The sequence below is a fragment of the Dendrobates tinctorius genome, unplaced genomic scaffold, assembly GCF_039654945.1.
Source record: "Dendrobates tinctorius isolate UK_male_01 unplaced genomic scaffold, ASM3965494v1 ptg000063l, whole genome shotgun sequence".
NCBI classification, from domain to species: domain Eukaryota; kingdom Metazoa; phylum Chordata; class Amphibia; order Anura; family Dendrobatidae; genus Dendrobates; species Dendrobates tinctorius.
In genome coordinates this window covers 27679819-27823997 of record NW_027361731.1, presented here as the reverse complement: position 1 = coordinate 27823997, position 144179 = coordinate 27679819, and the positions used below count along the sequence as shown (strand labels likewise).

The 144179-nt window shown below is 48.1% G+C and overlaps 3 protein-coding genes across 3 annotated transcripts; all 3 read right to left on the bottom strand.

Annotated features, from left to right (window-relative positions):
* Positions 1–58716: 58716 nt before the first annotated feature.
* On the bottom strand, positions 58717–139218 carry AXIN2 (axin 2). The gene is made up of 11 exons (XM_073579749.1): positions 139103–139218; positions 132086–132976; positions 103976–104116; positions 87857–87959; positions 71607–71747; positions 67120–67571; positions 66863–67036; positions 64850–65062; positions 60867–60929; positions 60368–60535; positions 58717–59766 (listed from the first exon to the last, which is right to left on the bottom strand). Exons 2-11 carry the CDS (start codon positions 132883–132885, stop codon positions 59640–59642), a joined length of 2382 nt encoding a protein of 793 aa, XP_073435850.1. The 5' UTR covers positions 132886–132976; positions 139103–139218; the 3' UTR covers positions 58717–59639.
* LOC141093945 (uncharacterized) lies at positions 67578–71595 on the bottom strand. Its single transcript, XM_073579624.1, has 2 exons — positions 71506–71595; positions 67578–68991 (listed from the first exon to the last, which is right to left on the bottom strand). Exons 1-2 carry the CDS (start codon positions 71593–71595, stop codon positions 67687–67689), a joined length of 1395 nt encoding a protein of 464 aa, XP_073435725.1. The 3' UTR covers positions 67578–67686.
* On the bottom strand, positions 75915–79487 carry LOC141094040 (uncharacterized; the record flags this gene model as incomplete). Its single annotated transcript, XM_073579748.1, has 1 exon — positions 75915–79487. A coding segment is annotated over one exon (2283 nt), but the record flags the coding sequence as incomplete, so codon positions are not given.
* Positions 139219–144179: the final 4961 nt, after the last annotated feature.

The window sequence follows — 144179 nt, the reverse complement described above, 5'->3', positions numbered from 1 at the left end:
TGGTGAGTGTTTGTATCTGTGTTGCTTTTTGTTATCCCCGTTTGTCTTATGTGTTCATACACTAGCATTTCTGCCCCGGGTCTCCTGGGGAGGGAGAGGGGACAGCTTAGGGAATAGCAGGGGAACAGTAAGACTGGTGGCCCAAACCTCCTCACCTTTAGGCTATGTGCACACGCTGCGGATTCACCAGCGGATTTTTCTGTGCGGATCCGCAGGTAAAGTGACCTGCGGATTGGCCAGCGGTTTTCCCCTGCGGTTTGACTCCTGGACAATGGAATAGGGGTCATACCGCAGCGGAATGCGCAGAAGCAATTGACATGCTGCGGATTTGAAACCGCAGCTTTTCCACACGGAAAAAAGCGCAGAATGTGCACAGCGGATTTGAAAACCCATAGGATAACATTATACTGTACGCTGTCTGCGGAACTGCTGCGGTTCCGCAGGGCCAAATCCGCTGCGGATCTGCAGCAGAATCTGCAGCGTGTGCACATAGCCTTAGAGGTACCTTGGGGAGCAGGGATAGTTAGGTCCCCAGTCCTAGGGATGGCTTAGGGCCCCTTTCCCTAATCACTTACAGTCACTATGTGACACCTAATCACTTCCACAAGGGGGGAATTCGTGTGAGCGACGCGCTCTTCTTAGTTTGTGAGCGCCATGCTCTTATATTGTTTGTGAGCGGCAATCTCTTATGTCGTGTGTGAGCGCCGCTCTCTTCTTATATTGTAAGTGAGCGCCGCTCTCATCTTATATCGTGTGTGATCGCTGCGCTCTTCTTATGTCAGGTGTGAGTGCCGCTCTCTTCTTTTCGCTTGTGAGCGCTGCGCTCTTCTTATGCCGCATGTGCCGCTCTCTTCTTATATCGTGTTTGAGAACCACTCTCTTCTAATATCACGTGTAAGCGCCGCTCTCTTCTTATATTGTGTGTGTGCGCCACTCTCTTATATAGAGTGTGAGCGCCGCTCTCTTCTAATAGCGTGTGTGAGCGCCGCTCTCTTCTAATATCACGTGTAAGCGCCGCTCTCTTCTTATATTGTGTGTGCGCCACTCTCTTATATAGCGTGTGAGCGCCGCTCTCTTCTAATAGCGTGTGTGAGCGCCGCTCTCTTTTAATATCGTGTGTGAGCGCCGCTCTCTTCTTATATCATTTTTGAGCACCACTCTCTTCTAATATCACGTGTAAGCGCCGCTCACTTCTTATATTGTGTGTGCGCGCCACTCTCTTCTTATATAGTGTGTGTGCGCCGCTCTCTTTTAATATCGTGTGTGAGCGCCGCTCTCTTCTTATATCATTTTTGAGCACCACTCTCTTCTAATATCACGTGTAAGCGCCGCTCACTTCTTATATTGTGTGTGTGCGCCACTCTCTTCTTATATAGTGTGTGTGCGCCGCTCTCTTTTAATATTGTGTGTGAGCGCTGTTCTCTTCTTGTATCATTTTTGAGCACCACACTCTTCTTATGTCACATGTGAGCACCGCTCTCTTCTAATATCGTGTGTGAGCACCACACTCTTCTTATGTCACATGTGAGCGCCGCTCTCTTCTAATATAGTGTGTGAGCACCACTCTCTTATATCGCGTGTGAGCACCACACTCTTCTTATGTCACATGTGAGCACCGCTCTCTTCTAATAGCGTGTGTGAGCGCCGCTCTCTTCTAATATCGTGTGTGAGCACCACACTCTTCTTATGTCACATGTGAGCGCCGCTCTCTTCTAATATAGTGTGTGAGCACCACTCTCTTATATCGCGTGTGAGCACCACACTCTTCTTATGTCACATGTGAGCGCCGCTCTCTTCTAATATAGTGTGTGAGCACCACTCTCTTATATCGCGTGTGAGCACCACACTCTTCTTATGTCACATGTGAGCACCGCTCTCTTCTAATAGCGTGTGTGAGCGCCGCTCTCTTCTAATATCGTGTGTGAGCACCACACTCTTCTTATGTCACATGTGAGCGCCGCTCTCTTCTAATAGTGTGTGAGCACCACTCTCTTATATCGCGTGTGAGCACCACACTCTTCTTATGTCACATGTGAGCACCGCTCTCTTCTAATAGCGTGTGTGAGCGCCGCTCTCTTCTAATATCGTGTGTGAGCACCACACTCTTCTTATGTCACATGTGAGCGCCACTCTCTTCTAATATAGTGTGTGAGCGCCACTCTCTTATATCGCGTGTGAGCACCACACTCTTATGTCACATGTGAGCGCCGCTCTCTTCTAATATCGTGTGCGAGCGCCGCTCTCTTCTTATATCGCATTTGAGTGCCGCTCTCTTCTTGTGTCGCATGTGAGCGCCGCACTCTTCTTATATCCTGTGTCCTGATGGTGCTTTCCCCCATTTGCGATGATCAGGGAGTGGATCTCGATGACTCCTATCCAGTGATACAATATTGCGATCCTTTGCTTGCTGTGATCAGATGATCGTTGCAACGTGCTGCTCGCTAATAACGATGGATGTGCGCTGTCTGTACACAGCTGCCCGGCTCGTAGTTCCGCGGTTCTGAGGGCAATTTCCGCCGCACTCTTCCATTGCTGATTGTGATTCAGATCAGACGTTTCCCTCCCGTCGTTTCCTGCCGACAATCAAAGTGAACGTCCTCAAACGCGAGGAACGTACAAGGTGGCCGAGTCATCTGAAGGCGCGACAACTAGCTGCCGCCAATATGGGAGCGGCGAAACCTTCAACTCCCTGGAATACATGATGTCTTACAATAGGAGAGAAAAGACGCCGACAAAGAGCCGAATCCGCCAGCGCCTTCAATTAGATGCGAAATCCACAAATTTACATCTGTAGTGGCGGCGAAGGAGGGGCGCCACTAATGGCTGGGAAGATGGGGGGATACATTAGCCCTTACTGGTTAAGGGAGACCCCGCCAGAGTCCACAGTTGTCCTGATCTGTAACGTGCGGCTGGAGTTTGCATTTCGCTCCCTTTTTATCAGCGAGATCTCTGCTTGCTGTCAGTGCGTGGTAACGGTGCCATGTCCTGGCCCTACGGACACCTGTCGCCGCTCCCGCCCTTTCACTAGGGTCTTGACTTGGCTGGACGGGACGGCACGGGCAGGGCAGACGGAGCAGGCGGGGTGGACGGGACGGAGCAGATGGGGCGAGACGGGGCAGGACAGACGGGTAGAAGGAGCAGGGCGGGGCGGAGGGAGCGGGGTGGACAGAGCAGAGAGACCACCCCCGGGTTAGCCCCCCCTTAGTGAGAATTTGGGTAAAAAATGGTTACATTCGTTAAATCTTTGTTAGATCCGGTTTGATCAACCAAAGCTAACATTAAATCACCCCTACAAAATGAGATATTTACGATCTTTTCCAGGGGGGGCTAACCCGTAGCTAGCCCCCCCAACTTTGAAATTTTCCAGTTTTTGGATGGATTCCGATAGATATTTGTTAGATCCAGTTTGATCAGCAAAAATTAACGTTAGATCTCCTTTCGTTCCCGAGATATTGGGGGTGTCAGGTGGGGGGGTTAGCTACGGGTTAGCCCCCCCTACTTTTAAATTTGCCGTTTTTTGGATGGATTCTGATAGATATTCGTTAGATATTTTCGTTAGGTATTTTTCCTTGGCACCACTTTGGAGTGCATATAATGTTTTGTATAACTTTTATTTATGTTTTAGGAGAGGGAAAATTAAAAAAAAAAAATTAATTACGCTAATGTTTTTTGAGTTTTATTTTTAGTTAATTTCCCGTGCGGTAAAAGTAACAGAATAACTTTATGCTCCGGGTTAGGTCGGACACACCGATACCAAATTTATGTAATTTTTTTTTTTTTACTACTTTTAAAAAGTAAAACGTATTTTTTTAAATAATGAGAGGATTTGGTCTCGCCGCATGCACAGCCCCGTAGCGCTTTTATTTGTCTGACTACGGAGCTGTGGGATTCCTCATTTTTTGCGGGAAGAGTTGTAGTTTTTATTCGGACCATTTGGGGGTATATCTGATTTTTTGATCGCGTTTTATGCCTTTTTTTGTGACTCAAACAGTGAAAAAAATAGAAATTATGGCTTTTTTTTAATTTTTTATGGCCTTTACCGTGTGGAATAAATATTAAAATATTTAATCTTGGGGGGGTTAGGATCCCAGCTGATGGTAGGACAACTGGGATCCCGCGATTGTCGACGGGGCTAGCTGGGGAAACTTTAGGACTGCAAATCCCTGTAATCTAAATAGAACACGCACCTTTTAACGTCTAGACGGAGTTCCTGAGTTATGAGGATGTGTTTCTCTGCCTGCTCTAATGACTGAAATGAAAATGAACATCCAAAGAAAAGGTCACACACAGGGTCAAACAGAGGGTGGGATCAAAATCACTCAAAAGTGGATTCATTGTGCTGATAAAACTACATGCAAATGTAAAAGGAGCTAAGTGGGTTTTCAAGCTGACGTAGGCTAAGTTCACACTGCTTAAATATGACACCTGTTTTGTCTGAGCCGGAATTAAACTCCGAATGTGGTACTGCAGGGGTTCCTTGGGGTCTCCTGCTGGCGGGGTGATGTCGCCCCTCCAGTGTCCTATGCCGGGGAAACGCCAGGGAACCACAGACAAGCCCTGCAGTACAAGACCCACAGGTAGCCGACAGCAAGGGAGGCCATGAGTACCCGTGCCGCTGCAGCGAAGAGGGAGGACGATGTGCAGGGGAGCACTGCTCACCGGCATCCCTCTGTTGTGGCACTGTAAGGATTCCCTGAGCTTTCTCGCCGGCAGGATGACGTCGCCCCTCCAGTGTCCTAGGCCGGGGAAACGCCAGGGAACCACAGACAAGCCCTGCAGTACAAGACCCACAGGTAGCTGACAGCAATGGAGGCCATGAGTACCCGTGCCGCTGCAGCGAAGCGGGAGGACGATGTGCAGGGGAGCACTGCTCACCGGCATCCCTCTGTTGTGGCACTGTAAGGATTCCCTGAGCTTTCCCCCTGGCGGGGTGACGTTGCCCCTCCAGTGTCCTATGCCGGGGAAACGCCAGGGAACCACAGACAAGCCCTGCAGTACAAGACCCACAGGTAGCCGACAGCAAGGGAGGCCATGAGTATCCGTGCCGCTGCAGCGAAGCGGGAGGACGATGTGCAGGGGAGCACTGCTCACCGGCATCCCTCTGTTGTGGCACTGTAAGGATTCCCTGAGCTTTCCCGCTGGCGGGGTGACGTCGCCCCTACAGTGTCCTATGCCGGGGAAACGCCAGGGAACCACAGACAAGCCCTGCAGTACGAGACCCACAGGTAGCCGACAGCAAGGGAGGCCATGAGTACCCATGCCGCTGCAGCGAAGCGGGAGGACGATGTGCAGGGGAGCACTGCTCACCGGCATCCTTCTGTTGTGGCACTGTAAGGATTCCCTGAGCTTTCCCGCTGGGGGGGTGACGCCGCCCCTCCAGTGTCCTATGCCGGGGAAATGCCAGGGAACCACAGACAAGCCCTGCAGTACAAGACCCGCAGGTAGCCGACAGCAAGGGAGGCCATGAGTGTTATGAATGAGTCACCGTAGGAGGCAAAAGCAGAAATACAAGCTAAGTCCAGAAAACCAGAGAAGTTGGCAACTATCAGATTGCAGACCCCTGAACCTATCAACACAACTAGCAGTAGCCGTGGGGGGTTCCTACAATGCCCTAGACCCCTCGATCACAGCCGGAGAATTACATAGGCCTAAAGAAAGAAAGGGGAAATCTAAACTGCCCCAGAGCAGACCCCAAAGCAATAGGCAGCCCCCAACATATAATGACGGTGAAACAAGATGAAAATACTAACACAGACAGAAAGATAAACTGAGCAAAGACGGGGCCCAAAACTACCTAGATAGGAAAGGACAGGAAGGCTGCTGTCTGCAATCTGCCAAAACCCTATCAAAGACATAAGCCAACAAGCTGATATGAAAAAGGCCCTGAAGCAACTAGGCTTCAAAAACTAAATCAGCACTCAGGTATTTTCAGAAGACAGAGCTAAATGAATTCAGCACACCCCAGCAGGGAATGGCAGAAATCCAGAAAAACAAAGCAAAACAAAGTCAAGCACCAAAGCAAAAGGCCGAGCAGCAAACTTAGCTTTAGAGGAGCAGGAATTCAGACTGGTCTCCAAGGATCCCACAGAGAAATCACCCGCAGGGCAGAAGGGCGTCGGCAGCCTTATATCCAGTCAGCAACTCCACTCAGCCAGTCATCATCATCAGCCTCAGGTGTTTGATAATCAGGCTCACTACCTTTCCTTACCAGAAGAGGGAGTTCCTCGGGCCTCAGTAATGAAGGGGAAAATGAACTCACAACAGTACCTCCCCCTTGAGGAGGGGTCACCGAACCCTCAACTACGCCACCAGGGTGATCAGGGTGAGCCCGATGAAAGACACGCAACAATCTTTTGGCATGAATATCAGAGGCAGAGACCCAGGAATTATCCTCCTGACCATAACCCTTCCACTTAACCAAATACTGGAGTCTCCGTCTAGCCAGACGGGAATCCAGTACTTTCTCTACCTCATATTCCATGCTACCTTCAACCAATACAGGGTCTGGAGGTGCCACCCCAGGAACAACAGGTTCAACAAACCTCTTCAACAAAGATTTATGGAACACATTATGGATTTTAAATGTGACAGGAAGAGCCAAACGAAAAGAGACCGGATTAATAATCTCCACAATCTTGTAAGGTCCAATAAATCTAGGCTTAAACTTAGGAGAAGCCACCTTCATAGCAATATTTTTTGATGATAACCACACCATATCACCAATTTTAAACTGGGGACCAATGGTCCTATGTCGGTTGGAAAACCGCTGGGCCTTTTCCTGGGAGAGAGATAACTTATCCACCACTTGGTCCCAGATCTGGTGCATTCTCTCCACCACAGTGTCAACACCTGGGCAGGCAGAGGGCTCCACCTGCCCTGAAGAAAATCGAGGATGAAATCCAAAGTTACAAAAAAAAGGTGACATCAAAGTGGCAGAACTAGCTCTATTATTTAAAGCAAATTCGGCCAAGGGCAAAAATGAAACCCAATCATCCTGATCAGCAGAAATAAAACATCTCAAATATGACTCCAAGGTCTGGTTTGTTCTCTCTGTCTTCCCATTGGTCTGAGGGTGAAAAGCAGAGGAGAAGGACAACTGAATTCCCAGCCTGGAACAGAAAGTTCTCCAAAATCTAGACACAAACTGGACTCCTCTGTCAGATACAATGTTCTCAGGAATCCCGTGCAAACGAACCACCTGTTGTAAAAACAGGGGCACCAACTCAGAGGAAGACGGCAACTTAGGGAGTGGTACAAGATGAACCATCTTAGAGAACCTATCACAAATCACCCAAATAACAGTCATCCTCTGAGAGACAGGCATATCAGAGATGAAATCCATTGAAATATGGGTCCATGGCCTCTTGGGGACAGGCAAAGGCATCAACAACCCACTAGAGCGAGAACACGATTTAGACCGGGAGCACGTCCCACAGGACTGCACAAAATTCCTGACATCACGAGACAAGGAGGGCCACCAAAAAAACCGACCCACCAGATCTCTAGTACCAAAAATACCTGGATGACCAGCCAAAGCAGAGCAATGAACTTCAGACATCACTCTCTTCTTCCACTGGTCAGGAACATACAACTTTCCACTGGGACAACGCTCAGGTTTGTCCTCCTGGAACTCTTCCAGAGCACGTCTCAAATCGGGCGAGATGGCAGAAAGAACTACCCCTTCGCCTAAGATGGTAGCAGGCTTGGTCACCACAGGAGAATCAGCAAAGAAGCTCCTAGAGAGGGCGTCTGCCTTGACATTCTTTGTTCCAGGAAGAAAAGAAACCACAAAATCAAAACGTGTAAAAAACAAGGCCCACCTAGCCTGTCTAGGGTTCAAGCGCTTAGCCGACTCTAGGTAAATCAAATTCTTGTGGTCAGTGAGGACCACGACTTGATGCTTAGCTCCCTCCAACCAATGTCTCAACTCCTCAAATGCCCATTTCATGGCTAACAGTTCCCGATTCCCCACATCATAGTTACGTTCAGATGGAGAGAACTTTCGGGAAAAGAAAGCACAGGGATTCATTTTAGATGTTACAGGATCCTTTTGGGACAAAACAGCTCCTGCACCAATCTCAGAAGCATCCACCTCTACCTGGAATGGAAGTGAGACATCAGGTTGCCGCAAAACCGGGGTGGAGGTGAATCTTCGCTTCAGCTCCTGAAAGGAAGAAACAGCCTCCGGAGACCAATTTAACACATCAGCACCCTCCTTAGTCAAATCAGTCAATTGCTTGGCAATACTAGAAAATTTTGCTATAAATTTCCGATAAAAATTAGCAAAACCCAAAAACTTCTGGAGGGCCTTCAAAGAAGTGGGCTGAACCCAATCGTGAATGGCCTGTACCTTGGCCGGGTCCATTTCAATAGTTGACGGGGACAAAATAAATCCCAAAAAAGAAATCCTCTGTACTCCAAAAAGGCATTTAGATCCTTTGACATACAGTACAGGGAATTCTCCCTCAAGATCCGGAACACAGTCCGAATATGTTCCACATGAGAATCCCAATCCTTGGAGAAGATCAAAATATCATCCAGATAGATAATCAAAAATTTATCGACAAAATCTCGGAAAATATCGTTCATGAAGCACTGGAAGAAAGAAGGGGCATTAGTGAGCCCAAAAGGCATCACCAGGTACTCAAAATGTCCCTCCGGAGTATTAAACGCCGTCTTCCATTCATCCCCATGCTTAATGCGAATAAGATTATACGCCCCCTGAGGTCAAGCTTGGTAAACCAGCAAGCACCTTTAACTCAGGAGAATAGATCAGAAATCAGGGGTAACGGATACTGATATTTAACAGTAATTTTGTTGAGGGCACGATAATCAATACAAGGTCTTAATGATCCATCCTTTTTGGCTACAAAAAAAAAAACGGCACCTAAGGGTGACGAGGATGGTCTAATATGAGCCTTCTCCAACGCCTCCTTAATATAGGATCGCATAGCCTCGTGCTCGGGTACAGATAAATTGAAGAGCCGACCCTTGGGAAATTTACACCCCGGGCTCAGTTCAATTGCACAGTCATAACTCCTATGAGGAGGCAGAGACGCAGACTCATTCTCACTAAATACATCATAAAAGTCCGCCAAATAATCAGGAACATCATGCGACTGAGGAGAGGTGGAAAACACCGGAGCCTCACTAAAGGCACACCAACAACCCCAACTCACCACAGACACAGATTTCCAATCCAAAACTGGATTATGAATCTGTAACCAGGGAAACCCCAGAACAATAGTATCATGCAGATTATGCAACACCAAAAATCTGCAATTTTCTTGATGGTCTGGGGCGACCCGCATTACCACCTGGGTCCAAAACTGGGGTTTATTTTTAGCCAAAGGAGTAGCTCAATCCCCCTCAAAGGGATAGGCGTCTGCAGAGGTGTCATCGGAAATCCACAACGTTTAGCAAAATCCAAGTCCATTAGGTTTAGGGCTGCTCCCGAATCCACAAAAGCCTTGGCGGAAAATGTGGACAGGGAGCAGATCAGAGTAATTGCCAGAAGAAACTTAGGTTGAACACCCCCAACAGAAAACGTGTGTGCAAAGCGTTTCTCTCGTTTAGGACAGACAGAAATAATATGCGAGGCATCTCCACAGAAAAAACACAACTTATTACGCCTTCTGAACTCCTGACACTGCTCTCTGGAAAAAACTCTATCACATTGCATAGGTTCAGACATTTGTTCAACAGGTGGCAACACCTCTCGTGCAGCTTTGCGTTCACGCAAACGCCGATCAACCTGAATGGCTAATGACATAGAATCGTCAAGACCAGAGGGAACAGGAAATCCCACCATAGTATCTTTTACGGCTTCTGACAACCCCTTCCGAAAGAGGGCAGCCAAGGCATTATCATTCCAGGTAGTAAGTACTGCCCACTTTCGGAATTTTTGACAGTACAATTCTGCAGAATCACGACCCTGGCTCAATGCCAGCAGGGTCTTTTCAGCCTGATCAATGGCATTAGGTTCGTCATACAACAACCCCAAAGCTTGAAAGAATGCGTTCACATTAGTCAGAATAGGATCATCTGGTTTAAAAAAAAACGCCCAATCCTGGGGATCGCCACGCAGCAAAGAGATGACAATTTTAACCTGCTGCGCGGAGCTCCCTGACGAGTTAGGCTTCAAGGCAAAAAATAATTTACAATTATTTTTGAAATTCAAAAATTTAGACCGATCCCCAAAAAATACATCAGGAGTAGGGATCTTTGGTTCAGCAGCATGTGAATGAGCAAGGTAGGCGGAAATTCCCCGCACTTCCACAGCAAGCTGCTCCACACGATCAGACAATTGCTTTATCTCCATTGAGAGAAAAAAAAAAAATTCCCCCTACGGCCTCAGAGATATAGAGGAAAAAATATACACACTTTTTTTTTTTTTTTTTTTACAATTCTTTCCTGCTATTGAGTACCCTAGGATCTGCGGTATGGCGGGTGATTCTGTTATGAATGAGTCACCGTAGGAGGCAAAAGCAGAAATACAAGCTAAGTCCAGAAAACCAGAGAAGTTGGCAACTATCAGATTGCAGACCCCTGAACCTATCAACACAACTAGCAGTAGCCGTGGGGGGTTCCTACGATGCCCTAGACCCCTCGATCACAGCCGGAGAATTACATAGGCCTAAAGAAAGAAAGGGGAAATCTAAACTGCCCCAGAGCAGACCCCAAAGCAATAGGCAGCCCCCAACATATAATGACGGTGAAACAAGATGAAAATACTAACACAGACAGAAAGATATACTGAGCAAAGACGGGGCCCCAAAACTACCTAGATAGGAAAGGACAGGAAGGCTGCTGTCTGCAATCTGCCAAAACCCTATCAAAGACATAAGCCAACCAGCTGATATGAAAAAGGCCCTGAAGCAACTAGGCTTCAAAAACTAAATCAGCACTCAGGTATTTTCAGAAGACAGAGCTAAATGAATTCAGCACACCCCAGCAGGGAATGGCAGAAATCCAGAAAAACAAAGCAAGCACCAAAGCAAAAGGCCGAGCAGCAAACTTAGCTTTAGAGGAGCAGGAATTCAGACTGGTCTCCAAGGATCCCACAGAGAAATCACCCACAGGGCAGAAGGGCGTCGGCAACCTTATATCCAGTCAGCAACTCCACTCAGCCAGTCATCATCATCAGTCTCAGGTGTTTGATAATCAGGCTCACTACCTTTCCTTACCAGAAGAGGGAGTTCCTCGGGCCTCAGTAATGAAGGGGAAAATGAACTCACAACACATGAGTACCCGTGCCGCTGCAGCGAAGCGGGAGGACGATGTGCAGGGGAGCACTGCTCACCGGCATCCCTCTGTTGTGGCACTGTAAGGATTCCCTGAGCTTTCCCGCTGGCAGGGTGACGTCGCCCCTCCAGTGTCCTATGCCGGGGAAACGCCAGGGAACCACAGACAAGCCCTGCAGTACAAGACCCACAGGTAGCCGACAGAAAGGGAGGCCATGAGTACCCGTGCCGCTGCAGCGAAGCGGGAGGACGATGTGCAGGGGAGCACTGCTCACCGGCATCCCTCTGTTGTGGCACTGTAAGGATTCCCTGAGCTTTCCCCCTGGCGGGGTGACGCCGCCCCTCCAGTGTCCTATGCCGGGGAAACGCCAGGGAACCACAGACAAGCCCTGCAGTACAAGACCCACAGGTAGCAGACAGAAAGGGAGGCCATGAGTACCCGTGCCGCTGCAGCGAAGCGGGAGGACGATGTGCAGGGGAGCACTGCTCACCGGCATCCCTCTGTTGTGGCACTGTAAGGATTCCCTGAGCTTTCCCGCTGGCGGGGTGACGCCGCCCCTCCAGTGTCCTAGGCCGGGGAAACGCCAGGGAACCCCTTCACCACCATACATCACATGCTCACATTGGATTACAGATCAGGTACTACCAGGGGACAAGTTCTGGGAAAAAATTGTGGGACCTCACCCAAGATTTCCTACTTACCCCCACTCTGATGAGAGTTACCCCAACGTAGTAATGAAATAATACTGCCATACTGTGACTGAATAAAACACCATGCAAAGACCAATATTACTGCTATACAGTGACCACAGATAGGCAGAAACTAGCTACACGGGCGCTCTGCAGACCGCACTAGTGGTTATGGTACCTTTAGGTCTCTTTCACACGATCATATGCTTACTGCGCGTGTTGTCACTGCGTATTTCCCGTCGTATTTCACGCAGCCCAGTGATTTGTATTAATGGGCTAATCGTGTAATATGCTACAAAATAGAACATGCTGTAATTGCTATATATGAGGCCTTATATCCAATGGTCGCATGCGACGTGAAGGAGGCCTTATATCCAATGGTCGCATGCGACGTGAAGGAGGCCTTATATCCAATGGTCGCATGCGACGTGAAAGAGGCCTTATATCCAATGGTCGCATGCGACGTGAAGGAGGCCTTATATCCAATGGTCGCATGCGACGTGAAGGAGGCCTTATATCCAATGGTCGCATGCGACGTGAAAGAGGCCTTATATCCAATGGTCGCATGCGACGTGAAAGAGGCCTTATATCCAATGGTCGCATGCGACGTGAAGGAGGCCTTATATCCAATGGTCGCATGCGACGTGAAAGAGGCCTTATATCCAATGGTCGCATGCGACGTGAAAGAGGCCTTATATCCAATGGTCGCATGCGACGTGAAAGAGGCCTTATATCCAATGGTCGCATGCGACGTGAAGGAGGCCTTATATCCAATGGTCGCATGCGACGTGAAAGAGGCCTTATATCCAATGGTCGCATGCGACGTGAAAGAGGCCTTATATCCAATGGTCGCATGCGACGTGAAAGAGGCCTTATATCCAATGGTCACCTGCGACGTGAAAGAGGCCTTATATCCAATGGTCACCTGCGACGTGAAAGAGGCCTTATATCCAATGGTCGCATGCGATGTGAAAGAGGCCTTATATCCAATGGTCGCATGCGACGTGAAAGAGGCCTTATATCCAATGGTCGCATGCGACGTGAAAGAGGCCTTATATCCAATGGTCGCATGCGACGTGAAAGAGGCCTTATATCCAATGGTCGCATGCGACGTGAAAGAGGCCTTATATCCAATGGTCGCATGCGACGTGAAAGAGGCCTTATATCCAATGGTCGCATGCGACGTGAAAGAGGCCTTATATCCAATGGTCGCATGCGATGTTAAAGAGGCCTTATATCCAATGGTCGCATGCGACGTGAAAGAGGCCTTATATCCAATGGTCACATGCGATGTGAAAGAGGCCTTATATCCAATGGTCACATGCGACGTGAAAGAGGCCTTATATCCAATGGTCGCATGCAACGTGAAAGAGGCCTTATATCCAATGGTCGCATGCGACGTGAAAGAGGCCTTATATCCAATGGTCGCATGCGACGTGAAAGAGGCCTTATATCCAATGGTCGCATGCGACGTGAAAGAGGCCTTATATCCAATGGTCGCATGCGACATGAAAGAGGCCTTATATCCAATGGTCGCATGCGACGTGAAAGAGGCCTTATATCCAATGGTCACATGCGATGTTAAAGAGGCCTTATATCCAATGGTCGCGTGCGACGTGAAAGAGGCCTTATATCCAATGGTCGCGTGCGACGTGAAAGAGGCCTTATATCCAATGGTCGCATGCGACGTGAAAGAGGCCTTATATCCAATGGTCGCATGCAACGTGAAAGAGGCCTTATATCCAATGGCCACATGCGATGTTAAAGAGGCCTTATATCCAATGGTCGCGTGCGACGTGAAAGAGGCCTTATATCCAATGGTCGCGTGCGACGTGAAAGAGGCCTTATATCCAATGGTCGCATGCGACGTGAAAGAGGCCTTATATCCAATGGTCGCATGCGACGTTTGCTGTTACTGGGGTCATTTGCTTTTCCTATTTCTAGTCCAGACCGCCACAATGAATTTTCCCAGCCGCTACTTGTCTTTGCATTCAGACAGCTACGGGTAGGGGGGGCTAACCCATAGCTAACCCCCCCTTCTGACACCCCCAATATCTCGGGAACGAAAGGAGATCTAATGTTAGTTTCTGCTGATCAAACCGGATCTAACAAATATCTATCAGAATCCATCCAAAAAACGGCAAATTTCAAAGTTGGGGGGCTAGCTACGGGTTGCCCCCCCTGGAAAAGATCGTAAATATCTCATTTTGTAGGGGTGATATAACATTAGCTTTGGTTGATCAAACCGGATCTAACAAAGATCTAACGAATGTAACCATTTTTTACCCAAATTCTCACTAAGGGGGGGCTAACCCGGGCGTTGTAGCAGAGAGGATGAGGCAGAGGGGACGGAGCGGACATGGTGGGGCGGACGGGGCGGGGCAGACGGGACGGAGTGAGCAGAGCGGGGCAGACGGGACAGAACAGACGAGGCGGCACGGGGCAGGGTAGAGGGGACGGGGCGGAGCAGCCATGACGGGGCAGGGCAGACCGGACAGAGCTGGGAGGGCAGACGGGTAGAGGGAACAGAGCGGGGTGGATGGAGCAGAGGGGATGGGGCGGAGCTGAGCGGACGGGGCAGAGCGGACAAGGTGGGGTGGGGCAGACAGGATGGAGCAGGTGGGGCAGACGGGACAGAGCAGACGAGGTGGGACGAGGCAGGGCAGAGGGGACAAAGCGGAGCAGACATGACGGGGCAGGGCAGACCGGACGGAGCTGGGAGAGCAGACGGAGTGGACGGGGCAGGGCAGACAGGTAGAGGGAACAGAGTGGGGTGGACGGAGCAGAGGGGATGGGGCGGAGCTGAGCGGACGGGGCAGAGCGGACAAGGTGGGGCGAACGGGGTGGGGCAGACAGGATGGAGCAGGTGGGGCAGACGGGACAGAGCAGACGAGGTGAGACGAGGCAGGGCAGAGGGGACAAAGCGGAGCAGACATGACGGGGCAGGGCAGACCGGACGGAGCTGGGAGAGCAGACGGAGTGGACGGGGCAGGGCAGACAGGTAGAGGGAACAGAGTGGGGTGGACGGAGCAGAAGGGATGGGGCGGAGCTGAGCGGACGGGGCAGAGCGGACAAGGTGGGGCGGGGCAGACAGGATGGAGCAGGTGGGGCAGACGGGACAGAGCAGACGAGGTGGGACGAGGCAGGGCAGAGGGGACAAAGCGGAGCAGACATGACGGGGCAGGGCAGACCGGACGGAGCTGGGAGAGCAGACGGAGTGGACGGGGCAGGGCAGACAGGTAGAGGGAACAGAGTGGGGTGGACGGAGCAGAGGGGATGGGGCGGAGCTGAGCGGACGGGGCAGAGCGGACAAGGTGGGGCGGACGGGGTGGGGCAGACAGGATGGAGCAGGTGGGGCAGACGGGACAGAGCAGACGAGGTGAGACGAGGCAGGGCAGAGGGGACAAAGCGGAGCAGACATGACGGGGCAGGGCAGACCGGACGGAGCTGGGAGAGCAGACGGAGTGGACGGGGCAGGGCAGACAGGTAGAGGGAACAGAGTGGGGTGGACGGAGCAGAAGGGATGGGGCGGAGCTGAGCGGACGGGGCAGAGCGGACAAGGTGGGGCGGGGCAGACAGGATGGAGCAGGTGGGGCAGACGGGACAGAGCAGACGAGGTGGGACGAGGCAGGGCAGAGGGGACAAAGCGGAGCAGACATGACGGGGCAGGGCGACGCAGATGGAGCGGACGGGACGAAGTGGGCGGGACACTGCAGACGGGAAGGAGCAGATGGGACAGCAGATGGGACAGCAGACAGGACGGAGCAGATGGGACGGAGCAGATGGGATGGAGTAGACGGGGTGGACAGGACTTTGCAGATGGGGCGGGGCAGGTAGTCGGGACGGAGCAGACAGAGTGGGGTGGAGCAGGGCAGGATGGACATGGCGCAGCTGCTGTTACGGGATTCTCCGTGAATGGAGACGGGTGAGGGCAGAGGAGGGTCTGACATGTGATATGTGACGACAGCATTAATCCTCATTCATTTCTGCTCTTACTATGAAGAATCCTTTTGTTTCCCAGGATAATGGTCGTTATCGGCTCTGGTGGGAACCTGTGGCATCACTGCTGTTACCGCAGAGAATCCATCCACCTAGACTCCTGTAGAGTCCGGTATATTCCTGCTCATAGTGATGGGGGCGCCATTATCTGCTTTCTGTGCTCCTGTCACCCAGGAGTGCCCTATACTAGGAGCACGTCCCGGCTTTCCTCATTGGTCAGCTCTGTCACCAGCCGCCATCTTAAACGCCACTTCTGCTATCAGTGTCAGGTGGCGCAGAAAGATGACGCCAAGGACAAGCCTTTTATTTGCTGAAGTTTAGCTGTTGGACCGTGGTGTCGTCTCACTTAAAGGGACAGGGCCATGGTACAACCAGACTGACGGACGGGACCACATGATGGTTGGGACTGTGGGATAGGACAATGAGAAAGACAGACCACAGGTTGGGATGACGGATGGGAATAGGATGGGATGGACAAGACGACCTGACAGAATCACGGGACAGACCACAGGATAAAACTACGAGATAGGATGTGGGAGCACAGGATGACACGGACGGGACGACGAGATGTATGGGATGACAGAATGGTTGGGGAACATGGGATGGGACGGGAATACAGGATGGGACCACAAGAGTGATGGGACAACGGGATTGGACAGTACACCACGGGATTGGACAAGGGACCACAGGATGGGACAGGGGACCACAGGACTGACGGGACTTTGGGATGGGACCACTGATGCCTGGTGAGACATATTGACAATTTATCACAATTTGTTGATAATGCCGCCAAATGATGCCACAAACCAATTCTGCCATACAGTGCCACCTGTTCTGTCCCATGGCTCTGCTATCCCCTGACGGCAGGGGGGCTTCTCCGTCCTCCCAGCAATGAGTTAATGCTGCCGGCGTCTTCTCCTCGCTCCGCTCCTGATTGCTGCCACGTCTGTGAGCCGCCGCTGTGCCGCCATCATCCGCCGCCGCTGTGCCGCCATCATCCGCCGCCGCTGTGCCGCCATCATCCGCCGCCGCTGTGCCGCCATCATCCGCCGCCGCTGTGCCGCCATCATCCGCCGCCGCTGTGCCGCCATCATCCGCCGCCGCTGTGCCGCCATCATCCGCCGCCGCTGTGCCGCCATCATCCGCCGCCTTTCATCCTGCTCTGGGATGTAATGTTAGGGTATAATCAGCCTTCAATGTCGCCCCCTCCGTGTGCGCAGCGGCGGCCGGACCACAGGAAGCCGACACATTTACTTCTAAACAAACCCTGAGAAGGTATGAAGCTGCCAAATAATAAGAACATGGCCCCGAAACGCGGCAGTGAGGCCGACACCGTCCATCAGAGAGACTCCGTGATCACAGGGTTAACCCTGCAGCTGACGCCACATTGCGTTTCATCTTTCTCTGTGTCGTCCGTGGTCGCGGCTAATCCCCTTAAAGCGCTGCGCCGCTGGTGATGGGATCTGGGCAGAATCGGGGGGGCGGCAACGCAGGGGTTAACAGCGGAGCCGTCGCCACCAAGAAATTCTTTTATCAATGAAAATGTCCCCAAGCAAAAAAAAAAACCTGAGCGCAGATGAGGCCGACCCCCAGGAACAGCGCTGCTCTGAAGTGGGACCCCCAGTGGTGTCTGCGGGAAGTGCAGCTGTAATTGCTGCAGCTTCCTCCTCTGACTGCGAATACAAAGTCTCCAGATTTCTATGGCAGCGATACATTGTTATCAGCATTCCGCATCCTTAAAGGGACAGCGCGCCCTCCCACGCGCGGGACCACTGGCCCAGGCTCCTCAGCTGACTAGGGGTTACTGATCACACCGCACCCCAAAATAATGCCATGCACCCCCCCAAGATTTTACTCCTAAGGCAGAAGTCGGGAAATTGTCGCAGACACCTAAAGTATCAGACCCCTAACACTGACAATGTCAGGAGGACGGGTCACTGCCCATGTGGCGGGGTATCATGTCAGCACTATATGGCGCCATCATTACTGCATGTATGGTGGTACGTGGTCACTGTATACAGGGTACTATCTCAGCACTATATGGCGCCTTCATTACTGCATGTATGGTGGTATGTGGTCACTGTATACAGGGTACTATCTCAGCACTATATGGCGCCATCATTACTGCATATATGGTGGTATGTGGTCACTGTATATGGGGTATTATCTCAGCACTATATGGCGCCCTCATTACTGCATGTATGGTGGTATGTGGTCACTGTATACAGGGTACTATCTCAGCACTATATGGCGCCATCATTACTGCATATATGGTGGTACGTGGGCACTGTATATGGGGTATTATCTCAGCACTATATGGTGCCATCATTACTGCATATATGGTGGTATGTGGTCACTGTATACGGGGTATTATCTCAGCACTATATGGCGCCATCATTACTGCATGTATGGTGGTACGTGGTCACTGTATATGGGGTATTATCTCAGCACTATATGGCGCCTTCATTACTGCATGTATGGTGGTATGTGGTCACTGTATACAGGGTACTATCTCAGCACTATATGGCGCCATCATTACTGCATATATGGTGGTACGTGGGCACTGTATATGGGGTATTATCTCAGCACTATATGGTGCCATCATTACTGCATATATGGTGGTATGTGGTCACTGTATACGGGGTATTATCTCAGCACTATATGGCGCCATCATTACTGCATGTATGGTGGTACGTGGTCACTGTATATGGGGTATTATCTCAGCACTATATGGCGCCATCATTACTGCATGTATGGTGGTATGTGGTCACTGTATACAGGGTACTATCTCAGCACTATATGGCGCCATCATTACTGCATATATGGTGGTACGTGGGCACTGTATATGGGGTATTATCTCAGCACTATATGGTGCCATCATTACTGCATATATGGTGGTACGTGGTCACTGTATATGGGGTATTATCTCAGCACTATATGGCGCCATCATTACTGCATGTATGGTGGTATGTGGTCACTGTATATGGGGTATTATCTCAGCACTATATGGCGCCATCATTACTGCATGTATGGTGGTACGTGGTCACTGTATATGGGGTATTATCTCAGCACTATATGGCGCCCTCATTACTGCATGTATGGTGGTATGTGGTCACTGTATACAGGGTATTATCTCAGCACTATATGGCGCCATCATTACTGCATGTATGGTGGTATGTGGTCACTGTATATGGGGTATTATCTCAGCACTATATGGCGCCATCATTACTGCATGTATGGTGGTATGTGGTCACTGTATACAGGGTACTATCTCAGCACTATATGGCGCCATCATTACTGCATATATGGTGGTATGTGGTCACTGTATATGGGGTATTATCTCAGCACTATATGGCGCCCTCATTACTGCATGTATGGTGGTATGTGGTCACTGTATACAGGGTACTATCTCAGCACTATATGGCGCCATCATTACTGCATATATGGTGGTACGTGGGCACTGTATATGGGGTATTATCTCAGCACTATATGGTGCCATCATTACTGCATATATGGTGGTATGTGGTCACTGTATACGGGGTATTATCTCAGCACTATATGGCGCCATCATTACTGCATGTATGGTGGTACGTGGTCACTGTATATGGGGTATTATCTCAGCACTATATGGCGCCTTCATTACTGCATGTATGGTGGTATGTGGTCACTGTATACAGGGTACTATCTCAGCACTATATGGCGCCATCATTACTGCATATATGGTGGTACGTGGGCACTGTATATGGGGTATTATCTCAGCACTATATGGTGCCATCATTACTGCATATATGGTGGTATGTGGTCACTGTATACGGGGTATTATCTCAGCACTATATGGCGCCATCATTACTGCATGTATGGTGGTACGTGGTCACTGTATATGGGGTATTATCTCAGCACTATATGGCGCCATCATTACTGCATGTATGGTGGTATGTGGTCACTGTATACAGGGTACTATCTCAGCACTATATGGCGCCATCATTACTGCATATATGGTGGTACGTGGGCACTGTATATGGGGTATTATCTCAGCACTATATGGTGCCATCATTACTGCATATATGGTGGTACGTGGTCACTGTATATGGGGTATTATCTCAGCACTATATGGCGCCATCATTACTGCATGTATGGTGGTATGTGGTCACTGTATATGGGGTATTATCTCAGCACTATATGGCGCCATCATTACTGCATGTATGGTGGTACGTGGTCACTGTATATGGGGTATTATCTCAGCACTATATGGCGCCCTCATTACTGCATGTATGGTGGTATGTGGTCACTGTATACAGGGTATTATCTCAGCACTATATGGCGCCATCATTACTGCATGTATGGTGGTATGTGGTCACTGTATATGGGGTATTATCTCAGCACTATATGGCGCCATCATTACTGCATGTATGGTGGTATGTGGTCACTGTATATGGGGTATTATCTCAGCACTATATGGCGCCATCATTACTGCATGTATGGTGGTACGTGGTCACTGTATACGGGGTAATATCTCAGCACTATATGGCGCCATCATTACTGCATATATGGTGGTACGTGGGCACTGTATATGGGGTATTATCTCAGCACTATATGGTGCCATCATTACTGCATATATGGTGGTATGTGGTCACTGTATACGGGGTATTATCTCAGCACTATATGGCGCCATCATTACTGCATGTATGGTGGTACGTGGTCACTGTATATGGGGTATTATCTCAGCACTATATGGCGCCTTCATTACTGCATGTATGGTGGTATGTGGTCACTGTATACAGGGTACTATCTCAGCACTATATGGCGCCATCATTACTGCATGTATGGTGGTATGTGGTCACTGTATATGGGGTTCTATCTCAGCACTATATGGTGCCATCATTACTGCATATATGATGGTACGTGGTCACTGTATATGGGGTATTATCTCAGCACTATATGGCGCCATCATTACTGCATGTATGGTGGTATGTGGTCACTGTATATGGGGTATTATCTCAGCACTATATGGCGCCATCATTACTGCATGTATGGTGGTACGTGGTCACTGTATATGGGGTATTATCTCAGCACTATATGGCGCCCTCATTACTGCATGTATGGTGGTATGTGGTCACTGTATACAGGGTACTATCTCAGCACTATATGGCGCCATCATTACTGCATATATGGTGGTACGTGGGCACTGTATATGGGGTATTATCTCAGCACTATATGGTGCCATCATTACTGCATATATGGTGGTATGTGGTCACTGTATACGGGGTATTATCTCAGCACTATATGGCGCCATCATTACTGCATGTATGGTGGTACGTGGTCACTGTATATGGGGTATTATCTCAGCACTATATGGCGCCTTCATTACTGCATGTATGGTGGTATGTGGTCACTGTATACAGGGTACTATCTCAGCACTATATGGCGCCATCATTACTGCATATATGGTGGTACGTGGGCACTGTATATGGGGTATTATCTCAGCACTATATGGTGCCATCATTACTGCATATATGGTGGTATGTGGTCACTGTATACGGGGTATTATCTCAGCACTATATGGCGCCATCATTACTGCATGTATGGTGGTACGTGGTCACTGTATATGGGGTATTATCTCAGCACTATATGGCGCCATCATTACTGCATGTATGGTGGTATGTGGTCACTGTATACAGGGTACTATCTCAGCACTATATGGCGCCATCATTACTGCATATATGGTGGTACGTGGGCACTGTATATGGGGTATTATCTCAGCACTATATGGTGCCATCATTACTGCATATATGGTGGTACGTGGTCACTGTATATGGGGTATTATCTCAGCACTATATGGCGCCATCATTACTGCATGTATGGTGGTATGTGGTCACTGTATATGGGGTATTATCTCAGCACTATATGGCGCCATCATTACTGCATGTATGGTGGTACGTGGTCACTGTATATGGGGTATTATCTCAGCACTATATGGCGCCCTCATTACTGCATGTATGGTGGTATGTGGTCACTGTATACAGGGTATTATCTCAGCACTATATGGCGCCATCATTACTGCATGTATGGTGGTATGTGGTCACTGTATATGGGGTATTATCTCAGCACTATATGGCGCCATCATTACTGCATGTATGGTGGTATGTGGTCACTGTATATGGGGTATTATCTCAGCACTATATGGCGCCATCATTACTGCATGTATGGTGGTACGTGGTCACTGTATACGGGGTAATATCTCAGCACTATATGGCGCCATCATTACTGCATATATGGTGGTACGTGGGCACTGTATATGGGGTATTATCTCAGCACTATATGGTGCCATCATTACTGCATATATGGTGGTATGTGGTCACTGTATACGGGGTATTATCTCAGCACTATATGGCGCCATCATTACTGCATGTATGGTGGTACGTGGTCACTGTATATGGGGTATTATCTCAGCACTATATGGCGCCTTCATTACTGCATGTATGGTGGTATGTGGTCACTGTATACAGGGTACTATCTCAGCACTATATGGCGCCATCATTACTGCATGTATGGTGGTATGTGGTCACTGTATATGGGGTACTATCTCAGCACTATATGGTGCCATCATTACTGCATATATGATGGTACGTGGTCACTGTATATGGGGTATTATCTCAGCACTATATGGCGCCATCATTACTGCATGTATGGTGGTATGTGGTCACTGTATATGGGGTATTATCTCAGCACTATATGGCGCCATCATTACTGCATGTATGGTGGTACGTGGTCACTGTATATGGGGTATTATCTCAGCACTATATGGCGCCCTCATTACTGCATGTATGGTGGTATGTGGTCACTGTATACAGGGTACTATCTCAGCACTATATGGCGCCATCATTACTGCATATATGGTGGTACGTGGGCACTGTATATGGGGTATTATCTCAGCACTATATGGTGCCATCATTACTGCATATATGGTGGTATGTGGTCACTGTATACGGGGTATTATCTCAGCACTATATGGCGCCATCATTACTGCATGTATGGTGGTACGTGGTCACTGTATATGGGGTATTATCTCAGCACTATATGGCGCCTTCATTACTGCATGTATGGTGGTATGTGGTCACTGTATACAGGGTACTATCTCAGCACTATATGGCGCCATCATTACTGCATATATGGTGGTACGTGGGCACTGTATATGGGGTATTATCTCAGCACTATATGGTGCCATCATTACTGCATATATGGTGGTATGTGGTCACTGTATACGGGGTATTATCTCAGCACTATATGGCGCCATCATTACTGCATGTATGGTGGTACGTGGTCACTGTATATGGGGTATTATCTCAGCACTATATGGCGCCATCATTACTGCATGTATGGTGGTATGTGGTCACTGTATACAGGGTACTATCTCAGCACTATATGGCGCCATCATTACTGCATATATGGTGGTACGTGGGCACTGTATATGGGGTATTATCTCAGCACTATATGGTGCCATCATTACTGCATATATGGTGGTATGTGGTCACTGTATACGGGGTATTATCTCAGCACTATATGGCGCCATCATTACTGCATATATGGTGGTACGTGGGCACTGTATATGGGGTATTATCTCAGCACTATATAGCGCCATCATTGCTGCATGTATGGTGGTATGTGGTCACTGTATACGGGGTATTATCTCAGCACTATATGGCGCCATCATTGCTGCATGTATGGTGGTACGTGGGCACTGTATACGGGGTATTATCTCAGCACTATATGGCGCCATCATTGCTGCATGTATGGTGGTATGTGGTCACTGTATACGGGGTATTATCTCAGCACTATATGGCGCCATCATTACTGCATATATGGTGGTACGTGGGCACTGTATACGGGGTATTATCTCAGCACTATATAGCGCCATCATTGCTGCATGTATGGTGGTATGTGGGCACTGTATACGGGGTATTATCTCAGCACTATATGGCGCCATCATTGCTGCATGTATGGTGGTACGTGGTCACTGTATATGGGGTATTATCTCAGCACTATATGGCGCCATCATTACTGCATGTATGGTGGTACGTGGTCACTGTATATGGGGTATTATCTCAGCACTATATGGTGCCATCATTGCTGCATGTATGGTGGTATGTGGACACTGTATACAGGGTACTATCTCAGCACTATATGGCGCCATCATTGCTGCATGTATGGTGGTATGTGGACACTGTATACGGGGTAATATCTCAGCACTATATGGTGCCATCATTACTGCATGTATGGTGGTATGTGGACACTGTATACGGGGTAATATCTCAGCACTATATGGCGCCATCATTGCTGCATGTATGGTGGTATGTGGTCACTGTATACGGGGTAATATCTCAGCACTATATGGTGCCATCATTGCTGCATGTATGGTGGTACGTGGGCACTGTATACGGGGTATTATCTCAGCACTATATGGCGCCATCATTACTGCATGTATGGTGGTATGTGGACACTGTATACGGGGTATTATCTCAGCACTATATGGCGCCATCATTGCTGCATGTATGGTGGTACGTGGGCACTGTATACGGGGTATTATCTCAGCACTATATGGCGCCATCATTGCTGCATGTATGGTGGTACGTGGGCACTGTATACGGGGTATTATCTCAGCACTATATGGCGCCATCATTGCTGCATGTATGGTGGTATGTGGACACTGTATACGGGGTAATATCTCAGCACTATATGGCGCCATCATTGCTGCATGTATGGTGGTATGTGGTCACTGTATACGGGGTAATATCTCAGCACTATATGGTGCCATCATTGCTGCATGTATGGTGGTACGTGGGCACTGTATACGGGGTATTATCTCAGCACTATATGGCGCCATCATTACTGCATGTATGGTGGTATGTGGTCACTGTATACGGGGTAATATCTCAGCACTATATAGCGCCATCATTGCTGCATGTATGGTGGTATGTGGGCACTGTATACGGGGTATTATCTCAGCACTATATGGCGCCATCATTGCTGCATGTATGGTGGTATGTGGTCACTGTATACGGGGTAATATCTCAGCACTATATGGTGCCATCATTGCTGCATGTATGGTGGTACGTGGGCACTGTATACGGGGTATTATCTCAGCACTATATGGCGCCATCATTACTGCATGTATGGTGGTATGTGGTCACTGTATACGGGGTAATATCTCAGCACTATATAGCGCCATCATTGCTGCATGTATGGTGGTATGTGGGCACTGTATACGGGGTATTATCTCAGCACTATATGGCGCCATCATTGCTGCATGTATGGTGGTACGTGGGCACTGTATACGGGGTATTATCTCAGCACTATATGGCGCCATCATTGCTGCATGTATGGTGGTATGTGGTCACTGTATACGGGGTATTATCTCAGCACTATATGGCGCCATCATTACTGCATATATGGTGGTACGTGGGCACTGTATACGGGGTATTATCTCAGCACTATATAGCGCCATCATTGCTGCATGTATGGTGGTATGTGGGCACTGTATACGGGGTATTATCTCAGCACTATATGGCGCCATCATTGCTGCATGTATGGTGGTACGTGGTCACTGTATATGGGGTATTATCTCAGCACTATATGGCGCCATCATTACTGCATGTATGGTGGTACGTGGTCACTGTATATGGGGTATTATCTCAGCACTATATGGTGCCATCATTGCTGCATGTATGGTGGTATGTGGACACTGTATACAGGGTACTATCTCAGCACTATATGGCGCCATCATTGCTGCATGTATGGTGGTATGTGGACACTGTATACGGGGTAATATCTCAGCACTATATGGTGCCATCATTACTGCATGTATGGTGGTATGTGGACACTGTATACGGGGTAATATCTCAGCACTATATGGCGCCATCATTGCTGCATGTATGGTGGTATGTGGTCACTGTATACGGGGTAATATCTCAGCACTATATGGTGCCATCATTGCTGCATGTATGGTGGTACGTGGGCACTGTATACGGGGTATTATCTCAGCACTATATGGCGCCATCATTACTGCATGTATGGTGGTATGTGGACACTGTATACGGGGTAATATCTCAGCACTATATGGCGCCATCATTGCTGCATGTATGGTGGTATGTGGACACTGTATACGGGGTAATATCTCAGCACTATATGGCGCCATCATTGCTGCATGTATGGTGGTATGTGGACACTGTATACGGGGTAATATCTCAGCACTATATGGTGCCATCATTACTGCATGTATGGTGGTACGTGGGCACTGTATACGGGGTATTATCTCAGCACTATATGGCGCCATCATTACTGCATGTATGGTGGTATGTGGACACTGTATACGGGGTAATATCTCAGCACTATATGGTGCCATCATTGCTGCATGTATGGTGGTATGTGGACACTGTATACGGGGTAATATCTCAGCACTATATGGCGCCATCATTGCTGCATGTATGGTGGTATGTGGACACTGTATACGGGGTAATATCTCAGCACTATATGGTGCCATCATTACTGCATGTATGGTGGTACGTGGGCACTGTATACGGGGTATTATCTCAGCACTATATGGCGCCATCATTACTGCATGTATGGTGGTATGTGGACACTGTATACGGGGTAATATCTCAGCACTATATGGTGCCATCATTGCTGCATGTATGGTGGTATGTGGACACTGTATACGGGGTAATATCTCAGCACTATATGGCGCCATCATTGCTGCATGTATGGTGGTATGTGGACACTGTATACGGGGTAATATCTCAGCACTATATGGTGCCATCATTACTGCATGTATGGTGGTATGTGGTCACTGTATACGGGGTATTATCTCAGCACTATATGGCGCCATCATTACTGCATGTATGGTGGTATGTGGACACTGTATACGGGGTAATATCTCAGCACTATATGGTGCCATCATTGCTGCATGTATGGTGGTATGTGGACACTGTATACGGGGTAATATCTCAGCACTATATGGCGCCATCATTGCTGCATGTATGGTGGTATGTGGACACTGTATACGGGGTAATATCTCAGCACTATATGGTGCCATCATTACTGCATGTATGGTGGTATGTGGACACTGTATACGGGGTAATATCTCAGCACTATATGGCGCCATCATTGCTGCATGTATGGTGGTATGTGGACACTGTATACGGGGTAATATCTCAGCACTATATGGTGCCATCATTACTGCATGTATGGTGGTATGTGGACACTGTATATGGGGTATTATCTCAGCACTATATGGCGCCATCATTACTGCATGTATGGTGGTACGTGGACACTGTATACAGGGTATTATCTCAGCACTATATGGCGCCATCATTACTGCATGTATGGTGGTACGTGGACACTGTATACAGGGTATTATCTCAGCACTATATGGCGCCATCATTGCTGCATGTATGGTGGTATGTGGACACTGTATACAGGGTATTATCTCAGCACTATATGGCGCCCTCATTACTGCATATATGGTGGTATGTGGACACTGTATACAGGGTATTATCTCAGCACTATATGGCGCCATCATTACTGCATGTATGGTGGTATGTGGACACTGTATACAGGGTATTATCTCAGCACTATATGGCGCCATCATTACTGCATGTATGGTGGTATGTGGACACTGTATACGGGGTAATATCTCAGCACTATATGGCGCCATCATTGCTGCATGTATGGTGGTATGTGGACACTGTATACGGGGTAATATCTCAGCACTATATGGTGCCATCATTACTGCATGTATGGTGGTATGTGGACACTGTATATGGGGTATTATCTCAGCACTATATGGCGCCATCATTACTGCATGTATGGTGGTATGTGGACACTGTATACAGGGTATTATCTCAGCACTATATGGCGCCATCATTGCTGCATGTATGGTGGTATGTGGACACTGTATACAGGGTATTATCTCAGCACTATATGGCGCCATCATTACTGCATATATGGTGGTACGTGGGCACTCTATATGGGGTATTATCTCAGCACTATATGGCGCCATCATTACTGCATATATGGTGGTACGTGGGCACTGTATATGGGGTATTATCTCAGCACTATATGGCGCCATCATTACTGCATATATGGTGGTACATGGTCACTGTATACGGGGTACTATCTCAGCACTATATGGCGCCATCATTACTGCATATATGGTGGTACGTGGGCACTCTATATGGGGTATCATGTCAGCACTATATGGCGCCATCATTACTGCATATATGGTGGTACATGGTCACTGTATACGGGGTACTATCTCAGCACTATATGGCGCCATCATTACTGCATATATGGTGGTACGTGGTCACTGTATATGGGGTATTATCTCAGCACTATATGGCGCCATCATTGCTGCATGTATGGTGGTATGTGGTCACTGTATATGGGGTATTATCTCAGCACTATATGGCGCCATCATTGCTGCATGTATGGTGGTATGTGGACACTGTATACAGGGTATTATCTCAGCACTATATGGCGCCATCATTACTGCATATATGGTGGTACGTGGGCACTCTATATGGGGTATTATCTCAGCACTATATGGCGCCATCATTACTGCATATATGGTGGTACGTGGTCACTGTATATGGGGTATTATCTCAGCACTATATGGCGCCATCATTGCTGCATGTATGGTGGTATGTGGTCACTGTATATGGGGTATTATCTCAGCACTATATGGCGCCATCATTGCTGCATGTATGGTGGTATGTGGACACTGTATACAGGGTATTATCTCAGCACTATATGGCGCCATCATTACTGCATATATGGTGGTACGTGGGCACTGTATATGGGATATTATCTCAGCACTATATGGCGCCATCATTACTGCATGTATGGTGGTATGTGGACACTGTATACGGGGTAATATCTCAGCACTATATGGCGCCATCATTGCTGCATGTATGGTGGTACGTGGTCACTGTATATGGGGTATTATCTCAGCACTATATGGCGCCATCATTGCTGCATGTATGGTGGTATGTGGACACTGTATACAGGGTATTATCTCAGCACTATATGGCGCCATCATTACTGCATATATGGTGGTACGTGGGCACTGTATATGGGATATTATCTCAGCACTATATGGCGCCATCATTACTGCATGTATGGTGGTATGTGGACACTGTATACGGGGTAATATCTCAGCACTATATGGTGCCATCATTACTGCATGTATGGTGGTACGTAGTCACTGTATACGGGGTATTATCTCGGGACTATATGGCGCCATCATTACTGCATATATGGTGGTATGTGGTCACTGTATACAGGGTACTATCTCAGCACTATATGGTGCCATCATTACTGCATGTATGGTGGTATGTGGTCACTGTATATGGGGTATTATCTCAGCACTATATGGTGCCATCATTACTGCATGTATGGTGGTATGTGGGCACTGTATATGGTGCATTATCTCAGCACTATATGGCGCCCTCATTACTGCATATATGATGGTATGTGGGCACTGTATACGGGGTACTATCTCAGCACTATATGGCGCCATCATTACTGCATGTATGGTGGTATGTGGTCACTGTATATGAGGTATTATCTCAGCACTATATGGCGCCATCATTACTGCATGTATGGTGGTACGTGGTCACTGTATACGGGGTATTATCTCAGCACTATATGGCGCCATCATTACTGCATGTATGGTGGACGTGGGCACTGTATATGGGGTACTATCTCAGCACTATATGGCGCCATCATTACTGCATGTATGGTGGTATGTGGACACTGTATACAGGGTATTATCTCAGCACTATATGGTGCCATCATTACTGCATATATGGTGGTACATGGTCACTGTATACGGGGTATTATCTCAGCACTATATGGCGCCATCATTACAGCATATATGGTGGTACGTGGGCACTGTATATGGGATATTATCTCAGCACTATATGGCGCCATCATTACTGCATGTATGGTGGTATGTGGACACTGTATACGGGGTAATATCTCAGCACTATATGGTGCCATCATTACTGCATGTATGGTGGTACGTAGTCACTGTATACGGGGTATTATCTCAGCACTATATGGCGCCATCATTACTGCATATATGGTGGTATGTGGTCACTGTATACAGGGTACTATCTCAGCACTATATGGTGCCATCATTACTGCATGTATGGTGGTATGTGGTCACTGTATATGGGGTATTATCTCAGCACTATATGGTGCCATCATTACTGCATGTATGGTGGTATGTGGGCACTGTATATGGTGCATTATCTCAGCACTATATGGCGCCCTCATTACTGCATATATGGTGGTACGTGGTCACTGTATACGGGGTATTATCTCAGCACTATATGGCGCCATCATTACTGCATGTATGGTGGACGTGGGCACTGTATATGGGGTACTATCTCAGCACTATATGGCGCCATCATTACTGCATGTATGGTGGTATGTGGACAATGTATACAGGGTATTATCTCAGCACTATATGGTGCCATCATTACTGCATATATGGTGGTACATGGTCACTGTATACGGGGTATTATCTCAGCACTATATGGCGCCATCATTACTGCATATATGGTGGTACGTGGACACTGTATATGGGGTATTATCTCAGCACTATATGGCGCCATCATTACTGCATGTATGGTGGTATGTGGACACTGTATACTGGGTATTACCTCAGCACTATATGGCGCCATCATTACTGCATATATGGTGGTACGTGGGCACTGTATATGGGGTATTATCTCAGCACTATATGGCGCCATCATTACTGCATGTATGGTGGCATGTGTACACTGTATACGGGGTATTATCTCAGCACTATATGGTGCCATTATTGCTGCATGTATGGTGGTACATGGTCACTGTATATGGGATATTATCGCAGCACTATATGGCGCCATCAGTACTGCATGTTTGGTGGTATGTGGACACTGTATATGGGGTATTATCTCAGCACTATATGGTGCCATTATTGCTGCATGTATGGTGGTATGTGGACACTGTATACGGGGTAATATCTCAGCACTATATGGTGCCATCATTACTGCATGTATGGTGGTACGTAGTCACTGTATACGGGGTATTATCTCAGCACTATATGGCGCCATCATTACTGCATATATGGTGGTATGTGGTCACTGTATACAGGGTACTATCTCAGCACTATATGGCGCCATCATTACTGCATGTATGGTGGTGTGTGGTCACTGTATATGGGGTATTATCTCAGCACTATATGGTGCCATCATTACTGCATGTATGGTGGTATGTGGGCACTGTATATGGTGCATTATCTCAGCACTATATGGCGCCCTCATTACTGCATATATGGTGGTATGTGGGCACTGTATACGAGGTACTATCTCAGCACTATATGGCGCCATCATTACTGCATGTATGGTGGTATGTGGTCACTGTATACGGGGTACTATCTCAGCACTATATGGCGCCATCATTACTGCATGTATGGTGGTATGTGGTCACTTTATATGAGGTATTATCTCAGCACTATATGGCGCCATCATTACTGCATGTATGGTGGTACGTGGTCACTGTATACGGGGTATTATCTCAGCACTATATGGCGCCATCATTACTGCATGTATGGTGGACGTGGGCACTGTATATGGGGTACTATCTCAGCACTATATGGCGCCATCATTACTGCATGTATGGTGGTATGTGGACACTGTATACAGGGTATTATCTCAGCACTATATGGTGCCATCATTACTGCATGTATGGTGGTACATGGTCACTGTATACGGGGTATTATCTCAGCACTATATGGCGCCATCATTACTGCATATATGGTGGTACGTGGAAACTGTATATGGGGTATTATCTCAGCACTATATGGCGCCATCATTACTGCATGTATGGTGGTATGTGGACACTGTATACGGGGTATTATCTCAGCACTATATGGCGCCATCATTAATGCATCTATGGTGGACGTGGGCACTGTATATGGGGTACTATCTCAGCACTATATGGCGCCATCATTACTGCATATATGGTGGTACATGGGCACTGTATATGGGGTATTATCTCAGCACTATATGGTGTCATCATTACTGCATGTATGGTGGTATGTGGACACTGTATACGGGGTATTATCTCAGCACTATATGGCGCCATCATAACTGCATGTATGGTGGACGTGGACACTGTATACAGGGAACTAGCTCAGCACTATATGGTGCCATCATTACTGCATGTATGGTGGTACATGGTCACTGTATATGGGGTATTATCTCAGCACTATATGGCGCCATCATTACTGCATGTATGGTGGTACATAGACACTGTATACGGGGTATTATCTCAGCACTATATGGTGCCATCATTACTGCATGTATGGTGGTACATGGTCAATGTATATGGGGTATTATCTCAGCACTATATGGCGCCATCATTGCTGCATGTATTGTGGTACATGGTCACTGTATACGGGGTATTATCTCAGCACTATATGGCGCTATCATTACTGCATTTATGGTGGTAAATGGTCACTGTATATGGGGTATTATCTCAGCACTATATGGCGCCATCATTACTGCATATATGGTGGTACATGGACACTGTATACGGGGTATTATCTCAGCACTATATGGCGCCATCATTACTGCATGTATGGTGGTACATGGACACTGTATATGGGGTATTATCTCAGCACTATATGGTGCCATCATGACTGCATGTATGGTGGTACATGGTCACTGTATATGGGGTATTATCTCAGCACAATATGGCGCCATCATTACTGCATATATGGTGGTACGTGGGCACTGTATATGGGGTATTATCTCAGCACTATATGGTGTCATCATTACTGCATGTATGGTGGTACATGGTCACTGTATATGGGGTATTATCTCAGCACTATATGGCGCCATCATTACTGCATATATGGTGGTACGTGGGCACTGTATATGGGGTATTATCTCAGCACTATATGGCGCCATCATTACTGCATGTATGGTGGTACATGGTCACTGTATATGGGGTATTATCTCAGCACTATATGGTGTCATCATTACTGCATGTATGGTGGTATGTGGAAACTGTATACGGGGTATTATCTCAGCACAATATGGCGCCATCATTGCTGCATGTATGGTGGTACATGGTCACTGTATATGGGGTATTATCTCAGCACTATATGGCGCCATCATTACTGCATATATGGTGGTACGTGGGCACTGTATGTGGGGTATTATCTCAGCACTATATGGTGTCATCATTACTGCATGTATGGTGGTACATGGTCACTGTATATGGGGTATTATCTCAGCACTATATGGCGCCATCATTACTGCATATATGGTGGTACGTGGGCACTGTATATGGGGTATTATCTCAGCACTATATGGTGCCATCATTACTGCATGTATGGTGGTACATGGTCACTGTATATGGGGTGTTATCTCAGCACTATATGGCGCCATCATTACTGCATATATGGTGGTACGTGGGCACTGTATATGGGGTATTATCTCAGCACTATATGGTGTCATCATTGCTGCATGTATGGTGGTATGTGGACACTGTATACGGGGTATTATCTCAGCACTATATGGCGCCATCATTGCTGCATGTATGGTGGTACATGGACACTGTATACGGGGTATTATCTCAGCACTATATGGCGCCATCTTTACTGCATATATGGTGGTACGTGGGCACTGTATATGGGGTATTATCTCAGCACTATATGGCGCCATCATTACTGCATGTATGGTGGTATGTGGACACTGTATACGGGGTATTATCTCAGCACTATATGGTGCCATTATTGCTGCATGTATGGTGGTATGTGGACACTGTATACGGGGTATTATCTCAGCACTATATGGCGCCATCATTACTGCATATATGGTGGTACGTGCGCACTGTATATGGGGTATTATCTCAGCACTATATGGCGCCATCATTACTGCATGTATGGTGGTATGTGGACACTGTATACGGGGTATTATCTCAGCACTATATGGTGCCATTATTGCTGCATGTATGGTGGTATGTGGACACTGTATACGGGGTATTATCTCAGCACTATATGGCGCCATCATTACTGCATATATGGTGGTACGTGGACACTGTATATGGGGTATTATCTCAGCACTATATGGCGCCATCATTACTGCATGTATGGTGGTATGTGGACACTGTATACGTGGTATTATCTCAGCACTATATGGTGCCATCATTACTGCATGTATGGTGGTACATGGTCACTGTATACGGGGTATTATCTCAGCACTATATGGTGCCATCATTACTGCATATATGGTGGTAAGTGGGCACTGTATATGGGATATTATATCAGCACTATATGGCGCCATCATTACTGCATGTTTGGTGGTATGTGGACACTGTATATGGGGTATTATCTCAGCACTATATGGTGCCATTATTGCTGCTTGTATGGTGGTATGTGGACACTGTATACGGGGTAATATCTCAGCACTATATGGTGCCATCATTACTACATATATGGTGGTACGTAGTCACTGTATACGGGGTATTATCTCAGCACTATATGGCGCCATCATTACTGCATATATGGTGGTATGTGGTCGCTGTATACAGGGTACTATCTCATCACTATATGGCGCCATCATTACTGCATGTATGGTGGTATGTGGTCACTGTATATGGGGTATTATCTCAGCACTATATGGTGCCATCATTACTGCATGTATGGTGGTATGTGGACACTGTATACGGGGTAATATCTCAGCACTATATGGTGCCATCATTACTGCATGTATGGTGGTACGTAGTCACTGTATACGGGGTATTATCTCAGCACTATATAGCGCCATCATTACTGCATATATGGTGGTATGTGGTCACTGTATACAGGGTACTATCTCAGCACTATATGGCGCCATCATTACTGCATGTATGGTGGTATGTGGTCACTGTATATGGGGTATTATCTCAGCACTATATGGTGCCATCATTACTGCATGTATGGTGGTATGTGGGCACTGTATATGGTGCATTATCTCAGCACTATATGGCGCCCTCATTACTGCATATATGATGGTATGTGGGCACTGTATACGGGATACTATCTCAGCACTATATGGCGCCATCATTACTGCATGTATGGTGGTATGTGGTCACTGTATACGGGGTATTATCTCAGCACTATATGGCGCCATCATTACTGCATGTATGGTGGACGTGGGCACTGTATATGGGGTACTATCTCAGCACTATATGGCGCCATCATTACTGCATGTATGGTGGTATGTGGACACTGTATACAGGGTATTATCTCAGCACTATATGGTGCCATCATTACTGCATGTATGGTGGTACATGGACACTGTATATGGGGTACTATCTCAGCACTATATGGCGCCATCATTACTGCATGTATGGTGGTACGTGGTCACTGTATATGAGGTATTATCTCAGCACTATATGGCGCCATCATTACTGCATGTATGGTGGTACGTGGTCACTGTATACGGGGTATTATCTCAGCACTATATGGCGCCATCATTACTGCATGTATGGTGGACGTGGGCACTGTATATGGGGTACTATCTCAGCACTATATGGCGCCATCATTACTGCATGTATGGTGGTATGTGGACACTGTATACAGGGTATTATCTCAGCACTATATGGTGCCATCATTACTGCATGTATGGTGGTACATGGTCACTGTATACGGGGTATTATCTAAGCACTATATGGCGCCATCATTACTGCATATATGGTGGTACGTGGACACTGTATATGGGGTATTATCTCAGCACTATATGGCGCCATCATTACTGCATGTATGGTGGTATGTGGACACTGTATACGGGGTATTATCTCAGCACTATATGGCGCCATCATTACTGCATGTATGGTGGACGTGGGCACTGTATATGGGGTACTATCTCAGCACTATATGGCGCCATCATTACTGCATATATGGTGGTACGTGGGCACTGTATATGGGGTATTATCTCAGCACTATATGGTGTCATCATTACTGCATGTATGGTGGTATGTGGACACTGTATACGGGGTATTATCTCAGCACTATATGGCGCCATCATTACTGCATGTATGGTGGTACATAGACACTGTATACGGGGTATTATCTCAGCACTATATGGCGCCATCATTACTGCATGTATGGTGGTACATGGTCACTGTATATGGGGTATTATCTCAGCACTATATGGCGCCATCATTACTGCATATATGGTGGTATGTGGGCACTGTATATTGGGTATTATCTCAGCACTATATGGCGCCATCATTGCTGCATGTATGGTGGTACATGGTCACTGTATACGGGGTATTATCTCAGCACTATATGGCGCTATCATTACTGCATGTATGGTGGTAAATGGTCACTGTATACGGGGTATTATCTCAGCACTATATGGCGCCATCATTACTGCATGTATGGTGGACGTAGGCACTGTATATGGGGTACTATCTCAGCACTATATGGCGCCATCATTACTGCATGTATGGTGGTATGCGGACACTGTATACAGGGTATTATCTCAGCACTATATGGTGCCATCATTACTGCATGTATGGTGGTACATGGACACAGTATATGGGGTACTATCTCAGCACTATATAGCGCCATCATTACTGCATGTATGGTGGTACGTGGTCACTGTATATGAGGTATTATCTCAGCACTATATGGCGCCATCATTACTGCATGTATGGTGGTACGTGGTCACTGTATACGGGGTATTATCTCAGCACTATATGGCGCCATCATTACTGCATGTATGGTGGACGTGGGCACTGTATATGGGGTACTATCTCAGCACTATATGGCGCCATCATTACTGCATGTATGGTGGTATGTGGACACTGTATACAGGGTATTATCTCAGCACTATATGGTGCCATCATTACTGCATGTATGGTGGTACATGGTCACTGTATACGGGGTATTATCTCAGCACTATATGGCGCCATCATTACTGCATATATGGTGGTACGTGGACACTGTATATGGGGTATTATCTCAGCACTATATGGCGCCATCATTACTGCATGTATGGTGGTATGTGGACACTGTATACAGGGTATTATCTCAGCACTATATGGCGCCATCATTACTGCATGTATGGTGGAAGTGGGCACTGTATATGGGGTACTATCTCAGCACTATATGGCGCCATCATTACTGCATATATGGTGGTACGTGGGAACTGTATATGGGGTATTATCTCAGCACTATATGGTGTCATCATTACTGCATGTATGGTGGTATGTGGACACTGTATACGGGGTATTATCTCAGCACTATATGGCGCCATCATAACTGCATGTATGGTGGACACTGTATATAGGGAACTAGCTCAGCACTATATGGTGCCATCATTACTGCATGTATGGTGGTACATGGTCACTGTATATGGGGTATTATCTCAGCACTATATGGCGCCATCATTACTGCATGTATGGTGGACGTGGACACTGTATATGGGGTATTATCTCAGCACTATATGGCGCCATCATTACTGCATGTATGGTGGTACATAGACACTGTATACGGGGTATTATCTCAGCACTATATGGCGCCATCATTACTGCATGTATGGTGGTACATGGTCACTGTATATGGGGTATTATCTCAGCACTATATGGCGCCATCATTACTGCATATATGGTGGTACGTGGGCACTGTATATGGGGTATTATCTCAGCACTATATGGCGCCATCATTGCTGCATGTATGGTGGTACATGGTCACTGTATACGGGGTGTTATCTCAGCACTATATGGCGCTATCATTACTGCATGTATGGTGGTAAATGGTTACTGTATATGGGGTATTATCTCAGCACTATATGGCGCCATCATTACTGCATATATGGTGGTACATGGACACTGTATACGGGGTATTATCTCAGCACTATATGGCGCCATCATTACTGCATGTATGGTGGTACATGGACACTGTATATGGGGTATTATCTCAGCACTATATGGTGCCATCATTACTGCATGTATGGTGGTACATGGTCACTGTATATGGGGTATTATCTCAGCACTATATGGCGCCATCATTACTGCATATATGGTGGTACGTGGGCACTGTATATGGGGTATTATCTCAGCACTATATGGTGTCATCATTACTGCATGTATGGTGGTACATGGTCACTGTATATGGGGTATTATCTCAGCACTATATGGCGCCATCATTACTGCATATATGGTGGTACGTGGGCACTGTATATGGGGTATTATCTCAGCACTATATGGCGCCATCATTACTGCATGTATGGTGGTACATGGTCACTGTATATGGGGTATTATCTCAGCACTATATGGTGTCATCATTACTGCATGTATGGTGGTATGTGGACACTGTATACGGGGTATTATCTCAGCACTATATGGCGCCATCATTACTGCATGTATGGTGGTACATGGTCACTCTATACGGGGTATTATCTCAGCACTATATGGCGCTATCGTTACTGCATGTATGGTGGTACATGGTCACTGTATATGGGGTATTATCTCAGCACTATATGGCGCCATCATTACTGCATATATGGTGGTACGTGGGCACTGTATATGGGGTATTATCTCAGCACTATATGGTGTCATCATTACTGCATGTATGGTGGTACATGGTCACTGTATATGGGGTATTATCTCAGCACTATATGGCGCCATCATTACTGCATATATGGTGGTACGTGGGCACTGTATATGGGGTATTTTCTCAGCACTATATGGCGCCATCATTACTGCATGTATGGTGGTACATGGTCACTGTATATGGGGTATTATCTCAGCACTATATGGCGCCATCATTACTGCATATATGGTGGTACGTGGGCACTGTATATGGGGTATTATCTCAGCACTATATGGTGTCATCATTACTGCATGTATTGTGGTATGTGGACACTGTATACGGGGTATTATCTCAGCACTATATGGCGCCATCATTGCTGCATGTATGGTGGTACATGGTCACTGTATACGGGGTATTATCTCAGCACTATATGGCGCCATCTTTACTTCATATATGGTGGTACGTGGGCACTGTATATGGGGTATTATCTCAGCACTATATGGCGCCATCATTGCTGCATGTATGGTGGTACATGGTCACTGTATATGGGGTATTATCTCAGCACTATATGGCGCCATCATTGCTGCATGTATGGTGGTACATGGTCACTGTATATGGGGTATTATCTCAGCACTATATGGCGCCATCATTACTGCATGTATGGTGGTATGTGGACACTGTATACGGGGTATTATCTCAGCACTATATGGCGCCATCATTACTGCATGTATGGTGGACGTGGACACTGTATACGGGGTATTATCTCAGCACTATATGGCGCCATCATTACTGCATGTATGGTAGACATGGACACTGTATACGGGGTATTTTCTCAGCACTATATGGCGCCATCATTACTGCATGTATGGTGGTACATGGACACTGTATACGGGGTATTATCTCAGCACTATATGGTGCCATCATTACTGCATGTATGGTGGTACATGGTCACTGTATATGGGGTATTATCTCAGCACTATATGGCGCCATCATTACTGCATATATGGTGGTACGTGGGCACTGTATATGGGGTATTATCTCAGCACTATATGGTGTCATCATTACTGCATGTATGGTGGTATGTGGACACTGTATACGGGGTATTATCTCAGCACTATATGGCGCCATCATTGCTGCATGTATGGTGGTACATGGTCACTGTATACGGGGTATTATCTCAGCACTATATGGCGCCATCTTTACTGCATATATGGTGGTACGTGGGCACTGTATATGGGGTATTATCTCAGTACTATATGGCGCCATCATTACTGCATGTATGGTGGTATGTGGACACTGTATACGGGGTATTATCTCAGCACTATATGGTGCCATTATTGCTGCATGTATGGTGGTATGTGGACACTGTATACGGGGTATTATCTCAGCACTATATGGCGCCATCATTACTGCATATATGGTGGTACGTGCGCACTGTATATGGGGTATTATCTCAGCACTATATGGCGCCATCATTACTGCATGTATGGTGGTATGTGGACACTGTATACGGGGTATTATCTCAGCACTATATGGTGCCATTATTGCTGCATGTATGGTGGTATGTGGACACTGTATACGGGGTATTATCTCAGCACTATATGGCGCCATCATTACTGCATATATGGTGGTACGTGGACACTGTATATGGGGTATTATCTCAGCACTATATGGCGCCATCATTACTGCATGTATGGTGGTATGTGGACACTGTATACGTGGTATTATCTCAGCACTATATGGTGCCATCATTACTGCATGTATGGTGGTACATGGTCACTGTATACGGGGTATTATCTCACCTCTATATGGCGCCATCATTACTGCATATATGGTGGTACGTGGGCACTGTATATGGGATATTATCTCAGCACTATATGGCGCCATCATTACTGCATGTTTGGTGGTATGTGGACACTGTATATGGGGTATTATCTCAGCACTATATGGTGCCATTATTGCTGCATGTATGGTGGTATGTGGACACTGTATACGGGGCAATATCTCAGCACTATATGGTGCCATCATTACTGCATGTATGGTGGTACGTAGTCACTGTATACGGGGTATTATCTCAGCACTATATGGCGCCATCATTACTGCATATATGGTGGTATGTGGTCGCTGTATACAGGGTACTATCTCAGCACTATATGGCGCCATCATTACTGCATGTATAGTGGTACGTGCGCACTGTGTACGGGGTATTATCTCAGCACTATATGGCGCCATCATTACTGCATATATGGTGGTATGTGGTCGCTGTATACAGGGTACTATCTCAGCACTATATGGCGCCATCATTACTGCATGTATGGTGGTATGTGGGCACTGTATACGGGGTACTATCTCAGCACTATATGGCGCCATCATTACTGCATGTATGGTGGTATGTGGTCACTGTATACGGGGTACTATCTCAGCATTATATAGCGCCATCATTACTGCATGTATGGTGGTACGTGGTCACTTTATACAGGGTATTATCTCAGCACTATATGGCGCCATCATTACTGCATGTATGGTGGACGTGGGCACTGTATATGGGGTACTATCTCAGCACTATATGGCGCCATCATTACTGCATGTATGGTGGTATGTGGACACTGTATACAGGGTATTATCTCAGCACTATATGGTGCCATCATTACTGCATGTATGGTGGTACATGGTCACTGCATACGGGGTATTATCTCAGCACTATATGGCGCCATCATTACTGCATATATGGTGGTATGTGGACACTGTATACGGGGTATTATCTCAGCACTATATGGCGCCATCATTACTGCATATATGGTGGTACGTGGACACTGTATATGGGGTATTATCTCAGCACTATATGGCGCCATCATTACTGCATGTATGGTGGTATGTGGACACTGTATACGGGGTATTATCTCAGCACTATATGGCGCCATCATTACTGCATGTATGGTGGACGTGTGCACTGTATATGGGGTACTATCTCAGCACTATATGGCGCCATCATTACTGCATATATGGTGGTACGTGGGCACTGTATATGGGGTATTATCTCAGCACTATATGGTGTCATCATTACTGCATGTATGGTGGTATGTGGACACTGTATACAGGGTTTTATCTCAGCACTATATGGTGCCATCATTACTGCATGTATGGTGGTACATGGTCACTGTATACGGGGTATTATCTCAGCACTATATGGCGCCATCATTACTGCATATATGGTGGTACGTGGGCACTGTATATGGGGTATTATCTCAGCACTATATGGCGCCATCATTACTGCATGTATGTTGCTATGTGGACACTGTATACGGGGTATTATCTCAGCACTATATGGTTTCATCATTACTGCATGTATGGTGGTATGTGGGCACTGTATATGGTGCATTATCTCAGCACTATATGGCGCCCTCATTACTGCATATATGATGGTATGTGGGCACTGTATACGGGGTACTATCTCAGCACTATATGGCGCCATCATTACTGCATGTATGGTGGTATGTGGTCACTGTATATGGGGTACTATCTCAGCACTATTTGGCGCCATCATTACTGCATGTATGGTGGTACATGGTTACTGTATAAAGGGTATTATCTCAGCACTATATGGCGCCATCATTACTGCATGTATGGTGGTACATGGTCACTGTATAAAGGGTATTATCTCAGCACTATATGGCGCCATCATTACTGCATGTATGGTGGTACGTGGTCACTGTATACGGGGCATTATCTCAGCACTATATGGCGCCATCATTACTGCATGTATGGTGGTACGTTGTCACTGTATATGGGGTATTATCTCAGCACTATATGGCGCCATCATTACTGCATATATGGTGGTATGTGGGCACTGTATACGGGGTACTATCTCAGCACTATATGGCGCTATCATTACTGCATCTATGGTAGTACGTGGGCACTGTATACGGGGTATTATCTCAGCACTATATGGCGCCATCATTGCTGCATGTATGGTGGTACGTGGTCACTGTATACAGGGTATTAACTCAGCACTATATGGCGCCATCATTACTGCATATATGGTGGTATGTGGGCACTGTATACGGGATATTATCTCAGCACTTTATGGCGCCATCATTACTGCATGTATGGTGGTACATGGTCACTATATACGGGGTATTATCTCAGCACTATATGGCGCCATCATTACTGCATGTATGGTGCTACGTGGTCACTGTATACGGGGTATTATCTCAGCACTATATGGCGCCATCATTACTACATATATGGTGGACGTGGGCACTGTATATGGGGTACTATCTCAGCACTATATGGCACCATCATTACTGCATGTATGGTGGTACGTGGTCACTGTATGCGGGGTATTATCTCAGCACTATATGGCGCCATCATTACTGCATTTATGGTGGATGTGGGCACTGTATATGTGGTACTATCTCAGCACTATATGGCGCCATCATTACTGCATATATGGTGGTATGTGGGCACTGTATATGGGGTATTATCTCATCACTATATGGCGCCATCATTGTTGCATGTATGGTGGTACGTTGTCACTGTATTTGGGGTATTATCTTTGCACTATATGGCGCCATCATTACTGCATATATGGTTGTACATGGTCACTATACAGGGTATTATCTCAGCGCTATATGGCGCCATCATTACTGCATGTATGGTGGTACGTGGTCACTGTATATGGGGTATTATCTCAGCACTATATGGCGCCTTCATTACTGCATGTATGGTAGTATGTGGGCACTGTATATGGGGTATTATCTCAGCACTATATGGCGCCATCATTGCTGCATGTATGATAGTATGTGGGCACTGTATACGGCGGTATTATCTCAGCACTATATGGCGCCATCATAGCCGCATATATGGTGGTATGTGGTCACTGTATACAGGGTATTATCTCAGCACTATATGGCGCCATCATTGCTGCGTGTATGGTGGTATGTGGTCACTGTATACAGGGTATTATCTCAGCACTATATGGCGCCATCATTGCTGCATGTATGGTGGTACGTGGTCACTGTATACAGGGTATTATCTCAGCACTATATGGCGCCATCATTGCTGCATGTATGGTGGTATGTGGTCACTGTATACAGGGTATTATCTCAGCACTATATGGCGCCATCATTGCTGCATGTATGGTGGTATGTGGTCACTGTATACAGGGTATTATCTCAGCACTATATGGCGCCATCATTACTGCATGTATACGTGTGTCTGTATGCACTCTATGTATACTACATGTGTCTGTATTCGCTCTGTGTATTCACAGGTCTGTATGTATGTGCTCTATGTATACATGTGTCTGCATGCATGCGCTCTGGGTATACCTGTGTCTATGGTGATGCAGTAACCTCTGTTACAGCTAGGGGGCGCTGTGTATGCGCTTCAGGATGCGCTTGGAGGCATAATTATGATGGTAAATTAGGGGCTGGCGTTATTGTAAATGGCCGGTATGTGTCGCAGAGGTTCTCTGTGCTGTAAGCCCAAAATGATATGGTTATGCTGGGACTTATAGTTCCACAAGTATTTGAGCTGGGCGGGAATTGACTAACCACACATGCACTGCCCATCCATGGGGGTGATTGCAACCATATATGACTGAGGTCTGGTCGCATGGAGAGAGTGTGCGTACCTGAATGGTTCAGGGTGCAAGGTCTTGGAAGGTCTGTGTTGGAAGATCCTGGGAGTAGGATCGGATTCCTGGAGCACGTGGTGAGACCTTGGACCTGATGGCCCTTGGTGTTGGGCAAGTGTCCTGAATAGCACCCGGACAGGCCACATGTGTGTGCGGAGCCTGGGACGGCCCCACACTGAGAAAGACGCTGTCCTGATGAGGACCTTGGACTGACGAGGAGTCAGCCTGTGGAGCAGGAGCTCCTGAGAGGTACCCCCGGGTTATGGGGAAAGAACTTTGTGCATTGACAATGGTCTGTTACTGAGCTGTGCGGTCACCTGGTGACTGGAGAGAGTCTGGCGTGTCTATGAATGCTATATAAAGCCACATGTGATGAAGTAATGGACTGTGTGTAAGCCGGTGATGTGACACCTGACTTACAGGGCGGTTTATGACGCTTAAATAAATCATATGGACTGTTTTGTAAGAAAAACCTGTGTCTGACTACGTTAATTCGCTGCCAAGCGAGTGTTCCCCAACACGCATAGTAGGCGCTACGCCACATTCTGTATGTGCTCTGTGTACACGTGTCTGTATGTATGCAATCTGCGTATATGTGTGTCTGTATGTATGTGCTCTGGGTATACATGTGTCTGTATGTATGTGCTCTGGGTATACATGTGTCTGTATGTATGTGCTCTGGGTATACACGTGTCTGTATGTATGTGCTCTGGGTATACATGTGTCTGTATGTATGTGCTCTGTGTATACACGTGTCTGTATGTATGTGCTCTGGGTATACATGTGTCTGTATGTATGTGCTCTGTGTATACACGTGTCTGTATGTATGTGCTCTGGGTATACACGTGTCTGTATGTATGTGCTCTGGGTATACATGTGTCTGTATGTATGTGCTCTGTGTATACACGTGTCTGTATGTATGTGCTCTGGGTATACATGTGTCTGTATGTATGTGCTCTGGGTATACATGTGTCTGTATGTATGTGCTCTGGGTATACATGTGTCTGTATGTATGTGCTCTGGGTATACACGTGTCTGTATGTATGTGCTCTGGGTATACACGTGTCTGTATGTATGTGCTCTGTGTACACGTGTCTGCATGTATGTGCTCTGTGTACACGTGTCTGTATGTATGCAATCTGCGTATATGTGTGTCTGTATGTATGTGCTCTGGGTATACATGTGTCTGTATGTATGTGCTCTGGGTATACACGTGTCTGTATGTATGTGCTCTGGGTATACACGTGTCTGTATGTATGTGCTCTGGGTATACACGTGTCTGTATGTATGTGCTCTGGGTATACATGTGTCTGTATGTATGTGCTCTGGGTATACACGTGTCTGTATGTATGTGCTCTGGGTATACACGTGTCTGTATGTATGTGCTCTGGGTATACACGTGTCTGTATGTATGTGCTCTGTGTATACATGTGTCTGTATGTATGTGCTCTGGGTATACACGTGTCTGTCTGTATGTGCTCTGGGTATACACGTGTCTGTATGTATGTGCTCTGGGTATACACGTGTCTGTATGTATGTGCTCTGGGTATACACGTGTCTGTATGTATGTGCTCTGGGTATACATGTGTCTGTATGTATGTGCTCTGGGTATACATGTGTCTGTATGTATGTGCTCTGGGTATACACGTGTCTGTATGTATGTGCTCTGGGTATACACGTGTCTGTATGTATGTGCTCTGGGTATACACGTGTCTGTATGTATGTGCTCTGGGTATACACGTGTCTGTATGTATGTGCTCTGGGTATACACGTGTCTGTATGTATGTGCTCTGGGTATACACGTGTCTGTATGTATGTGCTCTGGGTATACACGTGTCTGTATGTATGTGCTCTGGGTATACACGTGTCTGTATGTATGTGCTCTGGGTATACACGTGTCTGTATGTATGTGCTCTGTGTATACACGTGTCTGTATGTATGTGCTCTGGGTATACACGTGTCTGTATGTATGTGCTCTGGGTATACACGTGTCTGTATGTATGTGCTCTGGGTATACACGTGTCTGTATGTATGTGCTCTGGGTATACACGTGTCTGTATGTATGTGCTCTGGGTATACACGTGTCTGTATGTATGTGCTCTGGGTATACACGTGTCTGTATGTATGTGCTCTGGGTATACACGTGTCTGTCTGTATGTGCTCTGGGTATACACGTGTCTGTATGTATGTGCTCTGGGTATACACGTGTCTGTATGTATGTGCTCTGGGTATACACGTGTCTGTATGTATGTGCTCTGGGTATACACGTGTCTGTCTGTATGTGCTCTGGGTATACACGTGTCTGTCTGTATGTGCTCTGGGTATACACGTGTCTGTATGTATGTGCTCTGGGTATACACGTGTCTGTATGTATGTGCTCTGGGTATACACGTGTCTGTCTGTATGTGCTCTGGGTATACACGTGTCTGTATGTATGTGCTCTGGGTATACACGTGTCTGTCTGTATGTGCTCTGGGTATACACGTGTCTGTATGTATGTGCTCTGGGTATACACGTGTCTGTATGTATGTGCTCTGGGTATACACGTGTCTGTATGTATGTGCTCTGTGTATACACGTGTCTGTCTGTATGTGCTCTGGGTATACACGTGTCTGTCTGTATGTGCTCTGGGTATACACGTGTCTGTATGTATGTGCTCTGGGTATACACGTGTCTGTATGTATGTGCTCTGGGTATACACGTGTCTGTATGTATGTGCTCTGGGTATACACGTGTCTGTATGTATGTGCTCTGGGTATACATGTGTCTGTCTGTATGTGCTCTGGGTATACATGTGTCTGTATGTATGTGCTCTGGGTATACATGTGTCTGTATGTATGTGCTCTGGGTATACATGTGTCTGTATGTATGTGCTCTGGGTATACATGTGTCTGTCTGTATGTGCTCTGGGTATACATGTGTCTGTATGTATGTGCTCTGGGTATACACGTGTCTGTCTGTATGTGCTCTGGGTATACATGTGTCTGTATGTATGTGCTCTGGGTATACATGTGTCTGTCTGTATGTGCTCTGGGTATACATGTGTCTGTATGTATGTGCTCTGGGTATACATGTGTCTGTCTGTATGTGCTCTGGGTATACATGTGTCTGTATGTATGTGCTCTGGGTATACATGTGTCTGTCTGTATGTGCTCTGGGTATACATGTGTCTGTATGTATGTGCTCTGTGTATACATGTGTCTGTATGTATGTGCTCTGTGTATACATGTGTCTGTATGTATGTGCTCTGGGTATACATGTGTCTGTATGTATGTGCTCTGGGTATACATGTGTCTGTCTGTATGTGCTCTGGGTATACATGTGTCTGTATGTATGTGCTCTGGGTATACATGTTTCTGTATGTATGTGCTCTGGGTATACATGTGTCTGTATGTATGTGCTCTGGGTATACATGTGTCTGTATGTATGTGCTCTGGGTATACATGTTTCTGTATGTATGTGCTCTGGGTATACATGTGTCTGTATGTATGTGCTCTGGGTATACATGTGTCTGTATGTATGTGCTCTGGGTATACATGTGTCTGTATGTATGTGCTCTGGGTATACATGTGTCTGTATGTATGTGCTCTGGGTATACATGTGTCTGTATGTATGTGCTCTGGGTATACATGTGTCTGTATGTATGAGCTCTGGGTATACATGTTTCTGTATGTATGTGCTCTGGGTATACATGTGTCTGTATGTATGTGCTCTGGGTATACATGTGTCTGTATGTATGTGCTCTGGGTATACATGTTTCTGTATGTATGTGCTCTGGGTATACATGTGTCTGTATGTATGTGCTCTGGGTATACATGTGTCTGTATGTATGTGCTCTGGGTATACATGTGTCTGTATGTATGTGCTCTGGGTATACATGTGTCTATATGTATGTGCTCTGTGTATACATGTGTCTGTATGTATGTGCTCTGGGTATACATGTGTCTGTATGTATGAGCTCTGGGTATACATGTGTCTGTATGTATGTGCTCTGGGTATACATGTGTCTGTCTGTATGTGCTCTGGGTATACACGTGTCTGTCTGTATGTGCTCTGGGTATACACGTGTCTGTCTGTATGTGCTCTGGGTATACATGTGTCTGTATGTATGTGCTCTGGGTATACATGTGTCTGTATGTATGTGCTCTGGGTATACATGTGTCTGTATGTATGTGCTCTGGGTATACATGTGTCTGTATGTATGTGCTCTGGGTATACATGTGTCTGTATGTATGTGCTCTGGGTATACATGTGTCTGTCTGTATGTGCTCTGGGTATACATGTGTCTGTATGTATGTGCTCTGGGTATACATGTGTCTGTATGTATGTGCTCTGGGTATACATGTGTCTGTATGTATGTGCTCTGGGTATACATGTGTCTGTATGTATGTGCTCTGGGTATACATGTGTCTGTCTGTATGTGCTCTGGGTATACATGTGTCTGTCTGTATGTGCTCTGGGTATACATGTGTCTGTATGTGCTCTGGGTATACATGTGTCTGTATGTATGTGCTCTGTGTATACATGTGTCTGTATGTGCTCTGGGTATACATGTGTCTGTATGTATGTGCTCTGGGTATACATGTGTCTGTATGTATGTGCTCTGGGTATACATGTGTCTGTCTGTATGTGCTCTGGGTATACATGTGTCTGTATGTATGTGCTCTGGGTATACATGTTTCTGTATGTATGTGCTCTGGGTATACATGTGTCTGTATGTATGTGCTCTGGGTATACATGTGTCTGTATGTATGTGCTCTGGGTATACATGTGTCTGTCTGTATGTGCTCTGGGTATACATGTGTCTGTCTGTATGTGCTCTGGGTATACATGTGTCTGTATGTATGTGCTCTGGGTATACATGTGTCTGTATGTATGTGCTCTGGGTATACATGTGTCTGTCTGTATGTGCTCTGTGTATACACGTGTCTGTATGTATGTGCTCTGGGTATACATGTGTCTGTATGTATGTGCTCTGGGTATACATGTTTCTGTATGTATGTGCTCTGGGTATACATGTGTCTGTATGTATGTGCTCTGGGTATACACGTGTCTGTATGTATGTGCTCTGGGTATACACGTGTCTGTATGTATGTGCTCTGGGTATACATGTGTCTGTATGTATGTGCTCTGGGTATACACGTGTCTGTATGTATGTGCTCTGGGTATACATGTTTCTGTATGTATGTGCTCTGGGTATACATGTGTCTGTATGTATGTGCTCTGGGTATACATGTGTCTGTATGTATGTGCTCTGGGTATACATGTATACAAGTGTCCCTATGTGTAAACACGTCAGCAATCACCCGACGAACGTGCAAACTGCTGCTCATTCATCGGGTGATTCGATTGTTTAAGCCAGAACACAAATCCTTGCTCTCCGCAGCACATCGCCGGTGTAAACTGCAGAGGTGCTGCTGATAACAAGATCTGTATGGGGACAGATTGATGTACTAGTGACCATTCTGTGCCCACCATTCTTCCTCAGCCGGTGTAAAGAGGCCGGGAAACAAGCGTCAAATCACGTCAATTTTATCGATTGCGGTTGTGCAATGGCCCGAACTCAGCGCATGTACTGTAACTACAACCGAAATGTTCGTGTGATGGTGCCATGTGTCAGTATTGGGGGCCTCACTTGAGGTACAGGATAATGACACTGACACTCGGGGTGTGGGATAATGACGCTGACACTCAGGGTGTGGGATAATGACGCTGACACTCGGGGTGCGGGATAATGACACTGACACTCGGGGTGTGGGATAATGACGCTGATGCTAAGGGTACTGATTAATGACACTGACACTCGGGGTACAGAATAATGACACTGATGCTCAGGGTACATGATACTGACAGTTGGGGTACATGGTAATGACACTGGCACTGGATGTACAGGATAATGACACTGACACGGGGTGCAGGATAATGATGCTGACCCTGGGGGTACAGGATAATGACGCTAACACTCAGGGTGCGGAATATTGACGCTGACATTCGGGGTACGGGATAATGACACGTGTACAGGATAAGGACAGTCAGGTAGCTGAGCTGTATCAGCCTGTGGATTGTAGCAGCACAGGGAAAAGATAACAATTTATAGTCATGTAAGAACCCTTTAAGAATTCGGGAGGCGTAATGACCGTTCCCATTGCGGTGCCCCGGACCACTCACTCCCATTACTGTGACTTGGGGGCTATTTTACATGCACAGAATTTTTTTTCTCTATTTGTCTTTTTCCTGCGTGTTTTCAATCAGATGATGAATGAGGGACTGAATCTTTTGCCGACTTCTTGATGTTGGAGGACACAACTAGCGGTTTCAGGCTGTGTGCACACGCTGCGGAAAAGGTGCGGATTCATCCGCGCAGATTTTGTACAATCCGCAGGTGAAACCGCAGGTCAAAAGACCTGCGGTTTTACCTGCGGATTGCTCTGCGGTTTTGCCCTGCGGTTTTTCATCTCCTCAATGGAGGAGATGGCAAACCGCAGGAGAATCCGCAGAAAGAATTGACATGTCAATTCTTTCTGCGGATTGAAAACCGCAGATAATCCGCGCGGAAAATTCCGCACCGTCTGCACTGCGGTTTTTGATTCCCATAGGGAATCATGGTACTGTACACCGCAGCAGAAACTGCTGCGGGTCCGCAGCGGCCAAAACCGCTGCGGAACCGCAGCAAAATCCGCAGCGTGTGCACACAGCCTAAGAGTCGTCTCTGATCAAAGCTGGCGGTGCGGCTCGCAATAAGTGACAGCAGCTCACTGGGGTGGCCGCCTCATTTACAGACACGAGGAATATTTTTTTCTGCTCCTTGTCTGGGGGAGGGGGCGGAGAGTGGAGACTCAAGGATTAGGCAGCACTGTAACTAATAACATTACCAGGCTCACAGAATGAATCTCATATTCATTACGACAGCGCGTTACTGCTCAGAAATGAGCCGTGCACAATATCTGCCCCGACAGGGGGGGTCGCTCGGTAATTGCAGCCTCTTATACATAGATGAGAGGAGAGCAAACATGGGATGATGAGCACACAAGTTTACTGCGTGTTCCCTGAGAGCGTCGCAAAATCTGCTGCAAGAGATGGAAGTAGACGGTTGTGATCTGAGGGGTCTATGATGATGACTACGCGGAGCCTCTGATGTGAATTTGACTCATTTGGTCCCTTCTCTACAGGACATCTCTGGGGGGCTGCAGTGCACCCCCATTGTGGACCGACCCTGCACTGAATGTTACTCTGCCCCCGCAGTCACCATCGTGCAGCATCTCCTCCTGGGCAAGCATCATAGGATTAAACCCCAAAACACATTATATACATTGTACATACATTGGATCTGCGACCAGAACTGTACGAGGAGTACAGAGAAGTATGGAGGGGGACAGTGGGGTAATGAGTACAGAGGGGTAACGATGAGGACAGAGGAGTATGGAGAGAGAGGTAAGGAGGAGGACAGAGGGGTAAGGAGGAGGACAGGAGTATGGTGGGGTATAGAGGGGTAAGGAGGACAGAGGAGTATGGAGGAGAGAAGGGTAAGGAGGAGGACAGAGAGGTAAGGAGGAGAACAGAGGGGTATGGAGGGGGACGGGTGAGGATGAGGACAAAGGAGTATGGAGGAGAGAGGGGTAAGGAGAAGGACAGAGGAGTACGGAGGGGGACAGAGGTGTAAGGAGGAGGACAGAGGAGTATGGAGGAAAGAAGGGTAAGGAGGAGGGCAGAGGGGTAAGGAGAGGAACAGAGAGTAAGAGGGGTGTGGAGGGGGACAGAGGGGTATGGAGGGGGACAGAGAGGTAAGGAGGAGGACAGAGGAGCTGTCACGGTTCCACCCCTCAGGATGTCTGGGATGCAGTTACTGACAGCTTGGCCGTCCAATCCGGTATAGGGGGATGCTGAAGCTGTCAGTACTTTGACGGACAGCATGGCCAGTGTGTTGATTGACAGCTCGACTAACCAATCTGTGACTGGGAGGCGTCTGCTGTCTCAGGTGTTCACTATCCCGGGTAATTGCAATGCCTACTTAACTGAGCAACTTCTCTCAGACCACTGCCAGACGTACATTCATCTTGTGAGGTTTGTGATTCCTGTAACTTGAGTTCTATTTGCTTGATCTGTTGCCTGACTTTGGACTTCATTCTGACCATCTGCCTGTTTGACCCCTTCAGATCCAATCCGTTATCCTCTTGGTATTCTGTTCTGACCCCGGAATGTTACCTGACTACACTTTTGTCTCTTCCTTCTGTTTATGACGTACCCTCCTGGCTTCTGACCTTGGACTCCCCCTGACCACTCCGACTTGGCCCTGAGGTGACTAGCGTCACAGGAGCATGGAGGGGACAACTGAGTATGGAGGAGGACAGAAGGCTAAGGTGGAGGACAGAGGAATATGGAGGAGGAAAGAGGAGTATGTGGGGGACAGAGTGGTATGGTGGAGGACAGAGTTGTAAGGAGGGGGAGAGGGGTGAGGAGGAGAGAAGTAAGGAGGGGGACAGAGGCATATGGAGAAAAACAGCTAAGAGGGGTAAGGAGGAGGATATTTAGAGTCATGTGGTGGTATCGGGGCAGTATATTAGATTTTAGTGCCATGTGGTGATATTATCATGGCAGTATATTAGATATTTAGCACTATGTGACAGCATTATCAGGGCTGTATATTAGATATTTAACTCTATGTGGCGGTATTATCAGGGCAGTATATTAGATATTTAGCGCTATGTGGCGGCATTATCTGGCAGTATATTAAATGTTTAGCGCTATGTGGCGGTATTATTATTCACTCTTAGAGACGTAGGTGGGGGTCCTGACGGCGGGGTGTAGGTGGGGACATCTGATGGCGGGACATAGGTGGGATCTGACGGCGGGATGTAGGTTGGGGACCTGACGGTGGGATGTAGGCAAGACGTAAGTGGGGGATCTGACAGTGGGATGTAGGTGGGATGACCTGATGGCGGGACGTAGGTGGGGGGACCTGACGGCAGGATGTAGGTGAGATGTAAGTGGGGGGGATCTGACAGTGGGACGTAGGTGGGGGGACCTGATGGTGGGATTAGGTGAAACGTAAGTGGTGGGATCTGACAGTGCGACATAGGTGGGGGGACATGACGGCGTGACGTTGTTAGGCTGGCGGAACGCACCAAATAATAAAATGATAATGAGGTGCGTTCGTAGCCTGGGGTCCACCGTGCAGAGATGGAATACTGCAGCTAAGTAATGGCAGATACTATATGGCGGTGTAATAAGCGAACACACGCGGGTTAACGTCACCCGGTGTGTACGAGGCGTACTCTGTTGCCTCACAGAGCCGCACTACCACCGCATATAATCGCCGAAGCCTGTTAAGCTCACAGAGCTCGGCAAAATGAGTGCTGGTGTTAAGTCACAGGACTTTGTCCCAAGACACAGGGTCGAAGTCCCTCTAGACTCACCAGCACTCGGCGCCGCAGCTGCGGTGCCAGGGAGGACTAAGTAAATAAATACCGCACTAAAGTACATGCAGTGCCAGACTTGCAGACGCCACTAACCAGCCTAGACCTAGGACTGGAAAGCGCACTTTAATACTACAGAAGTGCGCACGGCGCTGCAGTAAATGCGGTACTAATGTGCCGTGTGCTGGATGGCACAATATGGCGCTAAGTGAGGTGCTGACCTGGAAGCACTGTGACGCAAGGCAATGTCACTGGTAGGCGCTGACTCTAACTACAGTTCCCTATTACATGCGTATCCAAGGGAGGGGAGTCATAATGAGTCAGTCACCAGTCTCATGCATCCATCATCACTCACACAATAACAAGAGTCTATATTAGCGCATGGCCGAGCGGCCATGTGACTCTTTTATAGTGGCGTCTTTCCGGGACCTTCCCAGTGGTGGACCAATCCGAGCAGGCGCAGGACCTACACGTGTGACCGCCGACCTCCAATGAGAGGTCGTCTCACGGGCATGCTCAGTAGGCAAAATACAGGACTTAGTCCCTGCAGCGTCTGCTTGCTGCTGATTCAAGCATGGTGTTACAGCAGAGCCTGAAGGCGCAATCAGAGTCCTAGCGTCAGCCTGGGCAAGACGTCTGGACCGACGCCTCTGCTGAGCAGGAATCTCTGCGGCTGCAGAGGAATGGGAGACCGCAGAGGACATGGCTTGAGATTCCCCCTGTGCAGTAGGGGAAACTCGACGCCTAACCAGACGTAGGTTGGAAGACTTGACGTAGGGATGGAGGTGAGACTTAAGTGGGGGATCTAACTGCATGCGAACAGTTGACTGACCTGCGCTGCCTGTGGACCCTTCATCTTCGTGAGAGCGGCTCAGTGTGAGACATCTTAATGGCTGCAGTATAATCTCATCTTCACGCTGCGGCTGAAGACTTTGATGGAGAATCTTCAGACCCCATGTTTTCTCACCGCTGCATCTTCACACTGCCTTTATTCCTCCGCTGTTCACGTCCGTTACTGACCCATCACCGCCCGACCTCATCAAGAACCATTAGCCCCGGCCCCCCGCGTCACGGCCGAGGCTCCACATGAGCCCACCGATTATAAATCTACCTTTGAGCGGTGCAGACCCCGCAGCTTCCTTGGCTCTAGGACGCAGCATCGAGGATTGTGATCTCAGCGTGACGTCGTCGCTTCAGTGGAAAGTGAAGTTTTCCTGACCTTCTTACGGAATCCGCAATGTCTCCACAGTTCGGAGAATCAAAGGACACAATGCTGGCGACGTACGTGGAGAACGACGGCCATGATGAAATATCGCTCCCCATCCTCATGAGTCCCGACGGCGTCAGAACTGGTCATTGTGTCTGTCACCAACTGCATGACCCCTGGAGCAGTGTGCACGCGCACCGAACTGTCATGCCCGCCATGTCTGGTATGCCGCATGACTCCTGGAGCAGTGTGCATGCGCACCGAACGATCATGCCCGCCATGTCTGGTATGCCGCATGACTCCTGGAGCAGTGTGCACGCGCACCGAACTATCATGCCCGTTATGTCTTATGCTGCAAGATCCCTGGAGCAGTGTGCACACGCACCTCGTGAGTGTTGTGCTGCAAGATGCCTGGAGCAGTGTGCACGCGCGCCTCATGGCTGCCCGTCATTGCCAGTGCGCATATGTGCTTTACCTCATGGCTGCACACCGTTGCTGGGTGACCTCCTGTCTCTGCTCTGCCTGCTGTGATCGTCACTAAGGTCCATCAGAATCTGATCCAGCAATCCTCCCTATGGTTCTGGAGACCCTGATCATGTGACCCTTTCTATGTCCAGCAATATCTGATCCAACAATCCTCTCTATGGTCTTGGAGGCCCTGATCATGTGACCCTCTCTATGGTCCAGCAGAATCTGATCTAGCTAGCCTCTCTATGATCCTGGAGGATTTGAACCAGAAGTCCTCTCCTGGTCCTGACCAGGAAGTGCAGGTGCTAATGCCCTATATCAGACCGCCACTTCCTATGGTCGGGGCCTGAGTATCGTGTTGCTTCCCTACATGGCTGCATGGTCTGCTCGGTCGCTCTCTGTATTCTGTGCCCCTGCACTCTGCCCTGTAGTGCGTCTCTGCACACGCTCTGTGCTTGTATTCTGCCTCTTGTCTCGTTCCATGTCTTGTCTCTCGTGCTGTGTTTTGTCCTTGTTATGCTTTGACTTGTAATACTTCCTCTGTTCTCTGCCTTAGTCTGTTTCGCCTTGTCTTGCCTTAGCTATTCTTTGACTTGTAGTCCTTCCTCTGTTCTCTGCCTTGCCTGTTTCGCATGTCTGGCCTTTGCTATTCTGAGCCTTGTAGTACTCCACGTTCTCTGTCTCTGCCTGGTTTTCCTTACTCTGTCTTCTGGTGCTCGCTAGCACATTCCATGTCTATTCTCAAGGTTCTCCCTTGACCCGGCTCTGGGTTTCGGCCTATGCTCCGCTGCTAGCCCTATACTCTCTCTCTCTGAACTGGCCTAGTGCTTCTGCCTACTTTCCGTTCCTTATTCCGTACTTTGCCTAGCCTTGCTTTGCCTTGCCTTGTTTCTTCACGTGCCCTTTGCACGTGCCTGGCCTTCCCTCGCCCGCCTGTTTGTGCCTCAGCCGTGCCACGCAATACGTGCCCGCCTGTTTGTGCCTCAGCCGTGCCACGCAATACGTGCCCGCCTGTCTGTGCCTCAGCCGTGCTCGTCGGCCAGTGACTAAGCTGTGCCCGCCTGTTGTGCTTCAGCTGTGCTTGCCTCGGTCGTGCCCGCCGGTCTGAGCCTCAGCCCGACCAGCTAGCCAGTGCCCCAGCCGTGCTCTGTGCTTCCTTGCACCCACGCTGCCCCGCACTGTGTATTGCGTGCTTCTCTAATAGCAGGCTAGGGCCTGCGCGTGCTCCTTGGCATACCTCCCCATGCTTCTGTAAAAGTACGCGCAGGTCTTGCCATGTACCCTGTCGTGCCCTCTAGCACGCACAGGCCCTAGCCTATACCGTCATGCCCTCTTGCACGCGCAGGCCCTTGCCTTAGCCTGAACCCTGGTGTGTCTCCTAGCATGCGCAGGCCCCTGCCTTGTACCCTGACTCTGGCGTGTCCCTCGGCACGCGCAGGACCTTGCCTTGGATCTTGAACCCTTGTGTGTCCCTACACACGCACCATGTCTTGTACTTTGAACCCTGGCATGTCCCCTACACACGCACCGTGTTTCGTACTTTGAACCTGGCGTGTCCCCTACACACTCACCTTGCCCTGGACCCTGGTGTGCCCCTAGCATGCACCCTGCCTGGAACCTTGCCTTGGACCTTGGCATGTTCCCTAACACGCACCATGTCTGGAGATCTGTCGTGCCTCCTTGCCTAAACCGTGGTTTGCCTGCCGGATGCCCGGAACCTGCCGATCGCTGCCAGAGATCGTAAGCCTGACGACTGCGGCCTGATGTCCGGAGCTGATGTCCGCAGCCTGATGCCCTGAGCCTGTTGATCGTTGCCAGCTGTCTGGAGTCCGATGCCATTGAGCCCTTGCCTGTACCATGCCATGGACCTTGGTGTGCCACGCACGCACCTTGCTGTTTTCCCTGTTATCACGTTTTGCACCTGATGTTACCCTGAGTTTGCCTTAATGAAGATACCTTGAATTCACGTCTTGTCTTGTTTCCTGCATGTCCTTTGTCATCAGACACTCGTGTCTTCCTTGAGCCGGCCGTCTGGTTCCAGCAGACGTGGTGGCTCACCCCCTTGGTCTTGCCCCTGACGCTCCCTGTACAGGGGGTGGTTCCTCACAAGGTTAGCTCGCCCTCGGTGGGTGGTTGCCATGACCCAGAGGGTCCACTCTAAAGAAAACGACTCAGCGTAAGCTGACTCCGTCACACAAATCTCCCAAGACATGACAGTCATCCTGATTTCACCTCCCAAGCAAAGAGAGCACTAATTAGAGTAGTCGAGAGGCCCACGGTCACTGAAGAGCTGCAGAGATCCACAGCTCGGGAGAATCTGTCCACAGGACGACCATTAGTCCACAAATCTGGTCTTAATGGAAGAGCGTCAAGAGGAAATACATAAGAAGTCCTACGTAGGGGGCACAGCGAACGTGTGGAAGATGGGGCTCTGGTCAGAGGAGACCAAAGGAGAACATTTTGGGCAATACAAAACGCTATGTGCGGCAGAAAATTAACCCTGCACATCACTTTGAAAACACCATCCCCACCGTCATACATGGTGGAGGCATTATGCTGTGGGGAGGTTTTTCTTCAGTAGGGGCTGGGAAGCTCATCATAGGTGATGGGAAGATGGAGCAAAATACAGGGCAATCCTGGAGGAACACCTGTTAGAGGCTGCAGTAGCCTTCTCCTGTACTGTATACAGGGTAGTAGTCAGTAAGTGGATATGCATGGTACCACTGCCCTGTACTGTATACAGGGTACTAGTATATGAATATGCACAGTATCATTCCTCATGTCCTATATATACACTGCACAGTATCAATCCTACGGTACTGTATACGGGGTAGTAGTCAGTGAGTGTGGTACCACTGCTGATGTACTGTATACGGTGGGTAGTAGTCAGTATATGGATATGCATGGCGCCACTGCTCCTGTACTGTATACGGGGAAGTAGTATGTGGATATGTACGGCACCAATGCCTGGTACTGTATACGGGGTAGTAGTCAGTAAGTGGATATGCACGGCACCACTGCTCCTGTACTGTATACAGGGTAGTAGTGAGTGGCTATGCACGGTACTATGGCTTCTGTACTGTATACGGGGTAGTAGTCAGCATTTGGATATGCACAGTACCACCGTTTCTGTCCTGTATATGGGGTAGTAGTCAGTGAGTGGATATGCACGATACAACTGCTCCTGTACTGTATACGGGGTAGTAGTCAGTAAGAGGATATGCACGGCACCATTGCTCCTGTATTGTATACGGGGTAGTAGTGAGTGGATATGCACAGTACTATGGCTTTGGTACTGTATACGGGGTAGTCAGCATTTGGATATGCACGGTACTATGGCTTCTGTACTGTATACGAGGTAGTAGTCAGTGAGTGGATATGCACGCACCAATCCCCGCCCCTTATTTACATGCAGACACAGGTGATTTGAAAAATATAAATTTTTAATAAATGCGCTGGCTTTTTAATTACAATCCTTTTGGTCATTATTTTGTTCTTTTATCTTTACATAATTTACAGGGAGAGGAGCCACAGTAAGGCCGTGGTCATAACATAAAGGCGGAGCTACAATAGGAGGGCGCTATCTGCTGATGTCACACTGGATACTGTTGTGTGCACTATTCAGCCGCTGTATGGACGGGGTCATGTGACGTGAGGCTCCGCCCCCGCATAGAGCATCGCAGCTGTTCTGCCACATTGTAGGCAGCAGGGGGGTGTATGGAAGACGGCACTGAGCCCGATACCTCTGAAGGGGGATGGGAACTGGATGCTGGGGGAGGGTCTCATTTGCATATTGTACTGGTGCCGATGACTCCGCCCGTATGGCGCTGCTCAGTAGTGGGGCTAAGTCCGATCGTCAGGAATGGCGGACAGCTGCCAACACTTCTGGGTCGGACGGACATGACCGCCGCAGTGTGAACGTTCCATATGAATAAATTGGAATATTTAATGGTCAATCATTTCATGTAGTGGGGGGAGGGGACTTTACTATAATAAATTAATGGGCAGGGTCTCTAAAGAACAAAAACAAAAGGCACCGAGAGACACCATGGCAAGCGCCAAAGTCGTACAAGCAGCATGAAGATGACCGCAGAACGCACGTGGCCGGAGTCCTGGGAACGTCCACTCCGCCCGCAGCTCCAGGTTAGTTCAGGTTATGTCTCCTTCCCGGACAGGGGCAGTGTCCGTGCCCATCGCTGTCCCCCGGGTCATATTCACTCCTCCAATAAATACTCGAGCACGTCTGGCTCCTCCCACTGTGATGGGCGCACAAGAGCGCTAGTGGGGTTGGCACTGACTGACGTGTGTGCGACAAGTGGGTGGGAGAGGACTCAGTCACTGCGCTTCAGTTGATAAGCTCCACCTTCCCAAGGACCCGCCCTTCGTACAGCGGAAGAAATGCAGCATCATCACAGATCTCCTCAAATACCGCGCCACAGTCAAACTCCTGGCTAGCCTTCTTAAAGTAATACCTGAAGGAGAGAAAGACAGGGAGCAGCTTAAAGGGAAAGCTCAGAAATCTAAGAACATAACAGAACTGCGGATCCACATGGACTCGAGGGTCGATTATTCATATCTGCTCTATATGTATGCAATCGCTAATGGATGGGTCGTGTCTGCTCACTCTAGATGGGGATCGGTGATGAATTGGTCACATGTGCTCAATACAGATGGGATCAGTGACGGATTGATCGCATCTGCTATGTACGGACAGGATCGGTGATGGATTGGTCACATCTGCTCACTTTAGAAGGGGGACTGGTGATGGATTGGTTGCTTCTCATCACTATATATGGTGAATCAGTGATGGATTGATCAGGTCTGCTCTCTATAGATAGGATCGGTGATGGATCAGTCGCTCCTGACATTCAGCCATGATGGCTCACAGGACCACCTCGCTTACTACACTGAGGACACATGGCCCTCACTTCTGTATGATCTGGAGGCATGCGGACACTAAGCCCTGATGCCCTCCTTCCTCCAACGGCTGATGATGGCGGGTGACATACATGTGACGGTTGGCTCACGCGGGGGGTTGAGAGCGTCCTTATGGGTATAATTCTGGCCTTGTACCTGTAATTGCCTTTCTTGCTGAGTTGGTCCTTGAAGTGGCCGAGTGTCAGGCTGTGCGCCCGCAGCATCCGCCGGTACGGGATTTCCTCCCCGCAGAAGAAGTAGGTGACCGTGAGCTCGGAGGACTGCGGACAGGGGGCGCTCGGCAGGATCTTTGGTTCCTTTTGTCTTTAACAACAAAAGAAGAGACTTGCTATGATATGTTCAGAAAAAGGAGGCTGCTAACAGAGAACAATAGGACTGTATACAAATGGAAAAATAACAGGTAGTGATGCCGGGGGACTCTTCAGCGCAACGGCCCCTTATACGTCCAGTTCAGACACTCGAAGCTTGGCGTCTTGTACGAACGGCGGGTGCCGCAGTGTGAATAGTGCGCTAAGCAGGAGACGGTCAGCTGACGGCTGTGAGCGTGGGTTGGGCGACATTCAGATATGCTGGAGCCAATAGGATGAGTTGTCTGTCCAGCTGCCCCTCCCCCAGCAGCAGTGATTATACTTACTGTGTGATCGCCCCGGTGGTTGAACACGGCATGGAGTAACTGCGCTGGTGACTGGACGGGCCCCTGGAAAAGGCAGAAAGTGGAAGTTCATTGAAAAAACAAAATATGCAAACAGACTCCACACATACACGCCTTGATAAAGTCTTTATGTTTAAAAGCTCATGGAATATTCTCACATTACACCACAACTCTAACCACCTTCCATGCCCCTGCTGAAGAAAAGCCTCCCCATAGCAGGATGCTGCCTCCACCATGTGTGATGGTGGGGATGGTGTTTTCAGGGTAATGTGCAGTGGTAGTTTTCGGCACACAGTGATTTACATTTTGGTATCATCTGACCAGAGCCCCTTTTTCCACAAGCTTTTTTACACGTCACAAATACTTACTTTGTGTTTGTACCAAATAAAATCCCAATGAAATACATTTGTTTGTGGTCTAATGTGAAAAAATCAAGGGCTATGAAGATTTTCAAGGCATTGTGTGTATACATATATTATAGACACACACATATATACACTATACACACATATGCCGCACTCCACATTATTCTGCAATTTGGACATTAGTACCATAAAGATGTAATTTTTATTTTTTTCCATGGATGGTTTGTGTCTCGGGGTCTTTGGATCATTGACATCAATTTCAGACACCTGTGATAATTAGTTGTCAGGTGCCCAATTACAGGAAATTTCCATAATAAGAAAGACGTTCCACATTATTAAGCAGCTGCAGGTTTCCAGCAATATGGGAAAGAAAAAGGATCGCTACTGCCAAAAAGTGTCACATAGTGCAATGCCTCAGACAAGGCATGAAAACATTAGATATTTCAAGGAAAGCGCAATCATTGAAGAGATTTGTGGCTGACACAGAGCACAGACACGTTACTGCAGATAAAGGTACAATGGGGAAGGTTTGTGCATATAAAGGCAGAATGAGGAAGGTTCCTGCAGATAAATATGTAGAAAAGAGATATACGGCACTCCTGGTTGAGTGACTCTGGTGCCTAAGTAGGGTTCCAACCCGTAATCCAATAGTAGCAATAAACCTTTCTACATCAATTCGGATCGCCCTTGTCAGCGCTGTTCTTTGACAGCTCCAACATAGAAATCAGTTCCGATGAAGGTCTAAACAGACAAAAACGTTAAATTGTGGATTGCCAATTAAATCTCTTATACGTACTATCCCGAGTGCCAGGTTTATTGCTACTTCCTGTAGATAAAGGCATAATGAAGAAGGTTCCTGCACCTAAAGGCAAAATAAGGAAGGATCCTGCATTCAAAGGCAAAATGAGGATGGTTCACATCAGAACAGTAGCTCTGGGGGAGACTCTGAAATTCTGCAGAGAAATTCAGGCAGAGACTCTTCAGAAACACAAGATGAATGGACCCGATATCACAGAAGACTCTGGGGGGACATGGACTCGGCCTGAGGAGGTTTCTGGTGGAAAATCTTCTGGTGACAGATCCCACAGATCACGATCTCAGATCTTCACAACCTAGACGATGTCTGGACTCTCGTTCTGCAGGAGAATTTGCTGCTTTCTGAGGTTCTCAGTTGTGGAATAAATCCTGATCTCATTGGGAGATTTGTCCAAAAATTGTGATTTATCCTGTAAGGGCGGATGATTGGACGATACACGGCTCATCAGCATCCAGGAAAATCAGAGGGAATAACCACATCTGTGTATATACAGATCATACTGTACACACATACACACACATATGTACTTTACACATATATACCCACATATACTATACATACACACACTGAATATACAGATCACACATACACACCTACACTATATATACACACATTATATACAGCTCTGGCAAAAATTAAGAGACCACTTTTTCAAATGTTCAGTTTGTCTGATTTTCCTCTTTATATTTTTGAATAAAATGTAAATTGCTCTTTTATTCTATAAACTGACAACATGGCTCCGAATTTCCAAGCACTAAATTTTTTATTTCATTTCAGATAATAAGAAATGGTCAAAATAACAAAAAAAATGCAGAGCTCAAATAATGCTAAGAAAAAGAGTTCATAATCATTTAGAAACAACAATATTAATGTTTTACCTCAGGAAGAGTTCAGAAATCCATATTCTGTGGAATAACCATGATTGTTAATCCCAGCTGTCATGCGTCTTGGCTGCTTTCCACCAGTCTGTCACGCTGCTTTTCAGTGACCTTATGCCACTCCTGGCACACATATGTCAGCAGTTCTTCTTTGTTTGATGGCTTGTGACCATCCGTCTTCCTCCTGATTACATTCCAGAGGTTTTCAGTGGGGTTCAGGTCTGGAGATTGGGCTGGCCATGACAGGGATGTGATGTGGTGGTCCTTCATCCACACATTGATTGACCTAGCTGTGTGTCATGGTGCATTGCCCTGCTGGAAAAAAACAATCCTCAGGGTTGGGGAACATTGCTTGAGAAGGAATCAGCTGTTTTTCCAGGATAGCCTTGTATGCGGCTTGATTCATACGTCCTTCACTAAAGTTAACCTGCCCTATTCTAGCCTTTATGAAGCATCCCCAGATCATCACCGATCCTCCACCAAATGTCACAGTGGGTGCAAGACACTGTGCCTTGTACACCTCTCCAAGTCTCCGTCTAACCATTAGACGGCCAGGTGTTGGGCAAAGCTGAAAATTAGACTCATCAGAGAAGATTATCTTACTCCAGTCCTCCATGGTCTTCTCATTGATGAAAGGCTTTTTTTCTAGCTTTACATGACTTGAGCCCTGCCTCTAGGAGCCGGTTACGAACTGTCCTTGCCGTGCACTTCACACCAGCTGCCATTTCTTTTGTAGGTCACTTGATGTCATCCTGCGGTTGCTGAGTGACATTCGAATAAGATGACCGTCATCCCGATCAGTGGAGAGTCGTTTTCGCCCTCTGCCGGTCTGTAGCTTTGTTGTCCCCAATGTCTGCTGCTTGACCTTGTTGTAATCGACTGCAGTCTTAGAAATTTTAAGGATGGAGGCAACATGACGCTCACTGTGTCCCTCTGCTAGTAAAGCCAGAATTGAGCCCTTCTTTTCCTCACTCAAGACTTTTCTTTTCAACTCCTTTGGCATGGTTAAGTTATTTTTTCACTCCTATTACTTTTGGGATATAACTAGCACTTGTTTTGCCATCCAGCTTGTCCTATTGCAAGAGGATTGTGAACACCACAGCAGGGTTTTTTATACTTTCAATCCTTTGGTTCAGGTGATCCCCTGATCAGAAGCTCATTAAGTAGAATGAGGTGGACTCTGGCTGGAAGTCACCTGACACTGGAATGGAATGGCTGTCAGACATGGAGAGAAGCGGATTTTTATACAACTGTGCAGTGGCCTCTTAATTTTTGCCGGAGCTGTAGATACACACGCACTTTATATACATACACTTTTATACATGCACACACAATATATACATACATACATATACACACTGTATATATCGCATTGCCCTCATGTCACAAATCTCAGAGTTAAAACAGCAACGAATAAAACAAAGCAGACGTTGCGGAACAGATGGGAAGAGGTGGCAGAGTCGGAGCGGCTCCAGCTGAGCGTTTTATGTCTTGAATTTCTCTAGCAGCAGGCAGCGTTCACAGCTGGAGACTGCGGGGGGGCGACAAAGAGGAAGGAGCCGCGGGGGACAGGACATAAAACGGGGTACACAGGCGGGGAGGGGCGCTCTGAAGTGGCCTTCATTACCTGCGCTCTGCACCCTCACGGGGACGACGCAGGCACGTAGCGGACACAAACGAGGGCACATGGTGGACACATGACAAGAGCACATAATAGGCAGATAGTGGACACGAGGGGCAAATGGTGAGCACGTTATCCTATTGGGTCCTGACAGTCTCGAGTATTAAGTCATCATGGCCTCCTATCATCTGACCAGCCTGTAGTTGTTCCAGGGCCGGGGGGAGTCAGTGCCCAGTGGGCAGCGCGCCATCTCCTGTCTGATGGCCTCTATAGGGGGTCCTCACCTGGGTTTTGGTTTGGACACCTCCGCCAGCCTCCTGCAGGCCTCCTCCAGCTGAGCCAGTGTGCCGATAGACAGCAGCGTTGTGTTCAGGACAGGCGGGTGCGGCAGCTGTTGGCTCCTGGTGAGGGCGCTCCACTTTTGGGATCGTGCTGGACGCTCCGCTGATGATGCTCGGGTGGTCTCACAGGTCACATTGCTCCTAATGTTCTGTGCACTGAGGAAAGAAGGCGACTGTCATACAGAGCACGAACAGAAGGGGCCACAGGGAGACGCAACAACTGCATCTAGCGAGCCCCCCCACCCTCCTGAGCACCTTTATAGTGGCGCAACTTACAGAACTGATCAGGGGCTGATGAAGCGCACTGCCCAATCATTGAGAACACTGCAGAAGCAGGAAAACGAGGGGTTAGGTGATCGATGGGGTCACTGGAAGGTGTATGTGAGAGGCAGAGGGGTCAGTTCAGTGTGAGGGGGAGAGGGGTCAATGTACAACATATCCTCTGAAGGGACAAAGTATATCCTGGAGACATAAGAGGTTCTGTCACTTACCTATCTATATGTAAACACATGTACCTTTGTTATCCAGCCCTCTGAAAAGATCTTTCCTGTCTTAATGATCTGTCCAACCTATATACCTTTGTCTACGCACAATAGACATCCTCCTAGGTACTGCCAGGCTCACTTACTCCAAAAAGGAGCTGCTTGCATGTCAATTAAGATGGTTCCTTCACAACTATACCCAATATCCTACTCCTTTATATCAATTGTTCAAGTCTGCCACTCAGAGTTAGGAAACAACTGAATCTGTGTGAGAGGGAAGGAGGGAGGAGAGTGAGTGACCAGAGATTTTAATATTTACTGTGACACACATCAGTCAGTGTGAGGGGGACAAGGGTCAGAGTGAGAGGGGTCAGTGTGAGGGGGAGAAGGGTCAGAGTGAGAGGGGTCAGTGTGAGAGAGGGGACAGTGTGAGGGGGAGAAGAGTCATATTTATTGGGATTTTTCCAGTTAACCAGATACCAAACATAACATGGCTAGTGTCAGAGATATGCCTACTATTTGTGGCTGTTAGGCAGGGGTTACAGTTATGAAAAAAAAATGCATATGCTTCCACGATTGGTCCTAAAGCTGAAATGTATGCCCCATCACTACTGGATCTATACAAACTCGAATATTCATAATTTATTTTTGGAGATCTAAGTCTGAGGTTAATGTACAAAATATCCTCTGAAGGGACAAAGTATACCCTGGAGACAAGAGGTTCTGTCACTTCTCTATCTATATGTAAACACATGTACCTTTGTTATCCAGCCCTCTGGACAGATCATTAAGGTAGGAAAGGTCTTTTCAATCTATATACCTTTGTCTACACACAATAGACATCCTCCTTGGTATTGCCAGGATCACTTACTCCCAAAAGGAGCTACCTGCATGTTAAGATGGTCCCTTCACAAATATATCCTACTCCTTTTTGTCAATTGTACCAGTCTGCCACTCAGAAACTGTCAGGAAACAACAATCTGTGTGAGAGGGAAGGAAGGAGGGGGGTGAGTGCCCAGAGATTTTAATATTTACTATGACACAGGCACGAACCCTTTCCCTGCTGCAGACCAGCAGGGATGCAGGCACTAAACTCTTCACTGCCGCAGACCACCAGGAATGCAGGCTGGGCTGTGGAGTCGGAGTATGAGTCGGTGTCATGGAAATTGAGTAGCTGGAGTCGGAGGTTTGGCTTAACGACTCCACAGCCCTGGTATGAGGGAGTCGGAGTCAGTGTCATGGAAATTGAGGAGTCGGAGGTCTGGCTTACCGACTCCACAGCCCTGGATGCAGGCATAAAACTCTTCACTGCTGCAGACCACCAGGGATGATCACAAACAACAATCAAACCCTAGTGAATATTTTGGTGCTGTTTTATTATAAGCCAACCCTCCCCGCTCTCGGTCTCATCGGTCCTCAGCCCCCTGCAGACACTGGAGGAAGGAACCCAATCCCAGCAGCTGGATCCCGGTACCTGCGGGATCTGTGCTTGCTTGGCCGCTTGTTCTCACACGCTGCCATCCTCTGCCAGGCTGTGGGTAAGAACTGGTCCACAGGCAGCTGGTACAGACCTGTGGGGGGCTCCACTCCACCATTCCCCGGGTGCTCAGACATCACCTTCCTCCTGGACAAGGTGCCGGAGCGGCTGCTGCAGAGACATACAGGAGATGTCAGGAGCCGCATCAGCCGCCATCACTGGTGAAGGCACTTGCTGCGGGCACCAGACCTTACCCTGCATTGTCCACGCCTCGGCAGCGGGTCCTGGTCCGCAGGTAGCAGCAGTAGTCGGCAGGACCGCTGCACAGACACAGCACTCGTCGGGCAGCCTCTGCCTCGACCTCCTCCGTGCTCCGGGGCGCAGTGCGGTGGTGGTGGATGTAGTGGTGGTGGACGTGTTTGGTCGTCTGCTTGGTGACAAAGTTCCTGGAAAGCAGAGGGGAGGACACTGACTGGACCCTTGGCACTGTGGGCTGCACGCGAGAGTGCTCAGGAGAACGAGACCTCCCCAGACCGGGCGGAGACTGACAGCCGGGCGTCTTCAGGACCCGAGATAAGTGGTCGTCTAGTATGGCCTGGGGGTCGTCGTAGTCACAGGACGCCAGAGTCATGCGCTGGTGGTTGGAGGTGAGGGGTTCACAGGGCGTCTGGAAGCAGATGGGGGTCGCACATTCCTCTCGTTCTTCCTGGGAACAAACATGGGAAAAGATGAAGACAAGGTCCGGCAGCCAATAAGGGGTTAATGTCTCCTGCAGACCTCCATTCATTGTAAGGGGGGCATAGAACAGGTGTAAGGGGAGCCTACACAGAGCTGGAGGGACTGAGGGAGGGGGGGAGAGACGGGGAAGAGCTGGAGGGGAGAGATGGAGGGGGGGGGAGACGGGGATGAGCTGGAGGGGAGAGACTGAGGGGAGGGAGGGGGGAGAGACGGGGAAGAGCTGGAGGGGAGAGTCGGAGGGGAGAGATGGAGGGGAGAGATGGAGGGGAGAGATGGAGGGGAGAGATGGAGGGGAGAGATGGAGGGGAGAGATGGAGGGGAGAGATGGAGGGGAGAGATGGAGGGGAGAGATGGAGGGGAGAGATGAAGGGGAGAGATGAAGGGGGGGGACAGGGATGAGCTGGAGGGAGGGAGGGAGACGGAGGGGAGAGACGGGGATGAGCTGGAGGGGAGAGATGAGGGGGGGGGGGAGACACGGGGATGAGCTGGAGGGGAGAGACTGAGGGGATGAGCTGGAGGGGAGAGAGGGAGGGGGGAGACGGGGATGAGCTGGAGGGGAGAGATGGAGGGGAGAAATGGACGGAGGGGGGGAGAGACAGGGATGAGCTGGAGGGGAGAGACGGAGGGGGGAGAGACGGGGATGAGCCGGAGGGGAGAGACGGAGAGGGGGAGAGACGGGGATGAGCTGGAGAGGAGAGCTGGAGGGGAGAGACGGGGATGAGCTGGAGGGGAGAGACGGAGGGGAGAAACGGACGGGGGGGGGAGAGACAGGGATGAGCTGGAGGGGAGAGACGGAGGGGGGAGAGACGGGGATGAGCTGGAGGGGAGAGAGACGGAGGGGGGGGAGAGACGGGGATGAGCTGGAGGGGAGAGACGGAGGGGGGGAGAGACGGGGATGAGCTGGAGGGGAGAGACGGAGGGGGGGAGACACAGGGATGAGCTGGAGGGGAGAGACGGGGATGAGCTGGAGGGGAGAGACGGGGATGAGCTGGAGGGGAGAGACGGGGATGAGCTGGAGGGGAGAGACGGGGATGAGCTGGAGGGGAGAGACGGGGATGAGCTGGAGGGGAGAGACTGAGCAGAGAAACGGGGATGAGCTGGAGCGGAGAGACGGGGATGAGCTGGAGGGGAGAGACGGAGGGGAGAGACGGAGGGGAGAGACGGAGGGGAGAGACGGAGGGGAGAGACGGAGGGGAGAGACGGAGGGGAGAGACGGAGGGGAGAGACGGAGGGGAGAGACGGAGGGGAGAGACGGAGGGGAGAGACGGAGGGGAGAGACGGAGGGGAGACAGGGATGAGCTGGAGGGAAGAGACGGAGGGGAGAGACGGGGATGAGCTGGAGGGGAGAGCTGGAGGGGAGAGCTGGAGGGGAGAGCTGGAGGGGAGAGCTGGAGGGGAGAGACGGAGGGGAGAGACGGAGGGGAGAGACGGAGGGGAGAGACGGAGGGGAGAGACGGAGGGGAGAGACGGAGGGGAGAGACGGAGGGGAGAGACGGGGATGAGCTGGAGGGGAGAGACGGAGGGGAGAGACGGAGGGGAGAGACGGAGGGGAGAGACGGAGGGGAGAGACGGAGGGGAGAGACGGGGATGAGCTGGAGGGGAGAGACGGGGATGAGCTGGAGGGGAGAGACGGGGATGAGCTGGAGGGGAGAGACGGAGGGGAGACACAGGGATGAGCTGGAGGTGAGAGCTGGAGGGGAGAGATGGAGGGGGGAGAGACAGGGATGAGCTGGAGGGGAGAGCTGGAGGGGAGAGATGGAGGGGGGAGAGACAGGGATGAGCTGGAGGGGAGAGATGGAGGGGGGGAGACAGGGATGAGCTGGAGGGGAGAGATGGAGGGGGGGAGAGACGGGGATGAGCTGGAGGGGAGAGACGGGGGGAGACAGGGATGAGCTGGAGGGGAGAGACGGGGGGAGACAGGGATGAGCTGGAGGGGAGAGACTGAGGGGAGAGATGGGGGGGGGGGGGAGACGAGGATGAGCTGGAGGGGAGAGACTCAGGGGAGAGACGGAGGGGAGAGACGGGGATGAGCTGGAGGGGAGAGACGGGGATGAGCTGGAGGGGAGAGACGGGGATGAGCTGGAGGGGAGAGACGGGGATGAGCTGGAGGGGAGAGACGGGGGGAGACAGGGATGAGCTGGAGGGGAGAGACGGGGGGGAGACAGGGATGAGCTGGAGGGGAGAGACTGAGGGGAGAGATGGGGGGGGGGAGACGGGGATGAGCTGGAGGGGAGAGACTCAGGGGAGAGACGGAGGGGAGAGACGGGGATGAGCTGGAGGGGAGAGCTGGAGGGGGGGAGAGACGGGGATGAGCTGGAGGGGAGAGACTCAGGGGAGAGACGGAGGGGAGAGACGGGGATGAGCTGGAGGGGAGAGACGGGGATGAGCTGGAGGGGAGAGACTCAGGGGAGAGACGGAGGGGAGAGACGGGGATGAGCTGGAGGGGAGAGACGGGGATGAGCTGGAGGGGAGAGACGGGGATGAGCTGGAGGGGAGAGACGGGGATGAGCTGGAGGGAAGAGACGGGGATGAGCTGGAGGGAAGAGACGGGGATGAGCTGGAGGGAAGAGACGGGGATGAGCTGGAGGGGAGAGATGAGGATGAGCTGGAGGGGAGAGCTGGAGGGGAGAGACTGAGGGGAGAGACGGGGATGAGCTGGAGGGAAGAGACTGAGGGGAGAGACGGGGATGAGCTGGAGGGAAGAGACGGGGATGAGCTGGAGGGGAGAGATGGAGGGGAGAAACGGACGGAGGGGGGGGGACGGGGATGAGCTGGAGGGGAGAGACGGAGGGGAGAGCTGGAGGGGAGAGACTGAGGGGAGAGACGGGGATGAGCTGGAGGGAAGAGACTGAGGGGAGAGACGGGGATGAGCTGGAGGGAAGAGACGGGGATGAGCTGGAGGGGAGAGATGGAGGGGAGAAACGGACGGAGGGGGGGGGACGGGGATGAGCTGGAGGGGAGAGACGGAGGGGAGAGATGGAGGGGAGAGACTGAGGGGAGAGATGGAGGGGAGAGACTGAGGGGAGAGATGGAGGGGAGAGACTGAGGGGAGAGATGGAGGGGAGAGACTGAGGGGAGAGATGGAGGGGAGAGACTGAGGGGAGAGATGGAGGGGAGAGACTGAGGGGAGAGATGGAGGGGAGAGACTGAGGGGAGAGATGGAGGGGAGAGACTGAGGGGAGAGATGGAGTGGGGGGGAGACGGGGATGAGCTGGAGGGGAGAAACGGACGGTGGGGGGGGGACGGGGATGAGCTGGAGGGGAGAGACGGAGGGGAGAGACGGGGATGAGCTGGAGGGGAGAGATGGAGGGGAGAAACGGACGGAGGGGGGGGGACGGGGATGAGCTGGAGGGGAGAGACGGAGGGGAGAGATGGAGGGGAGAGACTGAGGGGAGAGATGGAGGGGAGAGACTGAGGGGAGAGACTGAGGGGAGAGACTGAGGGGAGAGATGGAGGGGAGAGACTGAGGGGAGAGATGGAGGGGAGAGACTGAGGGGAGAGATGGAGGGGAGAGACTGAGGGGAGAGATGGAGTGGGGGGGGAGACGGGGATGAGCTGGAGGGGAGAAACGGACGGTGGGGGGGGGACGGGGATGAGCTGGAGGGGAGAGACGGAGGGGAGAGACGGGGATGAGCTGGAGGGGAGAGATGGAGGGGAGAAACGGACGGAGGGGGGGGACGGGGATGAGCTGGAGGGGAGAGACGGAGGGAGGGGGGGGAGAGACTGAGGGGAGAGACAGAGGGGAGAGAGGTAAGAGCTGGAGGGACAGACAGAGGGGAGAGACATGAAAGAGCTGGATGGAGAGACGGATGAGCTGGAGGGGAGAGACTGAGGGATAGGGGGGGGATGGGGGAGAGAAGTAGAGAGACGGGGGAGATCTGGATGGAGGGAGAAACGGAGACATAAGGAAGAGACTGAGGAAGAGACGGGTCTGGAGAGCACTGATGAGAGGGGAGGGCAGGGTGACCGGCGGGCGGCAGTCTCGGCAGCATTGTCCCGGTACCTCTGTGACCTGCTGCGGTCTCTCCTCCAGCGCCTGCATCGTCTCTTGCTCCTGTTTAACCCTCTGCAGCCGGGCGATGAGCTCAGCCGCGAACGCCTCCGGTTCCACGGGGGTCATCTCTCGGGGCAGCCGGCGGATCCTCTAGGAAGAGCGGAGGGAAGAGACAGCCATGGTTCAGCGGGAGCCGCGTCCGATCCGTGACAGCGGTAGAGAGGAGCGCAGTCGCGATGTGACTGCTCGGGATATTTATCAGCCGGAGCGGCGGTGTCACGGAGCGGCATCCTGCGGCCCGACAGCCCTCGCCCGCGGCTCCAGCAGTTGGTTACACTCGGCGGAACCCCGCGACTCCTCTGTACTGCGAGCGGCCAATCAGCGGCCGCCAGTCAGCGGCCGCCCAGCTTCAAAGCGGCCTGACAGACATCAGCCCTGCGGGAGCGGGAGAGAGAGACGGCGGGAGGAAGAGACTGTGGGAGAGACGGCAGGAGGAAGAGACTGCGGGAGAGACGGCAGGAGGAAGAGACGGGGAGAGAGAGACGGCGGGAGGAAGAGACGGGGAGAGAGAGACGGCGGGAGGAAGAGACGGGGAGAGAGAGACGGCGGGAGGAAGAGACTGTGGGAGAGACGGCGGGAGGAAGAGACGGGGAGAGAGAGACGGCGGGAGGAAGAGACTGCGGGAGAGACGGCAGGAGGAAGAGACGGGGAGAGAGAGACGGCGGGAGGAAGAGACTGCGGGAGGAAGAGACGGGGAGAGACTGCGAGAGAGAGACGGCAGAAGGAAGAGACGGCGGGAGGAAGAGACGGGGAGAGACTGCGAGACAGAGAGACGGCGGGAGGAAGAAACGGGGAGAGACTGCGAGAGAGAGACGGCAGGAGGAAGAGACGGCGGGAGGAAGAAACGGGGAGAGACTGCGAGAGAGACGGCAGAAGGAAGAGACGGCGGGAGGAAGAAACGGGGAGAGACTGCGAGACAGAGAGACGGCAGGAGGAAGAGACGGGGAGAGACTGCGAGAGAGACGGCAGAAGGAAGAGACGGCGGGAGGAAGAAACGGGGAGAGACTGCGAGAGAGACGGCAGAAGGAAGAGACGGGGAGAGAGAGACGGCGGGAGGAAGAGACTGTGGGAGAGACGGCAGGAGGAAGAGACTGCGGGAGAGACGGCAGGAGGAAGAGACTGCGGGAGAGACGGCAGGAGGAAGAGACGGGGAGAGAGAGACGGCGGGAGGAAGAGACTGCGGGAGAGACGGCAGGAGGAAGAGACGGGGAGAGAGAGACGGCGGGAGGAAGAGACTGTGGGAGAGACGGCAGGAGGAAGAGACTGCGGGAGAGACGGCAGGAGGAAGAGACGGGGAGAGAGAGACGGCAGGAGGAAGAGACTGCGGGAGGAAGAGACGGGGAGAGACTGCGAGAGAGACGGCAGAAGGAAGAGACGGGGAGAGAGAGACGGCGGGAGGAAGAGACTGTGGGAGAGACGGCGGGAGGAAGAGACTGCGGGAGAGACGGCAGGAGGAAGAGACTGCGGGAGAGACGGCAGGAGGAAGAGACGGGGAGAGAGAGACGGCGGGAGGAAGAGACTGCGGGAGAGACGGCAGGAGGAAGAGACGGGGAGAGAGAGACGGCGGGAGGAAGAGACTGTGGGAGAGACGGCAGGAGGAAGAGACTGCGGGAGAGACGGCAGGAGGAAGAGACGGGGAGAGAGAGACGGCGGGAGGAAGAGACTGCGGGAGGAAGAGACGGGGAGAGACTGCGAGAGAGAGACGGCAGAAGGAAGAGACGGCGGGAGGAAGAGACGGGGAGAGACTGCGAGACAGAGAGACGGCAGGAGGAAGAGACGGGGAGAGACTGCGAGAGAGAGACGGCGGGAGGAAGAAACGGGGAGAGACTGCGAGAGAGAGACGGCAGGAGGAAGAGACGGGGAGAGACTGCGAGAGAGACGGCAGAAGGAAGAGACGGCGGGAGGAAGAAACGGGGAGAGACTGCGAGACAGAGAGACGGCAGGAGGAAGAGACGGGGAGAGACTGCGAGAGAGAGACGGCGGGAGGAAGAGACTGCGGGAGAGACTGCGAGAGAGAGACGGCAGGAGGAAGAGACGGGGAGAGACTGCGAGAGAGACGGCAGAAGGAAGAGACGGCGGGAGGAAGAAACGGGGAGAGACTGCGAGACAGAGAGACGGCAGGAGGAAGAGACGGGGAGAGACTGCGAGAGAGACGGCAGAAGGAAGAGACGGCGGGAGGAAGAAACGGGGAGAGACTGCGAGAGAGACGGCAGAAGGAAGAGACGGCAGGAGGAAGAGACGGGGAGAGACTGCGAGAGAGAGAGACGGCAGGAGGAAGAGACGGGGAGAGACTGCGAGAGAGACGGCAGAAGGAAGAGACGGCGGGAGGAAGAGACGGGGAGAGACTGCGAGACAGAGAGACGGCAGGAGGAAGAGACGGGGAGAGACTGCGAGAGAGAGACGGCGGGAGGAAGAAACGGGGAGAGACTGCGAGAGAGAGACGGCAGGAGGAAGAGACGGGGAGAGACTGCGAGAGAGACGGCAGAAGGAAGAGACGGCGGGAGGAAGAAACGGGGAGAGACTGCGAGACAGAGAGACGGCAGGAGGAAGAGACGGGGAGAGACTGCGAGAGAGACGGCAGAAGGAAGAGACGGCGGGAGGAAGAAACGGGGAGAGACGGCAGAAGGAAGAGACGGCGGGAGGAAGAAACGGGGAGAGACTGCGAGAGAGACGGCAGAAGGAAGAGACGGCGGGAGGAAGAAACGGGGAGAGACTGCGAGAGAGAGAGACGGCAGGAGGAAGAGACGGGGAGAGACGGCAGGGGAGAGAGACAGCAGAAGGAAGAGACGGTGGGAGGAAGAAACGGGGAGAGACTGCGAGAGAGAGAGACGGCAGGAGGAAGAAACGGGGAGAGACTGCGAGAGAGAGAGACGGCAGGAGGAAGAGACGGGGAGAGACTGCGAGAGAGAGACGGCAGGGGAGAGAGACGGCAGGAGGAAGAGACGGGGAGAGACTGCGAGAGAGAGACGGCAGAAGGAAGAGACGGGGAGAGACTGCGAGAGAGAGACGGCAGAAGGAAGAGATGGCGGGAGGAAGAAACGGGGAGAGACTGCGAGAGAGACGGGGAGAGACTGCAGGAGGAAGAGACGGCGAGAGAGAGACGGCGGGAGGAAGAGACGGGGAGAGACTGCAAGAGAGAGAGACGGCAGGAGGAAGAGACGGCGGGAGGAAGAGATGGCGAGAAAGAGACGGCGAGAGAGAGACGGCAGGGGAGAGAGAGACGGCGAGAGAGACGGCAGGAGGAAGAGACTGTGAGAGGGAGAGATGGCGGGAGGAAGAGACTGCGAGAGAGAGACGGCGGGGAGAGAGACGGCAGAAGGAAGAGACGGGGAGAAAAACGGTGGGAGAGAGAGACTGCGAGAGAAATCATAGAATCGTAGAGTTGGAAGGGACCTCCTGGGCCTTCTGGTCCAACCCCCTGCTCAAAGCAGGATTCGCTAAATCATCCCAGTCAGATGTCTGTCCAGCCTCTGTTTGAAGACTTCCATTGAAGGAGAACTCACCACTTCTCGTGGCAGCTTGTTCCACTCATTGATCACTCTAACTGTCAAAAAGTTTTTTCTAATATCTAATCTGTGTCTCCTCCCATTCAGTTTCATCCCATTGCTTCTAGTCTTTCCTTGTGCAAATGAGAATAAAGTTGATCCTTCTACAATGTGACAGCCCTTTAGATATTTGTAGACAGCTATTAAGTCTCCTCTCAGTCTTCTCTTTTGCAAACTAAACATTCCCAAATCCTGCAACCTTTCCTCATAAGACAGGGTTTGCAGACCGGTCACCATTCTGGTCGCTCTTTTCTGAACTTGCTCCAGTTTGTTGATGTCTTTTTTAAAATGTGGTGCCCAAAACTGGACACAATATTCCAGATGAGGTCTGACCAAAGAGGAGTAGAGGGCAATAATGACTTCACGTGATCTAGACTGTATGCTTCTGTTAATACATCCTAGAATTGCATTTGCCTTTTTTGCTGCTGCATCACACTGTTGACTCATATTCAGTCTGTGATCTATTAGTATACCCAAGTCTTTTTCACATGTGCTGTCACTTAGCCCTATTCCTCCCATTCTGTATATGCTTTTTTCATTTTTATTGCCCAGATGTAGTACTTTGCATTTCTCCCTGTTAAAAACCATTCTGTTAGTTGCTGCCCACTTCTCCAGTTTATTTAAATCTTTTTGAATCCTCTCTCTCTCTTCTCTAGTATTAGCTATCCCTCCTAGCTTTGTGTCATCAGCAAATTTAATCAGTTTACCCTCAATTCCTTCATCTAAATCATTGATAAAGATGTTGAACAATACAGGGCCCAGGACAGAGCCCTGTGGTACCCCACTTGAGACATTCTTCCAACTGGATGTGCAGCCATTTACGACCACTCTTTGGGTCCGATCACTAAGCCAGTTATGAATCCACCTAACAGTTGCCTTGTCCATTCCATACTTAGTCATTTTTTCATTAAGGATTGTATGAGAGACTTTGTCAAATGCTTTGCTGAAGTCAAGATATACTATATCTACAGCATTTCCTTGATCCACCCAATCAGTGATACCGTCATAGAAGGAAATTAAGTTAGTCTGACATGACTTATTAGTTACAAACCCATGCTGACTCTGTTTAATCACTTCATTCTTATCCAGGTATTGACTTACATGTTGTTTAATAATTTGTTCAAAGATCTTTCCTGGTATAGAAGTCAGACTCACCGGCCTATAGTTGCCTGGGTCCACCTTCTTCCCCTTTTTGAAGATAGGAACAACATTTGCTCTTCTCCAGTCTTCTGGCACTTCTCCTGTTCTCCAAGAATTTTCAAAGATTATGGAGAGGGGTTCAAAAATTTCTTCTGCTATCTCCTTCAGTACTCTGGGGTGTAATTCATCTGGACCTGGAGACTTGAATTCATTTAGGTTAGCTAAGTGTTTCCTCACTATCTTTCTGTTTATAGATATCCTGGATTCTTCTATTCCCTTAATAGGACAGTGAATAACAGTTGATGTTACATTTCCTTTCTGAGAGAAAACAGATGCAAAATAGGAATTTAAAAGTTCAGCCTTCTCAACATCCTGTCTTACCATTTCATCATTTTCATCCTGTAAAAATCCTATAGCATCTTTGACTTTTCTTTTACTTTTGACATATCCCCAAAATCCTTTATTATTGCTTTTGACATCTCTTGCAAGCCTCAATTCATTTTCAGCTTTAGATAATCTGATATGTGCCCTGCAGGTTCTGCAGACAGCATTATATTCTTCTTTAGATATGCCTCCCTCTTTCCATTTTATAAACATTTTTTTCTTCCTTTTTAGCATGTTCTTAAGTTCTGTGTTCATCCATCCTGGTTTCCTTAAATGCTTCCTATTCTTCCCTCTTTTCGGAATTGTTAACAATTGTGCTTTGAGAATTTCACTTTTCAAGATTTCCCATCCTTCCTGGACATTTTTGTCTTTAAGGATATCCAGCCATTGGATCCCTCCAATTCTCTTTCTGAATCCCTTAAAATCTGCCTTTCTGAAATCTAACCTTGACGTCTGAGTCTTCACAGGTCTTCCGCCTCTAGTTATCCAAAATTCTAAAATAGCAGACGGGGAGAGACTGCGAGAGAGAGACGGCGGGAGAGAGACTGCGAGAGGAAGAGACGGGGAGAGACTGCGAGAGAGACGCGGGGGAGAGAGATGGCAGAAGGAAGAGATGGCGGGAGAGAGACTGCGAGAGGAAGAGACGGGGAGAGACTGCGAGAGAGAGAGACGGGGAGAGAGAGACACGGCAGGAGGAAGAGACGGGGAGAGAGAGACACGGCAGGAGGAAGGGACTGCAAGAGATGGCAGGAGGAAGAGACTGCGAGAGAGACTGCAAGAGAGGGAGAGACGGCAGGAGAGAGACTGCAAGAGGAAGAGACGGCGAGAGGTAGAGACTGCAAGAGATGGCGGGAGAGAGACGGCGAGAGAGATTGCAAGAGACGGCGGGAGAGAGACTGCAAGAAATGGGGAGAGAGAGACGGCAAGAGATTGCGAGAGAGAGACGGGGAGAGGAAGATACGGCAGAAGAGAGACTGCAAGAGACGGCGGGAGAGAGACCGTGAGAGGAAGAGACGGCAAGAGAGAGACTGCGAGTGGAAGAGACTGGGAGAGAAAGAGACGGCGAGAGGAAGAGACTGCAAAAGACGGCAGAGGTTGCCGGAGGAAGAGACGAGGAAAAGACGGCGTGAGAGACTGCAAGAGACAGCCGGAGGAAGAGACGGGGAGAGACCCAGCCGGAGGAAGGGACGGCAGGAGGAAGAGACTGCAAGAGACGGCGGGAGGAAGAGACTGCAAGAGACGGCGGAGGGAGAGATGGCCAGTGGGAGAGACTGCAAGAGACGGCAGAGGTAGAGACGGCGAAGAAAGACAGGAGAAGGAGTTGACGGGTTGAAACAGCCAGAGGAAGAGACGGCCAGGGGAAGAGATGGCCAGAGGCGGGAAGAGGAAGCGATAGTCTGAGGAAGAGACATTGTGAGACAGCCGGAGGAAGAGACGGCCAGAGGTAGAGACTCCAAGAGACGAAAGTAGAGATGGGGGGAGAGACGGAGAAAAAGAGACGAGGGGAGAGATGGGGAAGAGACGTGGGCAGAGATGGAAGGACATAAGAGGGAGAGACGGTGGAGAGACAGGACTGGAGATTGAGGAAGAGACGGTGGGGACAGTCGGAGAGAGAGAAAAGACTGGAAAGTCGAAGTGAGCGACAGAAGAAGAGACAGGACGGGAAAGACGGTGGAAGGGAAGGACTGGAGAGACGGTGGAAGAGACAGGACTGGAAATACGGAGGGAGAAATGGAGAGAGACGGAAGGAGAGATGCAGAAAGAGAAGAGGGAGAGACTGGAATAGAGACACGGGGATAGACGGCGGGGGAGAGATAAGACTGGAGAGATGGAGGTAGAGACTGAGAGACGAAAGTGAAAGACTGGAGGACAGAGGGAAGGAGAGACGGAGATGGGGGGGAAGACGGGAGAAGAGAAAGAGGTAGAGATGGAGGAGAGACGGAGGGAGAGAGGAAGAAACAAACAAGACTGCAGAGACGGAGGAAAAGACTGGACTGGAGAGATGGAGGGAACAACAAAGGGAGAGATGGATAGAGAGATGAAGAGAGATGGACAGAGAGACAGAGGAAAAGATAGGAGAGATGGAGGGAGGGACAGGACTGGAGAGATGGATGGCAAGACGGAGACTGAGGAAGAGATAGGAAAGGAGACACGGAGGGAGAGATGGGGAGAGACTGAGGAAGAGACGGGGAGAGAGACGGAGAAAGAGAAAAGACTGGACAGTCGAAGGGAGAGATGGAGGAAGGGACTGGACTGGAGAGACGTAGGAAGAGACTGGACTGGAGAGACGCAGGAAGAGACTGGACTGGAGAGACGCAGGAAGAGACTGGACTGGAGAGACGCAGGAAGAGACTGGACTGGGAGAGACGGAGGAAGAGACTGGACTAGAGAGATGGAGGAAAAGACGAAGGGAGAGATGGAGGAGAGAAACGGAGAGACTGAGGAAGGGACAGGACTGGAGAGACGGAAGAAGGGATAGGACTGGAAAGACGGAGGGAGACTGAGGAAGAGACAGGACTGGAAAGACGGAGGAAGGAACAGGACTGGAAAGACGGAGGGAGACACAGAGGAAGAGACGGAGAAACAGAAAGGACTGGAAAGTTGAAGGGAGAGACAGGACTGGAAAGATGGAGGGAGAAACGGGGGGAAAGACGGCAGAAGGGAAGGACTGAAGAGATGGCGGGAAGAGACAGGGACTGGAGAGAGACTGAGAAAGACGGAGGAAGAGATTCGGGGGAGAGACAGGACTGTTATGATTGAGTCACCGAGGAGGAAAAAACAAAACACGAGCTCAGCCCAGAAAATCAGAGAGGTTGGAAACTAGCGGATTGCAGACCCCTAATCCTATCACACAACTAGCAGTAGCCGTGGAGTGTTCCTACGGTGATCCTAGACACCTCGTCACAGCCGGAGATCTACATAAGCCTAAAGAGAGAAAAGGGAAAAACTGACTGCCCCAGAGCAGACCCCAAAGCAATAGGCAGCCCCCAACATATAATGCCGGTGAAGCAAGATGAAAACACTAACACAGATAGAAAGGTTGAGCAAACAATGGGGCCCAAGCTAACTATAAAGGACAGGACAGAAAAGCTGCTGTCTGCAAGCCGTGAAAACCCTGCTAATAATATTACCAACACAACTGATAAGCAAAAAGGACCCTGAAGTCACTAGACTTCAAACTCTATATCAGCACTCAGAATATTCTGGAAGCAGAGCAAAAGAGAACACTGATCAAGGAAAAAGAATCCAGCACACCCCCGGCCGGGGATGGCTGATCTCCAAAAAACAAAGTAAACAAAACCAAAACTAATAAGTTCAATAGCAGAGCAAAAACTTATCTTTGGGAAGCAGGAATCAGACTGGTCTCCAAGAATCCAGCAGAGAAATCACCAGCGACTCAGAAAGGCGTCGGCTGCCTTATATCCAGTCTGAAGTTCCCGTTTCCCAGTCACCATCAACCTGATCAGGTGTTTGGTTTCTTTCATCTAAATCAGCCTCACTACCTTCCTTCACCAGAAGAGGGAGATCCTCGGACACAAAAAATGAATGAACAGATGAGCTCACAACAGTACCTCCCCCTTGAGGAGGGGTCACCGAACCCTCATCCAAGCCACCAGGCCGATCAGGATGAGCTTGATGAAAAGCACGCACCAATCTTTCGGTATGAATATCTGAGGCAGAGACCCAGGAATTATCCTCCTGACCATAACCCTTCCACTTAACCAAATACTGGAGTCTCCGTCTAGCCAGACGGGAATCCAGTATCTTCTCTACCTCATATTCCATGTTACCTTCAACCAACACAGGGTCAGGAGGTGCCGCCATAGGAACCACTGGTTCAACAAACCTCTTCAACAAGGACTTATGAAACACATTATGAATCTTAAATGTGACAGGAAGAGCCAACCGAAAAGAGACCGGATTAATAATCTCCAAAATCTTGTAAGGTCCAATAAATCTAGGTTTAAACTTTGTAGAAGCCACTTTCATAGAGATATTCTTTGATGACAACCAGACCATATCACCCACCTTAAACCGGGGACCAATGGTCCTATGCCGGTTAGAAAACCGCTGGGCCTTTTCCTGGGAAAGAGACAACTTATCCACCACTTGGTCCCAAATCTGCTGCATTCTTTCCACCACAGTGTCAACCCCTGGACAGGCAGAGGACTCCACCTGCCCTGAAGAAAATCAAGGATGAAACCCAAAGTTACAGAAAAAGGGTGACATCAAAGTGGCAGAACTGGCTCTATTATTTAAAGCAAATTCGGCCAAGGGTAAAAATGAGACCCAATCATCCTGATCAGCAGATATAAAACATCTCAAATAAGCCTCCAAAGTCTGGTTTGTTCTCTCCGTCTGCCCATTGGTCTGAGGGTGAAATGCAGAGAAGGACAACTGAATTCCCAACTTGGAACAAAAGGTCCTCAGAATCTAGAGACAAACTGAACTCCTCTGTTAGATACAATGTTCTCAGGAATCCCGTGCAAGCGAACCACCTGTTGCAAAAACAAGGGCACCAACTCTGAAGAAGATGGCAACTTAGGGAGTGGTACAAGATGGACCATCTTAGAGAATATCACAAATCACCCAGATAACAGTCATCCTCTGACAGACAGGCAGATCAGAAATAAAATCCATTGAAATATGGGTCCATGGCCTCCTGGGCACCGGCAAAGGCATCAACAACCCACTAGAACGAGAAGAAGGCTTAGATCGGGAGCAAGTCCCACAGGACTGCACAAAATTTCTGACATCACAAGACAAGGCAGGCCACCAAAAAGACCGACTCACCAAATCTCTAGTACCAAAAATACCTGGATGACCAGCCAACGCGGAGCAATGAACCTCAGACATCACTTTCCTCCTCCACTGGTCAGGAACATATAACCTACCACTGGGACAACGCTCAGGCTTATCCACCTGAAACTTCTCCAGAGCACGTCTCAAATCAGGCGAGATGGCAGAAAGAACCACCCCCTCACCTAAGATGGTAGCAAGCTTGGTCACAATAGGAGGATCGGCCAAAAAACTCCTACAGAGGGCATCAGCCTTAACGTTCTTAGTGCCCGGGAGAAAGGAGACCACAAAATCAAAATGTGTGAAAAACAAGGCCCACCTGGCCTGTCTCGGATTCAAGCGTTTAGCCGACTCAAGGTAGATCAAATTCTTGTGGTCAGTGAGGACCACAACTTGATGTCTAGCTCCCTCCAACCAATGTCTCCACTCCTCAAATGCCCACTTCATGGCCAACAGTTCTCGATTCCTCACATCATAGTTGCGTTCCGAAGGAGAGAACTTTCGGGAAAATAAAGCACAGGAGTTCATTTTAGATGTTACAGGATCTTTTTGGGACAAAACAGCTCCTGCACCAGTCTCTGAAGCATCCACCTCCACCTGAAATGGAAGTGAGACATCGGGTTGTCGCAAAACCTGAGAAGAAGTGAACCTCCGCTTCAGCTCCTGAAAAGAAGAAACCGCTTCTGGAGACTAATTCAGCAAATCAGCGCCCTTCTTAGTCAAATCAGTCAATGGTTTGGCAATAACAGAAAAATTGGCTATAAACTTACGATAAAAATTAGCAAAACCCAAAAATTTCTGGAGAGCCTTCAAAGAAGTGGGCTGAACCCAATCATAAATGGCCTGTACCTTGGCCGGGTCCATTTCAATAGTTGACGGAGACAAAATAAATCCCAAAAATGAAATCCTCTGTACACCAAAAAGACATTTCGATCCCTTAACATACAGGAAGTTTTCCCTCAAAATCCGGAACACAGTCCGAACATGTTCCACATGAGAGTCACAATCCCTGGAAAAGATCAAAATATCATCCAAATAGATGATCAGAAACTTATCCACAAAGTCCCGGAAAATATCGTTCATGAAGCACTGGAAGACAGAAGGGGCGTTAGTGAGCCCAAAAGGCATCACCAGGTACTCAAAGTGTCCCTCCGGAGTATTAAACGCTGTCTCCCATTCATCCCCATGCTTAATGCGAATCAGATTATACGCCCCCCTGAGGTCAAGCTTGGTAAACCAGCAAGCACCTTCAACTCTAGAAAATAGGTCAGAAATCAGGGTTAACGGATAGTGATATTTAACAGTAATTTTGTTAAGGGAGCGATAGTCAATACAAGGCCTTAATGAACCATCCTTCTTGGCCACAAAAAATAAGCCAGCACCCAAGGGTGAAGAGGATGGTCTAATATGACCCTTCTCCAACGACTCCTTAATATAAGAACGCATAGCCTCATGTTCGGGTACAGATAAATTAAAAAGTCGACCCTTGGGAAATTTACACCCCGGACTCAGCTCAATTGCACAGTCATAACTCCTATGAGGAGGCAAAGATGCAGACTTTCACTAAACACATCATAAAAATCAGCCAAATAGTCAGGAACCTCATGCGACTGGGGAGAGGTGGAGAAAACAGGAGTGTCACTAAGAGCACACCGACAACCCCAACTCACCACAGACACAGATTTCCAATCCAAAACTGGATTATGGATTTGCAACCAGGGGAACCCCAGCACGATGGTATTATGCAACACCAAAAATCTGCAGTTTTCTTGATGGTCTGGGGCGACCCGCATTACCACCTGGGTCCAAAACTGAGGTTTATTCTTCGCCAAAGGAGTAGCATCAATCCCCCTCAAAGGAATAGGCGTCCGCAGGGGTGTCATAGGGAAACCGCAACATTTAGCAAAATCTAAATCCATTAGGTTCAAGGCTGCGCCTGAATCCACAAAGGCTTTAGCAGAAAATGTGGACAGGGAGCAGATCAGAGTAATTGCCAGAAGAAACTTAGGTTGTACACCACCTAGAGCAAATGTGTGTGCAAAACGTTTCTCTCGTTTAGGGCAGACAGAAATAATATGCGAGGCATCTCCACAGAAAAAACAGCTTATTACGCCTTCTGAACTCCTGACGTTGCGCCCTAGACAAAACTCTATCACATTGCATAGGTTCAGACATTTGTTCAACAGATGGCAGCATTTCCCGTATAATTTTACGTTCACGTAAACGCTGATCAACCTGAATGGCTAATGACATAGAATCGTCAAGACCAGAGGGAACAGGAAATCCCACCATAGTATCTTTTACGGTTTCTGACAAACCCTTCCGAAAGAGAGCTGCCAAGGCACCATCATTCCAAGTGGTGAGGACCGCCCACCTTCGGAATTTTTGACAGTACAGTTCTGCAGAATGTTGACCCTGGCTCAATGCCAACAGGGTCTTTTCAGCTTGATCAATCGCATTAGGTTCATCATACAACAATCCCAATGCCTGAAAAAATGCGTCCACATTAGTTAGAATAGGATCATCTGGTACTAAAGAAAACGCCCAATCCTGGGGATCGCCGCGCAGCAAAGAGATGACAATTCTCCCCGATGAGTTAGGCTTCAAGCAAGAAATAATTTACAATTATTCTTAAAATTCAAAAATTTAGACCGATCCCCAAAAAACACATCAGGAGTGGGGATTTTTGGTTCAGCAGCGTGTGAATGAGCAAGATAGGCGGAAATTCCTCGCACTTCAGCAGCAAGCTGCTCCACACGATCAGACAATTGCTTAAACTCCATCAGAAAAAAAATATATATTCCTCCTACGGCCTCAGAGAAAAAGAGGAAAAAATATACAAAAAATAAAATTCTGACACTTTTTTTTTAAACAATTCCTTCCTGCTTTTGAGTACCCTAGAATCTGCGGTATGGCTGGTGATTCTGTTATGATTGAGTCACCGAGGAAGAAAAAACAAAACACGAGCTCAGCGCAGAAAATTAGAGAGGTTGGAAACTAGTGGATTGCAGACCCCTAATCCTATAACACAACTAGCAGTAGCTGTGGAGTGTTCCTACGGTGATCCTAGACACCTCGTCACAGCCGGAGAACTAAATAAGCCTAAAGAGAGAAAAGAGAAAAACTGCCCCAGAGCAGACCCCAAAGCAATAGACAGCCCCCAACATATAATGACGGTAAAGCAAGATGAAAACACTAACACAGATAGAAAGATAGGATGAGCAAACGATGGGGCCCAAGCTAACTAAAAAGGACAGGACAGAAAAGCTGCTGTCTGCAATCCGTAAAAACCCTGCTAATAATATTACCAACACAACTGATAAGCAAAAAGGACCCTGAAGTCACTAGACTTCAAACCCTATATCAGCACTCAGAATATTCTGGAAGCAGAGCAAAAGAGAACACTGATCAAGGAAAAAGAATCCAGCACACCCCCAGCCGGGGATGGCTGAACTCCAAAAAACAAAGTAAACAAAACCAAAACTAATAAGTTCAATAGCAGAGCAAAAACTTATCTTTGGGAAGCAGGAATCAGACTGGTCTCCAAGAATCCAGCAGAGAAATCACCAGCGACTCAGAAGGGCGTCGGCTGCCTTATATCCAGTCTGAAGCTCCCGTTACCCAGTCACCATCAACCTGATCAGGTGTTTGGTTTCTTTCATCTAAATCAGCCTCACTACCTTCCTTCACCAGAAGAGGGAGATCCTCGGACACAAAAGATGAATGAACAGATGAGCTCACAACACAGGACTGGAGAAATGGAGGAAGAGAGATGGGGAAAGAGACTGAAGGAAAGACTGAGAAAGACAGAAGTGAGAGACCGGGTGTCAGACGGAAGGAGAGACCGGGGGGGGAAAGAGAGACAGAGGGAGAGAAGGAGGAACGGACAGGACTGGAGAGACGGAGGAAGAGACTGGACTGGGGAGACGGAGTAAGACTGGATTGGAGAGACGCAGGAAGAGACTGGACTGGAGAGACGAAGGGAGAGATGGAAGAGGGAGAGTTGGAGGAAAGAAATGGAGAGAGAGACTGAGGAAGAGCCAGGACTAGAGAGACAGAGGGAGAGATGGAGGAAGAGACAGGACTGGAAAGACGGAGGAAGAGACTGGACTGGAAAGACGGACGAAGAGACTGGACTGGAAAGACGAAGGGAGACTGAGGAAGAGACAGGACTGGAGAGACAGAGGGAGAGATGGAGGAAGAGACTGGACTGGAAAGACGGACGAAGAGACTGGACTGGAAAGATGGACGAAGAGACTGGACTGGAAAGACGAAGGGAGAGACGGAGAAATCGAGGAGAGATGGAGGATGGGACAGGGCTGGAGAGACTGAACTGGAGAGACAGGAAGAGACTGGACTTCAGAGACGGAGAGAGATGGACAGAGGGAGAGACAGAGAAGGAGATAGAGACTGAGGAAGGGACAGGACTGGAGACAGATGAAGAGACTGGACTGGAGAGACGGAGGGAGACACTGAGTAAAAGAAAGGACAGGAGAGACGGAGGGAAACAGAGTGAGAGATGGAGAGAGACGGAGGGAGACGCTGAGGAAGAGACAGGACTGGAGAGATGGAGGAAGAGCCAGGGGAGAGACAGAGGGAAAGATGGAGGAAGGGACAGGACTGAAGAGACGGAGGAAGGGACAGGACTGGAGAGACGGAGGATGAGACTGGATGTGAGGAAGGGACAGGAATGGAGAGACGGAGGAAGGGACAGGACTGGAGAGACGGAGGAAGGGACAGGACTGGAGAGACGGAGGAAGGGACAGGGCTGGAAAGACGGAGGAAGAGACTGGACGGGAGGAAGGGACAGGAATGGAGAGACAGAGGAAGAGACTGGACTGGAGAGACGGAGGGAAAGACGAAGGTAGAGATGGAGGAAGAGACAGGACTGGAAAGACGGAGGAAGAGATGGACAGAGAGACTGAGGGAGAGATGGAGAAAGAGATATGGAGGGAGAGATGCTGAGGTGCCCCAAATACTCTGCAGTGAGGGACACTCACTTCAAGAGACTGATCTCCTCCCAGACTTCTCCTCCATGGAGGAGGAAAAGAAACTGCCAATAATACTGCGGGAAGAGGAAAGTGCAGCGGCCATAGCAGCGGAATATGTCAGTGCCTGCCACAAACTAAGAGGAGGCTGATATATCTTGGACTTCTACACCCCACCCTGGACATGCACCTATCCTCTAAAAGGAGCCTGATTGTCAGGAAAATATGAGTTAATTTCTAAAATCCTATGTACACTTCCAGTGCTCCTGCTACCCCACCCCCATTTGGTCTGTACAGTGCAACCCTGATCTCCACAGTGCAGCCACACACCCCCCTCTGCCTGTGTGAAACTATCCCCACCTCCCTTCCTCTAGTAGCTGTTCATTACCCAGACCATTTCAGAGCGGATTTTCCCTCCAACATGTAAAGTTCCCTTTGTTCAAAATGAAATAACTTCCAATAATCTGAGCGACAGGACACATTTTCAGAATCGGTATAATTGGGGCTACACAGTAACGTTTTGCAGCCTGTGCGTCCACCAGACACAGAGGAAAGGATTTCTGCCCTCCAGTACAACACCGAGACGTCATGTTTGGTCTTAAAAGAAAGATAATATAATCCCCCTGCCGTCACTTTTTGAGCCCCACAGCCAGAAATATGGCACGTAGAAGGTTTATAGTAACAAAGGTTTTTAATACATTTGGTATCTTTATGTTTGAAGCATGATATTTGGAAAAAGGTTGAAAAGTTCCAGGGGGCCGAATACTTTCGCAAGGCACTGTATATAATATATAAATTCCTGACAACTGGGGGGCAAACGTTCCCCCCGAATCCCTGACATATTGGTATTAGTGGTGGGATAGACAAATCCCTGGCACTGATATGTCCTGGACCTCTATATGCCTCCCTACCCTCCATTCCCCTATTTTCACCATTTGCTTTGGCAATGCTAACATGTACTTAGTCCTGCCAATAAAGCTCATTTGAGTTGAACTGAGATGGACAGAGAGACTGAGGGAGAGACAGGGAAAGATGGGGAAGGGATTGGAGAGATAGGGAGAGACAGAGAACTGCAGAGATGGAGCAGTGAGTGTCACGGAAACAGAGAGTAAGGAAGAGGCTGAGGTTACATGGAAGCCTACAGAGACACCAAGACAGTAATCGTCTATCATGACAGAAGAGACAGATGATGGAGAGAACGTGGCCGAGAGCGCCAGACATGACAGAACCACGAACATTAGAGCCCCTCATCTCATGAGACGTCTTGTTAATGCAGTCCCCTACCCAGAAGTCTGTGCGGTCCTTGGTATAGATTGCGGTCCCAGACTGCAGCCGTACTCACGGGGAAATGAGGGAGTGCCACCTGGCCGTTGACCTTAACGCTGCGATTCATGTCTCTCTGCAGCTGCTTCTTGTCGCTGGAGTGGTACAGAGGAGCGCCATCCCTGCCGGAGACAGAGGAGAGGAGGCTGACACAGCGGCACTGGGGAGAAACCTGTCAGGATGGTACCGAGTGTAGGGGGCCCCAATAATGAGCAGCACCCCAGAGACGGAGGGCCTGCACTCTGCACTGCCCCCACCAGAGGGTGAGGTGGTACCACACCTCATTACTACATATATGTGTGGGTACACAGGGCTGACGGTACACTGTGTATATTGTGAGAGGTTCCTGCTTCCCAAGGTAGACACAGGAACGCTTCTTGTGGTAAATCACCTGCTGGTTTATTGTGGAACAGAATAAACCATCGCAGGGTTCAGCAAAATAAACATGGCCTTTCTGGCATAAAGGCAAAACAAAAAGATAACATATGACAGATTTGCCCTCTCAGACCACCACGTGTCTTCAGCTCCACCTGGAGCCACCGGATGGAGTCTTTCCAAACCACAACACCCACACTGCCTCAAAGACAGGAGTTTTGGCACCTTAAGACACCAAACGGGATTCGGGAGAGGGCATCCGCGTTTCCATGTAACTTCCCTGGCCTAGGCTCTACGTGGAAACTGAAATCTTGAAGGACTAAGAACCACCTAGTCACCAGGGCATTCTTACCCTTCTCTCTTAACCATCTCAGAGGGACATGGTCTGTCTGATACTAGCTTAAACCTATGGCTTAGAATGTAATACTTCAGTGTGTCCACGGCCCATTTTATGGCCAAGCACTCCTCAACAAGTGTGTAGTTTTTCTTGCTGGAAGAGAGTTTCCGGTTCAGATACAGGATGGGATATTGCATGTATTTCCTGAGACAGCTGCGCTCCCAACCCGACTTCTGAAGCATCTATCTGGCCCGTGAATTCTTTGCTAAAGTCCGGTGAGACTAGAGACAGATGCATGCACAGAGTCCTCTTATGCTCCTGAAATGCCACCTCTATTTCAGGAGTCCATTTCACCATCGGCGACTTGGTGCCCTTAAGGAGATCCATTAATGGCGCAGCTATTATCGCGAAATTTGGGTTAAACCGCCGGTAATACCCAACAATTCCAAGAAACGCCCTCACTTGCTTCTTGGAGAGCGATTGCGGCCACTTCCATTCTTATTTAACTGTGGCTTGATTAAGTCTCTCCCGACGAAGTAGACTAAGTACCTGGCCTCTCTTGTGCCCCTATGGCACAACTCTTTGGAGTCTCTCAATGCATCAATGATCGCCTGTACCTTTGGCAGATGCAAACTCCAGTCAGGGCTGAAGACAACAATGTCACGAAGGTAGGCATATTTCTTATGTGGAGACAAGATTCGATTCATCGCCCTCTGGAAGGTAGCTGGGGCCCTCTGCAGTCCGAATGGCATTCTGGTGTACAGGCAACACCCATCAGGCATCGAGAAGGCCGCATTCTCTTAACCTCTTTTCATACTATCTCCCGACGTGCTTTGGGGATTCTATAAGGCTTGAGATTCACCCTTACAAGCGGATCTGTTAATACGTTGAGTTCCATTACCTGTGTGCGCCCTGCCAACTCTGAGAATAGGTCACAGTTCTGCTGCAGCAGTTCTCGACACTGTTCCTTCTGGGCCGGCATAAGTGTCTTTGGAATTGTGTCCTCCTCCACTTTGGCTTTGGGATGGGCTCTCGGGCAAGGGGCTTCCAGCAATTCCCGATCTTGCCATGGTTTGAGAAAGTTCACATGATAGACCTGGTACTGCTTCCTGGGACCGGGCTGGTGTACCTTGTAATTCATGTCACACAGATTTTCCACCACCTCGTATGGGTCTTGCCAATTGGCTAGAAACTTGCTCTCCAATGTGGGGATAAGCTCTACAATGCGGTCCCCAGGATGGAACTGCCTCCTGTGCCTGGAGAAGATGTTCCTTCATGATAGACATCACGTGCGCCATCTTCTCCTGCAACTGGGCATCATGCTTAATGACGCTCCAGTGTGGTGTGACCTCGGCTTCCCAGGTTTCCTTGGAGATATCCAGGAACCCTCACGAATGTCGACCATGCAGGAGCACGAACGGTGAGAAGCTAGTAGAGGCCTGGGGAAATTCCCTGACAGAGAAGAGCAGAAACGGAAGCAGATAGTCCCAGTCTTGACAGCCCTTCTCAATGACCTTCTTGAGCATGGCCTTCAAGGGGGTTCTCTGGTCTGTCAAAATCTACTTTGGCAGGCCCATCCTAGCAAAGATATGGACAAGCTCCTGGGTGATACTCAGCCGAAGTTTCTTAGTGGCACCGCTTCAGTGTACCGGGTCGCATAGTCCATGACCAATAGGATGTACTAAAGCCTCTGTGCAGATTTAACTAGGAGACCAACTAGATACATGGCAATCCTCTCAAAGGGGATCTCTATCACAGGCAACAGGACTAAGAGGCTCCGTAAGTGACAAGTAGGAGCAGTTATCTGACAGGTGGGACATGATCTACAATAATTTAGGATCTCCTGGTAACATCCTGGCCAATAGAACCTCCACATTACTCTCTCCTGAGATTTCTCTGCCCCCAGAATTCCCCCCAAAACATGCAAATGGGCCATGTCTAAAACCCTTCGCCGTTAGGGTCCGGGACTAACAGCTGCTGCACTATTCCTCTCCCCTCAGTTTGGTCACCTGATACAACAAATTGCCATTGACTGCAAAGTAATGGAACCTGGTGTGTTGTGAGTTCATTTTCTCCTTCGTCACTGAGGTCTGGTGAACTCCCTATTGTGGTAAAGGAAGGTAATGAGCCTGATTATCAGGCACCTGAGCCTAATGAGGATGACTGGCTGAGTGGAGTCACGGACTGGATATAAGGCTGCCAACACCCTTCTGACCTGCGGGTGATTTCTCTGTGGACTTCTAGGACACCAGTCTGATTCCTGCTCCTCTAAAGCTAAGTTTTCTGTTTTGCCTGTTGGCATTTTTGTTTTGTTTTTTTGTTTTCCTTGCTTTTCTGTATTCTGCCATTCCCTGCTGGGGTGAGCTGAATCTCCTTTTGCCTTTAGCTCTGTCTTCAGAATATTCCTGAGTACTGACATAGCTTTTTTGAAGCCTAGCGTCTTCTGGGCCTTTTTCACTGTCAGTCTGTTGGCTCTTATTTTCTTAGGGTTTTTCACGGATTGCAGACAGCAGCCTTCCTGTCCTTTTCTACCTAGTTAGCTTGGGCCCCGTCTTTGCTCAGTCTATCTTTCTGTCTGTGTTAGCATTTTCATCTTGCTTCACCGTCATTATATGTTGGGGGCTGCCTATTGCTTTGGGGTCTGCTCTGGGGCAGTTTAGATTTCCCCTTTCTTTCTTTAGGCCTATTTAATTCTCCGGCTGTGATCGAGGGGTCTAGGGCATCGTAGGAACCCCCCACGGCTACTGCTAGTTGTGTTGATAGGTTCAGGGGTCTGCAATCCGATAGCTGCCAACTTCTCTGGTTTTCTGGACTTAGCTAGCATTTCTGTTTTTTCCTCCTACGGTGACTCAATCATAACTGGTGTCAGCCACCGGCTCTTGAGCAACCCCATTACATACGGTAACATTGTCAAATGCCCCCTTTAAGGTTAGGTCCCTAAGTTGAGCAGTCTCAAAGTTCTCTGTGCACTTCTACCTCGGAATTTGGGCTCAACTGTCACATAGGGAAAACTCCTCCATCTTTGTTTTTGACGGAGTCTCTTCCAGAGGGACCTGGCTTTTGTCTGGGACACACTGTGCAGGCCCTAGGTCATCCACATTCCAAGGGTCACCCTTGGAAACCCTATTCTTTATTGGCCTGGGAAGGGAGTGGATGAATCTGTCCACCACCACACGCTCAGCCATCTGGGCCAGAGTGGAAGTCTCTGGCTGCAACCACTTTTGGACCAGGTGCAACAAGTCAGACATCTGCGAGCGAGGGGGATTGTCGTTAGCATACGCCCAGCGCTGGACTTACTCAGCCTTTACAGACATTGTCACTTCTAGGTGTGTCAAGATTCCGGTCTTTAATTTGGCTTATTCTTTGGCATCCTGGAGGGCCAAGTTATAATGTGCCTTTTGAGGTTCGCCCGACAAATATGGCACCAGCACCCCCACCCACTGCTCTGCCGGAAGTTTCTCTGGTTTAGTCACCCTCTCGAAAACAAGAAAGCTTCCACATCACCCCCGGGGTCATCTTTTGCATGGCTCATCTTACCGCTTTCCGGACATATGAGTCATCACCTGGGGTCGGGGAGGAGACCGCCAGCCTCCCTCGAACCCTCTCTGCGAGGAGCTCCATCTGCTGCGTTAGCGACCCCTGCTGCTGTTGGAGCTGCTGTACCAACAGTTGATTCATTTCCTGTTGCGTCACTCGCTGCTGTTGACTAGCCAGCTGCTGCTGTTAAACATGGACCAGATGTTTAACAAGCTCCTCCATGCTGCCGGACATCTCGTGCTGGCTGGCAGATTTTACCCAGGACATGCAGTTGTCCAGAGCCCCAATGCGTGTTCCTGGATCGTTGCCCGCATTTGAAACACCAAATATGAGGGGATGACTCACTTGGGTGCTTTCAGAGGTAGACATAGGAACACTTCTTGTGGTAAATCAACTGCTGGTTTATTATGGAACAACATAAACCGTAGCAGCAAAGTAAACATGGTCTTTCTGCATAATGGCAAAACAAAAGATAAAGTATAGTAAAGTCCTTTATCTGAGGAGTTCGCCCACTCAGACCACCATGTGCCTTCAGCTCCTCCTGGAGCCACGTCTGGAGTCTCTCCTCTCCAAACACACAACAGAGAAAGAAAACAGTGGCTGAATATTTAAATTCCCAGCCACACCCTTGAGGTGGAGATATGGTGAGTAGGTGTCCCCGCCTATCTGTCACCTACTCACCAAAAACCCAGTCCCTGATAATAGCTGATTAACCCCTTCAGCACATAGCATGCTGGAGAGAAACCTATGGGTTTCAGACCATGGAAGAAACAATCTCCGCGACACATATCTGCCGTCACATACAACGCCTTTGATCCTGTCATAAAACAGAGCACATCACCCTGAAAATACCATCCCCACCTTCACACATGGTAGTGGCAGCATCATGCTGTGGGGAGGCTTTTCATCAGCAGGGGCAGGGAAGCTGGTCAGAGGTGATGGGAAGATGGACAGAGCTAAATACATGGCAATCCTTGAGGAAAACCTGTTAGAGCCTGCAGAAGAACTGAGACTGGGGCGAAGGATCACCTTCCAGCAGCACAGTGACCCTCAACATCCTGCCAGAGCTACAATAGAGGGTTCAGATCAAAGCATATTCATATGTGTGATCAGCCTGGTCACAGTCCAGACCCAAATCCCAGAGAATCTATGACAAAACGTGAAAATTACTGATCACACGTCTCCATCCAATCTCACTGAGCGCGAGCGAGAGGGCAAAATGTCACCTCTACAGTAGATGTGCAATGCTGAAGAGACAGACCCCAAAAGGCTGCAGCATTGACAGCAGAGAAAGGTGGTCCTACAAAGTACTGACCCAGGGGACTGAATACAAATGCACGACACAATTCTCAGATTTGTATTTGTAAAATATAGACATGGCCAAGAGTAGTGCACCTCTGAAATTGCCCCAGAAGATAACGTCTCTTCCTAGAACATTATCACAGTTCCCAGCATTTCTTATTGTCAGGTTTATTTCCTTTGTGTTTATTGGAACACAAAAAATGAGAAAAAAAGGCAAATTGGAGACAATTTCACACAAACCCCCAAAATGGTCTGGATACAACTGTTGCCCCTTTCCAGAATTGTGGGTAACATCTTTGCTTCCAGAATTTGATGCTCGTTCTCACTCACCTGTGGCAAGTAATAAGTGTGGGCAATATGGAAATCACCTCTGAAAGTAGATATAAGGGGAGACATTGCCTCAATCTTTGCATTTTGTGCCTGTGTGTGCCAAATTATAATCAGTGCTAATCGGAGTGCTTCCCTTCTCTAAGCTCAGACATTTCCGTGACATCAGGTTTAGTACTTCTCTTTCGTTAACCCTTTTATGTTATGGTATGTACATTCAAGGGGCTGAGAAGTGACAAATCTATCACTTCCAGAGGTAATGCGTCCTCTTTTCAAAGCATCATTGGATGGTTACTGTCAGACACCCCGGCTCCGGTGTCCTGTATATTGTTATTTTGTGACATGTGTAGGTCCTATTGTGGTAAAATTAAATGCATTTGCTGTGAGGCCTTCCGATCACCCCAAATTAATAATGGACAGATGGGTGACATTATTTATGCTATGTTTCCTATCTATGGAAAGCTATAATCATGATAGGAAATATGGCATTACTATCTCCTGCCTGGGACCTCCAGGGGCGAAGATATCCTGGAAATTGGGGGTTGACCATTGACCAGCCCCTCGGTGGTCACCAAAGGGGAAGTAAGAGGGGGTGACTTTTATTTAATAAAATGAAATATCAAATTATAATCAGAGTTCATTTCTGGAAGACAATGTGCGCTGTGAGAGTCCTCCATTTTCCTAATCAGAGTTCTCCTCTCTGCTAAGATCTGCGCCATTTCTGTGACATCAGGTTTAATGTAAGTGTATATACTGTATTGTTTGTTCCCATTTTGTATCATCTTTGTATATTTTTATAAACACTGCCTACCTTTCTGGACTAAATATAAAATGTAGTCGCTTTGTTCCACTTGCTCGAAGCCATACGGTACCAATAACCGGCCTGATAGTGAAAGCAGCCGCAGCCTCGTCCATCACACGTCAGCCAGTTGCGCAATTGTCCTGATGATTGGAAGCGGCGGAGTGTTGTTCCCTGGCAAACTGGTAACAGTGGGAGGACCTCAGTGAGGCTGAGTTCACACGTAGCGTTTTTTTCCCGTTTTCGCGGCGGTTTTAAACGCGCAATTTTGCCACCAAAAATATGCATCCCATGCAATCCTATGGGATTCCGCAATGCTGTGCTAACACTGCGTTTTTTTCCGCGGCGGAATCGCTTTGCGGTAAAAAACGCAGCATGCTCATTAATTTAGCAGAATCGCGGCGCTCCCGCACCCATAGGATTGCATTGCTCCGCTTACTTCCCACATGTGGCTGTGCCCACCATGCGAAAAGTAAGCAGAACATTTGCGGATGGTACCCACGGTCCGGAGGAGAGGAGACTGTCCTCCGGGCTGTGGGTACCATATCCCTGTAAAAAATAGAATTAAAATAAAAAATATTGTTATTCTCACCTTCCGGCGTCCTGCGCAGCCTTCCTGCCTCTGTCCACGCTCCCAGTCCCAGTAATCCTTTGCGAGAATGACCGCGATGACATCGAGAGCTCGCGGGAGCGCGACATCTCGCGGTCTTTGGCGATGACGTCGCGGGAGCGCGACGTCTCGCGGTCATTCGCGCAAAGGATTACTAGGACCGGAAACGTGGACAGAGACGGGAAGGTTGCGCGGGACGCCGGAAGGTGAGAATAACAATTTTTTTTTTTTTTTTTTTTTTTAATATTTTTTACATTTTATTTTTTACTACTGATGCCGCATAGGCAGTATCAGTAGTAAAGAGTTAGTCACACTCGTCAAACACTATGTTTGACGAGTGTGACCAACCTGTCAATTAGTTCTCCAAGCGATGCTCCTGATCGCTTGGAAAACGCTAGCATTTTGCAAGCTAATTACGCTTGCAAATCGCTAGTTTTTCCGTGGGAAAATTGCGGGAATTGAAAATGCGATTTTCCCGCAGAATGGAATCCGGAATTCTCGCGGTAACTTCCGCAAGAGTTCCGCTACGTGTGAACGTAGCCTGACTCCCCCGTCTGTTATCCTTGACAATTGGTGGCAGCGGTGGGATATTACAGAGCATTAGTCATCTGGTTTGAGCAATCACTGAAAACTTGCCCGGTCCCTGCGACAATTCTGTGCAGAGTTTTGAGGGTCGGACTCAGTGTTTTATTAATTTTTTTTTTTCTTTAACCTGGGACATAGCTGTACATGTAGCAGTTACATCCCATCCCCCTTCTCTTGTTTTTCTGTCCTATCTTTCATTTGGCAATGATGGCTGCAGTTGGTGAGGCCTGGTATAACCAGCTGAAAGGAGGGGGCCTTTGCTGCTAGACAGCTGTCTGTGTCGTCAAACAGATTGACTCCATGGGCAAAAACAGACAGCAGATCATTGCTGCGCTGATGGAGCATGACGAAGGGGAGGCCAGCAAAGGCGTAAATGGCGCTGCTGCAGAGGTCCCACCTATAGATGCAAGCCACATCCGCAACCAGGGTGGCGTGTACCCCCTCCTGCAGATGGTCATACTGCAACTCGACACAGACAATTGCGAAGCACAACTGAAGCTCATTCAGCAATATCATGAGCGAGAGAGACAAGCATCAAGCAGAGTGAGAGACACGAGAGAGACAGACTGACAGACCACCAGCTGGCGTCAGCCCTACTCCAGAAGGAGCCATCCACCTCACTGTCCAGTGAGTCCAGTAATATCTCTACCATTAAACCCTGTCCTGAGCATTTTCCTGTCTTGGACAAGGACGCGGATCAGGACATATTTCTGCGGGGGTTTGATAAGGCCTGCAGGCGGTACCAGCTGCCTATATCCAGTGGGCCTGATATTTAACCCCAGGGCTACAAAGCAAAGCTCTGGAGGTGCTCGCCTCTCTCCGTTGAGACCAAGATGGAGACTATGAGGACATCAAACAGACCCTGATAAGGAAATACCAGCTGACTCCTGAGGTGTACCAAAAAAAGTTCCAGACCTTTCACCTTGGACCTCACAACAGCTACAATGACATGGTGGACGGGCTCAGAACCACCTTTGAGCAGTAGGTCCAGGGACTGTCAGTCACCACCTTTGAGGACCTGAAGGAGAAAGATCAGTTCCTTGATCTTAACTATGTGGAGGTGCGACACTTTGTGCTAGGCCGGGAGCCAAAGTAGGCCACCAAGGCCGCATATATTGCAGACGCCTATGACGTATACCATTCCTCTGAGGTGCGGAAGTCAGCTGTCACCAGCTGGAAAGGCAGTAAGCTGACCACCACCACCAATGCCCCTGCCAGCCGGCCCTCAGGAGGTCCTGCCCCATCTTCAAGCACTTGGCCTGCATCTGACTCCCGGCGGTGCTACATCTGTGACTGACCCAATCACTTCAGTCTCATCTGCCTGGAGAGCCTCGTCTGAACCCCACACCTGAGGACCAGGGGCCTAGTGCAGCTATTTGTGGGTGGGGCGGTGGGAAATGCCCATGAAAACGTTCAACCAGTTACCATGGGCAACACATTCACTGTGGAGCTCAAGGACCCTGGTGCAGAACAAATCCTCATCCTCCCTGAACTGGTGCCCCCTGAAAACCTTATCGTTGGGAAGAGCCTAACTGTCACCGGGTTTGGGGGTGTTCTCAGTCTCTTACCAATGGCCCGGGTTCTCCTGGATAGGGGGCGAGGAGGAGGATAAGAGAAGTGGGGGTGTCTGAGACCCTCCCCACAAATGTGTTATTGGAGACCAATGTGGGACGGTTGGTAGCCCGATACATTCCTGACAACCCTCCCAGGTCTGAGATGTCAGGTGTCTCCAATGTTGATAATGTATCTCGGGGTACAGGAGAACCTAGCCACGTCATGCTTGGGGTGATATTGGATCGCCCTCGCACCCAGGGCAGCGGGGTACTCGGAGCCGGGCACGGTGGATTTCAATGGGGGTTGTCACAGTGGCAGTGACCCGGTCCGTGGACCTGGGCGTCCATTGTAAAAAGGGGGGAATGTTGAGTGATGGAATAAAGTTTATTAATAAATGTTTTGTGACGCCACCTGTGGTATTCGGCAAGGAAGATGTTAAGCCGACGCTGCAAACAGATCCTCTGGGAAAGATGGTGTGGTGCAGCAATGATGGTGTAGCCCTCCACAGGCAGGGCTGTAGTCCCAGGGCAGTGTAGATGAAGAGATAGGGGAGAGACGTGAATGGTGCAGGGCTAGGCACAAGGATGTAGCAGTGCTGGGTGTGTTGACGCAGGAATAAGTGGAGGACACCAGGGCCATGTAGTTCCAAAGCTTTACTCACAGTCTGTTGCAGGTACAGATGCCCGCCTCGGTGCCGTGTCCTTCGGGTCAGAGGCCCAGCCAACTTCCAGGCAAGATGATGCACTCCCTTCCAACACTCCGTCAACTTATGTGCCTTTTCTGAACGTCTCCCTCTTAGTGCCTTTAGTGAAGTACTCACAGTACTCAGTTACACTGAAGTTCCTCCTGTCAGATGTTCCTCAGAATTTTACTTGTACGGCAGACAGCTGTAGCCTGCTTCGGGGACTCCTACCTAGTCCCGGCTCACACACGTTGCTGTTGTGCCCAGTGGCGGATTAAGTGGACTATGGGCCCGGGGCTGTTCATAAAACCTGGGCCCCTGTACCCCCCTTCCCACCTGAGCGCTGCGGTCCCCGTGCGGGAATTGACAGCCGTACGGACCGCAGCACTTGGTTTGCTGAGGGTCCATACGGAAAACCCGCCACCATTCCACCACGTGTGGACATGGCCTAAAAAGACGTTGCACATAAGCTGTAGGCCTACGGCCAATACGCACAAAATCGCCCAACGTGATCCTGGCCATAGGGGATCCACTTTAATGTCCCCACTTTAATTTGAAGTCCCCTTACTTCATCCATTGCAGTCCCCTATCACCCACTCACTTCATCTGCAGTGCCGCTTCATCATTTGCAGCCCCTTATCCCCCCTTCCATTTCATCATGTGCAGTCCCCTTCCCCCCAACTTCATGTGCAGCCCCACTCCCCCATCATCATGTGCAGTTAATTTTACCCCCACATCATGTGCAGTCCCCCTTACCCCCAATTCATCATGTGCAGTCCCCCTTACCCCCAATTCATCATATGCAGCCCCACTCACCGCCCTTCATCATGTGAAGCCCCCACTCATTCCCCCTTCATCCTGTGAAGCCCCCACTCATCCCCCCTTCATCCTGTACAACCCCAGTCACCCCCCTTCATCCTGTACAACCCCAGTCACCCCCCTTCATCCTGTGTAGCCCCACTCACCCCCCTTCATCATATACAGCCCCCACTCACCCCCCTTCATCATATACAGCCCCCAGTCACCCCCCCGTCATCATATACAGGCCCCAGTCACCCCACCCTTCATTGTGTACAGCCCCCACTCACCCCCTCCCCCATTTAATTCATTTTATAAATAAAAAAAAATAAATAAAGTTCCCCATACTTACCTCACAGCCGGCTCGCTCCCAGCAGCGCCTCTGCTTTCAGCATCCTCCGGGACATGTCGGCGCGTGCACGATGACGTCATCGCGCACGCCCGACATCTGACCCGGAAGTACAGCCGGAGGGAGCCGGAGCTGAGCAGCCGTCAAGGTGACGGCCGTGCACAGCTCCCGGCCTCATAGAATGTGACGCGGGCGGCTGTCTGCTGCCGGCGGCGTCACAGCACAGGGCACGGCCGGCACTGTACAGGTGCTGGGGGAGCGGCCCGGGGGGCATTTGCCTCTCTGACACCCGGCCCAGCCCGCCTCTGCCCCTGGGCCCCCAAAAAACCTTGGGCCCGGGGCGACCGCCCCATCCGCCCCTATTAAGATCCGCCATTGGTTGTGCCCCCAAGTCTGGTGTGGGAATAAAGTGGTCACTACTTCTACTCCTCCGGTGTCTGCTGCAGGACCATTAGTATCCAAATAACCTCGGGGACCGGACCCCGGCCTTGCGCTTAGAACTTGGGAAGGGTTCTCCTCTAACCCTGGTCCTTGTTCTCTTCTTCTCCTCACGTTCCGTACTAATTCTTTCCTTCTTATGGAGAGTCAGGCTTTCTATCAATGTTCCTTTCTTGTGCCAGCGGACCCAGATCACTGAGGTCGGCTGCAGCACTTCCTTCATCCATCCCACTCAGGGGATCTCATTTCACAGACTGACCTCGTCAGACTCCTGTGACTAACTGACCAAATCCTATCCTCTTCCCGCTCTTTTAGTGCAAACTAAACACCCGCCTCCCAGCACGCTTCGTGTTCCAAACAGGGAGCCACCAAAGGGTGCTTTGCTACACTACTATGTTGTGTGGGATGCAGGTGTTGGAGTGTGGTCAGGTGTCTCCACCTTACCTGGATAGTGGGGCACCACACCTCAGGAGGAGGTGCAGTACCTCTGTGGCGACTGAACCCTCAGGGGTGCCACAATATCGCTGAGGACCCACTAACAGGACCCACCGTTAGTTATGATTATAATTTATTTTTAGAGCACATTGATCCTCAGCTGCTGCACATGAGGAGGGGAGAGGACAGTCTACAGGGTAATTGGGAAAGAGACAGTGGGTTGGGGATTTGTAGCATCTCCAGGGGCAGTGAGGTTACGACTCCGGCGGTGGTGAGGTTATGACTCCGGCGGTGGTGAGCATACTGCTCTTGTGGTGAGTTTACAGCTCCGGGGGTTTTAAGGAGGCAGTGCGGTCACTGCAGGCTGTAGCTTTCTTTAAATGATGGGTTTTCTGGGTTTTCAAATTCTGTCTGAAAGTTCCAAATGTAGCGGATAATCGGATGTATTGGTGAGGACGGGGACACTCGGGAAAAATCCATCAGTGGAAAGGGTGATGGGGAGAAGCATGCTCAGATGTCAGTCTAGAGGCTTTGAGGGACCTCGTAGAGAAGCCCATCAGTGGTGATGGGGAGAAGCACACTCAGGTGCCAGTCTAGAGGTGTTGAGGGACCTCACAGAAAACCCCATCAGTGTTAAGGGTGATAGGGAAGCATGCTCAGATTCCAGTTTAGACGTGTTGAGGGACCTCACGGAGAATCCCATCAGGGGTAAGGGTAATAGGGAGAGAAATGCTCATATGCCAATCTAGAGGTATTGAGGGATCTCAAGGAGAAGCCCATCAGTGGTAAGGGTGATTAGGAGAAGAATGCTCAGATGCCAGTCTAGAGGTATTGAGGGACCTCACGTAGAAGCCCATCAGTGGTAAGGGTGAAGGGGAGAAGCATGCTCAGATGCCAGTCTAGAGGCATTGAGGGACCTTGCGGCAGGGCCCATCAGTGTTAAGGGTGATGGGGAGAAGCAAGCTCAAATGCCAGTCTAAAGGCGTTGAGGGACCTCGTGAAGAATCCCATCAGTGGTAATGGTGATGGGGGAGAACCATTCTCAGATGCCAGTCTAGAGGTGTTGAGGGACCTCCCGGAGAAGACCTTCTCCGAGTCCAAGAATGAGAAGGTTTTGTGGGATCCAGGGAGGTTGTGCCGAGTCTCCTATGTCACCTCTAAGGGGGAGGTGTCAGCTCTAATTGTAAACTCTATAAAGCCATTGCTTAAGAAGGGACATGTTCCCATTATACTGAACATATTGGGTTACTTTTAACTTGGAAGTGAAGAGTGCGCACTTCATTCCAATCCCTATTATTATTATTCATTATTATAGCGCCATTTATTCCATGGCTCTTTACCCCTGAAAAAGGGGCATACATAGTACAATAAATATGAACAATACAAGGCTCACACAAAGTACAGAAGGAGAGAGGACCCTGCCCGTGAGTGCTCACAGTCTACAGGGGATGAGTGAGGATACACTAGGAGAGGGTAGAGCTGGTCGTGCGGTGGTTCAGTAGACTTAGGATCACTGCAGGATGTCGGAAGAGGTGGGTCTTCAGGTTCCTTTTGAAGGTTTCTATGGTAGGCGAGAGTCTGATGTGTTGGGGTAGAGAGTTCCAGAGTATGGGGGAAGCACTGGAGAAGTCGTATGCGGTTGCGTGAAGAAGAGATAAGAAGGGAGTAGAGAAGGAGATCTTGAGAGGATCAAAGGTTGCATGTAGGCAAGTACCGGGAGACCATGTCACAGATGTAGGGAGGAGACAGGTTGTGGATGGCTTTGTATGTCATAGTTAGGGTTTTGAACTGGAGCCTCTGGACAATAGGAAGCCAGTGAAGGGCTTGGCAGAGAGGAGAGGCTGGGGAATAACAGGGAGACAGGTGGATAAGGCGGGCAGCACAGTTTAGGATAGATTGGAGTGGTGCTAGGGTGCTAGAGGGGAGGCCAGAGAGTAGGAGGTTGCAATAGTCGAGGTGGGAGATGATGAGGGCATGCACGAGCGTTTTTGCAGTTTCTTGGTCAAGGAATGTACAGATCCGGGAAATATTTTTGAGTTGGAGGAGGTAAGGGCTTAGATATGTGTCTTGAAAGAAAGGGCAGAGTCAAGGATCACCTCGAGGCACCGAGCATGCGGGACTGGGGAAAGTGAACATCCACTGACATTGATGGATAGGTCTGGTGGAGGGGTAGAGTGAGATGGGGGAAATATGATAAATTCTGTTTTGTCCATGTTCAGTTTTAGAAAGCGAGCAGAAAAGAAAGATGAAATAACAGACAGACATTGTGGGATTTTGGTCAGTAAGTAGGTGATATCAGGTCCAGATAGGTAGATCTGCGTGTCATCAGTGTAGAGATAATACTGAAAACCGTGGGATTCTATAAGCTGTCCCAGGCCGATGGAGAAGAGTAGGGGTCCTAGAACTGAGCCTTGGGGAACAACGACAGACAGGGGGCAAGATGAAGAGTTGGTGTTGGAGAGGGAGACACTGAATGTCCGGTCTGTTAGATATGACGAGATCCAGGATAGGGCCAAATCTGTGATGCCAAGAGATGAGAGAATCTGTAACAAGAGAAAATGGTCCACAGTGTCAAAGGCAGAAGACAGGTCCAGGAGAAGGAGGATAGAGTAGTGTCGCTACTGAACTAAGACCTCCCTTGCCATGAACAGGTATTTACAGTAGATCTGGGATCCGTATATACTAGAAGTGACAAATCTATCACCTCCAGAGGTAATCCTTCCTCTCTTCAAAACAATGGACGATTACTGTCAAATGCCCCAGCTCTGGTGTCCTGTTAGGAATATTGTTATTTTGTGACAGGCGTAGGTCCTATAGTTATGGGAGACATTTGTTCAACAGTGTGACAAAGTGGCGAACGTAACGCATTTACTGTGAGGCCTGCCAATCACCGCCAAATCAATTGTGGACAGATGGATGACGTTATACAGGCCATGTTTCCCGTCTGTGGAAAGCTAATTTCTTGATAGAAAATATGGCATTACTATCTCTCGCTTGGGACTTCCAGAGACGAGGATATCCTCAAAATTGCGGGATCTCTTAAGTTTTGGGACCGGAATCACATCTCATTGACCAGCCCCTCGGGGCTCACTAAAGGGGAGGTAAGAGGGGGTCACTTATTTAATAAAAGGAAATATCCAATTATAATCATCCATTTTCCTAATCAGAGCCCTCCTCTCTGCGAAGATCTGCGCCATTTCCATGACATCAGTTTAACTACATTTCTTTCGTTATTCCTTTTTATGCCATGTAATTGTATATATACTGTTTGTTCTCATTTTGAATCATCTTTGTATAAACACTGCCTACCTTTCTGGATTAAATATATAAATTTAATTGCTCTGTTCCTCTTGTTCTGTAAACCGCGCCCTGTAGCCATAAGCTACCTGTACCTGCATCCAATTGGCCTGTATAAATGACTGGTGATGGCAGCGAGTACGTTCTTTTGTTATAGTGGAACTGGCACTGACCGTACTGGAGTATATATACATATATTCCATGCTTTAGAATCCGAGGTGTATACACCATACACCGACTGTGAGCTCCCCAATAACCGGCCTAGTAGTGGGAGCAGCTGCGACCTCGTCCATCACTCAGACAATTGTGTAATTGTCCTGACGATTGGAGGCAGCGGATTGTTGGTTTTTGATGACCTGGAAACACTGAGGATTTCTGTGGGATCCTCTGGCTGGTATGCCTGACAACCGGTGTTAGTCATCTCTCCTGTAAGAGCAGTGTATGCAGTGGACATATGACCCGGGTAGGTGAGCTCTCCAGAAAGAACAGTGTATAGTGGGAGCAGATGATCAGGGAGGGTAATCTCTCTTGTAAGAGCAGTGTATACAGTGATCATATGATCCGGGTGGGTGATCTTTCCGGCAAGAGCAGTGTATACTGTGAGCATATGACCAGGGTGGGTGATCTTTCTTGTAAGAGCAGTGTTTACAGTGATCAGATGATCAGGGTGGGTGATCTTTCCGGTAAGAGCAGATAGATGAGGGGTCACTTACACGCTGCTGTCGGTCATTGACATGGCATCATCTGTCATGGCATCACTGGACACCTCGCTCTCGTTGGCACTGCTGGCCGGAGCAAGCACAAGTCCTGAGCTCACATGGTAAGGACTGATTGCGTAGTTGCCCTGGTAAGACCTTAAAGAGACAGAGGGATCAATCAGTGCTGAGCATACGTATCCTGTGACTGTGTATGTTCTTGCTACATCTGTACTGAGAGGGTGGGCTCTGCTGGTGTGATGTCACAGTGTGTGGTCTACTCTCAACCAATTAGATATCCCCCTACTGATGCTCCTCCCAGAAGGAATCTTCACAGAGAGAGAACTGAAGTCGCATCTCCCTCCTCCCCCGCTAATGAAAGGGAGCAATAATAACTCACTGCTATAAAGTGGGACGTGTAATGTATATAGAGTGAGTGCAGTATACAAGAGCCATGTTATTATATACAGAGGGGTGGAATACGGAGAGTAAGACCCCAAATACTGTACAGAAGGCAGGTGGAGGTGGAGATGCAGGCGGGCAATGTCGCCGTAGAAATATACACTAGGATACGTGGGTGTAACTGCGTCCTGTATATATTATAGAGGGGGTGTAACTGCGTCCTGTATATATTATAGAGGGGGTGTAACTACGTCCTGTATATATTATAGAGGGGGTGTAACTACGTCCTGTATATATTATAGAGGGGGTGTAACTACGTCCTGTATATATTATAGAGGGGGTGTAACTACGTCCTGTATATATTATAGAGGGGGTGTAACTACGTCCTGTATATATTATAGAGGGGGTGTAACTACGTCCTGTATATATTATAGAGGGGGTGTAACTACATCCTGTATATATTATAGAGGGGGTCTAACTGCGTTCTGTATTTATTATAGAGGGGGTCTAACTGCGTCCTGTATATATTATAGAGGGGGTGTAACTGCGTCCTGTATTTATTATAGAGGGGGTGTAACTACGTCCTGTATATATTATAGAGGGGGTCTAACTGCGTCCTGTATATATTATAGAGGGGGTGTAACTACGTCCTGTATGTATTATAGAGGGGGTGTAACTACGTCCTGTATATATTATAGAGGGGGTGTAACTACGTCCTGTATATATTATAGAGGGGGTGTAACTACGTCCTGTATGTATTATAGAGGGGGTGTAACTACGTCCTGTATATATTATAGAGGGGGTGTAACTACGTCCTGTATATATTATAGAGGGGGTGTAACTGCGTCCTGTATATATTATAGAGGGGGATGTAACTACATCCTGTATATATTATAGAGGGGGTGTAACTACGTCCTGTATATATTATAGAGGGGATGTAACTACGTCCTGTATGTATTATAGAGGGGGTGTAACTACGTCCTGTATATATTATAGAGGGGGTGTAACTACGTCCTGTATATATTATAGAGGGGGTGTAACTACGTCCTGTATGTATTATAGAGGGGGTGTAACTACGTCCTGTATGTATTATAGAGGGGGTGTAACTACGTCCTGTATTTATTATAGAGGGGGTCTAACTGCGTCCTGTATATATTATAGAGGGGGTGTAACTACGTCCTGTATATATTATAGAGGGGGATGTAACTACATCCTGTATATATTATAGAGGGGGTGTAACTACGTCCTGTATATATTATAGAGGGGGTGTAACTGCGTCCTGTATATATTATAGAGGGGGTGTAACTACATCCTGTATATATTATAGAGGGGGTGTAACTACATCCTGTATATATTATAGAGGGGGTGTAACTACATCCTGTATATATTATAGAGGGGGATGTAATTACGTCCTGTATATATTATAGAGGGGGTGTAACTACGTCCTGTATATATTATAGAGGGGGTGTAACTACATCCTGTATATATTATAGAGGGGGTCTAACTACATCCTGTATATATTATAGAGGGGGTCTAACTACGTCCTGTATATATTATAGAGGGGGTGTAACTGCGTCCTGTATTTATTATAGAGGGGATGTAACTACATCCTGTATATATTATAGAGGGGGTGTAACTACGTCCTGTATGTATTATAGAGGGGGTGTAACTGCGTCCTGTATATATTATAGAGGGGGTGTAACTGCGTCCTGTATATATTATAGAGGGGGTGTAACTACATCCTGTATATGGGGGTGTAACTGCGTCCTGTATATATTATAGAGGGGATGTAACTACGTCCTGTATATATTATAGAGGGGGTGTAACTACGTCCTGTATATATTATAGAGGGGGTGTAACTACGTCCTGTATGTATTATAGAGGGGGTGTAACTACGTCCTGTATATATTATAGAGGGGGTGTAACTACGTCCTGTATATATTATTGAGGGGATGTAACTACGTCCAGTATATATTATAGAGGGGGTGTAACTACGTCCTGTATTTATTATAGAGGGGATGTAACTACGTCCTGTATATATTATAGAGGGGGTGTAACTACGTCCTGTATATATTATAGAGGGGGTGTAACTACATCCTGTATATATTATAGAGGGGGATGCAACTACATCCTGTATATATTATAGAGGGGGTGTAACTACGTCCTGTATATATTATAGAGGGGGTGTAACTACGTCCTGTATATATTATAGAGGGGGTGTAACTACATCCTGTATATATTATAGAGGGGGTGTAACTACGTCCTGTATATATTATAGAGGGGGTGTAACTACATCCTGTATATATTATAGAGGGGGTGTAACTACATCCTGTATATATTATAGAGGGGGATGTAACTACGTCCTGTATATATTATAGAGGGGGTGTAACTACGTCCTGTATATATTATAGAGGGGGTGTAACTACGTCCTGTATATATTATAGAGGGGGTGTAACTACATCCTGTATATATTAAAGAGGGGGTGTAACTACGTCCTGTATATATTATAGAGGGGATGTAACTACATCCTGTATATATTATAGAGGGGATGTAACTACATCCTGTATATATTATAGAGGGGGTGTAACTACGTCCTGTATATATTATAGAGGGGGTGTAACTACGTCCTGTATATATTATAGAGGGGATGTAATTACGTCCTGTATATATTATAGAGGGGGTGTAACTACATCCTGTATATATTATAGAGGGGGTGGAACTACATCCTGTATATATTATAGAGGGGGTCTAACTACGTCCTGTATATATTATAGAGGGGGTGTAACTGCGTCCTGTATTATAGAGGGGATGTAACTACATCCTGTATATATTATAGAGGGGATGTAATTACGTCCTGTATATATTATAGAGGGGGTGTAACTACATCCTGTATATATTATAGAGGGGGTCTAACTACGTCCTGTATATATTATAGAGGGGGTGTAACTACGTCCTGTATATATTATAGAGGGGGTGTAACTACGTCCTGTATATATTATAGAGGGGGTGTAACTACATCCTGTATATATTATAGAGAGGGTCTAACTACGTCCTGTATATATTATAGAGGGGATGTAACTACATCCTGTATATATTATAGAGGGGGTGTAACTACGTCCTGTATATATTATAGAGGGGATGTAACTACATCCTGTATATATTATAGAGGGGGATGTAACTACGTCCTGTATATATTATAGAGGGGGTGTAACTACGTCCTGTATATATTATAGAGGGGGTGTAACTACATCCTGTATATATTACAGAGGGGATGTAACTACGTCCTGTATATATTATAGAGGGGGTGTAACTACATCCTGTATATATTATAGAGGGGGTGTAACTACATCCTGTATATATTACAGAGGGGATGTAACTACGTCCTGTATATATTATAGAGGGGGTGTAACTACATCCTGTATATATTATAGAGGGGGTCTAACTACGTCCTGTATATATTATAGAGGGGGTCTAACTACGTCCTGTATATATTATAGAGGGGGTGTAACTACATCCTGTATATATTATAGAGGGGGTCTAACTACGTCCTGTATATATTATAGAGGGGGTCTAACTACGTCCTGTATATATTATAGAGGGGGTGTAACTACATCCTGTATATATTATAGAGGGGATGTAACTACGTCCTGTATATATTATAGAGGGGGTGTAACTACATCCTGTATATATTATAGAGGGGGTCTAACTACGTCCTGTATATATTATAGAGGGGGTGTAACTACGTCCTGTATATATTATAGAGGGGATGTAACTACATCCTGTATATATTACAGAGGGGATGTAACTACGTCCTGTATATATTATAGAGGGGGTGTAACTACGTCCTGTATATATTATAGAGGGGGTGTAACTACATCCTGTATATATTATAGAGAGGGTCTAACTACGTCCTGTATATATTATAGAGGGGGTGTAACTACATCCTGTATATATTATAGAGAGGGTCTAACTACGTCCTGTATATATTATAGAGGGGGTGTAACTACATCCTGTATATATTACAGAGGGGATGTAACTACGTCCTGTATATATTATAGAGGGGGTGTAACTACATCCTGTATATATTATAGAGGGGGTCTAACTACGTCCTGTATATATTATAGAGAGGGTCTAACTACGTCCTGTATATATTATAGAGGGGGTGTAACTACGTCCTGTATATATTATAGAGGGGATGTAACTACATCCTGTATATATTATAGAGGGGATGTAACTACGTCCTGTATATATTATAGAAGGGGTGTAACTACATCCTGTATATATTATAGAGGGGGTCTACCTACGTCCTGTATATATTATAGAGGGGGTGTAACTGCGTCCTGTATTTATTATAGAGGGGATGTAACTACATCCTGTATATATTATAGAGGGGATGTAACTACGTCCTGTATATATTATAGAGGGGGTGTAACTACATCCTGTATATATTATAGAGGGGGTCTAACTGCGTCCTGTATATATTATAGAGGGGGTCTAACTGCGTCCTGTATATATTATAGAGGGGGTGTAACTACGTCCTGTATGTATTATAGAGGGGGTGTAACTGCGTCCTGTATATATTATAGAGGGGGTGTAACTGCGTCCTGTATATATTATAGAGGGGGTGTAACTACATCCTGTATATATTATAGAGGGGATGTAACTACGTCCTGTATATATTATAGAGGGGATGTAACTACATCCTGTATATATTACAGAGGGGGTGTAACTGCGTCCTGTATTTATTATAGAGGGGATGTAACTACATCCTGTATATATTATAGAGGGGGTGTAACTACGTCCTGTATATATTATAGAGTGGGTGTAACTACATCCTGTATATATTATAGAGGGGATGTAACTACGTCCTGTATATATTATAGAGGGGATGTAACTACGTCCTGTATATATTATAGAGGGGGTGTAACTACGTCCTGTATATATTATAGAGGGGATGTAACTACGTCCTGTATATATTATAGAGGGGATGTAACTACGTCCTGTATATATTATAGAGGGGATGTAACTACATCCTGTATATATTACAGAGGGGATGTAACTACGTCCTGTATATATTATAGAGGGGGTGTAACTACATCCTGTATATATTATAGAGGGGGTGTAACTACATCCTGTATATATTATAGAGGGGGTCTAACTACGTCCTGTATATATTATAGAGGGGGTGTAACTACATCCTGTATATATTATAGAGGGGGATGCAACTACATCCTGTATATATTATAGAGGGGGTGTAACTGCGTCCTGTATTTATTATAGAGGGGATGTAACTACGTCCTGTATATATTATAGAGGGGATGTAACTACGTCCTGTATATATTATAGAGGGGATGTAACTACGTCCTGTATATATTATAGAGGGGGTGTAACTACGTCCTGTATATATTATAGAGGGGGTGTAACTACGTCCTGTATATATTATAGAGGGGGTGTAACTACGTCCTGTATATATTATAGAGGGGGTGTAACTACATCCTGTATATATTATAGAGGGGGATGCAACTACATCCTGTATATATTATAGAGGGGGTGTAACTACGTCCTGTATATATTATAGAGGGGGTGTAACTACGTCCTGTATATATTATAGAGGGGGTGTAACTACATCCTGTATATATTATAGAGGGGGTGTAACTACGTCCTGTATATATTATAGAGGGGGTGTAACTACGTCCTGTATATATTATAGAGGGGGTGTAACTACGTCCTGTATATATTATAGAGGGGGTGTAACTACGTCCTGTATATATTATAGAGGGGGTGTAACTACGTCCTGTATATATTATAGAGGGGATGTAACTACGTCCTGTATATATTATAGAGGGGGTGTAACTACATCCTGTATATATTATAGAGGGGGTGTAACTACGTCCTGTATATATTATAGAGGGGGTGTAACTACGTCCTGTATATATTATAGAGGGGGTGTAACTACATCCTGTATATATTATAGAGGGGGTGTAACTACGTCCTGTATATATTATAGAGGGGGTGTAACTACGTCCTGTATATATTATAGAGGGGGTGTAACTACGTCCTGTATATATTATAGAGGGGGTGTAACTACGTCCTGTATATATTATAGAGGGGGTGTAACTGCGTCCTGTATATATTATAGAGGGGGTGTAACTGCGTCCTGTATATATTATAGAGGGGGTGTAACTACATCCTGTATATATTATAGAGGGGGTGTAACTACATCCTGTATATATTATAGAGGGGGTGTAACTACGTCCTGTATATATTATAGAGGGGGTGTAACTGCGTCCTGTATATATTATAGAGGGGGTGTAACTACATCCTGTATATATTATAGAGGGGGTGTAACTACATCCTGTATATATTATAGAGGGGGTCTAACTACGTCCTGTATATATTATAGAGGGGGTGTAACTGCGTCCTGTATTTATTATAGAGGGGATGTAACTACGTCCTGTATATATTATAGAGGGGGTGTAACTACGTCCTGTATATATTATAGAGGGGGTGTAACTACATCCTGTATATATTATAGAGGGGGATGCAACTACATCCTGTATATATTATAGAGGGGGTGTAACTACGTCCTGTATATATTATAGAGGGGGTGTAACTACGTCCTGTATATATTATAGAGGGGGTGTAACTACATCCTGTATATATTATAGAGGGGGTGTAACTACGTCCTGTATATATTATAGAGGGGGTGTAACTACTGTGACGAACAGCCCACCGCCGTTCGTCCACTTACGGGCGACACTAACGGGAGTCCCGCTGCCACCAAAACGCGACGGACAGCGGACCCTGTGTCACCACTATGTCACAGTCCCACCACTGACACGGGTGTATCAGCGGACGGAGGGGCGTGACACAATGCCGGCACACGGCTATCACAGGCGCAGTGGGGCTTATCTTAGTTATCCCAACACTGGCACCATGTGACCAAAAATATCCAGCAAGCTAATCTCGCTCTACAATTTGCCGCAGGGGGAGTTTAATTTGGATGCCCCACCACTGCTATCAATCTTCCAAGTACTGCGGGGATTTATGTATATCCCACTTTCTCAGTTCCACTTTGGAACTCGCAGCTCTCCGGCGCCCCCCTTACCCTCAGGTCAGTCAGGGAACTGCACCTAGGATAATTAGTCGCCGGACGGGCTGCCTGTTGTGAACCGGCAATTAGGCTTCTGCAGTAAGGGAATTATCAATGCTGTGGCTGAAGCCCCTTACTCAGCAATATAAGACCCTTCTAGACTGCCAGCAAGCCGTAATAGCCGTACACAACACGCTGCCACCAGTCACGGTTACTTAATTCACAGTGTTAAATTAAGAGGGTCCGTGGCAAACCCCTTGAATTAGTAGCGATTATCTATCAAAGGCGTATAGTTCGATTCTTAGAGCATGGAGACAGATCTAAATAATTTCATTTATTTTCCGAAAGAGGACAGTGATTACAGATAAAAGTTGCTATAAAATTGAGACATAAAATATGTACAGTACAGGTATAAAATAAAAGTGGAGAAAACAAAGAGATTACACTCACAGTTCCATATTGTTCCTTAGGCAGACCATGCGGCTAAGGTGGGTGGAGGCGGAGCTGCACTTCTCCGCTCATTGGGGTCCTTCTAGCACGACGACTTGAGCTGTTCTGAGCTGGTTTGCCCAGGAAATGCCTTATAGACTTTCCTATGTGACATCACAGAGAGGTGCATTCTGGGTTGATCCCACCTCTCTTATCCAAGTTATGTTTTGGCTACAAAACTTAGATTAGCTATAACTTTATGGGAGAAGCTGGTATGGACTCATCAGTGGTATCATGTTTCCCAGCGTAATGAGCCCATCAAGAAAACATCAAACATCTATGCGATATGACCGTCCATTTGGGCGCAAATCCTATCTCATGTTCTGGACAGGGTAGAACTTTGAAACATACGCGGTCTCGAAGCTGGGACCGCTCAGGTTACAAAAATATGATTTTCATATCTCTAGGGTATTTGGTTCTTATGGTATAGTCTCTCATAGTTTTATTCGTTTCAAACAAAGAAGTTTTTCCCGCTCTGAAGAGGAGAGAAGGCAAATGGTGTGAGGAAGATGGTCTAGCTAATTAACATTCCTGCTCTTCCAGAGGAAGTGGCAGGGTTGATAAAACCTGGGGGGAAGGAATTCCTACTACTGAGAGTTTACAATGTCCTAGGATGGAGGATTTGTTAGCACATTGCAACAGAAAACATATCTTGCAGACATGGTACATCACACCTCCCCCCTTAAGAGGGCGCTAAGGAGGCATTACCTCTCGGTAATCGGCCATGCGCACCTCAGCGGGTTCGCCCCGGCGGGACAACCCATCGGCATTGCCGTTTTCACTGCCCTTCCTGTGTTTTACAGTAAAATCGTACTGTTGAAGGGCAAGGCTCCAGCGGAGCAATCTTCCATTGGTTCCCGACACGGTGTGCAACCAGCTCAGTGGGTTGTGGTCGGTTACCACCGTGAAGGCGCGCCCATACAGGTAGGGCTGCAAACGCTGCAGTGCCCACACCATGGCCAGACACTCCTTCTCGATGGTCGAGTATGCCACTTCCCTCGGCAAAAGTTTCCGGCTCAGGTACAACACGGGGTGCTCTTGGTCCCCCGAGTCGACCTGGCTAAGCACAGCACCGAGGCCAAACTCGCTGGTGTCGGTCTGTACCAGAAACGGGCGACTGCTGTCGACTGCTCTCAACACTGGAGAGTTGCACAGGGCTGCTTTCAAAGCTTGGAAAGCCGCCTCACAGTCATCTGTCCAGTTGACTGTTTGGGGTAGCCTCTGCTTGGTGAGGTCAGTCAAGGGTTTGGCAAGGGCGCTATAGTCCTGTACGAACCGCCTATAGTACCCTGCAGTGCCCAAGAAGGACTTCACCTGTTTCTTGGTCCTGGGGGTGGGCCAGGACACGATTGCGTCCACTTTTTCTGGCTCCGGACTCATGGAACCCCCGCCTACCCGGTGCCCCAGGTAGTGGACCTCGCGCATGCCTATCTGGCACTTCCCCGGCTTGATGGTCAGGCCTGCCTGGTGAAGACGCTTGAGCACCTCCTGGAGGTGCTGAAGGTGTTCCTCCCAGGTGGAACTGAAGACGGCAATATCGTCTAAGTACGCCACTGCGTACTCCTCCAGTCCCCGAAGCAGGTGGTTGACCATCCGCTGGAAAGTGGCAGGGGCATTCTTCATGCCGAAGGGCATGACCGTGGACTCGTACAGTCCAAAGGGGGTGATAAAGGCGGATTTCTCCTGCGCCTCAGGGCTCAGGGGAATCTGCCAGTATCCCCGACTCAAATCCATGATGGATATGTAGTTGGCGTTTGTCAACCGCTCGAGCAGATCCTCGATGCGCGGCATCGGGTGGGCATCAGAGGTTGTGATGGCGTTGAGCCCCCTGTAGTCCACGCAGAACCGGGTGGTTCGATCCTTTTTAGGCACGAGGACTACAGGTGAAGCCCACGCACCTTTTGACCGTCGAATCACTCCCAGCCTTAACATCTCATCGACCTCTTGGCGCATGACTTGTTGCACCGTTTCAGAGATCCGATAAGGTGTTCGCCGTAATGGGGCATGATTCCCGGTGTCCACCTCATGAACCGCTAACTCCGTCCTCCCAGGACGGTTGGTGAACACGGGCCGGAAGAGTTCCAGGGTGGCCATCAACTGCAACCGCTGGGACACGGTGAGCGAACCACTTATCTCCATGTCCTCAATGGACCCATTGGCCTTGGCCTGGGCCAGCATGTCCAGGAGGGAATCTTCCTCCCCATCCTCTGGCAGATTGCAGACCGGTAGGATGCAAGCTTCACGTTCGTAGTGCGCCTTCAGCATGTTGACGTGAAAGGCCTTGCGCCTACCCCGAGCATGGTCAAGCGTGACCACGTAGGTGACCGGGTTGAGCTGTTGGTGGACGACGTACGGGCCTTCCCAGGCTGCCTGAAGCTTATCCGTTGGTACCGGGACCAACACCCACACCTTTTGACCCACCTGGTAGGTCCGCTCCCGGGCGTTCTGGTCGTACCAGCGCTTCTGGTCAGCCTGAGCCTGCGTCATGTTGTCATGCACCAACTGCGTCAAGGTCTGCATCTTGTCACGGAAGCGCATGACATAATCCACGATGGACACTTCTGTGGGGTTTGGCTCATCTTCCCAGGATTCTCTTATCAACCCAAGGGGTCCCCGGACTCGCCTGCCATACAGGAGCTCGAAGGGGGAGAACCCGGTCGAAGCCTGCGGAACTTCTCTGTAAGCGAACAGCAGGTGTGGGAGGTACCGCTCCCAGTCGCGCCCTTGGGTCTCAACCAGTATGCGGAGCATCTGTTTGAGGGTACCGTTGAAACGTTCACACAAACCGTTAGTCTGTGGGTGATACGGACTCGATACCAGCTGCGTCACCTGCATTTTCTCACAGAGAGCCTCCATTAGGCGAGACATGAATTGGGGCCCTTGATCGGTAAGCATCTCCCTGGGAAATCCTACTCTCGAAAAGATGGTCACCAGTGCGTCAGCCACCTTATCTGCCCTGGTTGAAGACAGAGCTACTGCCTCTGGGTACCGGGTAGCGTAGTCTACCACGGTGAGAATGTATCGCTTTCCGGAGCTGCTGGGGACGGACAGCGGTCCTACAATGTCCACCGCGATTCTCTGGAAAGGCTCCTCTATCACCGGCAAAGGAATAAGGGGAGCCTTAAGAGCAGGCCCCGCCTTACCCACTTTTTGACAGGTGGCACAGGAGCGGCAGTAGTGTGTTACATCTGTCCCCATCTTGGGCCAATAGAAGTGTTGAGACAGCCGTGCCTTTGTTTTGCTGATCCCCAGGTGTCCAGCGAGTGGAATCTCATGGGCAATCCGCAACAACTCAGTTCTGAACTGATAGGGGACGACCAGCTGTCTTTCCCTCAACCACTCCTTTTTAGGATCTCCGGGTACTGTCTCCCGGTACAACCTTCCTCGTTCCCAGAACACCCTCTCCTTATCAGACTTGGAGGTGGGCGTCTCGGCGAGACCTCTCAATTTCTCCAGGCTGGCATCTGAGTGCAGAGCAGCCTGGAACTCCATGCTGGAGGCTGCCAGAAGTGACGTCAGGGTACCTCCTTTACTGGGACCCTCTGGAACCGGCTCTGGGTTCACCTCTGGTTCAGTCTCTCCTGTAGCAGCAGAGGGTCCAGAAGACAGTGCGTTACCTGCGATCTGGGCACTCTGACTGCGTGTGACAGCTGCTATGTATGCTGTCTCCCTGGGGATTTCTTCAGACCCACCAGCTGGTGCTGCCCTGGGCTCTACCTCCCCATCCACCCCCAACACTTCAGGAGCAGTGCTACTTATGGGCCAGTTACCTTCCTCGGTGGCACTGGTCAGCTGCATGGCATTACCTTCCTCATGGTCCCCATGCACCTCCCCATTTCCTTGAGCACCGTTGCTTACTCCTGCCAGGGGTTCCTCAGCCGTCTCACTCCGCAGAGTGACGGGGCTGAGCACTTCGGTACCTGTGGACACATCTACCGCTTCAAAGAAAGGGTTAACGGGTTCAGTCGGCACAGATACATCAACATCATCATCATCCTTCCTAGGAGAAGAATGGTTATCAGTTTGCTTTGGTACATTCACATCAGCATCAGCATCGTACCTGGGGAAAGAATGGTTGTTAGTTGCATCATTACTCATCAAGGCATTAGCAGGTAACACATTCAGTTTCCCATCATCAACATAATCAGGGTTAACGTTACCCTTATTATCAGTTTGGGGAAGGGTGTCAGGGACATAGTATGCAACCATCCTCCCCAAGTCAGTCCCCAATAAAACATCAGTGGGCAAATTTTCAGACACTCCCACCTCCCTCAACCCGCTCCCGGCACCCCAGTCAAGAAAAACTCGTGCCACTGGCAAGGGACAACGGGTGCCTCCAATCCCGGTGACAGTCAGGGTTTTCCCCTCAACAAACTCTTCAGGGGCCGCCAGTCCAGGACGGATGAGGGTTCGTTCAGCCCCGGTGTCCTTGAGGCCTGTAGCAAGACGGGCCCCCACCTGAACAGGTTGAACGTTGTCGTCAGCCCTCCCAACCACACCTCCCACCAAAAGAACAGAGGCATTGGGCCCGGGGGCCTTGGCTGGGGGGTTCTTCGGCCTGTTCGGACAGGTGTAAAAGAAGTGACCAGGCCGCTGGCAGTGGTGACACAGGCGACTGTCAGTAGCCGGCCTGTTGTTGGCAACAGGGACAGGGCCTCCGGAGGGACGGCTAGCTGGGGCATTGGGGTTGGTTGCTGGCTTACCCCCTTTCCAGCTGGTGGCGACTGGCCTCCGCGTCTCGGGCTTCCGGTTGGCCTCGTGGTTGTCGGCGATCTGCGCCGCTTTGTCCGCGTTCGTTGGTTCGCGGTCCAGGATGAACTGTCGGACCTCAGCTGGGCAGAGATGCAGGAACTGGTCTTTGATCATCAGGTCCCGTAGCTGCTCAAAGGTTTCAACGGACAGTCCATGGATCCACTGGTCAAAGTGGGTCCTGAGTCCTTGCACCACATCACTGTAGCTATCGTGTGGGCCACGTTGGAGGTGTCGGAACTTCTTTCGGTATACCTCAGGTGTCAGCCGGTATTTGGCGATCAGCGCCTGCTTTATGGCGTCATAGTCATCATCGGCTTCTGGCGGAAGAGAAGCAAATGCCTCCAGGGCTTTGCCTTTTAGCCCTGGGGTCAAGTACCTTGCCCATTGGTCTCTAGGCAGCTGGTACTGTCTGCAGGCTTTCTCAAAGGCTCGCAGAAATGTGTCCAAGTCCCCATCCTTTTCCATCACGGGAAAATGCTCTGGCCGGGGTTTAGGAGTCTGGACGCTGCTGGGCTCACGGCTTCGGGCTGTGAGGGCATTCCCACCCCGCTGGAGTACCTCCAGTTCATGGGCCCTCTGCGCCTGGCGCTCGGCTCTCTCAGCCTCAGCTTGGCGCTCAGCTCTCTCCGCCTGGCGCTCGGCTCGCTGCTCTGCTCTCTCTCGAGCTTGCTGGATCAGCCTCACCCGCCCATCACTGTCTTCGGCGGGGAGTTCGTCCAAGGCCATTTGCAGATAGGGGTCCACCCCGTTCTGGTTGAATGTGGGGCCAGCGCTCAGGAGTGGAGCCTCTGCTGCAGCCCCATTGCAACTTGGGCCAACTTCTGCGCTCGCTGGATTCTGGTCGTTGTCCAGCTGCACTAGAGCCGCGATCATTTGAGCTCTGTTTTTGTTCGTGGCGTCAAGGCCTTGGTACGTGCATAACGCAGCAAGAACTTCCTTTGTCTGCCGGGTGTACCAAGGTTCTCCTTTTGCCGCCATGGTTGCCAAATAAAAGATAGAAAAAGAAAAACGAAGAAACGGGAGGGGGATACTTGCAAGTACACACTAATGTCTCAGGACTAGTAACCACTGAGTCTGTTCTCCAAAACCTATGATGCAGGATTCCCGCAGGAACCGTGCAGGTTTTTAGTGAGAGGAATGATTGCTCAAACCAAATCACTAATGCTCTAGGATTATCCCACCGCGCTGCCACCAATATGTGACGAACAGCCCACCGCCGTTCGTCCACTTACGGGCGACACTAACGGGAGTCCCGCTGCCACCAAAACGCGACGGACAGCGGACCCTGTGTCACCACTATGTCACAGTCCCACCACTGACACGGGTGTATCAGCGGACGGAGGGGCGTGACACAATGCCGGCACACGGCTATCACAGGCGCAGTGGGGCTTATCTTAGTTATCCCAACACTGGCACCATGTGACCAAAAATATCCAGCAAGCTAATCTCACTCTACAATTTGCGACAGGGGGAGTTTAATTTGGATGCCCCACCACTGCTATCAATCTTCCAAGTACTGCGGGGATTTATGTATATCCCACTTTCTCAGTTCCACTTTGGAACTCGCAGCTCTCCGGCGCCCCCCTTACCCTCAGGTCAGTCAGGGAACTGCACCTAGGATAATTAGTCGCCGGACGGGCTGCCTGTTGTGAACCGGCAATTAGGCTTCTGCAGTAAGGGAATTATCAATGCTGTGGCTGAAGCCCCTTACTCAGCAATATAAGACCCTTCTAGACTGCCAGCAAGCCGTAATAGCCGTACACAACGCGCTGCCACCAGTCACGGTTACTTAATTCACAGTGTTAAATTAAGAGGGTCCGTGGCAAACCCCTTGAATTAGTAGCGATTATCTATCAAAGGCGTATAGTTCGATTCTTAGAGCATGGAGACAGATCTAAATAATTTCATTTATTTTCCGAAAGAGGACAGTGATTACAGATAAAAGTTGCTATAAAATTGAGACATAAAATATGTACAGTACAGGTATAAAATAAAAGTGGAGAAAACAAAGAGATTACACTCACAGTTCCATATTGTTCCTTAGGCAGACCATGCGGCTAAGGTGGGTGGAGGCGGAGCTGCACTTCTCCGCTCATTGGGGTCCTTCTAGCACGACGACTTGAGCTGTTCTGAGCTGGTTTGCCCAGGAAATGCCTTATAGACTTTCCTATGTGACATCACAGAGAGGTGCATTCTGGGTTGATCCCACCTCTCTTATCCAAGTTATGTTTTGGCTACAAAACTTAGATTAGCTATAACTTTATGGGAGAAGCTGGTATGGACTCATCAGTGGTATCATGTTTCCCAGCGTAATGAGCCCATCAAGAAAACATCAAACATCTATGCGATATGACCGTCCATTTGGGCGCAAATCCTATCTCATGTTCTGGACAGGGTAGAACTTCGAAACACACGCGGTCTCGAAGCTGGGACCGCTCAGGTTACAAAAATATGATTTTCATATCTCTAGGGTATTTGGTTCTTATGGTATAGTCTCTCATAGTTTTATTCGTTTCAAACAAAGAAGTTTTTCCCGCTCTGAAGAGGAGAGAAGGCAAATGGTGTGAGGAAGATGGTCTAGCTAATTAACATTCCTGCTCTTCCAGAGGAAGTGGCAGGGTTGATAAAACCTGGGGGGAAGGAATTCCTACTACTGAGAGTTTACAATGTTAGCACATTGCAACAGAAAACATATCTTGCAGACATGGTACATCACAACTACGTCCTGTATATATTATAGAGGGGGTGTAACTACGTCCTGTATATATTATAGAGGGGGTGTAACTACGTCCTGTATATATTATAGAGGGGGTATAACTACATCCTGTATATATTATAGAGGGGGTGTAACTACGTCCTGTATTTATTATAGAGGGGATGTAACTACATCCTGTATATATTATAGAGGGGGTGTAACTGCGTCCTGTATATATTATAGAGGGGGTGTAACTACGTCCTGTATATATTATAGAGGGGGATGTAACTACGTCCTGTATATATTATAGAGGGGGTGTAACTACGTCCTGTATATATTATAGAGGGGGTGTAACTACATCCTGTATATATTAAAGAGGGGGTGTAACTGCGTCCTGTATATATTATAGAGGGGGTGTAACTACATCCTGTATATATTATAGAGGGGGATGTAACTACGTCCTGTATATATTATAGAGGGGGTGTAACTACGTCCTGTATATATTATAGAGGGGGTGTAACTACATCCTGTATATATTATAGAGGGGGTGTAACTACGTCCTGTATATATTATAGAGGGGGTGTAACTGCGTCCTGTATATATTATAGAGGGGATGTAACTACATCCTGTATATATTATAGAGGGGATGTAACTACATCCTGTATATATTATAGAGGGGGTGTAACTACATCCTGTATATATTAAAGAGGGGGTGTAACTGCGTCCTGTATATATTATAGAGGGGGTGTAACTACGTCCTGTATATATTATAGAGGGGGATGTAACTACGTCCTGTATATATTATAGAGGGGGTGTAACTACATCCTGTATATATTAAAGAGGGGGTGTAACTGCGTCCTGTATATATTATAGAGGGGGTGTAACTACGTCCTGTATATATTATAGAGGGGGATGTAACTACGTCCTGTATATATTATAGAGGGGGTGTAACTACGTCCTGTATATATTATAGAGGGGGTGTAACTACGTCCTGTATATATTATAGAGGGGATGTAACTACATCCTGTATATATTATAGAGGGGATGTAACTACGTCCTGTATATATTATAGAGGGGATGTAACTACATCCTGTATATATTATAGAGGGGGATGTAACTACGTCCTGTATATATTATAGAGGGGATGTAACTACATCCTGTATATATTATAGAGGGGGTGTAACTACGTCCTGTATATATTATAGAGGGGATGTAACTACATCCTGTATATATTATAGAGGGGGATGTAACTACGTCCTGTATATATTATAGAGGGGGTGTAACTACGTCCTGTATATATTATAGAGGGGGTGTAACTACGTCCTGTATATATTATAGAGGGGATGTAACTACATCCTGTATATATTATAGAGGGGGTGTAACTACGTCCTGTATATATTATAGAGGGGGATGTAACTACGTCCTGTATATATTATAGAGGGGGTGTAACTACATCCTGTATATATTATAGAGGGGGTGTAACTACGTCCTGTATATATTATAGAGGGGGTGTAACTACATCCTGTATATATTATAGAGGGGGTGTAACTACGTCCTGTATATATTATAGAGGGGGTGTAACTACATCCTGTATATATTATAGAGGGGGTCTAACTACGTCCTGTATATATTATAGAGGGGGTGTAACTGCGTCCTGTATTTATTATAGAGGGGATGTAACTACATCCTGTATATATTATAGAGGGGGTGTAACTACGTCCTGTATGTATTATAGAGGGGGTGTAACTGCGTCCTGTATATATTATAGAGGGGGTGTAACTGCGTCCTGTATATATTATAGAGGGGGTGTAACTACATCCTGTATATGGGGGTGTAACTGCGTCCTGTATATATTATAGAGGGGATGTAACTACGTCCTGTATATAATATAGAGGGGGTGTAACTACGTCCTGTATGTATTATAGAGGGGGTGTAACTACGTCCTGTATATATTATAGAGGGGGTGTAACTACGTCCTGTATATATTATAGAGGGGATGTAACTACGTCCAGTATATATTATAGAGGGGGTGTAACTACATCCTGTATATATTATAGAGGGGGTGTAACTACGTCCTGTATGTATTATAGAGGGGGTGTAACTACATCCTGTATATATTATAGAGGGGGTGTAACTACATCCTGTATATATTATAGAGGGGGTGTAACTACGTCCTGTATATATTATAGAGGGGGTGTAACTACGTCCTGTATATATTATAGAGGGGGTGTAACTACGTCCTGTATATATTATAGAGGGGGTGTAACTACATCCTGTATATATTATAGAGGGGGATGCAACTACATCCTGTATATATTATAGAGGGGGTGTAACTACATCCTGTATATATTATAGAGGGGATGTAACTACATCCTGTATATATTATAGAGGGGGTGTAACTACATCCTGTATATATTATAGAGGGGGATGTAACTACGTCCTGTATGTATTATAGAGGGGGTGTAACTACATCCTGTATATATTATAGAGGGGGTGTAACTACATCCTGTATATATTATAGAGGGGGTGTAACTACGTCCTGTATATATTATAGAGGGGGTGTAACTACGTCCTGTATATATTATAGAGGGGGTGTAACTACGTCCTGTATATATTATAGAGGGGGTGTAACTACATCCTGTATATATTATAGAGGGGGATGCAACTACATCCTGTATATATTATAGAGGGGGTGTAACTACATCCTGTATATATTATAGAGGGGATGTAACTACATCCTGTATATATTATAGAGGGGGTGTAACTACATCCTGTATATATTATAGAGGGGGATGTAACTACGTCCTGTATATATTATAGAGGGGGATGCAACTACATCCTGTATATATTATAGAGGGGGTGTAACTACATCCTGTATATATTATAGAGGGGGTGTAACTGCGTCCTGTATATATTATAGAGGGGATGTAACTACATCCTGTATATATTATAGAGGGGGTGTAACTACATCCTGTATATATTATAGAGGGGGATGTAACTACGTCCTGTATATATTATAGAGGGGGTGTAACTACATCCTGTATATATTATAAAGGGGGTGTAACTACATCCTGTATATATTATAGAGGGGGATGTAACTACATCCTGTATATATTATAGAGGGGGTGTAACTACATCCTGTATATATTATAGAGGGGGTGTAACTACATCCTGTATATATTATAGAGGGGGTGTAACTACATCCTGTATATATTATGGAGGGGGTGTAACTACGTCCTGTATATATTATAGAGGGGATGTAACTACATCCTGTATATATTATAGAGGGGGTGTAACTACATCCTGTATATATTATAGAGGGGGTGTAACTACATCCTGTATATATTATAGAGGGGGTGTAACTGCGTCCTGTATATATTATAGAGGGGATGTAACTACATCCTGTATATATTATAGAGGGGGTGTAACTACATCCTGTATATATTATAGAGGGGGTGTAACTACATCCTGTATATATTATAGAGGGGGTGTAACTACATCCTGTATATATTATAGAGGGGGTGTAACTACATCCTGTATATATTATAGAGGGGGTGTAACTACATCCTGTATATATTATAGAGGGGGTGTAACTACATCCTGTATATATTATAGAGGGGGTGTAACTGCGTCCTGTATATATTATAGAGGGGATGTAACTACATCCTGTATATATTATAGAGGGGGTGTAACTACATCCTGTATATATTATAGAGGGGGATGTAACTACGTCCTGTATATATTATAGAGGGGGTGTAACTACATCCTGTATATATTATAAAGGGGGTGTAACTACATCCTGTATATATTATAGAGGGGGATGTAACTACATCCTGTATATATTATAGAGGGGGTGTAACTGCATCCTGTATTTATTATAGAGGGGGTGTAACTACATCCTGTATATATTATAGAGGGGGTGTAACTACATCCTGTATATATTATAGAGGGGGTGTAACTACGTCCTGTATATATTATAGAGGGGGTGTAACTACGTCCTGTGTATATTATAGAGGGGGTGTAACTACATCCTGTATATATTATAGAGGGGATGTAACTACATCCTGTATATATTATAGAGGGGGTGTAACTACATCCTGTATATATTATAGAGGGGGTGTAACTACATCCTGTATATATTATAGAGGGGGTGTAACTACATCCTGTATATATTATAGAGGGGGATGTAACTACGTCCTGTATATATTATAGAGGGGGTGTAACTACATCCTGTATATATTATAGAGGGGGTGTAACTACATCCTGTATATATTATAGAGGGGGATGTAACTACGTCCTGTATATATTATAGAGGGGGTGTAACTGCGTTCTGTATATATTATAGAGGGGGTGTAACTACATCCTGTATATATTATAGAGGGGGTGTAACTACATCCTGTATATATTATAGAGGGGGATGTAACTACATCCTGTATATAATATAGAGGGGGTGTAACTGCGTCCTGTATATATTATAGAGGGGGTGTAACTACGTCCTGTATATATTATAGAGGGGGTGTAACTACGTCCTGTATATATTATAGAGGGGGTGTAACTACATCCTGTATATATTATAGAGGGGATGTAACTACGTCCTGTATATATTATAGAGGGGGTGTAACTACGTCCTGTATATATTATAGAGGGGGTGTAACTACATCCTGTATATATTAAAGAGGGGGTGTAACTACATCCTGTATATATTAAAGAGGGGGTGTAACTACGTCCTGTATTTATTATAGAGGGGGTGTAACTACGTCCTGTGTGTATTATAGAGGGGGTGTAACTACGTCCTGTATATATTATAGAGGGGATGTAACTACATCCTGTATATATTATAGAGGGGGTGTAACTACGTCCTGTATATATTATAGAGGGGGTGTAACTACGTCCTGTATATATTATAGAGGGGGTATAACTACGTCCTGTATATATTATAGAGGGGGTGTAACTACGTCCTGTATTTATTATAGAGGGGGTGTAACTACGTCCTGTGTGTATTATAGAGGGGGTGTAACTACGTCCTGTATATATTATAGAGGGGGTGTAACTACGTCCTGTATATATTATAGAGGGGATGTAACTACATCCTGTATATATTATAGAGGGGGTCTAACTGCGTCCTGTATATATTATAGAGGGGGTGTAACTACGTCCTGTATATATTATAGAGGGGGTGTAACTACGTCCTGTATATATTATAGAGGGGGTGTAACTACGTCCTGTATATATTATAGAGGGGGTCTAACTGCGTCCTGTATATATTATAGAGGGGGTGTAACTACGTCCTGTATATATTATAGAGGGGGTGTAACTGCGTCCTGTATATATTATAGAGGGGGTGTAACTGCGTCCTGTATATATTATAGAGGGGGTGTAACTGCGTCCTGTATATATTATAGAGGGGGTCTAACTGCGTCCTGTATATATTATAGAGGGGGTGTAACTACGTCCTGTATATATTATAGAGGGGGTGTAACTGCGTCCTGTATATATTATAGAGGGGGTGTAACTACATCCTGTATATATTATAGAGGGGGATGTAACTACATCCTGTATATATTATAGAGGGGGTGTAACTACATCCTGTATATATTATAGAGGGGGTGTAACTGCGTCCTGCATATATTATAGAGGGGGTGTAACTACGTCCTGTATATATTATAGAGGGGGTGTAACTGCGTTCTGTATTTATTATAGAGGGGGTGTAACTGCGTCCTGTATATATTATAGAGGGGGTGTAACTGCGTCCTGTATATATTATAGAGGGGGTGTAACTGCGTCCTGTATATATTATAGAGGGGGTCTAACTGCGTCCTTTATTTATTATAGAGGGGGTGTAACTGCGTTCTGTATTTATTATAGAGGGGGTGTAACTGCGTCCTGTATATATTATAGAGGGGGTGTAACTATGTCCTGTATATATTATAGAGGGGGTGTAACTACGTCCTGTATTTATTATATAGGGGGTGTAACTACGTCCTGTGTGTATTATAGAGGGGGTGTAACTACATCCTGTATATATTATAGAGGGGGTGTAACTACGTCCTGTATATATTATAGAGGGGGTGTAACTACGTCCTGTATATATTATAGAGGGGGTGTAACTACGTCCTGTATATATTATAGAGGGGGTGTAACTGCGTCCTGTATATATTATAGAGGGGGTGTAACTACGTCCTGTATATATTATAGAGGGGGTGTAACTACGTCCTGTATATATTATAGAGGGGGTGTAACTACGTCCTGTATTTATTATAGAGGGGGTGTAACTACGTCCTGTGTGTATTATAGAGGGGGTGTAACTACGTCCTGTATATATTATAGAGGGGGTGTAACTACGTCCTGTATATATTATAGAGGGGATGTAACTACATCCTGTATATATTATAGAGGGGGTGTAACTACGTCCTGTATATATTATAGAGGGGGTGTAACTACGTCCTGTATATATTATAGAGGGGGTATAACTACGTCCTGTATATATTATAGAGGGGGTGTAACTACGTCCTGTATTTATTATAGAGGGGGTGTAACTACGTCCTGTGTGTATTATAGAGGGGGTGTAACTACGTCCTGTGTGTATTATAGAGGGGGTGTAACTACGTCCTGTATATATTATAGAGGGGATGTAACTACATCCTGTATATATTATAGAGGGGGTGTAACTACGTCCTGTATATATTATAGAGGGGGTGTAACTACGTCCTGTATATATTATAGAGGGGGTATAACTACGTCCTGTATATATTATAGAGGGGGTGTAACTACGTCCTGTATTTATTATAGAGGGGGTGTAACTACGTCCTGTGTGTATTATAGAGGGGGTGTAACTACGTCCTGTATATATTATAGAGGGGGTGTAACTACGTCCTGTATATATTATAGAGGGGATGTAACTACATCCTGTATATATTATAGAGGGGGTCTAACTGCGTCCTGTATATATTATAGAGGGGGTGTAACTACGTCCTGTATATATTATAGAGGGGGTGTAACTACGTCCTGTATATATTATAGAGGGGGTGTAACTACGTCCTGTATATATTATAGAGGGGGTCTAACTGCGTCCTGTATATATTATAGAGGGGGTGTAACTACGTCCTGTATATATTATAGAGGGGGTGTAACTGCGTCCTGTATATATTATAGAGGGGGTGTAACTGCGTCCTGTATATATTATAGAGGGGGTCTAACTGCGTCCTGTATATATTATAGAGGGGGTGTAACTACGTCCTGTATATATTATAGAGGGGGTGTAACTGCGTCCTGTATATATTATAGAGGGGGTGTAACTACATCCTGTATATATTATAGAGGGGGTGTAACTGCGTTCTGTATTTATTATAGAGGGGGTGTAACTGCGTCCTGTATATATTATAGAGGAGGTCTAACTACGTCCTGTATATATTATAGAGGGGGTGTAACTACGTCCTGTATTTATTATAGAGGGGGTGTAACTACGTCCTGTGTGAATTATAGAGGGGATGTAACTACGTCCTGTATATATTATAGAGGGGGTGTAACTACGTCCTGTGTGTATTATAGAGGGGGTGTAACTACGTTCTGTGTGTATTATACATGGGGGTATAAGTATATCCTGTGTGTATTATACAGGGGGGTATAAGTACATCCTATGTGTATTATACAGGGGGGTGTAGTGAAATATGTATATGTATGGATGTATGACCAGCAGTAACTTAGCATCTGTTCTAGGCTGTAGCTCTTCACAAAGGTCATGATCTGTTATCCTGATAAAAAGACAGTCTTCCTGGTCTCAACCCCAGGGGGCTTTCCTGAGAACACACAAAGTGGAAACATTTCACACCTTCTGGTGCCTGTGAGGAGAGATGCCAAATGACAGCCTGACACCATTTAGTATGATTAAGACCATTTAATCAAACAGCGTTCAGAGAAAAATAATGTATTTATTGGTAGAGTAGCCATGATCCAGTCACAGACCAGCAATTAGAATATTAACATGACAGGCTGGTCTAGAAATCTGATCTCCAGGTTAAATCTATAAATTAGGCCTTTACACAAAAGGAAGATGTTCACAGACTGAGGGACAGCCAAGCTGGTGTGAGCCATTCCATATTCATCCCCCCCTTAGGGAGCAGAAAGCCAGTATACAAAGTTTAGATATTTCTGTAAGTTTTCTGCCTTTTATTTTTATAACGATTTTGCATATTTGTATGTCACTTTTTATTTCCATATTTTTATATATTTTTATTGTAATCACTGTACATTTTCTATTAAAGCTTAAAACTTTAAGAAGTTTGAACCTTGTATGCTCTAAAGAATCCATAGCCTTAGAGTGTATGATCCTGGTGATTGCCATATAGCAGTAATATTTCTGGGACTCATCGCCCGTTTGTTCGGTGAGTGGTGGCAGCGTGTAAACAGGGGGGTATAAGTATATCCTGTGTGTATTATACAGGGGGGTATAAGTACATTCTGTATGTATTATACAGGGGGTATAAGTACATATTGTGTGTATTATACAGGGGGTTATAAGTACATATTTTGTGTATTATACAGGGGGTTATAAGTACATCCTTTATGTATTATACAGGGAGGTATAAGTACATCTTGTGTGTATTATACAGGGGGGTATAAGTACATCTTGTGTGTATTATACAGGGGGGTATAAGTACATCCTGTGTGTATTATACAGGGGGTATAAGTACATCTTGTGTGTATTATACAAGGGGGTATAAGTACATATTGTGTGTATTATACAGGGGGGTATAAGTACATTCTGTATTTATTATACAGGGGGTATAAGTACATATTGTGTGTATTATACTGGGGGTTATAAGTACATCCTGTGTGTATTATACAGGGGGTATAAGTACATCCTGTGTGTATTATACAGGGGGTTATAAGTACATCTTGTGTGTATTATACAGGGGGGTATAAGTACATCTTGTGTGTATTATACAGTGAGGTATAAGTACATTTTGTGTGTATTATACAGGGGGTATAAGTAGATATTGTGTGTATTATACGGGGGGGTATAAGTACATATTGTGTGTATTATACAGGGGGTATAAGTACATCTTGTGTGTATTATACAGGGGGTATAAGTACATCTTGTGTGTATTATACAGGGGGGTATAAGTACATATTGTGTGCATTATACGGGGGGTATAAGTACATTCTGTATGTATTATACAGGGGGTATAAGTACATATTGTGTGTATTATACTGGGGGTTATAAGTACATCCTTTATGTATTATACAGGGAGGTATAAGTACATCCTGTGTGTATTATACAGGGGGTTATAAGTACATCTTGTGTGTATTATACAGGGGGTTATAAGTACATATTTTATGTATTATACAGGGGGGTATAAGTACATGCTTTATGTATTATACAGGGAGATATAAGTACATCCTGTGTGTATTATACAGGGGGTATAAGTACATCCTGTGTGTATTATACAGGGGGGTATAAGTACATATTGTGTGTATTATACAGGGGGTATAAGTACATCTTGTGTGTATTATACAGGGGGTATAAGTACATATTGTGTGTATTATACAGGGGAGTATAAGTACATTCTGTATTTATTATACAGGGGGTATAAGTACATATTGTGTGTATTATACTGGGGGTTATAAGTACATCCTGTGTGTATTATACAGGGGGTATAAGTACATCCTGTGTGTATTATACAGGGGGTTATAAGTACATCTTGTGTGTATTATACAGGGGGGTATAAGTACATCTTGTGTGTATTATACAGTGAGGTATAAGTACATTTTGTGTGTATTATACAGGGGGGTATAAGTAGATATTGTGTGTATTATACGGGGGGGTATAAGTAGATATTGTGTGTATTATACAGGGGGTATAAGTACATCTTGTGTGTATTATACAGCGGGTTATAAGTACATCTTGTGTGTATTATACAGGGGGTTATAAGTACATATTTTATGTATTATACAGGGGGGTATAAGTACATCCTTTATGTATTATACAGGGAGATATAAGTACATCCTGTGTGTATTATACAGGGGGTATAAGTATATCCTGTAATCCTGTGTGTATTATACAGGGGGTATAAGTACATCTTGTGTGTATTATACAGGGGGTTATAAGTACATCCTGTGTGTATTATACAGGGAGGTATAAGTACATCCTGTGTGTATTATACAGGGGGTTATAAGTACATCTTGTGTGTATTATACAGGGGGGTATAAGTACATCTTGTGTGTATTATACAGGGGGGTATAAGTACATCTTTTGTGTATTATACAGTGAGGTATAAGTACATTTTGTGTGTATTATACAGGGGGGTATAAGTAGATATTGTGTGTATTATACGGGGGGGTATAAGTAGATATTGTGTGTATTATACAGGGGGTATAAGTACATCTTGTGTGTATTATACAGGGGGTTATAAGTACATCCTTTATGTATTATACAGGGAGGTATAAGTACATCCTGTGTGTATTATACAGGGGGTTATAAGTACATCTTGTGTGTATTATACAGGTGGTATTAGTACTTATTGTGTGTATTATACAGGGTGTATAAGTACATCTTGTGTGTATTATACAGGGGGGTATAAGTACATCCTTTATGTATTATACAGGGAGGTATAAGTACATCCTGTGTGTATTATACAGGGGGTTATAAGTACATCTTGTGTGTATTATACAGGGGGTATAAGTACATATTGTGTGTATTATACAGGGGGTATAAGTACATCCTGTGTGTATTATACAGGGGGTATAAGTACATATTGTGTGTATTATACAGGGGGTTATAAGTACATCTTGTGTGTATTATACAGGGGGTATAAGTACATCTTGTGTGTATTATACAGGGAGGTATAAGTACATCCTGTGTGTATTATACAGGGGGTATAAGTACATCTTGTGTGTATTATACAGGGGGGTATAAGTACATCTTGTGTGTATTATACAGGGGGTTATAAGTACATCTTGTGTGTATTATACAGGGGGTATAAGTACATATTGTGTGTATTATATAGGGGGTATAAGTACATATTGTGTGTATTATATAGGGGGTATAAGTACATCTTGTGTGTATTATACAGGGGGTTATAAGTACATCTTGTGTGTATTATACAGGGGGTCATAAGTACATCTTGTGTGTATTATACAGGGGGTATAAGTACATCTTGTGTGTATTATACAGGGAGGTATAAGTACATCCTGTGTGTATTATACAGGGGGTATAAGTACATCTTGTGTGTATTATACAGGGGGTATAAGTACATCTTGTGTGTATTATACAGGGAGGTATAAGTACATCCTGTGTGTATTATACAGGGGGTATAATTACATCTTGTGTGTATTATACAGGGGGGTATAAGTACATCTTGTGTGTATTATACAGGGGGTTATAAGTACATCCTGTGTGTATTATACAGGGGGTATAAGTACATATTGTGTGTATTATACAGGGGGTTATAAGTACATCTTGTGTGTATTATACAGGGGGTCATAAGTACATCTTGTGTGTATTATACAGGGGGTATAAGTACATATTGTGTGTATTATACAGGGGGTTATAAGTACATCTTGTGTGTATTATACAGGGGGTCATAAGTACATCTTGTGTGTATTATACAGGGGGTATAAGTACATCTTGTGTGTATTATACAGGGGGGTATAAGTACATCTTGTGTGTATTATACAGGGGGTCATAAGTACATCCTGTGTGTATTATACAGGGGGTATAAGTACATATTGTGTGTATTATACAGGGGGTTATAAGTACATCTTGTGTGTATTATACAGGGGGTCATAAGTACATCTTGTGTGTATTATACAGGGGGTATAAGTACATCTTGTGTGTATTATACAGGGAGGTATAAGTACATCCTGTGTGTATTATACAGGGGGTATAAGTACATCTTGTGTGTATTATACAGGGGGTCATAAGTACATCTTGTGTGTATTATACAGGGGGTATAAGTACATCTTGTGTGTATTATACAGGGAGGTATAAGTACATCCTGTGTGTATTATACAGGGGGTATAAGTACATCTTGTGTGTATTATACAGGGGGTTATAAGTACATCTTGTGTGTATTATACAGGGGGGTATAAGTACATCTTGTGTGTATTATACAGGGGGTTATAAGTACATCCTTTATGTATTATACAGGGAGGTATAAGTACATCTTGTGTGTATTATACAGGGGGGTATAAGTACATATTTTATGTATTATACAGGGGGATATAAGTACATCCTGTGTGTATTTTAAAGGGTGTATAAGTACATCCTTCGTGTATTATATAGGGGGTATATGTACGTCCTGTCTCTATTATATACGGGGGTATAAGTTGGTCCTGTTTTACTGTGTGACAGTGTCGGTGCTCCTGCTGTCACTTTGTGTGTAGATTGGGGTTTATCTAGTAGATGGCACCCCCATATATGCTGAGCTCACTCTGCTTCCTTCACTCAAGGTAATCAGGGGGCCGCTGTGTGCACCCTCTGTCTGGAGTTTACTTTACCCCCTATGGTTGGTCCCAATGACGGCCACTAAAGTCAATTTATTATTTCCTTCACTGATGAGACTACCTGACATCTCCCAAACTGGCCTCTTCCATCCAGGAGGATACTGGGGAGACCTTTCCCCTCCAAATCCTTCACCTCTTGCATGCAAGGACACTCGACCATGTAGGCGGACACGTCCACACAGTGAGCTCCTACCTGTAGCAGATGTCTATTGCGTCCTTGGCCCCTGAGCTTGCAGTTGCCTTCTGGGACCTGGTGGAGAGTTCCACCACTGTCGGTGAGCCTTTGAGGTCAACACAGTTGAGTTCCTCCTCCTCGTCGAGGGTGGGCAGGTAGCTGGTGACCAGCTTTAGGCTCCCAGGGCCTGTGGTGTGGAAATAAGCGGCATTCTCCTCCCCAGTCCGAATATATTCCAGGTAAATGTCGGAGGTCAGGAACATCTGGTAAGCATTGTCCTCCATCAAGCCCTGGATTTCGGCCTGTGCGTGGTCAAACATTGTGGAGCCGATCTGCTGCCTCTTGATGCAGTCCCTTATGAAGGTTTTGGTGGAGAGTTTCAGCTGTTTGGCCACTACATTTGGGCTTTCAATGTATCGCTTGTGGATCACCTTAGCCACCCGCAGAGTTTTGGTCTCTCTCAGGTCCATCTGTCTGAATCCATTGCAGGCAAACCAGAAATCTAAGGTATCCACACATTTCTCCCTCTCCAGGAACGTCCGGAAGAGGTGGGCACCATCCTGGTCCCCCAGTAGAGAGTGCAGCGACTTGGTCCATCGGACCAGTGGGGAATCTGGGGACGCACTCCCTTCCGGCTCCCCCAAACCATCCTCGTTCCTCCTCGTGTTGCTGGGAAGTGACAGAGACTTTGATCTTTGGCTGGTTAGCTGGCACGGTGTCTGTCCTTCCTCACCAGGCACGGGTGGCCGTGGAGCGTCTTCCCTAAAGCTGGTGTACTGGTCGGTGAGATGAGTCACAAGCGTGGCTCCTCCACTCATGGCTCTGTAATTTGTTTTGTATGTTGTGAATTCCTCTGTAATCTGCTCTGCGCTCTGAAGTCAGCGGGGGATCCTGCGAGTCGTCTTCTCTCTGGAAATGAGAGAAAGTATTATTATTATTTATTGTTATAGCGCCATTTATTCCATGGCGCTTTACATGTAAGGAGGGGTATACATAAAAACAAGTACAATAATGTTAAACAATACAAGTCATAACTGGTACAGGAGGAGAGAGGACCCTGCCCGCGAAGGCTCACAATCTACAAGGGATGGGTGAAAATACAGTAGGCGAGGGTAGAGCTGGTCATGCAGCGGTTTGGTCGATCGGTGGTTACTGCAAGTTATAGGCTTGTCGGAAGAGGTGGGTCTTCAGGCTCTTTTTGAAGGTTTCGATGGTAGGTGAGAGTCTGATATGTTGTGGTAGAGAGTTCCAGAGTAGGGGTGATGCGCGAGAGAAATCTTGTATGCAATTGTGGGAAGAGGAGATAAGAGGGGAGTAGAGAAGGAGATCTTGTGAGGATCGGAGGTTGCGTGCAGGAAAGTACCGGGAGACGAGGTCACAGATGTATGGAGGAGACAGGTTGTGGATGGCTTTGTATGTCATGGTTAGGGTTTTGTACTGGAGTCTCTGGGCAATGGGGAGCCAGTGAAGGGATTGACAGAGGGGAGAAGCTGGGGAATAGCGGGGGGACAGGTGGATTAGTCGGGCAGCAGAGTTTAGAATAGATTGGAGGGGTGCGAGAGTGTTCGAGGGGAGGCCACAGAGCAGGAGGTTGCAGTAGTCAAGGCGAGAGATTATGAGGGCATGGACTAGGGTTTTTGCAGATTTTTGGTTGAGGAATGAACGGATTCATGAAATATTTTTGAGTTGAAGTCGGCAGTAAGTGGAAAGGGCTTGGATATGTGGTTTGAAGGAGAGATCAGCGTCAAGGATTACCCCGAGGCAGCGAGCTTGTGGGACTGGGGAGAGTGGGCAGCCATTTACTGTAATGGATAGGTTTGTTGGGGGGGGTCACGTGAGATGGGGGAAAGATGATGAATTCTGTTTTGTCCATGTTAAGTTTCAGAAATCTAGCAGAGAAGAAGGATGAAATAGTGGACAGACATTGAGGGATTCTGGTTAGTAGGGAGGTGATATCTGGTCCAGAGATGTAGATCTGTGTGTCATCAGCGTAGAGATGATACTGAAATCCATGAGATTCTATGAGCTGTCCCAGGCCAAAGGTGTAAATGGAGAAGAGCAGGGGTCCTAGGACTGAACCTTGTGGGACTCCGACAGATAGGGGGCGAGGTGAGGAGGTGGTGTGTGAGTGGGAGACGCTGAATGTCCGGTCTGTTAGGTATGATGAGATCCAGGATAGGGCCAAGTCTGTGATGCCAAGGGATGAGAGGGTCTGTAATAATAGGGAATGGTCCACTGTGTCAAAGGCAGCCGACAGGTCCAGGAGAAGGAGGACAGAGTAGTGTCGCTTGCTCTTGGCGGTTAAGAGGTCATTGGTGACCTTAGTAAGGGCAGTTTCAGTGGAGTGGTGTGACCGGAAGCCAGATTGTAAGCGGTCGAAGTGGGAGCAAGAAGAGAGATGGGAGGACAGTTCAAGGTAGACGTGTTGTTCCAGTAGCTTGGAGGCATAGGGGAGAAGTGATATAGGGCAATAGCTAGATACAGAGGATGGGTCAAGAGAGGGCTTTTTGAGGATAGGTGTGATGGAGGCATGTTTAAAGCTTGAGGGGAAAATACCTGTTGTTAGTGATAGGTTGAAGAGATGGGTTAGGGTTGGGATGAAGACTGTGGTGAGGTTTGGGGTGAAGTGATGTTTGGGATGAAGTATTGATCTAATCAAGACCAGACCCGCCAACATCAAAAGGAACAGTAAACAGGCCGCAGCGCGCAACACAATGCCAGGGACAGGGTGCAGTCAGGGACAGGTGATCACCCCAACATGGAGATGGGAGCTACACGGGATGGGAGATGACTCCAACATGGGAATGGGGGTACCATGGGACAGGAGACTACCCCAACATGGAGATGGGGGCTACATGGGATGGGAGATGACTCCAACATGGGGATGGGGACTACACAAAATGGGAGATGACTCAAACATTGGGATGGGAGATGAATCCAACATGGGGATGGGGGCTACACAGGATGGGAGATGACTCCAACATGGGGATGGAAGCTACATGGGACGGGGAGATGACTCCAACATGGGGATGGGGGCTACACAGGACAGGAGACTACCCCAACATGGAGATGGGGGCAACATGGGATGGGAGAGGACCCCAACATGGGGATGGGGGTCTACATGGGACGGGAGATGACTCCAGCATGGAGATGGGGGCTACACAGGATGGGAGATGACTCCAACAATGGGATGGGGACTACACAGAATGGGAGATGACTCCAACATGGGGATGGGAGATGAATACAACATGGGGATGGGGGCTACACAGGATGGGAGGTGACCCAAACATGGGGATGGGGGCTACATGAGATGGGAGCTGGCTCCAACATGGGAATGCGGGGCTACATGGGACAGGAGACGACTTCAACATGGGAATGGGAGCTATATGGGATGGGAAACAACTCTGACATGGAGATGGGGGCTACACGGGACAGGAGATGACCTCAACATGGGGAAGGGGGCTATATGGAACAGGAGATGACTTCAACATGGGAATGGGGGCTACATGGGTCAGGAGATGACTCCAACATGGCCATGGGGGCTACATGGGATGGGAGATGACCACAACATGGAGATGGGGGCTACACTGGATGGGAGATGACCCCAACATGGAGATGGATTCCCAACATGGGAATGGGGGCTAGACCGGACAATAAATGATACCAATGTGGGGCGAGATATCACTCCATGACAAAGAGATGGCTACATGGGACAGGAGACAACTCCAACATGGGATGGGATGGGAGAGGACTCTGACAATGAGGGGGGATAGATGCGATGAAAGACAATGTCAACATGAGGATGAGGGCTACATGCAGTAGGAGACATCTCTGGGACGATGAGGGGGGATACATGGGAGGGGAGACTACCCAACATGGGGATGGGGGCTACATGGGACAAGAGATGACCCCAATATGAAGATGGGGGGTTCATGAGACAGGAGAAGATACCAACACAGAGATGGGGGTTATATGGGATGGGAGGCGACTCCAGGACGATGAGAGGGAATATATGGGATGAGAGACAACCCCAAGATGATGAGGGGGATACATGGAACAGAAAACGACTCTGAGATGATGAGGGGGAAAACTTGGGATGGGAAATGACCCTGGGATGATGAAACAAAAAGTTGAGACAAAAAACAACTCCAAGATGATAATGATCTATACACAGGATGGGAGACAACCTCAAGATGATGGGGGGGGGGGATACACGGGATGAGAATTTACCCTGAGATGATGAAGGGAATACACAGGATGGGAGATGACCCCAGGACGATGAGGGGTTTCACGGGTTGGTGGATGACAATGAGGGGGTATACAATAGATGGAAAAAGGTTCCGAGACAATGAGGTGGGATAGAAGAAATGGGTGACAACCCTGAGACGGTGAGGGAGGAAACACGGGACGGAAAAAACACCCCAAGACAATAAGGGGGAATACACTAGGTGGGATTTGACACCCAGAAGATGAGGGGGATATATGTAATGGGCGATGACTCTGATATGATGATAGGGATACACAGGATGGAAAATGACTCAGATGATGAGAGGGGTTCACAGGATGGGAGATGACTCAGAAATGATAAGAGGGTATACATAAGATGGTAAATGAATGAAACGACAGGACATTATATGACTCCAAGATGATGATGAGGACATACAAGGGATGGGAGACCCCGAGACAATGAGTTTGGTTACATGCGATTGAAAACTACTCAGATTGTGAGGGATAAGGGATACATAGGATGGGAGACGAATCAGAGATAAGGGGGGATACACTGGATGGGAGACTACGACTAGATTGGGATGAGGGATACACGGGTTGAGAAATGACTCAAAGAATGAGGGGAGATGAACAGGATGGGAGACGACCCGAAACAAGAGTGGCGACAGACAAGATAGGAGATGACCCTCAAACCCATGATGGGGTCGGGGGATACAAGGCAAGAAATTACCCCATAATTATGCCTGGGAAGATGCATATGGCAAGCGATGACCCTGAGCCAATTATAATGGGGGGAAACATGGGGTAAGAAATTATCACAAGCCAATGATAGCAGGATACAGAAGATGATAGACAACTGCTCACCGGATCCTACCAATGCCATGATGGGGACACACACGGGGCAAAATTACCCGAAACGGGTGCTGACCCCAAACCGATGAGTTTTCGCATCCAGTAGCTTTCAGGCCCGCCGCCCCAGTGATGCCCCTTGTCCTCGCTACATGTGTTCTCTTACTTCTTCCCATACGTGTTGGAGGATGAAAGCCTATACAATCTGAATTGGATTTTGGATGCGGTAGAGACTCCGCAGGTGAAACTCATTTTTGAGGCATCTCTTGCAGCGGCTGTGCCTCCTTCGCCATCTGGATCTGATTCTGAGATTAATATTAGAGGACGCAGTCCTCTCCAGCCAAAAACACCGAGAATCAGCAACGCCTCAGATACTAAGAGCAGGAAGAACACGAGCACAGGAAAATACCCGCAGCCACAATCGGCTGATCAGCAAGCCAGGGTCCTGCCAACATGGCAACCTCCAATCCACATCCTAGGGATCCGATTGTAGCCCTCTCTGCCCCATAGATCATATAAGATGCCCGCTCTCCTCCATACATCATATGTAGGATGCCCGCTCTCCTCCTTACATCATTTAAGATGCCCGCTCTCCTCCATACATCATATATAGGATGCCTGCTCTCCTCCATACATCATATAGGATGCCCTCTCTCCTCCATACATCATATAGGATGCCCGCTCTCCTCCATACATCATATAGGATGCCCGCTCTCCTCCATACATCATATATATGATGCCCGCTCTCCTCCATACATCATATATAGGATGCCTGCTCTCCTCCATACATCATATAGGATGCCCTCTCTCCTCCATACATCATATAGGATGCCCGCTCTCCTCCTTACATCATATAGGATGCCCGCTCTCCTCCTTACATCATTTAAGATGCCCGCTCTCCTCCATACATCATATAGGATGCCCTCTCTCCTCCATACATCTTATAGGATGCCCACTCTCCTCCATACATCATATATAGGATGCCCGCTCTCCTCCTTACATCATTTAAGATGCCCGCTCTCCTCCATACATCATATAGGATGCCCGCTCTCCTCCATACATCATATAGGATGCCCGCTCTCCTCCATACATCATATATAGGATGCCCGCTCTCCTCCATACATCATATATAGGATGCCCGCTCTCCTCCATACATCATATATAGGATGCCCGCTCTCCTCCATACATCATATATAGGATGCCCGCTCTCCTCCTTACATCATTTAAGATGCCCGCTCTCCTCCATACATCATATAGGATGCCCGCTCTCCTCCATACATCATATAGGATGCCCGCTCTCCTCCATACATCATATATAGGATGCCCGCTCTCCTCCATACATCATATATAGGATGCCCGCTCTCCTCCATACATCATATATAGGATGCCCGCTCTCCTCCATACATCATATAGGATGCCCTCTCTCCTCCATACATCATATAGGATGCCCTCTCTCCTCCATACATCATATAGGATGCCAGCTCTCCTCCATATATCATATATAGGATGCCTGCTCTCCTCCATACATCATATAGGATGCCCTCTCTCCTCCATACATCATATATAGGATGCCCGCTCTCCTCCATACATCATATATAGGATGCCTGCTCTCCTCCATACATCATATAGGATGCCCTCTCTCCTCCATACATCATATAGGATGCCCGCTCTCCTCCATACATCATATATAGGATGCCCGCTCTCCTCCTTACATCATTTAAGATGCCCGCTCTCCTCCATACATCATATAGGATGCCCGCTCTCCTCCATATATCATATAGGATGCCCGCTCTCCTCCATACATCACAATCCATCAGGACTTCTCCAACATCCTGATCAAGGACAGCGGTGGCCACAATGACTTGTGATGCTGGTGGATCTCAGGGTTTTCAGAAATTCCAGCCTCAGAAGCCATAAATCCATTGGGAAGCAGCGGAGGACCTGGCACCAATCCATTACCTGGGTGCAGCCCTCCTGGCATCGGGCATCTCCTCAGTCTCCATTCCGCACTGAAGGGAGAGACATGGAGCACAGATCCTCCCCAGCCTTGTGCAACAACTGAGCCCTACTGAAGCATGCAGAGCTCCTACACATCACAGGAGGCATGGGGGAGGAGGAGGAGCAGAAGGCTGAGGAGCAGAAGGAGAAGGCTGAGGAGAAGAAGGCTGAGGAGGAGGAGGGAGAAGGAGGAGTAGGCTGAGGAGAAGCAGGAGATGGCTCAGGAGCAGAAGGAGGCTGAGGAGAAGGCTAAGGAGAAGTAGGAGGATGAGTAGTAGGATGAGAAGGCTGAGAAATAGTAGATGGAGGCTGAGGAGCACAAGGAGAAGGAAGAGGAGGCTGAGAAGTAGAAGAAAGAGAAGGCTGAGGAGCAGGAAAAGAAGGAAGAGATTGGGGAGTATTTCTTTGTAAGATCGAGGGTTGTAATGTACTTCATGGGTCCAATTCTCTCAATGAGTTCATCCACACAAAGCATTAGTTATGTATGAAAACTGGACACCTCGTTGAGCCTGCGGTAGTCGTTACAAAATCGCCACTCACCATCGGGCTTCGGCAGGACGACGATGGGACTCGACCATCCACTTTTGACTCCTCTATCACACCGAGGTCTAGCATTCTCTTTACTTCCTTTGATATTAGCTCCCGACATACTTCGGAGATACTATAGGGCTTGAGGTTCACCCTTACATGCGGTTCTGTTAACACAACGTGCTCCACCACCTGTGTACGCCCTGACAACTCTGAGAATAGGTCACAGTTTTGCTGTAGCAGTTCCTGACACTGTTGCTTCTGGGCCAGTGTTTAGTGTCTCAACAATTGTGACCTCCTCCACTTTGGCTTCAGTACGGGCTCCCAGGCAAGGAGCTTGCAGCGATTCCTGATCTCACCATGGTTTGAGAAAGTTCACATGATATGCTTGGTGTGGCTTTCTTTGACCGGGCTGGTGTACCTTGTAATTCACCTCACCCAGTTTTTCCACCACCTCTTATGGACCTTGCCACTTGGCTACGAACTGGCTCTCCATGGGGACAGAGGCGGATTAAGTGGACTATGGGCCCGGGGCTGTTCATAAAACCTGGGCCCCTGTACCCCCCTTCCCACCTGAGCGCTGCGGTCCCCGTGCGGGAATTGACAGCCGTACGGACCGCAGCACTTGGTTTGCTGCGGGTCCATACGGAAAACCCGCCACCATTCCACCACGTGTGGACATGGCCTAAAAAGACGTTGCACATAAGCTGTAGGCCTACGGCCAATACGCACAAAATCGCCCAACGTGATCCTGGCCATAGGGGATCCACTTTAATGTCCCCACTTTAATTTGAAGTCCCCTTACTTCATCCATTGCAGTCCCCTATCACCCACTCACTTCATCTGCAGTGCCGCTTCATCATTTGCAGCCCCTTATCCCCCCTTCCATTTCATCATGTGCAGTCCCCTTCCCCCCCAACTTCATGTGCAGCCCCACTCCCCCATCATCATGTGCAGTTATTTTTACCCCCACATCATGTGCAGTCCCCCTTACCCCCACTTCATGTGCAGTGCCCCTTACCCCCAATTCATCATGTGCAGTCCCCCTTACCCCCAATTCATCATGTTCAGTCCCTCTTACCGCCAATTCATCATGTTCAGTCCCACTTACCCCTTAATTCATCATGTGCAGTTCCCCTTACCCCCAATTCATCATGTGCAGTCCCACTTACCCCTTAATTCATCATGTGCAGTCCCCCTTATCCCCCACTTCATGTGCAGCCCCACTTATCCCCCACTTCATCATGTGCAGTCCCACTTATCCCCCACTTCATCATGTGCAGCCCCACTCACCCCCCACTTCATCATGTGCAGCCCCACTCACCCCCCCTTCATCATATGCAGCCCCACTCACCCCCCTTCATCATGTGAAGCCCCCACTCATCCCCCCTTCATCCTGTACAACCCCAGTCACCCCCCTTCATCATATACAGCCCCCAGTCACCCCCCCGTCATCATATACAGCCCCCAGTCACCCCCCCGTCATCTTATACAGCCCCCAGTCACCCCCCTTCATCATATACAGGCCCCAGTCACCCCCCCGTCATCATATACAGCCCCCAATCACCCCCCGTCATCATATACAGCCCCCAGTCACCCCCCGTCATCATATACAGTCCCCAGTCACCCCCCCGTCATCATATACAGGCCCCAGTCACCCCCCCTTCATCATATACAGCCCCCAGTCACCCCCCCTTCATCATATACAGCCCCCAGTCACCCCCCTTCATCATATACAGCCCCCAGTCACCCCCCTTCATCATATACAGCCCCCAGTCACCCCCCCTTCATCATATACAGCCCCCAGTCACCCCCCTTCATCATATACAGCCCCCAGTCACCCCCCTTCATCATATACAGCCCCCAGTCACCCCCCCTTCATCATATACAGCCCCCAGTCACCCCCCTTCATCATATACAGCCCCCAGTCACCCCCTTCATCATATACAGCCCCCAGTCACCCCCCTTCATCATATACAGCCCCCAGTCACCCCCCCCGTCATCATATACAGGCCCCAGTCACCCCCCCTTCATTGTGTACAGCCCCCACTCACCCCCTCCCCCATTTAATTCATTTTATAAATACAAAAAAATAAAAAAAGTTCCCCATACTTACCTCACAGCCGGCTCGCTCCCCAGCAGCGCCTCTGCTTTCAGCATCCTCCGGGACATGTCGGCGCGTGCACGATGACGTCATCGCGCACGCCCGACATCTGACCCGGAATTACAGCCGGAGGGAGCCGGAGCTGAGCAGCCGTCAAGGTGACGGCCGTGCACAGCTCCTGGCCCCTCATAGAATGTGACGCGGGCGGCTGTCTGCTGCTGGCGGCGTCACAGCACAGGGCACGGCCGGCCCTGTACAGGTGCTGGGGGAGCGGTCCGGGTGGCATTTGCCTCTCTGCCACCCGGCCCAGCCCGCCCCTGCCCCTGGGCCCCCAAAAAACCTTGGGCCCGGGGCGACCGCCCCATCCGCCCCTATTACGGTCACCGGGCTGGAATTACCTCAGCCTTGCTGATTGGTTATACACCCTTGCCTGTGCCTGGAGATGATGCTCCTTCATGATGGGCATTACTTTCGCCATCCTCTCCTGCAGCTGGGCGACATGCTCAATTATACTCTGGTGTGGCGTGACCTCAGCTTCCATGATTTCTTGGCGATATCCAGCAACCCTCGCGGATGTCGACCATATAGGAGCTCGAACGGCGAGAAGCCAGTGGAGACTTGAAGAACTCCTCTGATGGAGAAGAGCAGAAACGGAAGCAGGTAGTCCCAGTCTCAACCATGCTTCTCAATTACCTACTTCTTCTCAATTACCTACTTGAGCATGGCTTTTAAGGTTATTTCTTCTGCACTGGTGTACCACACGGCCAATCCCTGATTGTAGGCTGGCTGTTTCATTTGGTATTTATGCACCTGTGCAGCTGCCATTTTACTTGGGTCCGCTGCACCCTGTATTAGTGCAGATGCATTTAGGCCTGTCTGGTTTGTATCTGAATTTTTTGGAGGATTTTTTCCTCTTTTTGAGGTTGACATGCTCAATTATACTCTGGTGTGGCGTGACCTCAGCTTCCATGTTTTCTTGGTGATCTCCAGCAACCCTCGCGGATGTCGACCATATAGGAGCTCGAACGGAGAGAAGCCAGTGGAGACTTGAAGAACTCCTCTGATGGAGAAGAGCAGAAACAGAAGCAGGTAGTCCCAGTCTCAACCATGCTTCTCAATTACCTACTTCTTCTCAATTACCTACTTGAGCATGGCCTTTCTTAATGAAGTGCTCAACCAGGCCGTCAGTCTGTGGAAGGTAAACTGAAGTTCGCAACTGGACAATCTGGAAGACCTTACACAGCTCACTCATCACTTGTCTGTCAAACTCTCCTTTAGCAGGTCCGTCCTAGCAAAGATATGGACAAGCTCCCGGGCAATACTCTTAGCTGAAGCATTCCTTAGGCCTGTTTCACACTTCGGTTTTTTGTGTCAGTTAAAATCCGCCAAAAAGGCAGAAAGCGGATCCGTTCCTAACTGATGTGAACGGATGCCACCGGAACCGTTTTTTGACGGATCCGCCGAAGGGAGAGAGAATTTTCTCTGTCCGCCAGAAATGATTTCAGGGTTAAATTTGCTCCTGACTTCATTCCTCCAGGCATGCGCTCTATAAAAATGCGGATCCTGCAGTATAAAAAACGTTACATGGTCCGTCCAGGCATCTCGGAGGACGCAAAAAAATTGATGGATCCGCAAAAAAACGGATCCAATGGATGGCCATCCGTCAAGATCCGCCGGTAATGCAAGTCAATGGGGAAAAAAACTGATCAGCCAAAAAAATGGCGGATCCGTTTTTTTGCAAAAACGGCGGATTTTGACTGATGGTCAAAAACGGAAGTGTGAAACAGGCCTTAGTGGCATCGCTTCAGGGTACCGGGTCGCATAGTCCATGACCACTAGGATGTACTGACGCCTCCATGCAGACTTAACTAGAGGACCTACTAGGTCCATGACAATCCTCTCAAATGGGACCTCTATCACAGGTAAAGAGACTAGGGGACTTAGGAAGTGAGAAGCGGTTATCTGGCGGGTGGGACAGGACCTACAATAATTTAGGATCTCTTGGTAACATCCTGACCAACAGAACCTCCGCATTACTATCTCCTGAGTTTTCTCTACCCTCAGATGTCCCCCCAAAACATGCAAATGGGCCATGTCTAAAACCTTCTGCCGGTAGGGTCCCAGAACTAACAGCTGCTCCACTATCTCACCTCCCCTGAGTTCGGTCACCTGATACAACAAATCGCCATTGACTGCAAAGTGAGGGAAGCTGGTGTCAGCCACCAGCTCTAGAGCAACCCCATTAAATACAGTAACATTGTCAAATGCCCCCTTTAAGGTAATGTCCCTAAGTTGACCAGTCCCAAAGTTCTCTTTGTGCATTTCTATCTCAGGGAAGTTGGCCTCCTCTGTCACCGTCTCCAGCGAGGACAAATAAGGGAAACTACTCCATCTTTGTTTTTGATG

Coding starts and splice junctions, on each gene's coding strand:
- LOC141093945 (XM_073579624.1), bottom strand. CDS start 71,595: ATGCTGCCGAGACTGCCGCCCGCCGGTCACCCTGCCCTCCCCTCTCAT. Junction 68,992..71,505: donor TTCCTCAGTCTCTTCCTTAT/GTCTCCGTTTCT, acceptor TCTCCCCTCCAG/CTCTCCCCTCCAGCTCTCCC.
- AXIN2 (XM_073579749.1), bottom strand. CDS start 132,885: ATGAGTGGAGGAGCCACGCTTGTGACTCATCTCACCGACCAGTACACC. Junction 87,960..103,975: donor TCAATGACCGACAGCAGCGT/GTAAGTGACCCC, acceptor TGTCTCCGGCAG/GGATGGCGCTCCTCTGTACC. Junction 67,037..67,119: donor CGAGGCGTGGACAATGCAGG/GTAAGGTCTGGT, acceptor ATGTCTCTGCAG/CAGCCGCTCCGGCACCTTGT.